Source organism: Fundulus heteroclitus, chromosome 23 (assembly GCF_011125445.2).
Source record: "Fundulus heteroclitus isolate FHET01 chromosome 23, MU-UCD_Fhet_4.1, whole genome shotgun sequence".
Lineage (NCBI taxonomy): Eukaryota > Metazoa > Chordata > Actinopteri > Cyprinodontiformes > Fundulidae > Fundulus > Fundulus heteroclitus.
The window spans coordinates 13,581,544-13,725,722 of NC_046383.1; the positions used below are offsets into that span (position 1 = coordinate 13,581,544).

General features: G+C 39.3%; 2 protein-coding genes across 3 annotated transcripts; one reads left to right on the forward strand and one right to left on the reverse strand.

The window, feature by feature from the left end:
- Positions 1-7,897: 7,897 nt before the first annotated feature.
- Positions 7,898-48,030, reverse strand: glrbb (glycine receptor, beta b). 2 transcript variants are annotated; one of them, XM_012876940.3, is made up of 10 exons: positions 47,608-48,024; positions 42,664-42,802; positions 37,701-37,807; positions 33,641-33,708; positions 28,511-28,737; positions 26,079-26,161; positions 25,687-25,827; positions 23,955-24,107; positions 12,991-13,283; positions 7,898-8,559 (listed from the first exon to the last, which is right to left on the reverse strand). In XM_012876940.3, the coding sequence occupies exons 2-10, from the start codon at positions 42,783-42,785 to the stop codon at positions 8,266-8,268; spliced, it is 1,488 nt and encodes a 495-aa protein (XP_012732394.2). In that variant the 5' UTR covers positions 42,786-42,802; positions 47,608-48,024; the 3' UTR covers positions 7,898-8,265. The 2 variants fall into 2 exon arrangements, with proteins under 2 accessions (XP_012732394.2, XP_012732395.2); XM_012876941.3 differs by lacking the exons at positions 7,898-8,559; positions 12,991-13,283 and adding an exon at positions 16,423-16,562 and having other exon boundaries at positions 47,608-48,030.
- A 14,483-nt stretch (positions 48,031-62,513) lies between these two features.
- On the forward strand, positions 62,514-116,829 carry pdgfc (platelet derived growth factor c). The gene is made up of 6 exons (XM_012876917.3): positions 62,514-63,320; positions 98,053-98,245; positions 102,075-102,255; positions 113,972-114,179; positions 114,392-114,609; positions 115,333-116,829. Exons 1-6 carry the CDS (start codon positions 63,149-63,151, stop codon positions 115,444-115,446), a joined length of 1,086 nt encoding a protein of 361 aa, XP_012732371.1. The 5' UTR covers positions 62,514-63,148; the 3' UTR covers positions 115,447-116,829.
- The last annotated feature ends 27,350 nt before the right edge of the window (positions 116,830-144,179 follow it).

Sequence of the window (144,179 nt, forward strand, 5' to 3'; positions counted from 1 at the left end):
CCGTAATTTTTGGAAGCATTAAAAAGTGGACTTTCTGGTGGGCTTTGGATCAATCTCCTGCTCCATAATTCAAGTGCACTTGAGCTTATGGTCAAAAAACAATGGCCAGTCATTCTCCTTTCAGCCCATTCATGCTGGCCTTTAGGTTCTGTTAAAGTGATCCATTAAAATTTGGCTGGTGAAACTGAACTCTCTTTTCCAAATATTGCTTTAACAATAGGAGCAATGCATCTAGTTTTAAAACATGTAACCCTCAAAGTGAACAGACAGATGCACATTAATCATTGTCTGTGACTGTGTTAGATGGCATTCTGTTGGATTTTAACAGCCTAACAACTTTTTGTGAGATTTCAGGACCTTGGACAGCACATCAAATATAAAAGTGGGACTCCTGTTGCGTAGAACCCTGAACATAAACCCCAAGGAGAGGCTGAGCTCAGTCTGAAACAAAACACAACTTCTATCCTGAGTTTTAACAGATAATCTTTCAGATCATTTCACCAAAGTACATTTTAGAATTTGTGCCTTCCATCTTCATGTAAAAGTGGGATGGTCCAGTTTGAAACCCAGAAACGATCCTGGTTGATGATTAAAAGTCTGTAAACAGATTGGTAAAACGGCCCCACAGACCTCAACAGCCCCAACATCTTCATTTGTGAATATTATGTTGCCATTTTCCATCCTAACAGTATTTCTGATGATAATTTAAAAACATTTCATTTTATTATTAATTACTCACAGTTGGGTCTCTACCAAAAACTTTTGGAACAACCTCCCTGTATATAATGCAAAGTTGTAGAGCTTTTTTTTTTCTTTCTTTATAGAGAAAGCTGCAGCTTTGCACACTGAGGGTTCTGCCATTCGTGGATTCACTCTTCTGGTGCTGCTGCTGCCAGACAGAAAGCAATTTTACTTTGATTATCTTGCAGCACATTCCTTGGTGTACTGAATATGCAGCATGTGATGTAATTTCACTGCCAAGAGTCTCGATGGCCCAAATTAATTTTTAGAGGTGAAACGGTGGCAAGTCCTAATCAAATCATAACCCCAGTTTTTGGGTCGGTTCACATGAGTAATTCACCACAATAAGATGGAAATCCAACAGACTTTGATGGGAATACAGCATCAGGATGTATTAAATACAATCTTAGCTGCTCAGGTTTCTGCTCAGGAATGCAATACTGTTCTTTAATTTCCTTTCCCAGAGTTCTTTACTTTCCTTCTCCCATATTTAGGTTTATCTATGGCTCTTTAAAAAAAACACATTCAGTGAGCAGCACTTAGCGTGTCACTAATGGCCACTTCAACAAAACACTTGACTTTTGATGGGTAAACACATGGGATGTGACAAGTTATATTTTGCCAACAGAAATGATTCACTTGGATTCCTTTCAAGCTAGTTGCTGTCCTTCACAGAAACAATACAAAGCAAGTTATCCAGTTGTTGGTCTTTATGCATCACCTAGGAGATACTTTTTTTTTTTAAACAGCACCTAAATGCTCTGAAACTCATATTTTCAGCGATTTGTCTGCAAGGGCAAGATAAACTTGATAAAATGACACAACTTTGCATGTTTAGCATTAAACATCTCTGGACGCTCTCTAAAGCTAATCATAAAACTGTATACAGACACACCTTTGACATTTTCATTTACTGATCAGAAAGCAAAACAAAATAAACAAAAAAAAAACATTCTGGCCCTAATACTACAGTGGCAAAAATGCTGGAACAAGAAGGTTATGTGAATTCGTAAAAAGGCCTTAGAAGTTTCCCAGACAAGCATAGCCTGCTATTAAAGCTGTTCTAGGGAATGTATCTGTGTGTAAAGGATGTAAAGGGAGTGCTGAACCAGGGCACTTGCACTGCACCAACTTGTGTCAGGACTGTTGCATTTATTATTCTTACTGTAGTTGTATTTTCAGCTATTTTACTTGTGACCCCAGAAATTCTGTTTCAGCTTTTGGCCACATGAACTCATTTTTTTTTTACATTTCAATTCAATGTTGCAACTCATTTAGCTTTACTTTTTCAAAAAGTCAGACACCTAGATCTAGATCAAAACCATGTCTTTATGTAATGATTGCTGCTGGAGAACCTGATATTCAGCCAGACAAATAGTATTATTTTTTTCTTTATTGTGAAGGAAGAAGTAATGCCAGGTGAGGCAGGCAAGCAAGACCAGTCTTGACCTGATGCAGTTGGAACCACACTAGAACAGAGGATGGTGCAGACAGGCAGGGATGAGCAGGGAACCAGAAGATGCAGGCAGTGACAGAACATGTGATGTGGACCGGGGAACCACCAGAACGGGCAGAGCAAGCGGCTTGAACTCACGGGGAAACAGGCAGAACTGCAGCACGCAGACACAGGCAGCTTTCTTCAGAGAAGCAAACAGAAGAGACCTGCTGACTGAGCACACAGGAACTGGTAGAGTCAAAGCACATCACACAAGACAAGATGAGATAAGAAGAGAAGAGATGTTCTGGCAGGGATGAGTTGACAGGTGCACAGGTGAGCTGAGTTGGATGATTAGTGGCAACAGGTGGAGCTGATCTAGAGCAGGTTGATGGCAGGAGGGAGACCAAGCTGATTGGAAGATGGCTTAAAGGTGAAGGCAGATTAAGAAAAGGCCAGGAAAAAGTCCAAAATAAAACAGACAAAAGCCCAAATCATGACGCTTTAAGATAAAAAAAATCACAGTGAAATTAATTTATAGATTATTTTTTTTCAATTCTTACATTTGTGCAAAACTTTACACGCTTTTGTAAGTTACGTTAGGGGAACCTACTTTATCACTTCGTGTGTGATTCCAAAAATAGTTTAAAATAATAATACAACTGGACTTTCTCTTCCCATCCAGGAAGCTTTCTCTGTTCAAAATGTCTGGAGTAGTGAGGACTTCCAGCTTTATAGACCTGCTGACGAGGCCTCATTAGAGCTTATATTCACATGCAAATTCACCTGGAACTGATCATCCCAACAATGTAGAGTCGTTAGGCTCCTCGTTAGCCTGGCTCACAGGAGGAATGCTCACACGTATGGAGGTGAGAACTGGGGGGAAACTTGGCAGGAATCAAACCTATCGCTGTGTTGTAAGTTTTGCAAAGTTGAAACCTGAGCCCTCCTCCTCTGTTTAAAGTTATTTTTTCCTCGCTTTACGTAAACGGCGTTCTTCACCCCTCTCTCAAACCATCTGTCTTCTCTGTCCAAAATGTGAACATTTTCTTCTGTGGCCTCAAACAGTGTCCTTTATCATTGAGGTTCAGGTGAACGGCTGATGCTATGGGATCTCCAGTGTCATCGATTGTGGCCAATCTTTGCATGGAAGAAATAGAAAAGAGAGCCTTGGACTCTTTAAGAGGAACACCACCAAGCCACCGCTTCAGATATGTGGACGACACGTGGGTAAAAATCCAGGCAAAAGAAGTAGAAGCTTTCACCAGACACATCAAATCAGCGGGAAAGAACATTGTGTTTACCAGAGAGGATGCCAACGACAACAAGCTACCTTTTCTGGACTGCTGAATCAGATGATTGGAATCTGAACCGAGGCATCCCTCACCCCTCAGGGTGAGGGATGCCTCCATTAAGATATATCCATTAAGATGGATATATGTTGCCCATAATGTGTTCTTGTTTGCTAAAAATCATAGCATGCTGACCAGGCAGGCACGCAGACTTGTAAAGTGTGTCATGTTTACCAATTGAGAACCAAAATGCAGACAGAATCCAGAAAACCGAAGTCTATACCTGCAACGGGTAGAACGCAGGAACAGGACTCATCAGGAAGCAACAACAATGAGCATGACAAAGGAACTAATATCTCATTGGCTGGTAGATGACATTAATAAATATATACAAGGGTGGGGGTACTGGCATGGGAAGCAGGTGAGCCTGATTGCTGAACTGTTGCAGCTGAGAGGTGAGCATGGACTTCTGGAGGATGGGTAATTGACTCACAATGAATACAACTGGAGTTAGACAAACTAAGATTGAGAAAACGCAATGAAAAGAACCAAATATCAAGAGTTACACAAAACTGGAAACCAAAGAGAGTAACAAACTCAACGTTCATGGGATAGAGATACCAAGAGTAAATACAACATGTTTTAAGTTGCATTCAATGGCAATAAGAAGTATCTGTGCTAAAAAAGTAACCTAAAAAAAAAGTGGCTAAAAAAGCAGGATTTATATCCTTGTAAAATGGGCTTAATCCAAAGGCATGCTAAACTTTTCAAATCTGTATATGTAAAAACTTTGAAAGCCTTTTTTATCAGTTTACTTTCCCTTTGCAGTTAGTTTGTGTTCAATCCCCCAGAACACATTGACGTTTGTTGTTGTAATGTCATCATGTTTTAAAGAGTCCTAACAAAATTCGAGCAAAAAGGCAAGCGCCATAATCTGCGCTAGAAAATCATACAATGTTTTGCAGTTTGTAATTAAAATCTGAATTAAAATCTGCATTTTAATTCAGAGGAACACAAACCTCACTGGGGACACGTCACTGCAGAAGAACTCATTTTCAGTTTCACAAAGCTCACAACAAATGACCGCGGTCCTCTTCTGTAAAAAGTCCAACATTGACGTGTGGAGACCTCGTCCACTATAAATGAGCCTTCAATAGGCCTGGTGGCATGTCCTCCCCCACAGCGCCTTCACTAATCATTGCCCTGACTGTCATGGTGCTTTTCTCTGTGGGTCGGGTGGAGGCCTGGTGAGAGGTCTTGTTGGATTAGAAAGCACCCTGTTTGACATAGGTTCCTGCGCTGTGGCACTAGCAGGGTGCTGCGGCGTGTGGGTGGAGTGTGCGCACACACACACACGCCGCCCCCCTCCAAACACGCACACACACAGTCATGAGTCATACCTGTCGCAGATTTTTAATTCTGATGCTATAAATCTTCTCGCTGTTTTATATTGCTGCTAATAAACAGAAACATAAAACTGCTTGGTTACCACCGAGGTTAAATAAAAGATAAAAAGTTACTAACATCGTTGCCTTGGCTTTGTGTTTTTCAAGGCTTCTGGTATTTACGTTTGTAATAAAAATGGAAAGAAAATCTGGCATTTGAATTCTTGTCTGTTTATTTTTCCTGTTCCTTCGCCTTCCAAAGAGCTTCCTTCGCAGTCGTCACATCTGCTAACCTCCCAGAACATTTCAACTCCTCATTATTGTCGCCATAGGGGGGCAGTGCAATGCAAATTCTTTCTAATGGCGTCTGAGTCAGACCTGAAATGAGTGTTTAGAAAAAGTCAAAAATAACCTCCAATAGGTTTGAATTTTGCAGATCTCTATAACACACACTTGTCCCCATGACGCATGCTTCCTCTTTCATTATTTAGGCCTTTTTTCCAAATGAGTCTAGCCTTCGTCTAACTCCTGTTTTGTGTCCCCGTGTGATTATTGGCCAGTCAGACAAAAAAATTCTCCTCGCTGTCTGTAACCATGGCAGCCGCAGAGATAGAAACAAGTCTTGTTTTCTCATTTTAAACCGATCCATAACAGAAAAACAGATCAGAGTACTGTGCATTGTGCTCTTTTTAATGACTGACCAATCTTTGGCTAAATGGCTTCAATCTTCTAACAGGGTGTTTTGACAGAAAATCAGCATCCGTCTCAGCTCATTAGGCTTGGGATGTGTCTCAGATGTGAAGCCTCACACTGATAATCAGGAATCATTTCCTAAGTGGGATCTGCATCTTAAATGATCAAATAATCAGAGGTCAAGCAGCTGCTCTGCTGTATGGAGAGATAAGTGGGGACGATAAAATAAACATGCTGGACATGCATAGGCAATCTGCCATTCAGGAGAAATAAATGTACCTGCAGTCTGACAGAAGAATGACACATTTAAGCCTCACCCACAGGGTTATTTAGAACAATTATTCCTCTTATTATGGCCCTCATCTGCAGAAGACCCTTCCTCAACCTATCGACCGGTCCTTAGAGGTTCATATTCACGTTGTTTGACATTTTAAAATTCATCTGCCAGTAACTCATTCTGGTTTCATACGTTTTTCTGAAAGATAATCATGCCCTACTGGCGTTGTATTTGTTATTTTTGTCTTTTAAGCTTTATTTTTGCTCTATTTGCGAGTAAATATAGCCTTTTCTGTGTATATTTACCATTACAACATCATGTGACCAGGGTTACGTCACTACACTCGCGTACAGTTGGTCAACAGGAGTCGGTTGGGATGGTCTTTGACGCCGAGCTGTCGGTTTTCCGCGAGGAATTACAGCACCGTCGGCTCAATCAAGACTTATTTAGTAGCTGCGTCTATGGCGGCCATCTGGCTTTCTAAAGGTGCGTTCACATTGGAATGACAAAGTCGTCCCTTTTGCTTGCTGTCGCTCCCCTGACATTATGGCAAATACAGCAGTACAATGGCGCCATCTAGTGAGACTTGTACTTCCCTGCCACTCCAGCCTCCTCACTCACTTTTCTCCAGGCTCACTGCTATCTGGACTTGTAATATTTGGCCGAGTCATTCTCAGAGGCCGACCGCAGACCGCTATTATAAGCTTTTATTCCAAGATGAATGAAAACTGCTTCATCTTCGCTGCAGTCCTTCGCACCACGTCACAGTCACATCTAGTTCATGATCGGTTGTCGCAGGGCAACAAGACACTAAATTTAGTTTTTCAACTCCAACAACTGTCGCTTCAGGTCCCTCCCAGGTGTCACGTCGCTCTGGCTTCTCTTTAATTGCAGAAATCATGAGTTTTGCGTCGCTAGAATTGCTTCTGTGGCCTCCCTTCGCGTCGCTTCGTGAAACGTTGCTCCCGTGTGGCACCTGTGCATACGGATAAGATGTAAATCTGTCGCTCGGCCTGACACATTCGCGCTCAATGTGAACGCACCTTTATAGTTCTGCGATGCTTCCGGTAGATGGCGCCACGTTTGTTTGTCAGCTCATTGCAGCCGGTGCTGAGGTTCTGTTTAGGCTCAAAAAGGATGATCAAAACACTATCTGGACGAAGACTTGGAGTATACAGCCTTATCTTATCATAATGAACTGGATTTTGGTCTTTATGGTATATGCATATAATGTGGCTATATACCTTTAGGGTTAAACTTTTAACTAACTTTCAGTAATTATGATTAATTGGATCTTACGCTCATTGTAAACATTGTTTTCTTATACTTTACTCATTTAGGCAGTTTTATGACTTCAATTAATGGTGTTTCAAACCTGTGTTTTGAATTAAATGGGAACTTCTCTTTCTACTTCCTGAAATTAACATTCTTATTATTTAGATTGATCATATTTTTATTATTTATTTTATTTTATATTGTTTTTTGCATTGTTGTTTGGTCATAATAATGTTTTTTTTCAGAAGTAAAACATATTGGGCCCCCGTTTGTCACATCAATGTAAAGTGTTCTATAAGTAAAGATTGACTGATTGAATAATCAATCAACTGATTGATTGGTTGATAATTAATGACACCCACAGCAAAGTTTCTTGTTCTTATTTTTAATAACATCAAATGGTGGAAAGTCATTTGATCATTTATTTTCTTTGCTTCAAAATTTCACAAATATATAGTCACATCTCAGCAGTGACCCATTTTCACAGGCTACAGGTAGGATGAGTCAAGTGTTGTATCAGTTGTAGGAGTGGCAGTGTCACATGACCATCTGGGCAGTAGAAGTTGAGCTTCACATTTCCACAATTCTTTTTTAAAAAGCTGATCATAGGAATATTAATGTATTCATAAAGGTTTTTTTTTATATATTTAGATTTTCTCTTTTGATACATGCAATAATTATAACATGCGAGGTAATTATAATGTAACACTTTGCAGTGAAGCCAAAAATAAAATGCTTTAACCTATTAACCTTTTGAGTTCACACAAACTGGGCAAAATGAAATAAAACAGCGTTTAAAAAAAAATCATCTTTAGTCTTTCTTTGCATCTTCTTCTCACTTCTTACTCATTCTTTGGGGATTTCTTCACTGATGCACTGTCACAACCATTTTATCTTAGCAGCCTTCTTTTAAGTACAATATTTGATCCATAAAGTATTTAATTATATGATTCTTTATCCGTAGTTTGGAAAAAAATAAAACAATAACTTTTATGATATATAGAAACTCTTATCAAGTGGGGGTTAATGTACAAATAGTACTTTTACTTTCTCCACAGCAGCTAGTTCACATTTCTCAATGCTCACTTGCAACTGTAAGTCTTTTATACAGTCCAATCAATAAAGAACTCATGAAACTATAGGATTGGGAATAATAAGACCACATAATCACAAGTATATGGACCAGTAAATCACATTAAAGAAGAGGAAGGAGAAAGGGAACAGTGCTCTCGAGTACAGGTCAATTCTTTTGGCAGCAGAGGGGATTACTGGTTTCGGAGGAGGTGGTTTCTTGTTCTTGGCCAGGGATTTACCAAGAGCAGAGCCGGTGTCGATGGGTTTCCCGTAGCAGTCAAAGTTTGACAGCTCAAAGTCCCGTGGGAGCGAGCCCACGATGCTGAAGTCGTTGGTCCTCAGGTCAGATTTGGAGGTGCACACTTTTTTGCAGCGGGTCTCCCCCACCTGAAAGTCAACAAGAGACAAGATGGGAAAAACTTATTGTGCTGCAAATGTAGACTACTTGCATTTGTTTGTTTTTTTTCCTTTTTGTCTTTAAAACACAGCGGTTTACATCAATACTGTGGTGTTTTGCCCGCAGACATCGAGGAAGAAAAGATTGAAACAAAAGTTTGCATCAACATTCGTGGTAAAACAAAGAATAATCTTTTCTCATAAAATGGTTTGGTTTAACTGTGTGTCATTGGCCTTTACCATACTTAACACTCAGGTTGATTAAATAAGTTAAATATGCAAATGTTAAGCAATAAAAGCTGGACTCTTGCGATCTCTTTAAGTTTTTGTTAAGTTGAATAACTTTGCCTGAAAGCTGACTTCTTGTAGTATTTCACAGACACACGAGAATCCATCTTGTACCGCTCTGGCTTCAACACGTTTGTGACTGAACCAAAAATGGTTCGGGCCAATCACGTTGCAGTATTGAGGTTTAAGGCGGGACATACCGGCTGTAATGAAAGCAAGAGCTGCTGAGCCCACAGAAACACGGCAGCACAGGAGGATGCACATGTAGTTGCTGCTATCACATCTGTTTTGTAAGAATCCACGATTTCAACAGCAAGAAACTCCTCGACCAGTAACTTGTTGAGGTTTCTCATGGCGCCTGCTGTTTTAATTTGATACCATGATTGGCTAAAACCAACCTTTGGTAGGCGGGCACTAGGTGTCGCTTCACCCAATCAGCTCAGAGAGTTCTACTGATTGACCCAGATTGATAATTTGCAGAACAGAGACTGCTAAAAATTATCATTCTGGCTGGCCAGGTTAGAAGTTGAGCCCAACAGAAGAAAACAACGAAAACAAATCTCCAATTACAGATTAAATCCTCCTCCTTCTTCTCTCTTCTTCAGTGTTTTAAGGTCAATCTGTCATTTCTTGCTTGTTTGTTAGCGGTCGATATGTTTCTGCCACTTATCATCACCTGAACTCCTCTCACACACCTGCAGAAAATATCCCTCTGCTTTACCTGTGCTATACAATCACAACCTACCAGGATCTGCAAATGATAATGACACTTTCACTAATTATTATAAACCTTTAAAAGCTTCTGTGTCACAGCAGGTATATCTGATCTATAAGCACAAATTAGAACATTACTGTAAAGTAGATAGACTGCAGTGACATACAACCAGAGCAGATGGCACTAACAGCCTTTGCTGATGCTGCATTTTCTACAAACACACAAAACACACAAGCTAATTATTGGCTTAACCTTCCTTAAATGCACAACAAAATGACAAATGTTTACAAAGGTACTTTACCCAATTCAACTTCCTCACATTTATCAGATCAAAACCACAAATATTAATGTATTACATATCTGTACTTAAGTATCTGTGTGATAGACCAACGCAGAGCAGCACATAACTGTGAAGTGGATTAGAAATGATGGTTTTCAAAACTCTTTGCAAACAATACAATTTTTTTTTAAATCTGCCCTCCATTCATATTCAAATGGTTATAGAACCACCTTTGATTGATATTTCAATTTATATGTGTGCTATCTTTACCAGCATCGCACATCAACAGACTGAAAATGTGTTCATACAAAATAGACCAAGCTCAGTAAGACTGGATTGCCACTGATTTTCAATTAGGACTTTGACTAGGCCATTCCAACACATGAATCTGCATTGATCTTAGCCATGCCATAGTAGCTCTGGTTGCATGTTCCGGGTGCTTGTCCTGCCTCAAGGTGAACCTCCTCCCCAGTCTCAGATCTTCTGCAGCCTCAAACAGGTTTTCTTCCATGACTTTCCTACATTCAGTGGCATCCATCTTCCCACCAACTCTGACCAATCAATGTTCCTGCTGAAGTAACCCCCCCCCCCCCACCCCACCCCCTCCAGCATGATGCTGCCACCACCATGTTTCACAGTAGGGATGATGTTTTCAGCTTTATGTGCAGTGTGAATTTTCTACATGTTGGAAAACCAAGGTGATGTGCGGTCTTATCTGAGCAGAGCACCGTCTCTCACACATTTACTGCGACCCCTTTAAGTCTTGTGACAATCTGCACACATGATTTCTTGTTGTTGCTCTTTCATTAAGGCCAGAGTGCATGACAATACATGTCAGATTGATAGGAACATAAAGACCAAGAAAAACAGAACAACAGCTCAGGTGGGAAAATCTGTTTGTTTTGTTGTGATTATTGTTTTTTTTCTTATTATTATTATTATTTAAAAAATCTTTAGAAAACAACTGCATTTATAGTGGGATTAAATTACACATAGATTCCCTCTATTTACTAATTAGTTTAGTCTGGATTTCCTCCTGCCTTTGTTATACTATATATCACTATAGTACCAAAAGATGCAGCAGAAGAGGAAAGAGGATGCAGAGGAAGAGGAAGTAGAAGGCACACAAAAATCTCTTCTTGTAATAATTATCAGACGACTCAGGAAAAAGCCCAGATCTTTTCTAGCTCATGGGAGAGCAATGGGAAAGAAAAAAAAGAAGACACTTACACAAATACCTTACACTGAGATCTGTCCAAGCGTGAAATGCAACCCGGGTAACATATGGAGGATTCTAAACTATTGTTGTGTATGTGAAAGATTTGACCAATTATAGGATAGTCTGTGTCTGGCATCAATCCCTTGTTTATCTGGCAGTTCTACAGATATATCTCCCTTAAATCATACGTTATCTCCATGGTCAAAGCGACCTGAAGGAAGTTAGAATATCCATCAAACACAGCACCAGCTTTGTGCTGTTGTAACACAACATTAATTCTTTGTAAGCTTTTACAATAGCATCACTTCTTTTCCCCCACAAGGACATCCAATAGATGGAGGCTTTTATGTTTTTGTGGCTGAAGTTTAATGGCACAAATCTGGTTAGTGGTAATGTATTAAGCTGACATGAACTGTAATTTAACAGCTAGATGTCACGAGACTTTATGCATTGACTTGATTGTCTTAAGCCCTCAGTTTATTCACATAAATAAAATGTTTATACCTAACATTTCTAACTGTTGTCAAGTTTGCAGGTGGTCACCATGTGTATCTCCTAAAAGAGAGAGACCCTCCTGCCTTTGCATTCATTCTAATAAATTATTTAGTCTTTAATTCATGTAACAGAATGGTGCGCTAACGTTTGACAACCAAACAATGGTCTGTATAGACTCCAGCTTTTATAGACAACATCCATACCGCGTTGAATAATCTGAAAGAAACACTTAAGATGGGGCTTTTGAAAAGGGTCTGCCGCGACTGCAAACCCTTTAAGAATGCAGCAAATGAGCCGTTTGATTATGAAAGTTGGACAGAACTCCCTCTGATAAATCACCTGCTGCTGTTTTAAGAGAACAATTATCTTTGGAGCCAACAAAGAGAATTTCTCTGTTCTCTATAACATTACCTAGTACATTTTTTGTGTGTGTTTTTTTTCACATCAGAGGGGTCTCTTAACCCCTGTAAAATGTTATCAGAACAACAGTTTTATTTTTTTCAACACAATCTAAAGACGGGTTTAGATGAAGGTCACCAGAAAACAAAAAAATCTTTTTAACGGCTTCGCTGATGGCCTGCAGGGTGGACAGGATATAATCAGGCTGGAGTCATTAAAATAATTAAAGCTTTGTTATTTTAATTTGGTTTTGATGAGAAAACCAATTTAAGTCTCAAAGGAGAAGAGTTGTCTTGTCAGAGACTCAGACTTCAATGTAAAATTATTTCTGTATATTAAAGAAGTGCATTTCTAAGCAAATTGATACAGATGTTCAACCAGCACCCTGACCACACACCTATCTGCATTGGGACAATAAACATAACATGCATATATTTTCCTGATTTGCATTTAGATTTGATCTTTGCAACAAAACAGCTTGAATGTGTTTCGTGTGAAGACAGGTTTTCATGACTTGACAGTATGATACTGAGTGTGGGCATTTGCATAAAATTTCACATTCAAATGGAAAGAGCTCTAATAGTGGATATTTTAGATTTGGTATGTTGCAGAATTAAATTTAAAGCTTCTGATTTCTGCAAACTTAAAGTGCAACAACATTTTCACTCAAGCTTGTCAAGATGTAATCTTTAAAAGTCACTTCCTGTCTTTAGGAAGATTGGCTGGAATTAATACAAATCATCATTATTCTAAAGCACGTCAAGAACTCCGAGCTCAAAGAAACACAGTCACAATCTTTCAAATCTAAAATCTAAATATTAAGATTAAAAAAATTATTATGTTTTAGAAGCTACATATACATTTAGCCCCTTTAAAAATGTTTGTCTGGCTGTAACCTAATGCTTTCCTAACACCCTCTCTCTCTCTCTCTCTCTCTCTCTCTCTCTCTCTCTCTCTCTCTCTCTCTCTCTCTCTCTCTCTCTCTCTCTCTCACACACACTCTTTGTATCAAAGCCAGTCACTAACGTGTAAGGTGCTGACATGCAGCGGCGTCCCTCCAGTCCCGTTGATGGTGTTGTTCTTGACGCCAGGACTCTTCCCCGCAGCCTTCTCCTTGGAAGCTATCTTGGCCTTCTCTGCCTCGATGTGCTTTGGACTGTTGAGCATCACTTGAACCACAGCGTACTCCACTAGCGAAGCGAAGCCGAACAGCAGACACGCGATGAGCCAGATGTCAATGGCCTTGACGTAGGACACTTTGGGCAGCTCTGAAGCTAAGGAGGTGCACTCAGAAGACAGAGAGAGCACTGAGAGGATACCTGCATAGAGGGAGAGCAGAAAGAGAGGGAGAGAGAAATGTGCATTAAAGTTAGCTATAGCTATATCTTTAATAGAAAAGTATTTCTTACATAATTGTGTGATGGATACAATATTAAGATATACGTTTTTTTATCCATATCAATGTGGAAAAACACTGTTTGAACACCTCAGCTTCCGTAACTCTAGAACACAGTAACACAACTGCAACGTAAAAAAGACATCAATCACAACACCTAATCTCCTAAGGTCAGTAGTTAAATCCTCCTGAAGCGCCTTGATATTGGCTCCGGCCACCAACGATTGTTTAAATAATGAACATCTGACATTACAGTGAGCATGACCAACACGGTCTTTGTGAACAGCTGTGGGGCACAAATCCTACGGCCCCAAGCTCGGATCGTCCAATCAAAATACTTGAATTGCACGCGTTACGTTTAAGTTCTGCCAAATCTAGTGTTGGTTGTCCCTGCTAGCTCATTGAATGATTGATGTGAATATTTTCTTTTCAATAAATGAACAATATGAATGAGCCTTTATTTGTAATTTTAAGTATAAAAATTAAATTACATTTATCTTATATAAAATGGATTTTCTAGTGTGTTGTTTTATGCTAATTTATCTTTTTAATTTAACATTAATCAAAGTCAGGTTGTTTGCATCACAAAAAGTAATAGTTGCTGCTAATAGGTGTTGAGTTTTTGTGCCTCCACTTAACTTATCATGCTAGAGACGCCACTGTCAAGCACATAAACTTCTCAAAACTGGAATACATCAAAAACAAAGTTCTAATGCACACCAGCAAGTCTGACTTTGAATGACTAAAGAAAGAGTAGTAACTTAGTTTCAATCCAGACTTTAGTCTAAGTAGTTGTAGCATTACGTAAAATAGGGTATTGGTGGTGAAAAACCCTCTAACATGGCTGAATTAAAACAAGATGAGTGTGATGGTATTCCTCCACAGTAATATAAAGTACAAACTCAGGTATAGCAAACACCAAAGATGGTGCAAAATGTTGGAAACCTATTTTTTAATTATCTATTTTATTTTATATAGTTATAATATCTTTTTGTGACAAAAGCAGAAGAAATTGAGAGGGGTGAGACATTTATCTCAGGTGCTTTATCAGGCATTTGCTGCACTATTTTAATTTCTTAAAGACATTATTGTCAGGTAGTTGTTCTGCAGCTGTAAATCATTCTTAGGCCTGATACTCCCCTTTCTGTCATCCACTTGTCCCTTTCATTTTTTATGCACAAGTTCCATACTGGTAATTGTACTGAATTTTATGAGGAGCATTTCTAGTCACGTTAAAGGATTTCACACTGTAGCCACATTCACACAATAGCGTCACACTCTGACATCGGCAGGCAACTCTGGGTTAAGAGCTCTCCTCAGGGGCCCAATGAAATGTGGAAGCTGGAATTAAGCCCACAACCTTCCGATTGCAAGCCGACTGAACAATTTGACATGAAATCTAAAGTAAAAATAGAATAAATGCATTGAAACTTTTTCTAGCATGTGGATAATTATTAAGACATCTTTTAAAGAGAAGTAAAAAACTTCTGGCTCTTTAAGCGTAAAATATTAATGGTGCTTAAAAGTGTTCCAGCCTTTTGCATAAATTTCTAAAATAAAACATCTGCTATTATAGAAACCCAATGTTTGTCTCCACTCAGGAAACACTTTGAGTCAGTAAGATGTAAAGGAAAATTAAAAATATCCTTCCTTTCAGCATAAAAACTGAATAAACCGCTACAAAAGGTTTCTTAAATCAGTATTCCAATCTGATTTGTTTTCCTTTTGTTAGGAGCACAGATTTGCTCTAATGAGAAAGCAATTCCAACAAGTCTTTGTGTCTCATAGCTTACATCCTTACAGGTTAGTGATTTCTCCTAAACAGCAGCAAATCTTCCAGGCCATATTGGAAACAGCAATAACGACCATCGTTGGGGGTTATTCTAACATCAATAAAGGCCTTTGCTCACTTCTTTTCCTGGCATCTTCCTTTTCGTGACTATTGTGTCTTTAAAGTGACTTCTAATGCATTCAAATGACTAATAGGTGCAGCTCTCAGACTTAATTAGGATCATTTAATCAAATGGCAGCTTGCAAAGGTTTCTCTTCTCAATAGAATACATTTGAAGACTGTTCCTTTGCCTTTAATAGCAAACAGAATACCTGCAAAAAGTGGCAAGACGACAACATAGTTTTACGTTTTAAAATTTTTACGCAATTACTTTGTTGTACAACTCAATTTTAATATTAGAGGATGTTTTTATTTTATTTAATTCATTGTGTTCAAACAAAACAACCAATCTAAACCATCTAAAGTCCTGAATGACAGGGAGTTCAATAACATTATGTTATCTGTCCCCTTTACCTATTTAACAATAAATTTAGAACTTAAATTACGAAAGCATCAGAATATAACAGAAATAAACATAATGAAAGGAAACATCTGTCCTCCAAAACTGAAAATCACATTTTACTTTTTTATTTAGTTTCTGTATACTCTCAAAACAAAACTTAAAATTTGACATGAATATTTACAGTCAGGCATAACCAACATATTCTCTCTGCATACCAGTTTTTATTGTCCTTTTAAATGCAAATATTGATTGTGTTTATTTGGTTTCTTTGTTCAGATTGTTCCATAAACTGATTTATTTCACAGAAACACAGCCTCCATCACTTTTGAACAAGTTCTCAGATCCTTTTAAATCATAATTGTGTTCTCTTTTTCTAAATCTTTACTGAATGTTTATTGGTAATGTGTTTTTATGTGCTTTAAAGATCATTTAATATTTTTATTTTATGATGAATTACCAGTTATTGTTTGTTTTTTTTGCTGGAAAACATAAATACATTTTTTAAAGTGCAGTTAAATAAACACATTAATTCATTCAAACATGAATATGGATACATTTGTTGGCACCTCTGGAAAAATGTGTAAAAAGTCAAATTAATTGTTTACCTAAAGTGTAAAGAAATCCAACCTTCAATGTGTGCGTGTTCATTAAGTAATCATCAAAAACATTATTTTAACAATATCCCTTTAAGCGTATAATTTTGCATTATATATATATAAAATGCAAACATACAGCTGGGTTCTGACTGACCTGGACTCATCCTATTCAGAGAAAAGTCAGGTTTCCAGGTGGATCTGAGGCGATGATGACATGAAAGTGAAGATAAACAGCTGGAATGAAGATGGAGCAAAATGGAGGCAGCGGATGAATGACGAGGGATAACAATGGATTATCTTATCCATGCAGTCCTGTGCACAAATACAAGGGTAATGGTTCAACAGATTATGAGGGTGGTACTGGCATTACATGAGATGTGCTGTGGAGGAGGAGTAAATACATCTGCTGTACAGCTAATATCAGATCACAGTGGATGTATTTCAAAAAGTGAGGAGAATGCATGACCAAGCCTATCTCTTATTTCTGATGAGATGTTTTCACACTTCCTGCACACCAACATGATGATACTATTCGACCAAGTTTAACTTTAATTAAAAAAGGCATTTGAAACATCTGTTTTTTTGTGACATTTTCAGCCCAAAACCAGTGAGTTAATCAATTGTATTATTAATTGAATCAATTAAATTTTATATCAAATTAAATTTTAAAAATGCTGACAATAAAATGTCATCTGTGCACATCTAATTGTATAGTGTCAATGATTGGCAGTGATTCTATTTATACTGTAAATGTTTTACTTTCTCTTTTGGTAAAAAGCCTCAGAAATTGGAAAGAGGAGGTAAAATGATGTAAACCCAAGGAAAATGTGTTCCAGTTGGAGAAATCGGGGTTCCAAAATAAAAACAAAAAACAAAAGGTTCGGATTCCAATATGGTGACGGCCAGGAAAGATATTGCTTTGTTCGTAGTACCTCTTATAAACGCCCTTTAAAGCTGTACTTTCCACATGCAAACATAATTTTTTAACAATTTTATGGTTCAGAGTTGCAGCCACTACATATAACATTGATTTTAGATGCACTTTTACAACAGTGTGTTGTAAAATAAACATATTTTATCACAGCTTACTGTAGTTGATGCAAGGAGCTGCCATATTGGTCCGACAGTCAGCCTTGAAAAATTTCTCAGACTTTCCAAAGGGAAAGTCTGGCTACATCTGAATACCTATGACAACAGCTTCTAGCTCCTATTTCTTGACCTTTCATGGGGTCAACAGTAAGAAGTCTTTTGTGGATAGGAAAAGCACATGAAATGCAACATCAGGTTCCCTCGCTGCTCCTCGTCCTCCTTAAAGCGTTGTCTTCCCTTTCTCTTCTGTATGTTGTCATGATCATGTTGTCAGGAGCACCAAAACTGATAATGCTTGTCACATACCAATTTTTGAGAAGTATATGACAATACTAGTGCCTCAGGGCTTCACTGATGCTATTTTTAATGGATAAATTGACTCCTCGAATATCCCGTTTCTAATAACCAATAACAGCAGGCCAATAGTAATTGTTTCTTATGTCATAAATTTGCTCTTTGCTAGTACACTTGAACTTCTCCACTGTGGGACAATGCAATATATTTCTATTCTATTTCATGTTTGTGCCAGCAGGGAGTGCCGTATAAACCCACCTCCACCATTTACTGTGCTTAGACATCCTCCCTGATTTAAGAAAACACATCCTGTTAGCAACCAAATTCCCTTTATTTCAGAATTAAGCTTCTTTCCTGCCATCATTGTCATCCCTTCACGTAATTTTCTGCCTGATGAGTAATGGATTAGACCCACTGTGTCGTGATGTGCTCTGTTTTGTCACTTTGGGAAAAAAAAGGCTTTGTGGATGATTGTATGAAGTGTAAATGAGACTCAGTCACAACATTTAAGATTGCACAGCAGTTTTGTCAGCAACATTTTTATTACCAAAAACAAAAGGAGGGATTTCTAAAATGGGTGATCTTGCAATTTAAAAAGGACTAGTAAAAAAAATCCACAAATGTAGTAAAATCTTAGATAGAAAATCATTACATTTGTCAGTCATATGCAATAACATTATGGAAAAGATTTGCACTTCTGTACTTCCCTGAAATTTCACAAACGTTTGTAGCAGAAGGTTCAACTAAAAATGTGCAACTGTTTGTTTTTCTTTTTTCTTCTGGGTATTTTATCATTTTCTCAGTGTAAAAGTACCAGACAGGTATGTAATTGTATTTTAGCAGGGACACAGGAATAAAAACAAGATCAGGACAACAGTGAGAGGAATCTTTTTCTGTAAATAATCACTCGGCTGAGTTTTCTTAGAAAACTTTTAACCACAAGAGGAAAAAAAAACATCTAAACTTCCTGCATCGTTTTAGAACAAGATTTGAATTGGAATCGATGCTGAATCTTTATGTATGATTGGATTGAATTTATTTACTATTTATGTCCATGAATGGGAACAATATGTCCTGTAAAACACGGCATTTGTCGCGTCTATGGCAATAAAATGAATTAAACACTGAACTGAATTTAGATTTCAGTGTTGGGCAATCATTCTGAGGTGAAAGCAGAGAAACATAAGAAAAATTGAACAGGCTTTTTTATCCGTGTATTCATCAATTTAAAATAAAAATATAAAATGACCTACAAATTATCCTACTTTTATTCCCCTTCAGGCCCTTTAATAATCCAGCTACTGCTCCTTTGGCGTAAACACATTGTGGTCACTAACGGCTTGGAAAAACACACAATCTCCAAGGTTAATAAGAATCAGTTGTGTATTCTTGTGCAGCTAAAGGTCGCTTATCTTTATTCGTTTTAGGTTAGCCGTTAACAACGAGTAACATCAACACAGCTTTAACCTGAAACAGCAGCCTCTATTATTCCCAAGAACAGGTCAGCAATAATTGCAACATATTGTGTAATTATGGTAGCGAGTATTTTCAGGCATCACATTACTGTTTAGGTTCAAAATCTCTGATCCAAATGGATCATTTACTTATTATAAATTAATCGATAAAAAAAAGAAAGAAAGATTAATTCTTGTTGAGTGTTATGTGTAATTATGTGCATCCTGAGCCGGTGTCTTCCTCATCAAAATTCTAATTACATAATGACTGCAGAGCTTCTTGATTACTCACACGTAGAAATCAAAAGTTTTCCAGCCGCCCGACAGATACTGTTATGCGTCCTGACTTGCACTATGGCAGGGGACGAGACTTTTGGCTCCAGGAGCTTTCTGGTTTCCACAAACAGTTTGAAGCATTGATCAGTCAGAGTGGCAGTAATTAGATTGAGGTATTGAACAGCCACAACTGAGCAGTTGCGGATGACATTTGCATAAACCGGTGAATGAACAAGAAATCAGAACAATTCAGTTGAAACTTCATCACCACTTCTTTTTGTAAATTTGCCATTAAAATGTGTCTCAATTAAAGTGTCCAGCAAATTATAGGAAGTGCTGGCTGGCAGTCACTATTAAGACATTCACCTTGCCGAACAACTTAATAAATACAGAAATAAAGAATGATCTATTTTTTTTATTTTGTTATATATAGTGTTTTGTTTCACACCTAACCTTAGATTGGTGCTTCCTCCATCACTGAAGTGGGTCCCAGCTGTCAATTACAGCCACATTTAGTGATTTATTACACGTCACAAACACTGGACAGGGGGCCAAGCTTCACACACAAAGTCCTTCATGGTGTCAACGTGATTGATGATGTCATGATGGGGATGATTGGAGGCTACTATACGAGTAATCCTTAAAACCTCTAAAACCTTTAGAGTTGTTTCTATTTATCATCTCTACAACTTTTGTCTCTTTTTGTGACAAATCCTTGTGAAATGGAGTTTTAACATGCAGAAAGCTGATTCAGAATATACATGCAAACCCCATAAAATAGTTAATTTATTTTAGTAATTCTGTTCAAAAAGTGAAACTCTTTTTCTATAAATATTCATTACAATTGCTGTTGCCATTAGTTTTCATGGCTACAGATTATAGCTAACAAAAGCCCCAAAAACAGTGAAAGACCCACGGCTGCGTTCCTGGCAACGCAAGGCCTCAGTTAATCGTTCCCCCAAAATGTTTGTTAAGTGTATGTGATGGACGGTTGTACTGGAACTGAATTTTCGATTGCAATGCAAATTGCAGTTGACTAATAAAATTGATTGATTGATTGATTGAAATGACGATTAAAACAAAAACTTTTATAACACAAATGTGGGATTACTGAAAAGTAGGTTCATGGACTCTAAAATATTTTCCAATATTTAGTCAGCATATTGGAGGCGATTAACCTGATAGCTGTTAAAGGTGCATTAGGTAGGTTTTGTAATGATATACTTTGTTAAAACTTTCACTATGTCCTTACAGTAAATTATGAGAGTTAATCTGTGAAAAAAAAAAATCAGGCTCCCCTGGCTCCTCCCAGGGCTCCAGCTGCCATTTGCAGAAATACACCGCTCCCGGTCAGAAACAACCAATAGGGGGTTTTCAGCTGACGTCACGCTCAGGTGACTACTCAGCGCGTCCGCCATATTGGGTGGCAGTCGTTTCGCACCGTTGACCTGCATTGTATGACGCCTTAGGCAGTATTGGAAGTGAACAATGGGGAAAACGTGTTTAATGGTTGGTTGCACGGCCCGTGGAGGTGGAGATCAACGCTTTCTATCGCCTACCAGCCGTAATAGTGAATCAGTGTAAAAAAAAAAAAAAACAGCTGTCTGAACAACGCCGTCACCTATGGCTGACACGGATATCCAGGTCCGATTTGGACGGTGTTAAGCTGGAATACGCCAGAGTCTGCGGTGCTCACTTTGTCACAGGTAATTAACTGTTAAGTATTTAAAACATATAAGAAGAATATATTAATAATAGGGCTTGGGCGTTATGACTTATTACTTTCCACGGCTGTCGTGTTGACTGCCTCCGCCGCCTCTACTGCCTATTACTACCGCATACTGTACTCCCTCTCTCAGCCGTGTTTTAATTTGATTAATTTCACCTTAACTTGATTTCAACCATGGTAAACCGTTGCTGTATTGTGGGCTGTAACAGCGCAACACATGATCGCCATGGGAAAAACATAGAAACAGATTAATTTTCCACCGCTTTCCTGCCTGGAGGCGCAACCACGGAGAACAACTGTTAGCGATAACAAAGAGATCGTCGGCTCGCTTGGATCGCGGCTGTAAGTCGACCGAACATAACTTTCCACAGTATCCCGATGTCAATGAGAGTGTGTTCTAAACGTTTGAAACACATAGCAGCTAGTTAAAAGTACATTACATGCGCGAGTGGTTGTTAGCGCTAACGGTTAGCATGTGCTAACCCGGCTGAGCACAGCTTACCTTTGAACGAGTTACAGAGATAAAGAGATCGTCGGCTCGCTTGGATCGCGGCTGTAAGACCGAACATAACTTTCCACAGTATCCCGATGTCAATGAGAGTGTGTTCTAAACCTTTGAAACACATAGCAGCAAGTTAAAAGTACATTACATGCGCAAGTGGTTGTTAGCACTGGCGGTTAGCAGCTACTAAACTAGCATGTGCCCGCCCGTCTGAGCGCAGTTTACCTTTGAACGAGTTGCTGTGTTCCCACTGTTTGCTGGCTTTATGATCTGCAGCTCCTACCGGCGCCAATACGGTAAATACAACTTAATTTTGCACTGGTCATTGTTCTGCTTAAATAATTAAAGCCGCGAGCGGCGTCGATCGGCCTTGCAGCCAAGCGCCTTCGCGCACCGCCCGCGGGCGGTGCAACACATTTGCGTCGGATTGTTTACATTTTTACCATCTTATTAAAACTCACCCGTCCACGTATGATGGCGATTTCCTTGATGTACATAACCAGATGTGAACTGGTTGTGAGCCTCTAGATCCTTGTAAGCTCTCATTTCCTCAAGAGTGTGCAGAGGGTTTTCACCGAACACCAGGTAATGCACTATGTCGCCGTGCTCTACATTTGGCCAATCATCTGGATTACGGCTAAACAAGGCACCGTGGAGGGCATACGGGTCCATATGGTCGATCACGGAACATTTCCTCAGATATACGTCCTTATCTGGTCGCTCTAGCGTGCTGGCGTACTTATCCATTCGCGATACGATAATACGTGTAAGACAACTAGAGATAAGGAAGTGTGCCACCCAATATGGCGGACCGGAAGTTGGCCAGTGACGTCAGTGAAAACACCCTATTAGAGCCAGGGAGAATGTCTTAGCAGAGTCACAGCTGCAACATGCACCACCAGAAACGAGGAAAGTTGTTTTCGTTCCCCAAGCAAAAAAAAAAAAAAAATCTTTTTGCCGCATTCTCATGACATAAAGTCTTTATTCTCACAGGGTGTCCGATTACTGTTCTGTGATTGGTTGGATTTTGGATGGGCATAGACATTTAAAGTTGAGGAGAAATATCTCACGCATTGATCGAACTAAACACTGTTGTCCTGTTCAGCTCTGGTTTAACCTGTCACTTCCACTCACTTGCGGCGTCTCCTCTATCCAAGAGCGGGACTCCCTCCCCGCTGCCAATGAGACCAGATAGTGCTAGAGGACACCTCTCTTCCTGCCATTTTAGTGCTGTCTATAAAATTTCCACATTCTTAGTGCAGGTGTGATGTGTACTGTTGAGGGTTGGACTTACTAGGAGTTTGGCAGATGAGTATTAATAGACAGCCAAAACAAACATCCTTCTTGTTCTTACTAACCTGCGAACGAGAGCTAATCTCTTGGTTCACACTGAGGATGTAGCAAATCTCATCCATGCTTGTCTATGCGCCGCTCACACCCTCCCCCTCACCACGTGTACAGTCATTCAAGCTCAAGATTGCAAAGAAAAAACATTTAACGTTGCAAGAAAAAAGCCAATTTCTTGACTAGCACCTATTTAGAAATCAAGAACCGCTAAACAGAAGAAGACTAATGACAAAAGCAAGCTAAAATGACAGAATTAGACCAAGCCCAACATAAAACGGGTAAAAAGGCTAAACATTGGAGCGCCACAGCAGGCTCCGGTGTGTGGGAGGAGCTGTGGAAGGAGGCCTGTAGCGCAGCCGAGAGCAAGGCGGGAGGGACCTGGAAGGTGTACTTGTTCAGATTTTCAGGCTAAGTCCACAGTTTCCAAAGAACTCACTACTGCAGCTTTAAGGATGCCAACAAATGCAGAGTTTCATGTGTTTTTTGTCTCATCAGCCTGATGTTAAGGAAACCAAAGCTGCTTTAACAGAGTTCCCACCTTCCTCTTGATTAAAAAAAATATTATTTTACAGTAGTATCAGGACAAACTTGAGCTTGTATAACTAATTGACTTTTTCATCTCTCCATGAGTCTTTTGACCACAACACATAATATCTTTGTTATGCTCTTGTCTTTAGTGGTTTTATGTAATATTCAAATCTTCTGAGAAGCCGCACAGTGGGTTTTGCTCAGCTGTAAACCATAATCATAAGCATTACAGCAATGAGTGCTTAGAAAAATATTAGCTTGTGTTACAGATTTACACAATATATATGTTTTTTAGATTGATTTAGAGAAACAAATAGACTTTTTAGGATTTCTGTTCCTGAGCATGGCCTGTAAATGTTCTCTCTCCCACTCACTCACTTTTTCACTGCAACAGCACTAGCTAAAAGAGCAGAATGGCTATTTACAGTGTTTATGTCCATGTAAATATCAGTGGAATATGTTGGAATCGGTGAAATGACTCTTACCCAAAGGAACCCTGGCAGCACTCGCATCAGGGTTGATCCAGAAAGACAGCCAGGAAAGGACCACTATAAGCAGCGTGGGGGCATAAACACCCATCATGTAGAAGCCAACTTGTCTCCGTAGGGTGAAGATAACCTCCACACAAGTGTAATACCCTACATGGGAAAGAAGAAATATCACAAGGACTGCATTTAAACATGAGAGACATAATGATTGTAAAAATGCCTGGCAAACAGGGAAGGGAGGCAAAGAATCTAATTCAGAGAGTCGCCCCATGAAATAAGGATGATCCTTGAGTGAAAACTGGGACAGCTTTTGTAATGAGACACAGACTAATATGGATAGTGGTTTAAAGACATGTTTTAAAATTAAATCATGATTTTGGTCCATTTTGATTTTTGTGACTGTTGTGAGTATTTGAATGCAAAAAAGACATTAATTTAATCCATTAAATGTACATTAGGTGTTAAAAAGGAGAGGTCAACTCAAATCTTCCATTTGATCAGTGTTTTTTTTTAGCACAGGAGCAATTTATAAGACTAGTTGGCTGGTTTAATGAGAACTGTTGAGCTGAAGTTATTAAAAAAAACCTCAGGGTTCTCAGTGGCGTGTTTATGTAAAGGCTGACTGTCATGAAGGCAAGCTCAAACCAGCTGAACACAGATGATCTTTATAGGTAGCCCTGGCAACTAGGTAAAAGCCTGACTCATCAAGAGCAGGGCTCCTCAGCGCGAGAGCCGTGAGATCTCACAAAGGGAGCTTGCTCATGACAAAAACATTTCCATTAAAATGAATTCAGCTTTCCATGCCAAGCGTAAGAAACTGGGAGCATCATTTTAAAGGAGAGAACGCGGATTCATTCACTGAAAGCAAACTGAGTTGCAGAAATTTGGACTTCCATGTCAGTGGTGGTGTCAATCTGGCTAATGTTTGGAGCTGTAAATACAAATAAGATTCACAGTGGAGGAAAGCATAACATGAACATGTGAAAAAGAAGATAGATTTCATTCAAAGTATAGCATTTTGCTTTTTTTTCACATTAATGTGCTTAAGATACGTTTTACATCATCCAAGCCTAAATGAGCCCCTGCGTACATCCAGTTAAAGCTATTATACCCACTATAGCACCATTTACCTGATTTAATTTTTTTTTTACTCGTACTTTTACATTTTCTTTGCATTTAACAGAGTCGATAATCAGAGGAGGAGCAGAGGATTAATACCATATAAACAAAGCTCTAACTTGCTGGTCTAGTAATGGACAAAAATGTTATCGGAGATGAGACGCATGCAGGAAGAAAGTGTTACTGTGGATAGTTTTAGATTTTTAACCCGCTACCATACTTTTTAAGCTCTGGAGGTTTATTTTAAAACAGCGGCTCCCCATTTAAAACTCAGTTCTTTTGAAAATAATTTCCATTTTCTCTCCATCATTAATGGAAATAAATATTGTGCGCAATTCAACTGAAAAACAAATCTATCTCCAGGGGGAGAGTACATATAAACAGCTGCAGTATCATGCATGCAGCCGTGTGCACACCTTTAAACAGACACTTTGTGGAAGCACCTTTTAATTCACTTTCAAGGTTAACTTTATTGAATTCAAACCTGCTGTCGACTCTAATGACTCTGACACTTGTAACTTGCAGAGGTCAAATGAGTATATTCATAGATTGCTTTCTATATTTTTTTTATATCAATAAAAACTTTTTTAATGTGAAAAATAAACATCACCTGTTCCTTCATAGAATTTGGTGCAGTTTCCATAATCAATATCTTCTTGTCTGATGTCAAACTGTGGAAGAGCAATAGCGTCCATTTGGACCGGGTCTCCTGTCTGCCACATGAACTGCAGGTCATCCGTTGTGTAGCCGACTGCAAAACCAAGGTGAGACGCAAATACACAAACACAAAAGCATACAGATCAATGTTAGAAATACTTTTTTTTAAATTAAAAAAATATCAACGCAACCACAACAAACTCGAGCAGCTTTGACACTGATTCAAGCTTTAGTTAAGGTCAAACTGGATCAGCGGTGAGCCTAAATTATATTTATCTATCAAGTCTTCTTCGAGTCAATCACAAGCTAGGGGGTAAAATAAATAAGCATTCTTGCTAAACTTACAGCTTTCAAGTTGCATTTTACACCTCTGCGTATCCATTGGAAAGAGAGTAAGATCCAACGGGCAGGAAAGGGTGACGGATAACCTGGAAGAGGATAAAAACCAGAAAGTTTTAGCCTTCTAAACTGTATCTGCCATTCTGCACATCCGCATACAAGCACATTGGTGTCTCCCCCTGCATTCTGCAGGATTTTCAAACAGCTGCTATGGTTTTTTAACCGTCTTAGTCTTAGACTTGCAGCCTCCAGGTTCTGTTTTAACAAGACAACTAAGAATTTATCTTAAAGGTGCACTGCACAAATTTCAGGATTGTTACTGACATCTGCCCCCTCTGGCGAATAGCTGAAATGACACCTGTGTCGTGCATGGGAATGGGAGAAGAGAAAAAAATACATCACAGGTCTTTTATTAGAGGCGTTATGGTTCTGAGGTAAGTATTTTGTTATATAATATTATATAGTAATAATAATTTATTTTGAATGGAAATATTTCATATTTAATCAATAGTCCATTGCTTTAGGGGAAAACAATAGCTACCCTCTTAGTTGGTGAATAACAGCACGGGTGGACTGGCCAATGGGACGGTGGCCCGGTCCGCTCGGTGATCTAAAAAGTTCGGGTCGCTCTTGATAACAGAAACAAACCATGACGCTGATGCGGCCGGCTCGGCTCGCCCGGGTATCTGCCTGACTGAAAGAGGGAGAAGAAAGCCACACCCCCTCCTGTCATTCTCTGCCACAGCAGCGCTGCTGTTGCCAGCGACCTTTCAGACCTCTGCTCCACCGAACTATTAATTTTCAAAGAAACAGCTTCTCGTCTTTTTTCTGCGTTATTGGCGACTTCACGTGAAAGCACCATTCGTCCTGCAGTTACTTGAGGGAGCTGTGATTCCCTTTCTTCTGTCATCAGTCTCACAGACAGCTGCAGAAGTCTCGTTTTGGCTGCAAACCTCGTTATGAAGCTTCATGCTCGCCTACAGTCTAATTTGATTAGATGCAAAATTATGTGGGTTTTAAATAATTTTTTTACAAGAAAGCAGCGTTAATTCAGCGATCTGCAGTAGTGCTGCAGGAGGTCCTGCTGGTATGGAGGTGGTGAAAAGCGTTGCAATAAGGAGTCAGCGCAGGGCCTAACAGAGCTCCCTCCGTTGCTTAAAAGCTGATTTTTTTTCTCTGGTCCTGTTCTGTCACCGATTAGACTCTAATTTTGCCCTTTTTGTCGCACTAGACATCTTTTATTTCTTGTGTGGAGTCTGTGATGTGGTTAGAGATGTACTTGTTGCTGGGCTTTTGTGGTCCATCTTCTAAAAAAGTTGTGTTGTTCTCTCACTAATGCCTCGATGGCTGCGGAAACTCTCAACAAAGTAACAGTTGAACCGAAGTTTAGAACAATTTGAGCAAGAACGCGCAGCGCGTCACTCCCACATGCTCCCCCAGAGGATTTGGCCCAAATTACTCTCTCATAAACTGACTAATGGGGCCTACAGAGGCAACTGCAGATAAATAGAGGGTATCCTATTTTACACGTTGGGTTACTGTAAGGACATGTATGGGAAAGAAAATAAATAATACGTAACTATAAACTTGTGCAATGCACCTTTAATGTATGCAAAGCTTCCAATGTAATAAATATTTAAATCAGATATGATCAGTGGTCACACATAATAGACCTAAATATGTCAAGGCATGTTTATATGTGAACAGTATAAAGAGAAAGCCATTATGATTTAAAAGGAGCTGAGATTTAAAAAAACAAAACAAATTTAGACCAAAATTGATGGAGCGCTGTGTTTCTGTGAAATAATCAGTTTATGGAGAAATCTGAACAAAGAAACCAAAGAATCAAAATCAGTATTTACATTTAAAAGGACAATAAAAGCTGATAAAAAATGTCAGTTATGCCTGATTGTAATGCAAAATAAATAATCATGTAACATTTTATGTTTTGTTTTAAGAGTATACAAACAGCAAACTAAAAGTAAAATCTGGAGGACAGATATTTCATTTCATTATCTTTGTGTTTCTTGTTATTTATCTTGTTTATCTTATTTATCTTTTTAGGGTATTTATCTTTTATTTTTATACTTATTGTGTTGTTGTTGATGCTTTGTAATTTAAGTACTTTGTAAATGTATAGCTTTTGGTAAAGGGGACAGAAAACTAGATTCTTCTTTCTTCTCCCCGTTTTTATGTTTAATTGGTTTGCTTGAAGACATCTATTATTATTATTATTATTATTATTATTATTATTAATATTATTATTATTATTTTATTTATTTATTTATTTTTTTCTAAAAACATTCAAAAGCCACACAAATGTTAAGAGACTCAGGAGATCTAGGTATTTTTTTTTTTTTTTTACATAGATGTATTTTTTCTTAAATGCCCTTTGAAGTCCTGGAAATAAAAGAAAATGAAGCAGTGAGTAAAAGTACCTCATGCTGATGAGGACATCTCCATTCCGGAAGATGAAGAGGAGGATGTTCTCTTGGGTGACGTCATGGAAGTTTGCGCTCTTCTCATTAGCGAAGAACAGGTCCGGCTTCCAGAGACATTTGAACATCTTGGGATCGACCGTGAGCGAGTCCGACTTGAAGTCCTGTGGTAACTTGAGCCTGGGGTCATTCCAGCGCTGCCGCAGGAAAATGTTCACCCTGTAATCCTGTCGGGTTTGACACCAGACAAGTTCAAACATGGCCGCGTTCCAAGTGAACACTTCTGGACACAAGCTGGTTAATTTCAGAGGCAAAACTGAGTGAAACCCCAAAACAGAGAGAAATGAGCGCAGAGTCACTTTTCCACATGAGAAACTCCGAGCTTTTGCTCTGCAGCTTTGAACATGAATGTGTTTAACAACCTAATGCTGGTGAGAATCAGAAGAGGTCTGTTGATCTTCTATTTTAAACAGTAATGTTGACAATTTGAAATCAGCAAAAACTGTTACTTCTTGCATTTTCTTTAACACAAAACGAACAGAAACCCAGATGCAAAGGGAGCTTTGATGGCTGAAAGTCAGACGTGATGACACGTAAATAGCTGCAGAGCTGCAGAGGTCAGATGTTATCGACAGACCAACATCACTGACACGGCGCCATTAGGGAGCTTCTTGGTGAACTCTCCACATTCTTGCTGGTCTAGTGCTAAACTGGGCTGTTCTCTTGAGCTCGTGAAAAATAGATTTTAAAAGTGCAGATGGAGGAAATGTTAAATATGTCATGAAGATTCCACCACATCAGCTTTCTGTGAGTAGAAATACTGATATATTCCTTTGATTACAAAAGAAAATCACATTATCAGCTTTATATTATTCCAGCTTTTGTTTGAATACTTCCCTGTTTCATGACTACTTGTCGATGCGGTAGATTTTTAAAGCCAGTGGATGTTATAAAATTGATCAATGATCTTCTGGAGTTTTTCACCAGATTGTTGTTATGCTGACTGTATTGATATTAGCAATATATTCTACATTTTATAGAAGTTTCAGCAAATCTCGCCGTATTTCCGTGTCTCGTGATGCTTTATAAATTCAGCCTGACGATCCGTTATTTCTCTGTTGAAAACATTTAATTTCACATCGCGATGGAGGCCTGAGGTCTTTTATATCCTACTCTAATTTTAAACTCCAGTGTCCGTCTAGTTCCACAAACAGCTTCTCTTGGCTTTTTTCCTGTCTGAGATGCGAGCCAATTCCCACACCTTGCCCTTCCTGAAACCCAGACAAGGAAATATATCTTCCTCCTGGCTCAGTATCAAGCTGCCAGTACGACATTCGATTCCAGGGAGATTTAACACAACCGTGTGTCGTAATCAGCGAGGAAAACTCAAGCTGGGAGGCAGTAAAAACATAGCTGCAATTTATTCGGTCTCAACAGCATCAACATCATTTTCTACAGCGGAGTGCACAATCTGGAAGTGAAAATTGGTGTGTTAAATACTGCAGACGTGTGCTGCGTGTACGCCTGAGTAGGATGTGAAAGATGAGGGATGGTTTTCAGAGATCAAACACCCCACAGAGTGATAAATTGAGGGGGGAGAGGTGACCAGCTGTTGTTTCTTTCTCCTCCCTGAATCGTTTCAAACCTTCTTAACTTTCAGCGTCTTTGGACAACCCAGGGGGAGAGAGAGAAGACCTTTGGGATTTCTGTCTCATTCTCCTTTGTTGCCATTTTCTTGGCTCGTGTTCCCATTTCTCACACCTGTCCTTTTCTTGGTTCGTCTTCCTCTTATCTTGCTTTGGGTAGATGCTTCCTTATGTTTCCTTGATTTAGGGGACGTTCTCCCAGCCTGTTTTTTTTCACATTTCCTCACTTGTTATTCCTCATCTGCCTCTCCTTTCTTCCTGCTGGTTGGATGTGAGATACCTACTAACGACCAAATCCTGCAAATCCACTATGAAGAGCCGTCCGCAATCCAGGAAATCAATCGATTGTTCAAATAAATAATTACAATGGTGCTTATTTAAAAAAAATAAAAATAAATTAAATATATTCAGTAAAAAATAAATATATGTCCTGTCCTGGTTGTTCTGCACCTGTCAACCATTGACCGTGGAGTTAGGCGCAATGCTCTCCCTAAAAATGTTCACTGATTATGCAGGTGTCCGAAGCAGATGGATGGAAATAATAAAATGTTCACATGGTGTATTAAATAAATATCTAATAAAAAGGGTAAAATACTTTCCAATTATCCAATTATTAATGTAACAGTTTCATAGTTACTGTTTACACTTTTACTGAGCCTCAGCAGGTGTACTGAAATAAATTAATAAACGATATAAAAATGAAATAATTACCCAAATGTTCCCATACATAATAAAAAATTAAAAGAAGTACAGTCAATAATACCTAATGTAACTACAAAGCTATTTGCAGAAAATATTCATCCACCCTTCGTCTATACCAGCTTGTCATTGCAGGGTCGCAGGGGAAGACTGGTGCCTATCTCCAGTGGGCTAGAGGCGGGGTACACCCTGGACAGGTCGGCAGTCCATCACAGGGCTACAGAAAGACACACAGGACAAACAACCATGCACACCCACACACACACAGACACACATACACATACACATACACATACACATACACATACCTAAGAGCAATTTGGAGACACCAATCCACCTAACAGTCATGTTTCTGGGTTGTGGGAGGAAACCGGAGTACAGACAGAGAGAAGCCACTTATGCACAGAGAGAACATGCAAACGGCATGCAGCAAGACCGCAGGACGGAATTCAAACCCAGGACCTTCTTGCTGCAAGACAACAGTGCTACCAACAACAAGATTTATTTTAATGAGGAAGGGCAATCGCTCTAGCTAAAGGTTGTTGGTTTAAAAATGGAGTGGTGTAGATTTGTCATTCAGATAACGGACACACATAGCTAAATAAATACTGAAAGCAATACATATGAACTGTCTTTGTATTAAATGAATCAATTAAATTCTATATCTCATATATATATATAAATATTGAATTTATTTTTCATATTTTTTATTAAATTTGCTGCTAGTTATTGGAAGATTTCTTTATTTAGTAGATTGTGGCAATTTGGCCCTGTATATCTCACGCCTTGATTTCAGTGGCATGTCCATGATAAATGTGTTATTTGATACACGACCATGTGATGAAATGCGTTTTTCATTATGCTGACACCCCCGCCCCCTCACTTTCTGACTTCACTCTTCTTTCTTTCTGTTTTACATCCTCCTTGCCAGACAGAGAACCCATAAATGACAAATCAGGGATGTTTGCATGCAGTCTTTCACCGATGTTAATATCAACACATGGAAGAATGCATGAGCTGCATATTTAATTTCATTAAAGGCTACTGCACAGGATGCACCTGCACTTTCTCTCCCTGTCGCTCCCAATGGGACTTCTTCTGATACTAAACTCCCTTAAAGCTGCAGTAAGGAGCTTGTATGCTCCTATGTTTGTTTTTGGAGCAGGAGCCACTCCAGAAATTGGCAGTTTTCCTGTAAAGCAGGTTGTTACTCCACCTTTTCTTCACACAGCTGCAGCCCACCAGCAATCTTGAGATTGAATGATGGTAGCATCGTGTGGGGGAGGGGTAAGAGTCGTGCATACACAAGAGTGATTGACACTGCTAACAACCATTCCCTCTTTCTCTGATTGGTTGTTTCTACCCGGGAGCGGTCTATTTCTGCAAATGGCAGCAGGACCACTGGGAGGAGCTTGATTATTTTTTCACAGATTATCTGTCTTATATTTTACTGTCAGCACATAGTAAAAGTTTTAACAAATATGTTATATAATATATCTTTACAAAACCTACCTAATGCAGCTTTAAATGCATGTAAGATAAAAAAAAATTAAGCAAAGTGAAGGACAAACCTATGAAATATGCTCTATATTATACTGTGAAACTAGAAAACCAAACCTGTCATTCACAACATTAGGGAAGCTGCTTAGCTTGGAATAGGCCTAGATATAAGCATTGCTTTTCTTCCAGTGGTTTACAATTATCTTGAAAACACACACGCCCTTATAGGTGGATCAGCTGGTGCCATGGTCACAATCACCAAGAGCTTTACCCACTTAACACTGTGGAGATGATGGTGGACTTCCAGAGAACACCCCCCACACTGCCTACCCTCACCATCCTCAACATCACGGTGTCTATGGTGGATTATTCCTGGTTCTCAGGAACCACCCTTTCGCTGGACCTGAGCTGGTGCTGACGTGGAAGGAGGCCTGAGACTGGACTTCCTGCGGCAACTAAAGAAGTCCGAGCTGCCACAGGAGCTGCTGGTCATCTTCTACACTGCTATCATCCAGTCAGTGAAGTGTTCGACCATCACTGTATGGTTTGGTCCAACCTGCGATGAACAATAAGGTTCGCGGAGAGAATCGTTGCGGCTGACCTCCCATCCATCCAGGACTTTTACAGGTCTAGGGTCAAGGAAGGGGCAGCTAACATCTCTGCAGACCCCACTGATCCTGGACACAACCTGTTCAGGCTTCTAGCTTCAGGTCGGCGCTACAGAGCACTGTTTGCAAAAAAAAACCCAGCCGCCACAGAGACACTTTCTTCCCCCAGGATGTCTCTGTGATGAACACTCGACAGTCAGAGTACACGGACCGATGCCATGCTTATTTGCACTGATTCGACTTTGTCTCCTTCTTTTGTAAAAACAGCACATATACATGTTTACAAAAACACGTGTTTATTTCCCTTCTTGTACATTTGCATTAAAATTTCTTCCTTTAGAACAAAGTAGAGCTGAAGTCAGATTCCTTGTTTGTGTGCACAAACTTAGTGAATAAAGGTCATTCTGATTCTGTCCTTGAGTTTAATCTGATGATTAGCATTCAAACTGTACTTCTTTATCTGCAATTAAACCATCAGATTAATGAGGCTTCAAACCTGCCCTTTCCATCCTGATTTATTTCTAATGGTTCTAAAACCCTTTAGGAATCAATTATTTCTTTATTCCTTCTAAATCATCCAAGTTACAGTAGTTCAAAGTGGGTTTTTTTTGACCAGCAGAATATTATAATTCTTATAAATACAGTCAGACTACAGTGGGAGCGGACTAATTTCTCACCATGGTTGTTTCCTGAATTGAGCCGAAGCTGTTGATGAAAATGTTCACTCTGTCCTCCACGGGGATTCCTGGGTTCAGACAGAGAAAAGAAGAGATTTTAGCATTTAGTGTCTGTTCACTAACATCTCAAAAAACTTATCCCTCCTCAGTTATCAAGAAGTTCAGTTATTTTCAGTAATTTAATCAAAACTATACACTACTGTATTATACAGATTCATCACTGAGTGATACATTTTTCTACATATATTCATTGGATAACTAGAATACTGCATAAGACCAAGGAAAAAAAAACAAAGTAATATAGAAATGTTCTTAAAACTTGGCTGCTTTAATAGCGGTCTTTGGCCTTTCAGCATTTTTGGCTCTGGTGTCTCTTAACTTCCTGTTGAAAATACTCCACCGGTGCTTAATGAGGTTTAGGTCAGGCTACTTTGCCGTCCAACCAATTGATACTAACAAGTGATACCACTGTGACTAAAGCAGGTATTGGTACCTTTGGCAGTGTGGGCAGCTACCAAGTCCTCCTGGAAAATAAAATCAGCATCTCCATGACGTTATCAGCAGACCGAAGCATCAAATGCTTTGATATCTCCTGGTTGACAGCTGAGCTAAGTTTGGATTTAACAAAACACAGCAGATGACATGGCTCTCCAAATCCTCTCTAAAAGTCTAAACGTCACATTGAATGTCACCCAGCCTCTCCTCTCTTCCTCCAGACTTTCTCTCAGCCCATCTCCTGATGTTGTCTCTGGTTCACACCTGGCACTACCATGCATCCCGAGGCATTCAATGATGCCATACACTAAATGCAGATGAGAACGCAGCCCAGACATGTTTTTCTTCAGGCCACTTTCAATGGTGACCTATGAAATGTGTTTTTGTTAAATAATCTGAACGCAGGCTTTCTTGGGACCCCTCCCCACCCACCTGTTGACCTAATGTGACTCCACTCAAGCAGCAAGGTTATTACCTGAACAGCTCTGGGTAAAAAAAAAAAAAAATCAAGATTCAAATCAGCAGTGGAAAAACAGCTTTATTATATATTGAAAGGACTTTACCTTTTTAATATTTTAAAAACTGTGGCTGTTTATTGGGAACCCTTTTCTACCTTTTTTTCTTCCACACAATTTTCAAATGATATTCTAAGTGTTCTGTAAAAAGCAACAACCTGTGGATTACCTTCAACACATAAAGTATCAATTATCTGCTCAGCAGCCTTCGCCAGTTGTTCTCTATTGGTCCCAATAAATGTAAACATTTTCTTAGAGAAAATGGTGTTGTTGTTAAATATTAAGCCTTTATCACTAAAATTAGCCAAATAAATAAAGTATATGTCACTTTTTGTGTGATTTTGAATTGAATTACTTAAAAACCTAAGTAAGCACATCAAGGATAGTCGACTTCATTGGGATGCACCTGTTCTAATGCTGTTTTGGTGCTAAGAAATACTACATATTCCTTTTTGATTTATAAACAGAAGAGTATAACTCTGGTATTTAACAATTGCTTTTCTGAATTGTTGGAAGACTAAACAGTGCAAAACTAATAAACATCAATTTGCATGAGTCGCCCGCTCATTTGTGACACTAAACAGGCAACTGTTTGGGCTGGCATCTCGGTCTACTTTCACATTTTGCATAAACTAATACAGCCCCTCATAAAAGCCGACTCCTCACCCAGCTTTGAATAAATTATGTCTTTTTGAGGTGTTCACTGGATGAGCCAAGAAATAAACCCTACCCTAAAAATGATGCACAACACGTTGAGGCTGCTCACATCTCATATCTCTCATGCTTATATTGAACAAATCGAGATAATCTCCCATAAACCGCAATTCGTGCGTCCTTCCATATTGTCCATAGGGCCTGCAAAAGCAGCTTGCCATTTCAAAGCTGCTGACAAAGCAATGTCCAGTGTACAGGTCAGATATTAATGTGGGAGATTAGTACATGGTTGTTAATGGACAGGGAGTTCTCAGCCGGCTCTGAAATCCAGAGCAGATGTCTGGCTGCTGGACTAGATCCAGGCGTTCAGAGAGGGAGTCGTCTGCTCGCTACATTTCAGAGCCTCAGATACAGCTCTGCCAAGTTCCAGAGAAAGGAAACTCTTTGCAGTCCACCTGAAGAACAACACAACTATCAGTCAGATGGACAACATGCTTAATAGTTGCTTCCCAGTTATTGTTATAGCTGTGTCCTGCAGGGTGAGGCAGAGGAATATGTCTCTGTGCAAAGCAGAATAGAAACTTTTGAGACAGCTGCTTCCTGTTCAGTAAGAGCTGAACTGGCACACATTAGGATTAAAAGGTCCATTTTAGCTCCAATTCCCACACTGAGCAATCCCTAATGGCTCTGTTTCTATTTCTAAGTAAAAACACAACCACTGTTAATAAAAAGCTTTTTGGTCCAGAAAGATCACTTTGGAGCAGCAAGATAAACTTTAAGTATTTTTTCATCAATCATTTTTGTGATCTTTGGCTTGAAATGTTTCCAAAGATGTCTGATCCTCCATCTGCTAATTAGTTTCATGTTAGATTAATTGATACAGATGAATAAAAAATAACAACTAAATGAGATTAAATAAAAAAAATATTCACATTTCAAAGGGTTTGGCATCTGAAGCGTAAAATTACATCTGTTTTGTTTTAATCCCATTTAATGCAAGCTTTAGGCAATATGTAAAATAAATTTGATGTTTTTATGTTTTTGTAAAGAAATATATTTTCTGTACATTTTAAGCATATATTGATTTGAAACATTCCCGTTTGATCAGAACCAGATAGTCCGTCTAACTGATGGTTTATCAAATAGCCTGATAGTATTTCTTCTATTTGAAACTTTGTTGTCTTGAACACTCAGTATAACGATACACCAATCAAGCATAACTTTATGACCACTGATAGGTTAGCTGAAAAAAAATTATTGTGTGCTTGGCACGTGCAGTATTAGCAGAGGGTTTTAACAACTGGTGGCATTTCCTCAAGTATATAGATTTTGGGAAGAAAAGTACTTCTTGGAGAAGTTTACCCACACTATGCTTCTAATTCTTGCTTGAGTAATACCACCTTGAAATACCACTACTCTTGTGTACAGTTTCTGATGACTGCACTCTCCTCTGCATATTTAAACCGACTATGCACCAGGCACATGTGCACGCCTGTTAGGGTTTTTTTTTTTTATCATTGGCAGGTAAATTTGTCAGAAATTTTACTCAAATAATAGAAGATTTTTAGTCAAGTAGTGGTTAAACATGGTCATTCAAAAAACAAAAAAAAAAAACATCCAGAACAAGTAAAAATATATTTAGTTAAAAAGGCAACTCAATTACTGAGTAATTGATCATAACATCAGATTTAATTTATGAAAACGAGGTAATCATAGACAAAAATATTAATTTATTCACAAATTCTGGTAACTCAAAGAATAGAACAAAGATAAACATAACTATATGACAAAATAGCCACTTGTTAGTGGTTATTGTGTTAGGAAAAGGATGAATAGGCAAGCATATGGACTTGATTGAATTTGGAAAGGCGGAAACATGATGACCAGAAGTCATGCAGGAGCGTTTCTAAAACTGCAGCTGGGATGTACCTGGGCTGTTGTGGTCAGTATCCATCAACAATTATTCAAGACAGGAAAATTGGGGAACAAACGACAGGGTCATGGCTAACCAAGGCTAACTGAGGCAGGCCAGATCCACCAGATATGCCACTTTAGATGAAATTGCTGAGATTTAAAGGTTGGTTCTGACATATAGCTCCCAGAATACCCAGTACATGTCAGGCTCTAGTGGAGTCCACGCCCAGATGGGACAAGGATGTTTTTCTCTGCAAAAAGGGCGTCAACACGCAACGATGCAGATGGTGATAATGGTATGCCTGATCAGCACACCTTAGCAGAGCAAAAACTGCACGCTGATGTCTGTTATTTTATATGTTTAAAATACTTCCCATAGAAATACAGACAGAAAGAAAACTGAAGCCGCATATTTGATATTAGCTCAGCTACATTGCAAATACAACCAAAAGCATGGCGGTTAAAGACGTGACGGGACTTGCCTTTGAAGTTGGGCCGTATTCTGGGATCGTAGCTGACCAGTAACCTGTTCAAGATGTTGCTGGTTGAGTTTGCGGGGACTCGAGCCAGATCCTCGGACGACAGCTGTCTGCAAACAAAGAAGACAGAGAGGGAACTTTAGCAGGTCGCATTCCTGGCAGATGAACACCACAAATGGACAGCGCCCACTCCGAACTGCTTTGTGTACTTTTTGATTACACTACATGCCGAGAGAGGAACCACTTTGGGACCAAATTGGCTTTTAAAATTCAGACCACCCAACAAATGTTAGAGTGAAGCAATGTTTTTCAAATGCGTTGTGCTGTTTCTCTGAGTTGTTTCCAGACCCTGCCTGCTAAAGATGACGTGTGCTTGGACTGATGGATGATCTTTTAGGGATCATCAAGCATGAAATACCTTTGCAACAATCAGGGTTTTGGCAACAAATAATACATTTATAATCGTGCCACCAAACCTGTCCCCTGAGTACGTCAATATTTTTGTAAAGACCCTAATGTCAAACTTTATTTCCAGTTTTTATCCTAAGCAACTTGAATATTTTCCTTTTAATCATCCTAAATAAGAAGAAGCAAAACAGGTGTCTCATAAATAGGAGCATTATTACAAGGTGGGGACATTTACTGACATTTTGCCAAACATCTTTTTCCTGCAGCTTAAATATTACAAAACTCTTCGATAAAGACAAAGACTGAGCCGGATCTGGCAGGGGAGACAGGAGCAAAGCTTCTTCATGGGTGGCAAAGACTTTACCCCTCTCAAAGCACTTTCCATATCAAGAAGTAAACTTTATGCTCTGAGGATGAGTCAAAGTCTTTCACAGGAATGATCTACATTGTGTATATGTTATGCAGCTTCCTTGATCAAAGTGAAACGCACGATTCCCACCCACAAACCTCCCTTTCTCCCCATTCCGCTTTAACCAGCTCTTCTGACAGCCTCAAGCACAAAGAGCTTAACAAGAACCAAGTGGTTTTCTTTATCCACAGCGGCATCCACGGCATTAAACACAAAATATGTCACGCAGCCTGCACATGCCAGTACATAAACCACATCAAGCAGTTTACTCCACATTTCAGGAAGCTTCACTGTGTCATGAATTGTTACCATTTAAGGAAACAGAAAGGGAACTTTCTCTTTGAAAAGGAGAAAGGACTCTCAAAAACACTGCTCAACCAAATTCATAGTAATTCTGTTTGGACAGCCCCAAAATAACAAAGACTAGTTTATTTTTGCTTTAGTTTCAAGATTTAAATTTTAGTCACCCCTTAAGAAAGTATATCTTAGTCATGTTGCTCTTATCCACTTTGGTGTATAATCATTATTATTCCTAGTAAACTACATGATATATTTTTTTGGGGTGGGGTATTTTATATTGACAACTTAATAACACAGACTTGTTTTTTTACAAACATAGGCTTCTTAAAGAGTAATTTATCTAGTTGTGCTTAAATAACTGGATTATAGTTTCCCTTAACTGAAATGTGCTGAATTTGAATGAGATTATGTATGTGTGCAACAGGATTTACATTTCCAGTCAGAAGTTTATAAATTCTCTCATCATCGGCATTCGTGGTCTAATAATTTGAGTCTTTCTCCAAATGAAAGAGATGAATGATTTTACACCAAACAGCTTTAATGATGTTCAAAGAAGTGAACTGGGTGCCCAAATTACAATGTATTGTTAATGAGCACATATGGTCAAAATTACATGTAAAGGTGTTAATTTATGCATACACCCCCAGTAATATTTTTAAATGCCTCGTAGTTTGAGTCCTTTTGGCTGCTTCCTTATTCAGGGGTCGCCACAGCAGGTCATTACATTTTGTACACAGACTCGCCTGAGTTTTCACACCAAACCGCCTTTCTGACAAAACCCTGATTGGAATCCAGATCCTCCCTCTATCAACTATGTGGACTTGTCCCTCTACACCACTGAGAAACTTTGTTTAAATGCCTCTTACCAAGTTGCAGATAAACCCCTTTTTTTGTCTGGCTGCATAATAACCCATTATCTCTGTCAAAAGGAAAAGTTTTATTTAGACCTTTTTTTTATGTGTACACTGAGCTTTCCTTTGATGTGTGCTTGGGATCACTGTCTTGATGAATCTTCCATGTGTCGGCGTGTCATTCATCTTTCTGTTGAGGTTGTGGTTCTGCATTATTTCATCCACCACATGCAGCGAAACAGACCCGCAGCAGGATTTACAGTGGGTACTGGGGTGTTGGGTTTCAAAGCCTGACCTTATCTTCTCCAATTCCTCCTGTAATTTGGACCAAATAGCTCAATCTTTGTCTTCTCAGACCACATCTTTGAGTGTCTGGACACTTTGAACTTGGTTGATTCCTGTATTATAAATTTATTTTCCTGACCAATTTCCTTTCATCTGAAGGTATACGGTTGAAACATTGACACAGCTGGGTCTTCAAACATGATGATTGTCTCAAATAGGCATAAAAACTAACTTGGGATGGCTAACACAGAGATTCTGGATTGGTTCTGGCTGCATCTTGGTCACACATTGGACAAGTCTTAAAGTGGAGATCAGTGGCAGAAAAGAGCTAGTTTGAATTAACTCCAATAATGCCACCAAGACGACTGTTCAAATATTATGCCTGAATCATGTCAGAAGCTTATTAAAGCCTGAAAAAAGTGTGTGATAGAGGTGCAACCTGCTAAGGGACAGTTATCCTAATACTAATGAGGTGTAAATTATATCAGAAGAGTGAGAATGCACCTTATATATATATATGAATTATTATTATTATTATTATTATTATTATTATTATTATTATTATTATTATTATTATTATTATTATTATTATTATTATTATTATTATTATTATTATCTCATGAGAACACACTGAAGATGTGACACTTTATCATCATGTAAAGTAGTCAGCATACTGCTTGTTTAACAGTGTAAATTTGCTGTTCCCTCAAAATAACTCAACACAGCCATTATTGTGCAAACCGCTGGCAACAAAAGAGAGTACACCACAAAATGAAAATTACCAATTTGTGCCAATAGTGTCAATATTTTGTGTGGCCACCATTATCTTCCTGCACTGCTTTAACTTTTCACCAGGCCTTTCGGGTGAAGTGTATTGCCCAAGGACACAACAACTGAGACGGTTGGAGCGGGGGGGATCAGACCGGCAACCAATTGAAGGACGAACTCCCTAACTACTGTGCCACTGTCACCCCCAAGTGACGTGGTAAACTTTCAGTGACAAAAATGAGGGTGTGTAAGATTAATAACTTCAAATTTACCACACCTGCTACTGTTCCTTACAGAGGCACATAGGACCGGTGAGAGAAAATAGCCAATTGGGCACAATTTGGACTTTTTCACTGAGGGTTGTACTCGCTTTTTGTTACCAGCAGATTCAGCATAAATGACTGTGTAGTGAGTTATTTGGAGAAGATAGCAAATGTACAATGTTGACAAAATGTACAGGGCCTAATTTCTTTTGTGAGAGATTGCATATACATTTCAAACTGTATGTACATTTACAACCCTTTGTGGATCAGAGTAAATCAACAATAAAAGCTTCCAGTCTAACTAAAAGGTTTGATAAGTGACTGGATAACATGAATATTAGGTTGATGATGAGTGCATGGAAACAGCTTCCCAATAATGTGAATCTACATCTGAGTTTAGTAGGGGAAAAACCATACAGGACTAAAACATTCACATTCAAGTTTTACTTTTATGCAGTGTACTGCAAGGTTCACAGTGCTGTAACTTGTTCAAAACTGGAGTTACGTTATTAAAGTGTTGTGGCACTAGTTGGCTGTATTCACAGTAATCAGATTGGTAGAGAGAGAAGTGTTGAAGTCATGCAGCAAATGTCCCGATGTCTGGATTTAGCCACATAAAGGACTGACAGCTTGTCTCTCACTGAGCTCAGGTGTTCATATCATTTTTATGGCCATAATTTAGTAAAGTTATGGTCCACTATTTGTGGTATCATGTGAAAGTTGAAGCAATCAGACATACTAGGAACTCAGTAACAGCAAATCCAGTCTCTGACAGTCTATGCCGAGACTCACCGTGTAACAAAGTCACCAATTAGCAGAATCAACAGCTACAGACCTCTGAACATCATGAAGCTGCCAGATTAACTCGAGAACAATGGTTGTACATCCAGTGCATCGCCAAGAGCAAGTTGGATGCAAGTCTTTAAAGCATGCAGCCTCTGGAAGGTAGGGCAGCGGAGATATAGTTTCCTGCTACAAATCCTGCTTCTCTGTCTGGCAATAGGACAAGCTAGATTGGGTTTGGTGGATGCTAGGAGAACCGTACTTGCCTGACTGTATTATACCGAGTGTAAAGTTTGGCAGAGGGGGTATTATGGTTTTCAGTTGTTTTGAACTGTTGGGATAAGCCACTTAGTTCCAGTGATAGAAACTCCTAAGTCTTGACTGAACCATGCCCTCAATCCGATAGAAGACATTTGGAATAAATTAAAGCAAAAACTGCAAGCCACACATCTCCATCCAACATCCATGCCTGACCTCATAAATATTCTGATTAACACACTTCCAAACCTTGTGGACAAAGGTGTCCACATACAAGCATCCTAAAACTTACAGCAATACAGTGTCCAGTAAAAACAGAATTTAACTAAAAAAGATACTTAAGATATACCTTACTGCTAAATACTAACAACAAAAATGTTCCATTGCTCTGAAACCAATGCAAACTTCAGAGAATATATCAGACGAAACATAAAAATAAGTCACAATAACGGTTGATGAAAACGTCCCTCTCAACAAAACCTAACACTCCCAGAGAAAGACCACAAAGGGCCCACAGAAGATATTTTTATTTGGGAAAGTGTAGGAAAGTGTTATCTTGTGTCAGTCCAAATTTATAATAGACGTATGTGGAGGACGTTATGCTGTAAACATGACAGGTGTGTTCTTTATTCTGTACTTACGATGGACAGTAAACCTGCTTTCCTTTCTTTTTCCCCTTCTTTGTTCCTTTTTCTTTAGTATATCCTCCCTCCAGACAAAGACAGAGGACCAGGAGGAAGATGGCAAACTTTTTCATCTCCATCCTGGTATGAGTGGAGCCTGTGGAGGATAAAGCAGTTTAATTACAGAGAGGAAGACAAATTAAAAATCATTCAGGCAGGACAAAAACATATAAAATGCTATTTTCCTTTCAGGTTCAGGGTTATGTTCACCTTATCGTGAGTGTTTGTATATTCCTTTCTTCCTTTGGCTTTTTTTTTTTCTTTAAAATGATGCTCAAAGATCTCTTTTAGATCACACAAATTCATGTCTGACCAGTTTAAGTGAGAAAAACTGCAGAGAGAAGTAATCATCTCATTAAACTTAACATCAATGCAATTTTCTTTTATTTATAATTGTAGTGAAATAAAGCTTACACACAAACACACACCGTATGATTAATTGGCAAGGTCTTATAATGGCTAAAACAAAACTACAAACTCTCTCATGCATGAACAGGGCTTTTTTTTCCCTACATAGAGGCCATTAATCAGTGAGCAACCATGGTACCTGTGTGATTCATGCCCTGTATTAGAAAGCAGGGCCCTTCTATTGCATAGCGACACTGGAGACAAACAGTAGAGCCAGCAGTCTCCCATCCAACCCCAAACACACACTCTGCCAGCAAGCCTGTATATTAACTGAGGCAGTTTAGTGTCTAGACAGAGACATACTCTTTCCCCCTCGCTGCCTTGGCTCTTTAACTCCCTGTCTGCTCCTGGACTGCACATGGATTATTAGTTTCTGCTGGAGAAAGGAATTCCTCAAATCTATTCAGTTTATTTGCTCTAAATGCAAACATTTCCTGTTGACCGTATTAGGTAAACAGCACTTTATCAGGCTGACAAACTGCAACAATGGAATATTCTGGCCAGCGAAGATCATCAGTCAAATATTAAGTGGCAGCAACTAGGAGGTTGTCGATGTTGGACTTGGCAAACCAGCGAATGTCTTATATGACCTACTTATTAGTTCTTCACCATCCCTGGGAACTCCTACTCATGGGATGTCCCTAGAAAACTCTCAAAGGTAGGTGTCCTGGGGGGTATTGTGATCCAAAGCTCAACCCGTCTCAACTGAATCCTTTCAACACAGATGAAGAGCAGCTCTACTCTAAGACCTCCCTGGATGAGGAAGCTCCTCGCCGCATCTCTGAAGCTGAGCCCTGTCAGGATCAGGATTTTGGAGTTTGGATCACGTCTTCTTTAGTTATTTATCCTTTAGTGTTTCACCTTCTGATTTAGTAAGTAATTTCTGTTTGCCCTGTCATCTTTCGTCTCATTCACCTTCATGGATTTCACCTGCCCTCCTGCCTTTCCTCTTTGCTTTCTCCTCCTTTATTTAAACCACCTGGTTCTCTCTGCTCTCAGATTCTCCGTTATCTCACCTCCTGTCTGCTCCCTGGTCTGTGCTTGAAGCCTGTCCACTTTCTATGTTTGTCTCATTCATTTATTAAAGCACAATTCATCTCATCATGAAGCTCCCAAACTCTTGTCTCCGCTTTGGTCCAACACCTGACTCAGCAAACATGACAAGCCCAGGGCCAACTACAATATGGAGGAAGCTCATTTGACCTCATTCTTTGGGTCTTGATTCATCTCTCATGATAATATCTGTGGGCTGGAAAGTGGTGGAAAGTTATTCTCTTTTAGGCCATCTGTTACTTCGCCTTGACAAGTAAGAGTGATGCCTAATTTATTGCAGACCAGGCCCAAATCTGTCTGTTCTTCTCCTGCTCCATCTTACCACCATTTATTATCAAGACACCAAGATACTTGAACTTCTTTGCTTGAGGCAGAGACTGAGTCAGAAGGAGAAATCCACCTTTTTTTCTGGTTGAGAACCATGGTGTCAGTATTACAGACACAACAGAGTGACATAATCTGCAAAAAGCAAATATGAGACCGGAAAACCAGGAACCCTCTCTCCTGCCTTATTGCAAGGTTGTGTTGGTTTCTGTGAATGCCAAAAATAATAATAATCGATGAGGAAGTCAGCTTATACAAAGTGTGCCAATAAAGCCTTCCTAAAAGACAAAACAAAATGGTTGCTGAGCACAAAAAAAAAAAACAGAAAATAGTTTAAACGAGGTTTCAAACCCACAAATCAAACCTAAACTTAACAACAAGAGGAAGGTCAGGCAAAGATTATTCTCAATTATAAAAGTTTACAAAATTTAATGAATATATAAAATGAAAAGCCTATTTTAAGATCTTAAGATAAGCACAGGTTTAAATTAGAGAAAGATTTATTCAAAAGATTATTTAAATATGATGGGAGTGGAAGGGAAAAACAACTATATTAAACAGATATTGGGTGTGTGAGCAACTATGATGATGAATCTGGGATACTGCATTAATGCTCAGGGTGTGCATATTTATGCATTTTTGTGCATTTTTTTCCTTTATCAGTTTTGGTAGCAGGATATTTTTTCATTCATTTTTGCAGGGAGAGGAGAAGCCTGTTCCAGTTGTCATTGAACAAGACGGGAGGTCCAAACTGGAAGCTTTCCAGCCACTTACAGGGCCAACTCAGAATTAGAAGCATGCAAGTCGAACAATCATTCATGCACTCCGCTAAGGGCAATTTAGAATCCATCTATCCACTGTCTCTAGCCACTTATCCATGCAAGGTCACAGAGGCTTTGTGCCATTGGGGTGACCAGCAGGGCACAACCTGGTCATCAAAGGGCAACATAAACATACACTAAAGGGCAATTGAGATTCTCCAGTTAACCTAATATGCAGGCTTTTGGATGGTCTGAGAAAGCCAGAAAACTAATGAGCAGGAGAAAAAAAAACATGATTACTCCACACACGAAAAGCCCAGACTGCAAGACCCCCAAGTAAAACATGAATTGGTTTTAAAGACAATGCTCCACCCTGCTGCAGGGTTACTTTTCTCTATGCCATTATTCCTGAATGTTGCCCCGCTCTGTTGGACTACAGACAAAGTTAAACGTGCAGACGGAGCCGGCCCTACCCAATGTGGCCCCAAGACGAGATTTAATACAGCGCCTCTCTCCGCCAATACACGTATGCTTAGAAAAGAAATGGAACAGCACTGTTGTTACCCTAGCTGTCTTTAATTTATAAGATACTGTGATCAAGTTTACATGCTGTACAACATAAATAAATAAACACAATCAGAGAAACAATATCAATACCCCATCACAAAATATAAATCCTGTAAATAAGCGAATAACCAATGATAATAGTAATAAATAAAAAAATACAGCAATCAAACAGCAGATCTAAATAACCACATGATTGTCCCACAAAAACTCGGCACATAAGCTGCGGTTATACATTTGAAAAATATCAAACCTGTGTACACAAAAGGCATTTTACAGACTTTTAGTGGAGCTTTTTAGTTATTTTATTGGATTTTATGTTTGATGGTGCCGATTATTTTTAGATGTGACGGCAGAAGTCAGCCAAACATGTCAAAGTAAAATCCAAAAAAGCCCTGGACCCTGTATACTACCATCATAGCTTATGAAATACACCTTTATGGAGGATTTTAACCTTTGTCCAACTGTTTAGTACGTTTATTTTGAGCTGATTTGTAGATTATGATTGAATGGTAATTATTAGAACTTGATTCTACAATAAACTAAAAGCAAAACACATGTATACAATTAAAGGGCTCATTGCAAAACAAATAGAAACTCCATTTTATCTCTTTACTTTGTTCATCTTCTTATTTTTGGCCACCTCGTGCTTTGCAGCCTTTCTGTGATGCTGGTTCCTGTAAACATTGCCCTTCGTATTACTGCATCCAAGAGTGATGATAAACTATGCCAGTATACCTAATCAACCTCACCTATCCTGGTACACCTGTGCTTCTTTAGATTATCTCCCAGCGAATACATCGAAGGCGTCATCATATGACCACAGCAGCAAAAACAGGCCCTGTTTACACAACGTTTTCTGGTGAAGACCAGTTTGGTGGACGATCCCAAATGTTTTCACTGACAACGGCACAATTTGAAAACGAGTTCCAGAGAGTGTAATGGTTCATAGATGACGTGTTTTCAAGTTTCTACTGTTGCCTTTTAAACAGAGAGCGTGTGAAACAGATATGTGTTGATAGAAATGGAGAAAAAAAAGTCCCGTTTTCAAGGGATCATTGTGGTGTAAACCTTAATTTGGCTTTGCTTTACATTTGACTGTGTTAGCTTTTCCATTATTAGTTAATAGTAATACCTTGCTTTAATATTATTATATTGAAGATGAATTATTTTGTAGTGTCCCCTGTAGACCATGGCAGTAGAGCATTTGCCTGTATTTGCCTAATGGGCCAGCGGGCTCTGCATGCAGAGGTTGTGTCACACTGACTCACATTGCCTGCCCATGGCTACTTGGTCATGTCTCTTGTCTTTCAATAATGTCTAACCCCTCATATTTAGATGCAGGTTCACTGTTTTAAACCAGCAATGGTGATTTCAAAACTAATAAGCAATTAATAAAAAAATAAACTTCTCTTTTCTAACACTTGACAGCTAGTATTGAACTGTTCAGCGCGCAAACGTATAGAATACCCTGATCCTAAGGCCTGCCCTCTGTTGTTCACGCCGATATGCAACAAATGCAAAAGGAGGAAGCAACCCGGAGCTCTCCCAACCTGTAGCTGCAGCTCGCTTCGGGTCTTTTACTAACAAGAGTGAAGTAAGTAAGAGGCTGACGCGCTGAGCACCAGGGGGGCGCACTGACGGCAAACAGCGGCCACCATGACGGGGGGATGCAGGGAGGAGATGCCGATGCATGTAAAGCCGAGGGTGTGATTTCACTTCATGCTATGAACACATAGAAAGAAAAAAAACTGAATGTCGTTCATCACCAAACATGCACAGCTCCGCTCACCGTTCGGGGATCTCTGCTGTCAGTTCTTCAGAAAAAAATGAATCCACAACAGCTGATTGTGCCAACAACAAAAAAAAAAAAAAGCCTATCAGAGCCTCGCAGACCAGTCGCTGTCTTTCTTTCCCATTCTGCTCTCCGCTCACCTCTCCGAAGCAAAACTGATATTTAGGAACGAAAAGTTACATCTCGGCAATTTGCCAATTTCTGCGGAGGGCTTTTCCGCGTCCGCTTGTTGTTATTTTGGAATCAGAGTGTATATGGCGGCTGCCCTTTCGCCTCGGCTCGGGATGCCCAAGATGGAGGCTTGCGTGTACCTGTCATGCAACATGCGCAGTAGCGGCAGCGTGGGGCTGTGGAGCGTCGCCGCCATCAGCACCGCGGACAGCCGCGGTGCTGATGGCGGCCGCTGCGTGACGCCAGCTGGGCCAAATGCTCTCGCATCACACGTGATGCTTCACTGTTTGTGGCAGCTTGTGTGGGAGACGCTGGGAGATCCACGGACGTGATCGGACGCACGGAGCATGTCCCGGAACGCGTGGCACAAAACATGAATGCAGCCGCAGATGAGGCGGAATGCAGCGAAAATTAAATCATTTGTCCGGAATACATGATAAAAATCAGATAATCTCTGATCAAACATCAGGTAGCATTGCAATGGTATCCATACCCTTTTAAAGTCACATTTTCACATTAGAACCAAGCATTTTATTGACTTTTATTGGGATATAGACCAACAAAAAGTAGTGCAGGATTTTAAAGCCAAAAAAAAATAAAAAATAGGACACACTAAAAAAAAAAAAAAAATGTTGCTGCCATTTTATTTCAGCTCTCCTTTGCACTGAATCCCATAAATAAAATGTATGTGATGAATGGTTATTTATGTGTATTTTATTGTTCAGGATGAATACAGCTGTTTCAAACTTAAGTTGTTAGAGACGTTTATAGAATAAATTAAACCACGATGACCACTGAACACACCAGATAGATCAGGATAAAAACGAGGAGTAATTTAAATCAAGGATCAAGTTATTAAAACAATATTGCAAATCTTGAACAGCTAACAGAGCACTGTTCAGTATGGCACGACTATAAAACTGGCCGGCCTCTGTGGGAGAATCTGTCAACAGGAAAAATATTTGTCATGCACTCCAGCTACCTGCCCTTTATGGAAGAGCGGTAAAAAGAACATACTTTCTTGCATACCAGGCATTTGGAGGAAGGTACGCTGGTCAGAGGAGGTAAACTCAGAGGTAAAATGCTGTGATCAGGGTGATGGTGTCTGGATCTTCGCAGGCGTCTGATGCTTGGCGGTATTTGTGTCAGTAAATGTGGACGTCTAAAGAGACAAGTGTTTTTGGTTCACGGTGGAAGCTGACAGGGCAGTCTCCTTTCCTCCTGTTTTGAGTCTAGACAGGGAGCTCAGCCGTTGTAACTTTTTGTTTACTAGATAGAGCTGTATTTTATTACAGAAGGGGGTGTTTTGTTTGTTGTCTTGGCCCTGGAGAGCCTGTAGCTTAAAGCTTCCCTGTGTTCACTCATTTGCCCTGTAATCGGTGGGGTTTTGCCCTAATTGTAAAACAAATACTTGTTTTCTACTAAAATTTATACACTGGTCTCAGAGTAAGTTGATGAAATCACCATTAAGAACGGATGATTTGATGATTTACGACCTTCATTTTTGGAGGTAGAGTTTTGGGCAAGAGATGAAAGGGTATGATAATCCACAATATTTGTCAAATATCATCATCCTATCAATTTTTATATTCAGTCAGTAAAAAGACACTGTGCATGAAGTTATTTCATGGATCATATACGCTAAAGGACTTTTATGCGGCAAAAGGTTAATATTCTTTTACACTGAAGGGTATTCTGTGCTGAATAGTGTTATATCTGTGGTAACATCTAAAGAAATATCTCAGCTTTATAAAATGCAGTTTTTTATGCAGCCCAACACGTTAAAAATCCCCCCACTGTCACTAGCCCATCATATGTTACAATCACTTTAATGTTATTGCCTATTTGCACACTAATATCTCAGAATATCTAAATGTACATTTAAATTAAGTCTGAAATTCATTGATTTATTGTGATTGATTGTGAATCATTGCACAAAGGCACTCTACTACCTCATTACTTGTTATCTGTGACTCATGAAAAGACAACTAGTTCATACAAACTTTTCAATTTTTATATTTTAATTTTTTTAATCTTTTGAATGCTATAATGAGAAAGAAATCAATGTAACCCAAGTTTTTTATGTGTACTCTTAGCCAGAGTGGCCAAAAATAAATTACACCTTGGTAACACCTGGAGACAATAAATAATCTTTGAATCTTTGATTAACATGATGGGACCACTGCACTTAATGGCACTACATGCTCTCAGGGTCAAATGCCTTCTTTTCTGTGCAAAAAAGACCGATGTGAAGTGATTATGAATAGTTTAATAACCAGATTCTTTGTGTGCCACATTGTATTTGGACAGGACTGAGAACTCTAGGCATGCACATCAAGACCTATGATTTTATGGGAATTGGGTTGTTCCCAACTAAATAAACCAGGTTATTATACACCCATCCATCTTCATGTGCTTGCAGAGCAAAAGTAGAACAACCACTGGGGCGGCGTGGAGACACAATATGTATTTTAATGTTGACAGATTGAAGTAGATAATGGGTAATGGAAAAGGTGATGGGACAATGCTGCATGGATTTATATGGCGACCTCACCGCAAGGATGCTTCTGGACACAAATGATCCTTAAAAGTCAAATATTTCCCATATATTACTCCCTCATTGTCCACAAACACTCATGCTAGGTTAACTGATAATATTATATTACCGTTATGATTGTGTGAGCAGGTCTGTGTCATTTATCTCTGTTTAGCTTGTCAAAGTAGTAAAAACCTGTCAACGCTCCTTATCAGGATAAATGAGGTACCAAAACTAAATGCATCACTCGGCTCATGGTCTTCAATGTTCTCCAGCTGTTTAGTGTCGGCTCAAGTGTGCTCCGCTATGCTTTAAGATCTTTTTATTCTGGCAGAGAAAAATCTGTGCACCAGAACATGTGATCTATTAATCTGAGGTTTGGTGATTGATTTTTCAAAGTGTTGCCTTTTACAATCATGCTACATCCCACTAAGAATTAATCAAAGTGACAGTTTCATCCCAGTTTTGAAGTCACCTGCGCAATGATACATTTTTCTCAAGGTTGAAATGAGGATCCAAACGTGGAGCCAGCAGGAAGTTTGAGGACAGAAGTCGGATTTCCTACAAACTCAAAGGATATTTATTACTGGAGGTGCTGCTGAACAGAATGTCCTTTAATAACAATAGATTCAGAAAAACAGTAACTAACTCATACAATATTTGGTGGAGTTCGAACAAACCACAAAGGGATAAATGACAAATATCAGATGGTAACACAATTCAAGTAGCACAACTAAACAGAAGTTGATTACTGTTTTCTAAAAGCCTCAGATTGAATCCGCCTTTATCACCTGTCTATCAGCTGGAAACATGAACAGGATTAAGCAAATTATAAAAATTGCTGGCAAAATTATAGGAGTGGGATTACCCAATTTAGAATAAACATTTTTAACAAGAGTCCTGCAAAAAGGCAGAACAAATAATTCACTCTTCACATCACCCACATTATAGTGAATTTGAGCTACTACCATTGCCGAGGAGATGCAGACATCACAAGTCAAGACCAAAGAGATGGAAAAACTTTTTTACTAACCAGGCCATCATTTACATTTTAAAGGTTATCTGTCTGTTGTTCAGCCTGTTTTAACTGATAATTGTGCACAGATGTTTACTGATTTTATTGTGTTAAATTCATTATATGGCTGTTTCTGTGTGCATGGGTTTTGTTTATGTTTTCTTGTCCCAACTTGCTGTAAAGAGAATTTCCCAAATGGGACACAGTGAAGTGATACTTGAAACTTGATACTATGCAAAGAACAAGGGATAAAAGAACAATAACAGCAACTAAGGAAAAAAGAAAACTTAGCCAACATCATATCTAAATTCTCAGATCATAAGTCCTGACATACTCTATAAGTGTGGGTAACGTGACCCTGAAACATAATGTTATTGAATACACTCAAATTACTTGCATCAAATTAAAATGTTTGCTTTTCACTCACATTCAAGTAAAAGTTCTGTATTAACACATTTTTGGCTCAAATGAAGAAATCTGAGCTGGTCTTCGTACATAAAACTTCCTTTACGATAATTTTCCAAGATCTTTTTTTCTGTTTAAAAAACAAGTCTCAGTCTGTATTTGGGAATCATTTCCATCAACATTCCTCTGATTTGTTTCAGAGTCAGAATTGTTTTTTGCAGATTATGTGTTTTATTACCTATTTTTAATCCATAAGGTGTAAAACATGACAAGAAACATACAAGAAGGACGTTTATTTCAACAGGGATACAAAACTGGGATAATTTGACCAGCATGTGTCCATCACAACTCCACACTGATTGTCATAATATATTCCCCGTTCTTTTTCATGCATTTTCTTTAAATAGCGCCAATTCACAACTCTTCATCCCAAAGCACATTACAAAGTCAGTTCTATTAAATCATTCAGACAGATTGGGTTAAAACTTTTCTTCTCTTTAAGGAAACCCAGCAGGTAGCATCCAGTCTTTGACTTGCAACTTTCACTCCTCCTGGAGGAGCATGGAGCCACAGTGGACAGTCACTGGCATTTTGCAGGAAACCCTCATGCCGACCATGCATACCAAGCATGCCTGCAGGGACAGTGGAAAGGAAAACTCCCTTTTAACAGGAATTAACCTCCAGCAGGACCAGGCTCAGTGTGAACGCCCATCAGCCACAACCAGCTGGGGGGTTTTAGAAGACAGAGCAGAGACACACAAAATCTGGCTTTATTTAAATACACGAGTTAACCAAACCCACATGTATATAGATAAACAATTTATGACCCAGGCCATGGTCCTGATGTTGCACTGATGCAATGCAATCAGCTCAGCACAAAGATTCTTTTGTGCTGGTTCCAAAAAGCATTTTTCTGGCTTTTAGACATGGGTGTGATGCACAACAGGGTGCAGATCCAGGAATGTGTCTGCCTGGATTAATGCAATCCACTTGGATCTAATAATATCTGGCATGCAAATCCCTCTTCTGCTACTACATCACTACTAGAGACACGCCTAATTTTCTCTATGAACTGCTAAGCAATGTCTCTGTTTTCATTTTAGAAGTGAGGGTGGTTCTTTAAAATTTGCAGCAGGAAAACATATTTGGTCGAGAAAGAAGCTCGTCTCTCTCTCTCTCTCTCTCTCTCTCTCTCTCTCTCTCTCTCTCTCTCTCTCTCAGAGTGACTGAGATATTGTGGGAATGCAAATAAAATAAATCATGTCAAAGAGCAGACAGACATAGATATATGTAGATACACAGAGATATATTGATTGTAAATTGATTATAGGCTACAGCCAGTCACAGAATATTTTATTTTTGTGTCCTGTCTGGCAGTGTAGCATTAAGAATTGTTGTCTCAACGCCAAAAGCGCCTAATAGATTTTACTTTCACAAGTGAAGCCTTGCTGCTTTCACCATAGTGCTCGGCTTGATTTATATATGCACAAGGTTTTATTAGAGTTTAGAGTTAAAGGCATCGCCGTATGGTAACCGCATCAGGCGGGGTCCTCGGCAGCAAGGCCTCAGTCAATCGTTCCCCCAAAATGTTTGTGATTTATGTGATGGATGGTTGTACTAGAACTGTAATTTCCCTCTGGGATTATTAAAGCATTTCTGATTCTGATTCTGGGTCTATTTCATGTTAAATCGACACAGAAACAGGAAGGTAGAAGAGATAAAAAGGAGATAAATAGATGAGAAAACGCTAAAAGGGAGAAAAGGTGAAAGAGAAAGAGGAGTGGAAAGGGAGAGAAATATAACATCCTCTGAGTCTGCTTCTACACCAGCAAAGAGAGATATAAAAAGAACAGCAGAACCAGCCGATAAAGTATTACAGATACAAACAACCAACGCCTTGATAAAATCTCTGAAGAATATACAGGATTAATTAATACGAGATGTATGAATTGACAGCTAATGATAATAACAGGTGTTTTTTCTATGGAAGTGAATCTGTAAGTACCTGGATCCAAGCACCTGTAGGTGTTTGTGAGAGTGTGCTTGTATATATAAGGTTATATAGTGGTTGTGAGGAGCCAAAGACCACCCTTCAGAGCACTGAGGCAGACGCAGGGGAAGCAAAACCCCAGATGCCTGAAGGGACCTCCCAAGAAAAGGTGTCCAAGACTGCAACACAGGGAAGGCTTTCCTCCCCCATCCCAGGGAAGAGGAGAGACAGAGCCCAGGAACCCCCTCAACAGCCACAATGGCGAAGCCCGTGGGCTCCGCCAGCAGCCAGTTACGGCTCCATGAGCCCCGGGGACCTGAAGCCCAGGGGCGCCCTGCCACTTATATTCTCAGGTTCAGGCACTGGCCTGCTAGAGGGGTTCCTACCAGCCCCAGGACCCGAGAGGTGAACCCCAACATCAAGATGGGAGGGCACCACAACCCGACTTAACCGGTCAATTCACATGCACAGAGTGTTATAAAAAGTTTTATGTAAGCGTAGGTAAGAGCTGGCTTTATTTCCTGCAGCTTCGTCAGGCAGAATGACAGTAAGTCAGAGTTTGTGGGACGGAATCCAGTCATCAGGAATCAGTGAACCAATTCAAAACACAAGGCAAGGATCGTACGTCAGGGCACAGAAACCAGGTCTTGGTTCAGATAGCATAAGCCTGCATGGAAACTTTAGACAAATACAACCTTTAACTTATATGCCTTTGAGGAGATGGGAAAATTCACTTGTTAAATATTGACCTTTGAAGAAAATTATTTGTTGTGCAATTGTTGGCGTCTCATCTCAGTATGTTGCTCAACTCCCTTTTGCCACCTGGCCACCATTAGATTTTCTTCTGCAGAGTTTACAGTGTTGACGCGTCCTGAGTGATGGATCTCGACGCTTCCTCTTGACAAGACCATGGGTTTTGGATCATTATCTGTGGAAGGAAAGCCGGCTCACAGCACTGCAGCTTCTCCACCATATTTAACAGTGGGTGTGAAGGGCTTTTCCACATATTTATTTTTTGTTTCAAACCCAGCCGGAGTGTTAATTGCCAAATATTTGTTCTTTATGCCCCGGAGAAACATAAATTCATTTGAGAGGTTCTTAGAAACTCTGATCAACTCAAAGCAATAAAGCAAAAATAAAAGAAGGCTCTCAACCATATTTGCCCCTTGTGAGATCTTTGAATCTATTCCAGCTTGCTTACCAGCTATCATTTAACTCCTGCCCCCAGCTCTATTCCACCTAGAATAGAATAGAATAGAATAGAATAGAATAGAATGGAAATAACCAGCCGCAAAGTGAAAGGCTAAAGGAGCATGCAGATTCACACGAGGGTAAAAATCTGAAAGCATAAAGTAAGAATAAGAGAATGTTCAATAAGGGCAAAGTTACAGCTTGGATAAATGTTAAATTTGTTATACGGAGAATAATAAGATTGTGCAACTGAGTAGAGTGATTTGAAAAATGTGCACAACCTGCATGTGTATTTATGCATAAAGAACCACAACAGACTAATTACAGGAGTAAAGAAATGTGCAAAAATATGGAAATGTCTTGAATTATGGTGAACATCATGTTACGGTTAACACCGTCTAGCCGGGACTTCTGAGAGACAAGCTGTCAGGAGTGGGCCGCCACCTGTCACAGTGGGTCCTGGACCTTCTTACTGAACAGCAGCACTATGGGAAACCACAGGGCTGTGAGGCTGACGCTGGATAGTTGTAAATCATGGACACACTTCACACACTCTAAAGCAAAAATATTTCAAAATATTTCAGTGATTAACCCATAAATGGTTTAAGTTTTAATTTTCTATTTGAATGTTTCCTGTCTGTCTTGTACATAACCACAAACAAACCCATATCATACGTGTTCACTTAAGCTTTAGCCAATCTTGATCTCGTTAAATAAAGAAAACAGAATAACTTTCCCCCGCTAGCAATGCATTACGTACAGGAACCCCAACTCTGAGATTCCTCTTCCCAAACTGCAGATTCTCAGGTCCTGATTTAAGGTCACTATCTAATTGCTACAGTTTAACATTACCTTTAACTTTGACTTCAGCTTTTATTGTTAATCTTTACTTTGAATCTCAGCTCCAGTCTTTTACAAATGTGTGTTTTAGATTTATCTTTCTCAGCTTTTCTAAGTCATTTCTTATCATTCTGTCCAGTCTATTGTCTGTATTGTTTGTGTGATTGTGTGATGGTTGCTGCTATTATTACTTGCTGCAAACAAATTGCCCCTTGGGGACCTAATAAAGCAAAGTCCTCATTTGCAGAGTGAAGGTTTCCAGTAAAATGATGAAATCTGGAGGTGCCCTGCATCTGACCTCTCAGTCATTAAATAAATAGATTGTTCTAATGGAAGCTGGGTCGTCCCCATCAGCTTATGTCTCATAACTACAATGCAAACCAGAATTACTTTGAAGGCACTGAGCCAGAAATCTGTTGAGTCCAGAAGCTATTTTGTGGGAACAAATTTTCTGCTCTGTGGGAAAAATGTTGGGAAGAGAAAACCAAGATGGCATAAAGGTGAAATGGAACAGGTGTAAATGGTGACTTGCTGTGAACATCAAGATTCTTCCATTAATTAATTGATGTCACTGTTTTATTTTCTTGCATCAGTTTGAATGTGATACATGATCATTTAACAATAGAGCAATAATGTAGATATCCAGGGCAACAAAAGTTTTAGGTTTACTTCATTATTGACAGTGGTAAAATGCATGAAAAACTGAAAAGAAAAAAGAAATCGATCAAATGAATAACTTAACTTTTACAGAATTAGACTTGGGTGATTCTGAAAAGTAAAAGCATCAATCGACTTTGAAATATTATCCAAACTGATTAAAGGTATAACTTAAATCAAGAGGTCTACTGCTCTCTCAGGAGTTTAACAAAAGTGTTCCATGGGCCAGAGTGTTGAGGACTAATCAATAATTTAAAATCAAAGAATTTGGGAGACGAAAAAGAACATTTGCAAAGCGCCTGTACATCCACGAACCAGAACATCAGGTAAGGAACAGCAACAGATATGGGTCAGACAAGGTTGTTTACTTTCCTGGAACTCCTGTGTGTTGTCACTGATGGACTCTGATTACGTTGGAGGTGTGGAAGGAAAACTCATCAATCAGTGCAGAAACTTCCCACAGAAATTAGATGAAAATAACAAAGTTTCTTTCAGCTTTTCCCTTTCAGAGATGGCCACAGTAAGTCATCTGTCTCTTCTGCATTTTGCTCTGTCACACAAACTACCTTCATGTCTTCTTTAACATCCATCCATAAATGTCCTCTTCGGCCTCCCGCCTGACAGCTCCAGCTTCACCTTCCACAGATATTCTCACCATCTCCTCCTCCGTACAAGTCCAAACCATCTCAGTCCGCCCTGTCTGGCTTTATAACAAAGCAAACAATGCAAACAAAAACATCTGCTAGGTTGATCAGCCTTGGTTCTGACTGGGCCAGGGAAAACATTTCTCACATGTTCTGTGGTTCTGTTTCTCTCTGTGTGTCAGAATCAGAACTCAGCTTCTCCAGGAGCCGGCAGGAGTCGAGTACAAATGTAGACAAAATCCTTCTCGCATCCAAACATGTAATCCTCCCAATCCATTAAAACTGGCTCACTTCTGAGTCTGACGCATTCATCCCACATCTCATTAAAATTAGAACTCAAGTATTATTTTAAAAAGCAAATTCAAATAGGATAAACCTTTAAATTTATTCACTGACATTAGGGCAAGACTTTTGAACATAACACTTCAGGGTCATAAAATATTCATACAGTGAAGATGCAGGACACCATAGCCTTTTAATGACTGATCTAGAATGTCAGCCGAGGTTGTTTAAAATTTCTTCTGAGAAAAGCGGTTGATGTTGATTAAAGGTCAGAATTGACATGCTCTGGTCAATACGTCGACTACAAATCAAAATAGTTCAGAAATGGTTCATTGTAGGGTTGAATCGGCTTTCATATTCCCCTGATCTCTGTTAGATGTGCTGGATCAACAAGTCAGACCCACAGAGGCCCCAGCTCACAACTTCCAGGACTAAAATGAGCTGCTGCTAACATGCTGGTGCCAGATACCACAGCACACCTGCAGGTCTAGTGGAGGCCAGGCCTCAGAGGGTCAGGGCGCTTTGATTGGTGGCCACCTAGTGAGAAGAAACTTTGATCACAATCAAGTCTTACAAGATTCAGCAAAGACAAACACTTTGATTTCGTTAAGTTTTGATCCTTTGTAGGAAACAAATATCTTCATGATTTAAAAGAAATCAGATAAAGTCACAGCTAAAGTGGAAAGATTTGTAAGAGCTCTAACTAGTGTGCCTATTTCTACATATACTGGACTAGAAACTGTTTCAGATTGATTCACAGATCTATCTGACGCTTCAGAAGAATGATACAGAACCGCTCAAGACCTTGCTGGGCTTTCTGGATGACATTAAATCCATTAAAGACTTTCAGAAAGTAATTAATGAGCGTAGAGCCACAATTGATCTAACAATTGTGGCTCTACGCTCTTTTTTAAGATTTTTTTAAGAGAGTACTTAAACAGTACTCTCCGCTCTTATGTTTTCTCAAACGAGAAGCATGGCGGCGGTACGTGTGACATGGAGTCAAACTACGGAGGAGCAACTCGTAGAACTGCCAAGGCAGCGCGTTTCATTCTAGTGAGCCTCATATTTAACAGTGAGCATCGACACTTCCACCTTTTTCTTCTTCTACTGTTGACATTTGGCTTCCGGGTAGACGAGTCCGAGTAGCGCCATCTCTGTACGGGGCTGAGTCCGACGTGGTTTTTGAACGTACAGTGAGGCAGTCAGGTCCCATCAGAGCGTCGGGCTGCACAGTGTAAGAACAGATATCGCGAGCATACTTTTAAACCCTGAGGTTACGTCGTACAGTTTGAGGTGTATTTGAGTACCAAGATTGAAAATACCGTACAGTGTATGCCTGGCTTAAGGTTAATTGGCCTCTCTAAATTGTCCTTAAGTGTGATTGTGTGCGAGAATGGTTGTTTGTCTCTGTGTTGCCCTGCGATAGACTGGCAACCTTTCCTCTCACCCATTGAAAGCTGGAAGATAGATGAATGATATCGGCCCTTTACATGTTAGAAAACCAAGGAAATTAAGTCATCAGATCCAGTTTATCTTTTCACTTATGGACTCTCACAAAGGTCCACAAGTTTTTTCTCTTGTTCCTAGACTTTTGAGGTGTCATCCAGTCTGGACTATTGTAACAGTACCAAACATACGACCATCATGCTTTAAAGCTATAGTTGGTAATCCCGTTCAGAAACACTTTTTGTTATGCGGGTTATACGGGAATACATTACGTATTCACAAAAAGAAGGTTAAAAAAACAATTCTTTGTGAGAGCTGCAGGCCTGTAAAAACTCTAACCAATCCATGCCACTTTGGTCTGAAGGGCAGGGATTGGTCAGGGTTTTGTTCCTGATGTCACCCTCCTGTGTCTCTCAAGTTCTGGGGGAATCTCCTTATCTCTTGGTTGTCCCACGTGTCATTCTGATGCGCTCACGTAACGCCAGTGTGCCTGCTCGGTCCTTCATAGTTTTCGCTTGCTGGCTGTGCATGCACACTTCTAGTGGTCTATCTGGTTAGCTTAGCAGCTAGGTTGGCGGTTAGCTTAGCGGTTTGTGGTTCATTGTAGCTCCACTGCTCTCACCGTAGACTTTGAACATGGCTGAGGGTTGCATGACGTTAATCACATTCATGTTTATGAGAAGAAGACGAAGGCCCCAGTAGAAAGTAATAAGACCACAGTGGATTTGGAAGATTCTCACGACACGAACCCCCTGAAGAGTGGAAGAACGAGATAAGCTGGTCCTGCGCATTATCTCAGGACAGAATGGACACGTGGGTAGCAGCCAGGCTGTTCCACATTCTAACAGTGACAATTATCCCAAAGAGGACATGGGAAGGATTGACCAATCCTGGAGCAGGTCTTTGCTGATCCATATAAGCTGATATAAGCAAAAGTTTTGGCACTCTCTGTTCCGGATCTTAACCGGCCTGTGTTGTTTTAGGTATTAGAGTCCAGTACTGAAGCTGTACTCTTCCTCTGGCTTGTTAAAGTATGGGTTCTCTCATTGGGAGAATCGCAACAGGGGACGGTTAATTCTTATACGCTTGTTTGTCTTCTTAAACTCCCAGTGGGCTGTGGCAGATGGCCGTTCACACTTCTGGTTCTGCAGGTTCATGTTAGACGGGAGTTTTCCTTAGCACTGTCGCCACATGCATCCTCTGTATGAGGGATTGCTGCAAAATCAACAACACAATGCCAGCGACTTTCGATTGTGGCTCTACGCTCATCCAGAAGGAGTGAATGCTGCAGGTAAATGACTGGATGCAACCTGCTGGGTTTCCCTAGAGGGAAACTTTGAACCAATCTGTCTGGCTGATGGACTTTGTAAAGTGCCTTGAGATAATGTGATTTGCCGCGACGTAAATAAACAAAATGTTTTTGCATTATTGCTTACAGAGTCTGTAAGCTATAATAGACTTAGAGAAAAGGAAATAGACTTATACAAGTCTATTAGACTTGTATAATCTGGTCGGGAACAGGGTGTTTAATGTAAAGATAAATCAAAAATAATTAAGATGAATGGTTAAACACGATAAGACGATTGGAAAGTGGATAGATTGATTATCTTAATAAAATAATTTAGATGAGTATTTAGAAACCTTTTTGACATTTTCTTTCCAGGAGTAAAATAAAATTGTCCACAACACTTTTAACTGGAAGAAGCTTGCTGAGGGCCACAGCTTGTCTGCAGGTCCAGGGGGCACCACCAGGGGGCTCTGGTTTCAAAGCCAAGTGCTGCTTGGGGCAATTGATTGCAAAGTGACAATGCTTTCTATACCCCATTCATAAGCAAGAGAACTCATCCATGTCTCTGATCTAATAAAGTTGCCACATACTGTCCAGCCAGCAACATTCAGAAGCCTGACCTCTTTAATGGTAGAAGCTTTTTAAACACACGGATGGACATACAGAATTTGTCTGAACAAAATTCACAGTTGTTGCACAAAGATTTATCTCAAAAGTCTCCAGCCTGTGATTGTAACAGTTTAGATTTGTATGAAAGACAACTGAAATTGTCATTAATACATTTGTGCATTTGACTGAAAATTATCCCAAATAAGTCAAGCAAGCCCAGTGAGTTTCATCTGAGAGCCGATAACTGATTTGGCCTGGTGGACGACGTACACCCCTCCCACCGGTTGGCATGTCTGTGTCTGTAAGCTGTGACCCGAATGGTTTACCTCGTCCCTGAGTTTCCTCCGTTTATTTTATTTCTCTGTATCAAAGCCTCTGCATTTTTCCAAGACCACCGTGGAAGTGCCGATCAAATGTGGACAGAGACAAAATACTCATTTGCAGACAAAACCCCAGGGGGTGAAAGACAGTGTGCACATATATAACGTGTGTGTGTGTGTGTGTGTGTGTGTGTGTGTGTGTGTGTGTGTGTGTGTGTGTGTGTGTGAACGAAAGGGATTCCTCAATGTGAAGTGCTGACATCTGCTGCAGGCCCTTGCAGAGCTGGAATGTGATACTCTCCTTTACACAAAGAGCCTTGGCCCTTGCAGCAAGCACATGAAGACCTCCATTTGCCCCCCTCCACAGGGGCAATACAATTATGAAATGACTGCATCAATGTGCCATGCCTTTTTTCTTCAAGCAGTTTACTTTGATTAAAAGCACAAAAAAACTCCCTTCAGACCTTGATGCTGCAGAGAAGGCAGCTTTGTGCTCTCTTTGAGGCGGTAGTTTCTGAGCTATGCAAGGCTGGGGGTAAATTGCTGCAGCATTGCATCATGCGTCTAACTCAATAGGTTCAATATGTCTCCAGAACTGCTTTGATTGTTGTGTCTGTGCCGCAGCAGATTTGACCTACAGCGTTGGGATACACTGGTGGATTTAGCCAACAATGGGGTAGGAGGAACCACATGAAACACAGTTGATGAGGTACTGCACTGTGCTGGAGAGAAAAGGAAATTGGAAACAGGAGGGAGTATTGTTCCAAGCAGCGTCCCTGCTTTGATATAACAAATTGAGAAGCACTTTAACTTTTTTTCCCTCAGAAACATGAGAGATCATGTTTCTGAATTTAGTGAATTTAGTGTCCAAGTGGACATTTCTTTCTCTTAAATTTGCTGTTCTTGTAAGTTAAAGTAGCTTGTTAGAGTGGTTATAAAATGCTCTTTTGGATATCTCTGAATGAAGAACTTGCGTCATGAACATCTTGACCTCTTATTCTATTAAAGGATTCCAGATTTGATTATTGATGATGCAACGGGTTAAAATGAAACTTGGCGTCTAAGGATGCAGACTGGGTCACACTAAGACTTTCTCGTAGTGATAAATCATTAATCATCATAGTTTATTCTTAGTTTAGAATCGTTTATTTAGAAAGACAGACATAACGCTAGATTAAAAAATGTGAGGAAACTAAGTTTTATTTATGTGTTGCTATTCAGAAACCTTTGTTCAAAATGTTATTATTTATGTATTGTACCAATGTGTATATTTATTGATTTCGACTGAAAGAATACTTTAAAATGTCATTTATTTGTAGAGGTTTCTGGACAAACTGTTGCAAGAGCTGGATCCCATCCCTTCTCTGACAGGCAAGCTGATGTGGCTTAGTCATGTTTAAACCCTGAAACCTGAAAACTGTTAAAGTAAGCCATTGGAGCGCAGGCTGGGACTGCAAAGGACCTCAGCGAATCAGTCAGCAACGTAATGGTTAACATCCAGGGGAGTTTCCTTGGCTGGAAAGTTGTGCTTTATGCGCAGCACCTGTTGTGCCGTCAGTTGCCAGTCTCCAAAAACCCAACCCTGTTCGCGCAGCGATATTTTATCTCGGTGTCCCAAGTTATGACTCTTGACTGCGCCAGACAACAGATCTCGTCTCGGTGTTGCGGATACTTTTCTCTGCTCGGACTGTATCGGGTTGCTGGACTCCCTCGCAGTCTCTGTGTGTGAGAGAGCTGCGGGTCTAATGCGTAAAGATCTGCCGGGATTCATAGCACGGAGTGTAGAACGCACCACGAGCGCGCATTTGAGCCGGAATGCATCTGTGCATTTTTGATCATCCTGTGCCATAGATGATATGCGTGCATAAAGGCGATTTTCCAACCATGTTGCCGGGATTTTAATTGCTTAAACTTCCCTCAGCTCAAATATTCGACTTTCAACAGCGCCAACAGGTGCGCACTCGAACTGAGCAGCAGAAACAAGTTTGGGAGACTTGGAGAGGATTTGTTCTCATTCATCAGTTGCTTGCGGTCCTTATTTTTCATAAGGAAGAGCTGACTGTTAAGATTATGTGGATTTTACTCATCGCTTTTACACTCCAAATGTGTCCAAAACAGCATTTTTGCCCCGTTCATGACGCATGTTTGTGGTGATCCTGACCAGATTACAGCTTTGTGATCGCGAACCACCACTTATCCAAATGATCCTTTTATTACTATTCCTTCTTGCATCGCTTCTCCAGCAACATGGCACCGACACTGAATCCAGTAATGTCAGCAAATTTCAACTTTCAAGTGTAAAGGAGCCAAACGGTAAGTTTTTTTTTAGTTCCTAAAGTGCACATTGCTTTGCAAAAGTCTCACACCTCCATGACAAAAGACTCGTTCTTGCATTGCTTAAAGCCACTTTCTTAAATATGCACATCTGAAATTGTGTGAAAGGTTGCATTTGAGTTGGTTCAAACAGCTTTACCTAGGAAGGGAAGTTGCAAATTACATTTTACCTTTAAAGTTTATCCGTGCATGTATACTTAAGAGGGGAAACCCTCCTAAAATTCCACGTCCCCAGGGAAAAGTTTTCCTTGTGAGGATAAAAAAGGCTCCATTCATGCAGCAGAAATCGCTCCAGGCCATGCATTTTACTTACCTGCTGAACTGACTGGGATCAAGTGCATTAATTTAGAAAGTACGTTTTTTGGGGTTTTTATGTTCAGCTCATGTTAAGGGGAAGTTTTTTCTCTAAACTAGATGAGTGTGCGTTTTTGTCGTCATGGGAAATTTGACAACTAAGTTCTTTGTTGCCTGATGAGTTGGGAGTGTGCAGTAGTGGCTGCAGACAGTAATGTCTTTCAGACCTTAATCAAAGGGTTTCACACAGCTTCTTTAGCTCTCATCATGCCATTATATGACCGACAGTCATGACATTTATTTAGAAAAGGCGTCCTCCTAAAACTTTCTGCGCAGTAGTGTGCATGTTGTAGAACTCGAGAAAAAAACTTAAGCAGTTATGCTATGCTGCAGGGACAAAGGAAATCAGAAGGATAATTAGAAATCATAAAATATGAGGCTTTATGCTTAATAAAGCAATCAATTAACAAGCAGTTATGTGTAAACATCTCTACAACATGGCTGAAATTAGATTTTCAGTGAGGTGCAAAGTGCTGCAATACATTATTACATTTCTTTATCCACCTAGCTCACTATTTCACCAATAAAAATAATAAGTGAGTTTTGTCAAGAGTTTGTAAATTTTCAACTATGGGAAGTTTCTGTTCTTGGAGCACCAAGTTCTGTGCTGCAAACCCTTTGAACCAAAAGCTTTCCTGTAGCTAAATACTAAAGTTTTAACTAGTAAAACTTACTCTCACTAAAAATGAAATGAGCAAAATAAACAGTCTAGTACTAGAGGTTTTCATACCATACCATGTAGGAAGAAGAAAAAAAAAAAAGGTGTCTTTATTCTAAGGTATGCCTTTATCTTGTAGATGTGTCAAACTCCATTTCCCAGCCAGGAGGTTTGAATGGCTGTGTGAGGACATGCAACACTCACTTCGCTACAGTAACAGTCAGGGCCGGGAAATCGGAGCCCCTCAATGGGAGTTCCAGGTTTAATCAGGGCAGCCGAGGAGGGAAAAAAACAACAAGGATGAGAGAGGAATGGAAGGGCGAGAACATCGGTTTCACTTTGGATGAGCAGAAGTTGGTCAGGCCGTCTGTGACCTTTAACTGGAGTGTCTGAATGTTCACTGTGCTGCCTCACTTGATTTCTGATGCTTTGAGACACAATGTGATATTGATCTGATTGTGGGGAGAGAGCCAAAGCTGTCTGGCATGTTTAGAAGTAGTTGCTATGAGAGTTACGATCCCCAGTCGTCTTAAACTTGCCAAGTGGCTGCGGATGACTCCATAAGATATCAGATGGGAACGTCTCCAACTGAGAACAAGTGCTGTGAACATACCCATCAGTCAGAGTAAATGATTTGACAAAACTCAAGAAAAAAATGGTTGTTAACTCCACGTTGTAAATTGTGCCCTTTATAGTCAAAAATAAACATTTTACTTTCACCAGAACTGGGAATTAATGCATGGCTAATACTTAAGAGATTCAATAGACTTCAAAGATTTCAATCCAATTAAAATCTGGTTAAAACTTCTGAAACCAACATTTCAAAAAAGGTTTTTGAAAAGTAAATTTTCCCAATGAGGTTAAAAAAGAATCAGACTTTAGTCAACGTCCTGAAATTACCTTCATTCTGATTTCTCCTTATAATTATGCACCTTATGACAATTCCCCCTCCTACTGGGTTACATACTGCAACATCAGTGGGTTATGCTGTTTTTTAAGTTGTTTAAGCTTAGGGTAATGAGCAAAATGTTCATACTCTGAACAATCATGTTTTTTCACTTCACAACTGTAAACTTCAATGTGTTTTACTGGGATTTTATGAGACAGACCAACACACAAGAGCACCTTATTGTGAAAAGGAAGGAAATAATGAACCATATTCAAAATTCTATAAAATCTAAAGAAATATGGGTACATGAGCCTTTGTTTCAGTGATCACTCTTAATTACATTTCTATGTAGACAGTTTACACCTCAAGTCACATAATTAATAAGAGAGTTCATATAAAGTGAAGAAGTCTCGTTAAATATTTCCCTTTTTCCCACAGGAAAAATATTTGTCTCTGCGTTTAATCCATTCCTTAGCGAGCATGTTTTGCCAACACTGAGTAGCTTGTGTTCTTATAAAGCGCTTTACACTACAATCAGTCACTCACACATTTACACCCTGACGGTGGTGAGATATATTGGTAGCCACAGCTGCCCTGGGGCAGACTGACAGAAGCAAGGCTGCAATACAACGGTGCCACCGGGTGCTCTGACCACCGCAAGCAGGCAATGTGGGTGAAATGTTTTGTCCAAGGACACAACGCCTGAGACGGTCAGAGCGGGGGATTGAATCGGCAACCTGCTAGTTATGGGACAAACTCCCTAACTCCCGGGCAGACTGTGGGCGGAGTCCCTGCAGAGTCCGCCTTGGGTATGCGCAGACTCTTCGCAAACGTCCTCTAACTCATGTCTGATCAAGTATGTGGGAGCCTTGAGATTCAAGTCTTAGTAGCAGATTTTTATCTCATGAAGAGTGAAATGAAGCTGGTTTGTGAGCTGCAGACTGCAGCTGCTGTGCATGTTTTACTGTGAAAGGATGAGCTTGATTACTTTGGGATGTCATTGGCTCATAAAAATCTTTTCATTTTAGCTGTTGCTTCATAATATCTACATGAATGTCTGTCCAACTGAAAGATGTATTAAATGACTTTGGATCATTTAGGAAACAGAATAATCATAACTTGAGATATTTTGTTAAGCTAGCTGCATCTATTTTGTTAGGCCCTTTCCATCTAAGAATATCGAAACAGCATTCACTCATACTTTGATTTGTATGTGTCTTTTCACTTTATGTTGCTGATACACTACTGTCACTTTCACCAGAGAGCAACTTTTAAGCATCAGGCAGTCCACTCTGGGCAGTTTTACTCTGGTTTTCATTGATCCAGAATGTTTTTCTGAGTTCCTAATTGCAGCTGGTGCTCCTAATGGACAAGCTGCTCCTTATTGCAAGAAAAACTGCTGCCTTTTTTTTTTACTAAAACCTGGCTCAGAGAACACCCTAGAACTCAGATGCCAGGTATCCAGGTGTTTCCAGTGAGCCACAGTGAATAGGTCTGAGGGAAAAAGTGGAGCTTGAATCTGCTTTTACATAAACAAAGGTTGGTGATATGATGTAACAGTGATAACTTTTCTATAAACTGCCAAACCATTTGTTCACCCAGAAAGTTGTCTTCAGATATTCTGGCTGGTGTTTACATCCTGCCACAAAACTGTACTTCAGATGCTGAAAAATAACTGCCAGACCTGAAGACACCCAGACTCTCTCATCATTGTCCTTGGCGATATTTTACAGCACAAACTTCTCCAATGAACTTCCAAAATACACACTGCATGTAAAATATTCCACCAGGTATAATAACACACTGGATCACTGTTACACAGCTTTAAAAGATGCATACCAAGCTGTTCCATGCGCAGCTAGGACCTTCTTTTCACTGCGGGCTTCACCCTTTCCCAACTTACATTTAAAAACTGAAAACCCCTATACCTGTGGTTAAAACTTTTAGGAAGTGGGTTGATAAGTCAAAGCAGATGTTGTAGGCATGCTTTGACTGCACAGTTTGGAGTGGGTTTGAAGATTCATCCACTGACCTAAATACATTTACTGACACTGTTGACATCATACATCAGTTTTTGTGAGGACGTATGGGTGCAGACCAAGACCTTTTGCATAAAAAAGAATTGTAAACCCTAGTCTTCTGCGCATCTGAGGAAGCTAAGGCATACTGAAGAACAGGCTTACAGCAGTGGGGACCGTGCCCTGTAAAAGCAGGTCAGGAACAATCACAACAAGCAGATCAGAAGAGAAGATACAGTGAGAAGTTAAAATGCAACTTCCTGTCTTGTAAACGCTAAAATCTGCTGGACCCCTGTAGTTTGCATACTGGGCAAAAAGGTCAGCAGATAACCCAGTCAGTGACAAGTCTGGATACAGACAGGAGCTAGATTGGCTGATCCACTGGTGCAGTCAGAACCACCTGGAGCTTAGTTCTTTCAAGACTGTGGAGATCATACTGGACCAAGTCCTCTGTTCGACCATTACTGTGTAGTTCGGCTCATCCACAGAACAGAACAGGTCCAGATGGCAAGGAATAATTAGCCTGCAGAAAGGTTTTGGGGTTGATCTTTACTCCATCTAAGACTTGTTTAGGTCTAAGGTCAGGAAAAAGGCTGCAACTATATCTGCAGACCCCACACATCCTGCATACAAACTGTTTAGACTTTTACTTTCAGGTTGGCGCTACTGAGCTCTACTTGCAAAACCAGCTGCCACAGAGCCAGTTTCTTCCTCCAGGCTTTTTCTCTGATAACCACAATGGATACCTCACAAACTACATCACACTAGCTACACTACCATCAAACAAAATAAGTATAATACACCTTCACAACTCACCATCTCTCCTTTTTCTTTTGTCTACATAAAACATACAGTTTTTATACTGTATACCAAACGTCTGTACATTGTGAGTGCTATAAGTCAAGTTCCTAATAGTAGCTATTACAACTTTGGCGTAATAGCTACTACCTTGGAGTATAATAAGTGTAACAGCATAAACATATCCTCCATGTATTAGCCAACGCTAATAGCTAATAGCTACAGTCATCCTGTGAAATAATTTTTGGCACTGTTTTCAAGTTCGCTTGTTTTCTAAAGTTTCTTGAGTCACGTTTTTATGGGCTCCTTTCTGAACGTGCAGCCGTTTATTAGGGGTCTAAAATAAGCGGCTATAAACACCAGTAAAGAGAGCCGGCCGATATCCATCTGCGTACAGTAGCCTACTTACGTACTCTTCGTCTCTCCCTGAGAAGAAGAGAGAGGCATCAGGGAGAGAGGTCAACAAAACGACCCGTTTCTGCGGGGAGGACAGAACAGTTCCTGCCTGGACCACACTGCCCTGTTTCTAACGTGACGCCAAAAATAAACTTCACTGTTGTATTAAATTACATAACAGAAAGCTTGCAACCTCCACATCAGTTGTGAGTCTGCTCTCCCTCAGAATTATCTCCACTCAATTCAATTCAATTTTATTTATATAGCGCCAATTCATGAAACATGTCATCTCAAGGCACTTTACAAAGTCAAATTCAATCAGAAATGCACATTCACTCCACCTGGTAATAATAGCTACGCCAATTTGGCTACTTTTTCTTTTCTTGGTTAACTTCTCTTTCCTGTCGCTGGGGAAAAAGTGTGGATAGTCCTCCGTTTTAACAGAAAATAGAATGATCTACGGCCATCTTTGCTTATTTTCTACTGTCATATTGGAGACAGATAGGGAAAATGCTAAAGGCTGACAGTTTGTCCCCTTTTGGCTACTGAAATAGCAATGCATAGCCTGAGGTGTTTTGCACAAATCCTTGTCTCTAGTTCATTTGTACTGACACAATGCACCCATAATTCGAATCTAGATATAGATAGAGATATATATAATAGTATATATTAGAGAGAGAGAGAATATATATATAATAGATATAACGGAGAAGAGAGAGGATATAGATATATATATATCTATAGATATATTATATAGATATAATATATATATATATATATATATATATATATATATTAAGCTATATATATAGATATATATATATATATATCTATTATATATTTTTTTTTTTTTTTTTTTTGAATTATTATTATTCTAAAACATTTCAGGCCATGTATTTATTTGCATTTTATTGGGCCTATGTGTTTGGCATGTTTAAAACAACACTCAGTGGTTTATATGTCCGGGTTTGTGTGGATGGAATTTTTCTAAAAAACGATTATGTATGTATATATTTTTAAAAGCGAAGTAGAAGAGATATTTGTTTTTATGAAGTCTCTGTTAGAGCTCTGATATATGATGGAGCTTGATTATTAAGGGCTTTATACGTTAGATGGAGAATTTTTAATTCTATTCTTGATTTAACAGGAAGCCAATGAAGGGAAGCTAAAGTAGGAGAAATATGATCCCTCTTGTTGATTTTCATCAGAACTTTTGCTGCAGCATTTTGGATGGGCTGAAGGCTTCAAACTGCATTTTGTGGACTTCCTGATAGTAAAGAATTACAATAGTCCAGCCTTAAAGCAAGAAATGCATGGGCAACTTTTTCAGCATCTCTCCAGGATAGAATATTTAAAATATTTGCAATATTCTGGAGATGAAAGAAGGAAATACTAGAAACCTGGATATTGGATTTATTGGATTTTCAAAAAAGTAACACCAAGGTTACTTTAATTTTAAAGACAACATGTTTTGCCCATGCCTAGTATTACACAAAAAGTCATATTGTATTAATTATGTCTGCTCACCTTTCAGTTTTTTTTCCTTCATATACATAAGTGTAATGTTTATGCAACCCATCGGTTTTTAGAAACTCACTGTTTGTTTTGTTTTTTTAATCAAAGCAAATATACTTAATTTTATCACCAAAGAGAAGTTGCCTCTGGAGCAAATAGTAACATGTTGTGTTATGACTTTAATTTTCAATGCTAATTACTTAGGGATTTTATTAAGAATTGGCAGGAATAGCTCTATCCACCCAAAAGATATGTGGATATATTTCTCCACCTAGTGCACAATATACAGTTTTGGTCCTTTTTTAAATCCTGAAACCTTAGGAGAGACATTACTTATATTCTACGGCCAGTTAAAGGAAATCTTCTTTAAGTGTGCCTATAAAATATATTTTATATTAGACATGGCGCATGATTAGCTTTTATATTTTAATAATTTATTCTGAGTTAAATCAATGCTTCCCATCCTTGCAAATAGAGTCTTTTTTTAACAAAGCTACACTTCACCCTGACTTCAAGTTTATTACTTCTTGGCTCGTATAAGCTTCTGCTATTAAGCTATGATGGCTTTTCTTAATGCTATAGAGTTCCCTGTGCCCTCTAACATTACTGTAGGCTATGATTTGTTGGTGGAGACGCCAGTTGTCAAGTCTGCACATCCAGGAGAGAATGCATCTGAGCTTCCCAATCAGACAGGTCATCTCAGAGGGCGCCTCTTCATATCACCTCTCCGAGTTAAGTGGTTTCTCTTGTGTTTACCATGGAAGGTAGTGTTTCTAGCCTCGCCTTACCCAGCAATCAGTGTAGACCCATATCTCATCAGAAAAATTTAGCAGGAGATATTTGTAGAAGCTAAGGATTACCTGTGATACTCCAACATATTACACCGTGAACCACTAGAGGAATGTGTGCACCCTGCTGGGCTTTCCAGTGATCACAGGGACTGCTTTTTCCTCTAAAGATTATGAGATTAAGGGGGAGGACAAGGGTTATGGGGGTCACAGGCCTTTGGGGAACATGTGCACTAGGTGCGTTGTTGTGGATTCGTAACAGTTGAGATGTAAAGTATAGAACAGACACAGTTGTTGGTGAAATCAATTCACATACAAAAAAACAAACTAAAAAGAGTAATTTTGGTCACCGGTGAAGTTCTCTTTATATGTACAAGAATTAGACAACGCTATGACTACCAACAGCGATATAGTACAGGTCCTCCCTTTTGCTTTCACAACAGCCCTGTTAGGTAGTTTTACAGCAGCAAGAAAGCTTAGCTGAACTAAAGCCATCCAAGAACGTGGATGGTTACAACGTTTAATGCATTCAGCAGCTACCCAAAAAGATTACCCAAAGAGAGGTCCAACACCAAGTCTTATTTTCCTAGACAAAGTAATATTATGAAGAGGTTTTTTTTTGTTGTTTTTTTTTTTTTACATTTAATCCAATGGAGATCCAAACATTTTCCTAGGAAATCACATAAATGCCAATCTAAAAATGACTTATTTTTTTAGCAAATCTTCATACCACTATCAGCAGTGCCAGGGACCACTAAATACAGCTACATGCATCTCTGTCTGTGCATTTTCTGATAAAGCTTCACTCTAAGATTCTGTATAAATATGGAATTGAACTTGTAATGCTGTATTTGGCAAGCAAAGCATGCCACAGCGTGCCTGCTGTTTGTCATTTAAGGCGGCCCACACTTCAGCTGTCCAAAAATCAGGAGGTTTCAAAAGATCGGGTCAAATGTTTAGCTTGTACTGCCAGAAAATAGTCTCGACTGATTTTGTCTGTGCCATAGTAAATTAATATTTGTCAGGTTCTGTGTGTGTAGGCAAGCTCTAGCCAGTACAGATGAAATGGAAATACTCTGCTCTCCAATAAGCAAACAATTTAAGGTTTTTAATTTACATGTGCTGCTAAACTTGGCTAAACAAACATGCAAACATCTCAACCCTGTTATGAGTTGTGGTTGGCCAACCCATGCACAGAGCCAGTCCCAAGGCAAGCGGGAAGATGGACTGGCTGGTGAAAACAAAGCTCTTTAATTTTATTTACAGAACATGAAATTTGATTTGTTTACGCTCTCTTCCATGCGAAAATTACATAGACCTATGGTCTTCAACAAACTCACACTTGCTTCAACTGTTTTCACGCAGTGCCTTTGCTAAAATGCTAGGCTAATAATAGCATATGCCTTCTCCATTCAAATTTGACTTGTATTATATTTCAGTGTGGTTCTAGTTGACTGTGTGTACACAAAACGTTCAGAAAAAGCTTTTCTTCCCGTAGCACAACTTGGATATCTTAGTTCAACGAGTGGAGCAGTTCACATCTCACTGTGAACATCACTGTAAAAGATAGACAAGACCAGTCCTAATCAGAAAACCCAAATTTGATCAGAAAATTAGTGATACAAATAAAATTATATACAGTTTTGAAGCCTGACCCCAAGCTCCAAGGCTCAAACCCCTTGCAACTCTCACAGACCCCAGCCTAGAACCTACAGTGTCCAAATGGCCGCCACAAGACAGCGGGGATGGGAAACCCTCCTTGCACCTCAGTGAAACTCCCACTCCCCAAGGTCCTACCTCTGTGGCAGCGTGATGGAGCAGGCAAAACGAGGCAGCCAGCTCCCCCCATCTACTCCAATAGGCGCCCCGTTCTCTAAAACCCACCAGGAGAGGAAGGCACCACCAGCAGCACCATCAAAACTTTCCATGTTGGAATTCTGCCTTCAGGTGGTGGTTTAGTTGTTTTTCCAACTGGAGACCGGGAAAGTCCGACTTTGAAGAGCAGAATGTGGCACGATCCTCATAAATTGTGTTATTTGGAAAATAAATCGGCCTCGGGGTTGCAATGAACTGTGAATCTCTATTTATTGAGATCTTGAGCTAGTTGTAATTTCCCCAGTCATGACAGGACAAGTTCAGACAGAACGGGAAAATGTGCCTCCAAAGACTTCTGTATCATCTGTAGATATATAAACAAAAAAAATGATAAAATCAGATGTCTGAGCTCAGAGTTAAGGTAGGGATGTTCTGACAATCTTTAATTGTTGACAAAGATAATTATCTCTCTTGCTGCAACAGATTTAGCTTACTGTAAAACAGGAGCTGTTCAACAGTTCAACCATCTTAGGTCTTGTCCTGATGCACCTCAATAACCTAGTAGGAAAAAAAATGAGTACGTCACCTGAATGGTTCATCTTTGATGACACCTGGGTTAAAATAAATCTCAGGAAGTCCAAGATTCCACTTATTACATCAACTCTGGATATATATACAGAGATCACACGAGAGGATTTAAAAAAATGGCGGCATGTACTATAAACCCACCCATACAGACCAGTACCTGCGGTTTGACTCCCATCACCCACTGGAGCAAAAGTTAGGATTCTGTATCAGAGAGCAGACAACGTCCCCACAAACGCAGGAGCCAGGAAGAGGAAGAAATCACATGCAAGACAGGCCCTAGAGCAATGTGGATACTCCAACTGGGCTTTTCTCAAAGCAAACCAGAAACCCAAACAGGACTCCAGCCAGTCATGGGGTGAAGAGAAGGACTTCAACCCCAGACACAGAGCAGCAGTCATCCCGTACGTAGCCGGAGTTTAAGAAAAACGGGGAAGTTTATTTTCTAAACATGACGTCCCAGTGGCTTTCAAACCCCGGAACACATTACAGCAAAGACTGGTAGACCCCAAAGATCCGGTCCCCCCGGCACAAACAGAGCAGTGTTGCGTGTTCAGTTAAGTACCAGGAGGAATGAGACCGGTTAGACATCGGGGAAACAAAGCAGCCACTGGCCAAAAGGATGGCCCAGCAGAGAAGAGCAACATCATCAGGCCAAAATTCTGTGGTTCTCACTCTGCAGGCCAGCGGTCACTCTTCCAGGGACGAAGATGTTCGCTTCCTGGATAGGAAGGAACGTCGGTTTGAGAGAGGAGTAAAGGAAGTTATTACGATGCGTCATTGTGAGGTTCACTCAGAACTCTGGGAACAATAAGCGGCCGTCAGCGCCTAATGATCGGTTGGTAGCCTAATGAGCCTCTCACATGTGAACAACCAGTTTTAATTGTCACATTAAACTTGACAATTAAGGAATACTACTTACTTGTACTCCTCAGACTGAAGTCTCTTGGAGAAGAGACAACATTTTTTCAACAAAGAATCCATCCAGACGACCTACTCAACTTTTGTTTTGATCATCTTGAACTTTGAGAGACTTAAACTCATCCAGTATGACTCTATATTTATACATGGCTTAGTCGTCCAGTTAGCAATACAGTTTACTCATGGTTATCAGAATTTGAGATACAGTCGACTAAAAGTGTTAGCAGTGAATTCAGTTATTCAAATTGTTATTGGACTTGGAGATGCCATTAATTTTATAGGCTCTCTGCTTTGATTCATTGGGCTTCATTGGCATGACTTTGTGTTGCCGTGAAATGGAGCTGAAGCAAAAAAAAAAAAAAACAAAGTTCTAAAAAAGGCTCTTATGATGAAGTTGGCCTTCACATGAAAATAACATTTATTCAGAGATAGATGAGGAATAAAGTTAAAAACAGGCTGTGATTTATGAACAACTTGTACCTTCCCTTGAATTAGCGGCACACTCTGTGTTAATTTGTCACAGACTGCTTGCTACAAGTTGTTGATGAAGCTGTGCTTTATGCCGCGCATTCTTCACATTCTTTCCTGCTGAAATATACCAAATTATCTAGTAATCCGATTGTGCACAAAAATGTAATTATTTTTTCTGTGAACAAAACGATCAAAAGCAAATATCTGACACATCAGCAAACCTCGAAGAGGACTGAGAGTTCTTCTTGTTTATAAAGTTGGCATGTCGGAGCAAAAAAATAGTTTAATACGTGCCGCACTGACCGTAGTCTGCTGCTGGAACGTTCATTATGTTTACCAGTTGCAAAAAGGATCCACATTTTATTTGGTTGTTTAGGATTTAGACTTAGAATTCATTATTTAAAATAATAATAATGCATTTCGAAACCCTGAAATTTATTAGGGCTTATTAATTCTCTGTCACATATATTCCCTAATGAATTTGTTTTAGATTTTATAAATCCTGAATCCACCATGCTTGATGAGCAGCTTCTCCTTCAGGGACAATCTGAAGGATCCATCATGTGTAAAACCAAACTACCGAGTTCATCTGATGCGGCGGTGGCATTTCATGGTTATCAAGCTCCGTCATTAGGCGGTCTAATTTTAGAAAGCATCAGTAAACATTGAGGACGTGTGAACAGCCTCATGCTGCTTACATACACACAGAGAGCAGATCAGACTAGGTCTCAGGAGTAAATAGGAGACGGAACATGACCTGTGTGTCAGTAATTGGCCCAATATTAGGTACTGAATGCTCCTCTGAATGGGTTTTAATAGATGATACACGTTTTTAAATCATTTTTTTTTTATTTTATTCAGTAGCCATAAACCGCACGTCCGCACTCCTAATCTGACTACTTGCAATATAGTTACAACATAATATTGGGGGTTTTTGTCGGGTCAAATACAGAAATATTTTTCCCGGCCAGTTTGTACTTGTGCAAAGATATTTCTGCTTGACTGATTAGATTTTTTTTTTTTTATTAGTTGACAGGTTGCAGGGGAGTCAAATGCTTTAATGGGAATATTAGTGGCATGAAAGCTCATCAGTATTCGACATGCTGCTTCCCATTTGATTAGCTGTCACTTAAAGTGCTTTGTGTTTATGTTATCCTTTAACTGGCTGTGAACAAGTCATGAACCACTGAGTGTTTCTGCAGTCTGCTGCCTTTTGTAAAATGCATACAGTAAAACTTTAACAGCAACTTTAAACCTTTGACTTTGCTTGTTGTTCATTTCGTACACTTTTCCATTGAAATGACTCTTATACGTTATAAGACGGTAACTCTTTTGCTCTTGAAAGACATTTTCTTTTATTATTCATCAACAATGTTGTTGGATTAATGTCATCATATAAGTAAGATGAATGCTTGGATAGAAGATGGATGTGCAATCTAACGCTGGCTTACTCACTTGACTTATGAAAAAGCTCTTTGACTTGCTGAGGCTAATTTATGCAAAGCTGAAATTATGCGCCCATGTTTACAGGGCTGATCAGAAGTTTGCGTTTACATTTATCATCAGTGGGACTGATGATAAATGGGGGGGGGGGGGGTTGCACTGGAGGATACATTTCTACGATCCTTTATCTACTCTTTTTCCTCCAGAAAAATCCTTGTGAACGTATTTTGTGAACACATGACTGAATGTTCGTTTGCTCTGCTGATGTTTTTGTATCTTGTGCGCATGATGTGTGAGGGACATTCGCACCTGAACGTCTAAGCTGCCAGGGGTGTGAGTCTGATTGACAGGTATAATTAATTAGTCTGATTGGATGAAGAATGATGCAAAAAGCACTGATTTGCCACGGGCGCAGAGAGCTGCGTACTGAAGAGAAGTTTTTAATTAACTAGTTAGAGACCAGCATGAAGTCACGTGGAAGTCAGAAAGTATTAGATTATTACATTTTATGAGAGAATAATTAGCTTTTATTTTGTAATTAATGTTAATTGAGCTTACACTTTTTCCAACAAGTCTGCTGTACCCAAACACCTCCTGCTGACAAGCTGCCACTGCTTATCATGTCATTGAAATTTGTATTTTTTCCATGAGGATTGGTAACCAACATCAATGATTTACAAAAAGGACTTTGGTGCACAACTTTAAGTTTATTGTGAATCTTCTCTGCCACAGTCTTTGTGACTCCTGGATAGGTGTCGAAACGTTTTCAGAAAGAATTGAGCGAAAGTCCGGTTGACTCCAATCTAAGCCTGTTTGCTGTTGCGATGACCCGGAGAACTTAGACTTTGAACAGGCATTTTTCAACTTGTTCTTGGGTTATAGTCGAACATTTCAAACTCAACCAGGTCCTTTTCATTTGAGGGGGAGATGGTTGAAACTTGGACACAACTGAGCGCTCTAATAGGGCAGTGATCCCAGAAACACATCACCCCTGGTATTGGAATGGATAAAGGTGGTTAATGTTAACCTTTAGGAAAAGTCCCGTCCTCAGTCCTTTTAAAAGTGTACAGATCAGGCTAAAAAAGCAGGTTCTGTGTCAGGAACCCAAGCACTGGAAACCAGCAGGGCACAATATAATAGAATCACCCAGACTTTATTGAAAATGAACATTCAAAGAGATGAGACCTCGCAAGAAGTGATTTGCGGCAGCAGGAATTACACCACCCTTAGAGCCAATGGTTGTAGAGAAACTATTAATGTAAAGGTGAAATATACCAGCCGTGATGCATTTAAGGGGAAGGATAAAAAATACACACCTGTCACAGTAATCGCCGGCAGTTTGCCTTCTCCTGATGGTTGGATTATGTCACCTAGCACATGGTGAGAGGTGAAATACGACACTATGACAGTGGCACACATAGCCTGTAACCCAATGACGCACACTATTTTGAGAATGTATGGCTTTTCCCAAAGCACAAATAGGTTTTCAGTGCTTGCTGGATATGCTCTGCCACAGTATGCTTACCCTTAGATCCCCCTGGGGAGGGGGGATCCATTTCTACAGCCCAGCTGGAAAGAACATGCACATTAGCTATTAGGCCTTATGACAGACTGCAGCTACTTTGCCCCGATGTGAGTGGACCCAGAGTTTGTGTGTACCTGTCTGAACATATGAGACTGAAAAATAATCTCTACTTAATGAAGCAATGATGACTCCACAACTGTCTTAGGGGGTGGGGCGTTGTTTTATCTTTAAGCAACATCACTTCTGATGTCCTGCAGCCGGTTATCCTCACTTTTTGCCATTCAAAAGAAAAAATAAATAAAACATTTGACATTATGGAGACAATTTCATAGAGTTGTTTTACTTCCAAAGCATGATAAACATTTAGTTACATTTTACTGGAGTTCTTAATGTGCAGCGTATCTGCTCCATTCACAGTTGCAGACTGAACAAGCTTGGGAAGAATATAAAACACCTGCTTTGCTACAGCATGAGAGCTGCTGTCCTTCTACAATGTAGAATATTACTTGGCAGGAGTCCTTTACTTACTGGAAGAATGCTTTTTACTCATTCATCCCTTCTCGCTTCCAGTAAGTCGGTTACTCCTCCCTCCATGGTTCTGTTACTTGGAATCCAGTTTGTTGTTGAAGTTGTGATAATTTCCACTTGTTGCTTTGTCACAGTATGCACAAAGAATTTCTCTGTGCTTGTGATGCTTTGAAACTGCAACTCATTGCAGTTTCAAAGAAAACAGAAAAGAGAGTCCTGCTTAAAACATAAAGCATAATGCAAATTCAATCTTTTAGTAGCAGCGCTGATGGACATGCCAAAAGCAAATAGATAGTCTATATTAGACATTAGGAAATAAAAGTAAGCAGTGATTTAAGGGATTTATTTCCCCAGAATTACCACAGTAAGCTTTAGGTGGTTACGGTGACTATATTGTGTTCATCAGCAATGTATCCTTGTTGTAAAATGATGTTCAGAAATCAAACTGTTGATGGGTCTGAAAAGTATACTTTTTTGGTTTATTAAAGCAACAAAAATACAGAGACTTAAATAATAACCATAGTTGTACATAATTTACATTTTATTCTTACCTGGCTAATATGACATTTAGGAAAATAGACAAATTTAGAGACATTTTTAACTACTGCTTGGGATAAATTTCATGTTTTGAGTATTCTGTGTAGGTATTTATATATTTAGAAATATGAAAGTTGTTAATATTCTTAATTATGGAGCTTCCCTTAAAGTTATTGATCAGCTACTAATCGTTTAAAGTGGAACAGTTTTTTGTTCTGAAAATGTGTCTTTCTACAGACATTTTATTTTAATTTTGTAACATTTATACATTTGTACATAAATCACAAATAGTAGGCAGCTCTTCCACTTAAGACTTTTCAATTTAAAGCAAAATAGTGAAATACCAGCTTGGATTAAACCACCGTATGTAATTCTTTGACATGGGAGTTTCTTGGAAAGGCGGAGAACCCTCTCTTTCCTCACTCCTCCTTCTCCGCAGCGTTTCTGGACTTCACATCTCTTCAGCTTCCTCTAATTAAGAGTTTCCCAGACAACAGATGAAAATGGCCCCTGCAGTTAACGAGACACTACTGACAGGGCAGACCTTTCATGCCCAGCTCCATTTGTCAAACCATACCTTTCATTTTCCGCCCTGACAAGCAAAGGTTGCTGAACACGTTGTCTGGCTGCACACCTGTCGACAGGCTTTAGCTGCGGTTTGAGGCAGGCCTCTGCTCCGGCTTGCTCTTGTAGCTCCTGATGCAGAAGCCCGGTAGGGATATCCAGGCATGTCACACATGTTTACAAACTCTACGTGTATAAATACTGCTAAGAGAGACGCTCTGGTGTAACTTGTTCACGAGTGACAAGCATTCATGCCCCTCAAACTTGTTCTCATTTTGTCAAATTGCAAACACAAACCCATCCCTCGCGAACTGATTTCGTGTGACAAACACAAAGTTGCACAAAATTGTGACTTTGACGGCAAATTACATGTTTTTTTATATTCTTTTCAAACGTGAACAGCATGCCATGCATAGCAGACGTTCGGATAACCACCGTTGCTTCGGTTAGGCCTGTGTATTTTTGGGCTGGAGCTGCCCTTTTGTGTTTACAAAAAAGCTCAAACTCAGTCAGATTGTGTGGACAGCATCATTAAAGAGCAATTCTTGTTAAAGATGCTATGCTGGATTTGTAACATATGAATATGCTTTGAACTTGACCATTCAGCCCTGGCTCTATATTTAATGTGACTGACCTGTTGGAAGGTGAAAGTCTGCCTGAGTCTCAAGTGTTTTGCAGCCGTCTTACAGATTTTCTTCAGGGTTAGGTTTTAACAAATCCATATATGCAGCAAACTCTGACCAGCGTCTCTGTCTCCGCTGAAGGTAAGCATCGCTGCAGCCTGATGATGCCACCACCATGGTTTTTTTTAAATGGTATTTTCATAGCAATAGGCTGTATTAGACCAAAATGTTTTGGTCTTCCTAAAGCATCTCAATAACCCAGGTAGTTGAGTAGGTTCTCTGTTCTCTGAGACGCTTCTTCAGTCCTCGGAGCGTCAGATAAACTTATAAGCAGTGCTTTTGCATAGTGGATCAACAAGTTTAACGGTGACAATCAAAACAGGTTGCTCACATGGAAGAGAGGACCATCAGCCTAACAACCTGATGTCACTTATTGCTCAGTCAGAGGGGGAAATTGGACCCAGAGGGTACCACCCCTGTTTAACGATGGGTGGTTTCTCTCCAACAAAGATGGCTGCTTTGACTCCTCGCTCAAACCAACATTCCTCTCTATCCAGGATGAGAACATTTTCATCCCTGACAGAGTGATGCTGGGCTGCAGATGAGTATAAACCACCAAATCTCCTGATGATGTTGCTCTTCTGTGCTGGGCCATCGTTGTGGCCTTCCTGATGAGCTTATCCAACTGCTTCCTCTCAGCTACAAACAAGCTGCTGTTCCAACATACTTAATGCTTAGAAGATGGTTGATGCCATTACAGAGCCAACAAGGTCTTCACCCCCTGAACTCCAATGGACTTGGGACTCCAGACCATTTTACAGTTCAGGTGAACACCCAGATACCTCTAAAACAGTATCCCAAATGTCGAGCATGTCAAAGAACATCGTTCAATCCGTCGTCTGGAGAGGAAGCGAATTAAAGAAGTTGCAGAGATCCAGGATGGAAATCAGATCAATATGTGGTACAGAATCAGCAGCCAGACCTGGAAATCCATGTTCACAGATGCTGTCTGCCAAATCTGATGGTGTTTGAGCTGTTTTGTGAAGAAGAATATGAAAATGTAAGATTTTTCCTTAATAATGAACTTAATTTTGCACAACTTTGTGTTGGTTTATCTCTTAAAGTCCCATTAGTCTGGGATTTTATTACAATTAAAGTTGTAAGTTGTCAGCAATTACAAGCCATATCTTGTAAAAGGAGAGCCAGTAAATCCATCCCTAATATATTTCTATGTAAAGAAAACATGAACTTTTTAATTTTAAAGAATAGGTCCATTGTATGCATCAAACTGTAATGACTGTAACTCATATGATGCAATATTTATCCATCCATCCATCTAATTTCTGTACATGCTTTTCCACGCAGGGTTGCAGTATTTATAAAACTTCATAGTGTTCAGACTTGCTAAAACTGCTAAGAGTGCCAAGAATATAGCAGCTTTGGGAGCAAGCCTGTTATGAAGAACTTTCATTTCTTTGAGTATATTTTATTAGTGATTTCAGTCACAAATACTTTACGCCTGAATCAATGGATCTTTAGTCTTTGATCCTGTGAGAGCTGTGGGAATTAACCTGTCAGCTTTAAGACACTGCGTAGCCGGCAGACATCACCCCTTCCCCCAGAAATGTCAATTTTCCCATTTCCTAATCCTCAAATTGGCACTCATGTGAACCTCCCGGCCTATACTTGCTTGGTTTAGCGCAGCCTGCCCCTTGGCGAGTTTCTGTGCTGAGAGTGTTTGGACAAACACTTTTCTTTTGAATTTGTAGAAGTTTGGTTTAGTTATTGTCTTTTTTAAAGCTAAAAAAAACCCGTTTGTTGCCAACAGAAGAGGAAAAAACATCCTTGTTAATGTGGACAGGGGCTCAAAGTCAAGTGCTTAAACTTCATCTCTCTTCTACAACTGGAGCTGTGTTGTCTCCACACCTGAGCACAGTGGGCACAGACAGGAAGCTGCTGCTGCCGCTCTCACTGACTGTCCTGGTGAAACGGGTGGAAGGCTCAGATTTAACCCACAAAGTCATGTGCACAAGCTGTAATCCAGGTTTATTAGCTGTGCACATGGATATCAGCCAAGATTGGTCCGAATTAACGGTGCAAAACACAACCACCCTTCTCACTGGGGACTCGCAGCGCAGCGGTTGGCATCTGGAGTCGAGTCTCCTCTGTCCCAGGCATAAAAATGCCACAATCAGATCATTCTTTGCTTAAACTGTCAGAAAACCTTTGTTCTGCTCAGGTGGTGCAACTCTATTCAAGAATCTAATGAAGTCATCATTTTAAAGCAAATTCAGCGGGGGAATAGTGAGGACAGAAATTCAGACTGACGTTAGTAATTGTACAAATTGCAGTCTAAGCTCCACTGACGTTCCACAGCGGACACATGGGATCTGTGGTCAATTTGGAGATAATTCCTGGCAAACATTGACAAACTCCTCTGAGCCATTTCTGGCAAGTTTGACTGATTCTGTCTTGGAGTGGTTCAGCTGCTGCTTCTTGATCAGCTACCAAGCCTTTAAATTGTGTTCATTGCAAAAACGGCATGTTTGATCAGTCCCTAATTGCAGTGTTTGAACGTGGTGCGGCAAAGCTGTTCTCCAGTCTGGGTTGCCACAGATCAAACCGTAGTTTTCTCCAAATATCCAGCTGTCCAGCATACAGATGTGACTACAAAGCAGCCCGGAGCTGCCGTCCACAGCTGTGAGGAGGAGTTTGAAAAAGACGTGGTTCATCTGTCAACACACGCTCTCCAGCCAGAAGGGGAGGGCGGGACCTTACTTCTCTTCCTCCTCTATAAGCTGCCGGTCTGTGCAAATATTTTTCAGTTTGACTTATGATCTGTAACGAAGTCTCGCCTGGGTGTGATTTCAGTGAAACAAGATGAGATAAAATAGTTTCTATATTTGTATTTTCGGTTGTTCCTGCAGCAGAAATCCTTCATCGGTATGAGAGCGACAAACCAAATCTAGCCAACTTTGTCCTCCTTGCTGTACAAATGAGATAAACTGACTTTTATAAACTGATAATGTCTCTTGACGCTGGGTCAAAGGCCCAGACGGAGAATTTCAGCGGGTCAACACAAATAGATGGCTGCAGTTAAGACTGACACTTAATCTTACATTTCCTGGATGCCAAACACAACTGTGGGCACTAATTAGAGACTAGGAAGAATCACTGAGGGGTGGGGAGGCATGGTAACATGAGGAGAGGTCCTGTGTGTGTTCCAGTCTCTGTGCAGGATGGACGCAAAGCCTGGGCTGTTCAAAATATGCCTGGTGTGTGTGTTTTTCACACATCACATGTGCTCACACACTGCTGTGCATTTCCTATTATTAACAGCCTGCAGCTGTGGCTTTGGAAAACCTTATCACAATGTGTAATCGCCTCTCAGATAACACTTTGTACATTACATTTAGGACGTGTTCCACAGTCGTTACCGGAGTTATAAGCATCATGGCTTGAGGGCTTCTTGTTCTTTCCGCCTAATGTAAACATGGCATATTTTCTTAGTTTACTGGAATTTGCTAATTTGATATCTAGCTACTTTGATCTTTGACAAGTGATCTTGTGCAGTTTCTACCCAGATTTATGAAGCTAATGTGCTTCCTGATACAGTAATGTGCTGAATCTAGGGTTTACTCAGTTTAGGAGTGTACTATGCACACAAACCTGCTTTATAGTTTGTTCTATAATGCAATAATCAGACTATCTGTACAATCTGACCCAATCTGTGTAATATGATTGAATTTGACTTTGTAAAGTGCCTTGAGATGACATGTATCATGAATTGGCGCTATATAAATAAAATTGAATTGAATTGAATTATATGCAGTTCTGTTTTACATGCTACCATAATAAGTTGCATTTTAAGTATGTTTAAGTTAATTTAAACATTTTATGAGTCAACATCGACTTAAATTCATTTACCAAAGGGCTGCACAGCAAGAAAAAATAGTTAATTGATAGAAGTAGCTGGAAAGAAAAAGACACAAAACACTTAAAATAAAGTTTAAAAATAAACTATTTAAAGCACTTATAGATGATAATTTGCCATAGGAAAAATATGGGATGTAAAACAACAAACCATCAGGTTTGTCCACACAGACAAACACAGTTACGAACACCGGCTACATCAGGTTGGGCCATCTGATATCATGGACAGATGTTTGATTTCTCTACTGCAGCAGGTGTTGACAGATGTTTCTCCTCGTCTGCTGGTTAAAGTTGACCCTTGGGTTGGAGCACCAGTTCTCACTCAGATTACCTTTCTATGCAGCAGTCTCTGGTGCAATTCATCCGCTCTACAAAACTCTTTCAGACCCTCCCCCAGCAGCTTAGGGTTTAGGGTTTCTACCACGGCCGTCCTGAAAGCGGTGCATCATGAAAATGCAGGATTAATACTTTGCAGGTCTGAAGTGGCCTCAGGTATTGGATTGGCTTTTAGTCTTGGATGTACCTGGGTTGCCTTGTGATGGACTGGATGCCTGTCCAAGATAAGCCCCACCTCTCACCAACAGGCTGCATATTGGTACCAGACCCTTCACCCCTCTGGATAGATCTTAGAAGGATGGCTTAACAAAATATTTCAGTTATGGTAAAGAACCAAAAAGACAATTTACCCACTAGAGCTGAGTTGTGTTTTATTCTTTGTTCTTTCAACCTTTGACCCCTCGCATTTAACATACTTTCAGAGGTCATAGTTCCTCATCTACGGATGATCAGGGCCTGAAGATTAGAAGCCTTGGAAAGTGAGCGGAGATTTGAGCTTTAAAGTGTTCATGGAAATCTGTACCTGGATTATTAAAGAAACTTCAGGTTTCCGCCCTCTGTATGTCAAACAGCGCTCACCTTCATTTACACATTTTGTTTTTCAGGACAATATTTGTGAACAAGAAAAAAAAAATCCTTAAAAGAACTGAATAATTAGGCAGCTGATTTTCCATGTATTCAGCAGACCACAGAATTATTAATGTTATTACTTTTTTTTTTATTCATAACTGCTAAAATTCTGCAGAATATTTTTTGTGAAGGTCTCTATGATTTTAACAGTTGTGCCACTAGGTGCAAAACAACATCTTTTTAATAGACCCTAAAGCAGCTGATACTAATAAGAAAATAATTCCGTTATTGTCCCGCAATGGATAAATTTGGGTGTGACACACAGACAGTTACACACAATTATTAGCAAAGAAAAGAAGAAGGAAAGAGGACAAACCAGTCTAATCTAAAATTAGCTCCAAAGAAACGCCAAGAGTAGTAAGTAAATATATTATATTATCTATATAAATAGATAAAAGTAAATATATTGTTTCCATTTATGTTTTTATGCACATTTTCAATTGCATTAGAAAAGATTGATGGAAATGGCGAAATTTAAAATAAATTCCTTGAGTTCGCGATAAAAAAATTTTGCTCGCTTCAGATGGTTTTTGGCTTTTCTGAATAAAAAAGTCGCTGTTGCTGTTTAAAACTGGAGATGGAAGCACATTTGCCAAATAGGTTCTGACATTTAGCTCACGACTGATCAGCGATTTTTCCGCTGTCGCTGTCTTCCCGGATATTCCCGTTATGCACATAGAACTGCATTTCTTTCTTTACGTCTCCAGGCAGTATGTAAGCTCACCAATACTGGTGGACCTGACAGAACAACTACAACATGTGTGGTTCATGCTAGTCTGCAGTTTGTTGCTTCCTGTTTATCGCAGCCATGCTTAACGTCAACTTCTGACAAAATCATGCTTTGCCTTCCCTGGTTAATTTATTCCAAGCCATTTTTTGCAACATTTAAAAATTTTGCTCAAAGGTCTCATGACAATTGGCTGGAAACATAGCTATTGATCTGCACATAGCGGCGCATAGTCTCGCTAAAAACTGACATATTGTAGATGGCTTCTTGGCTTTCTGTGTTATTTTACTCATACTTTTCTTATTTTTTGAATACTCATCCTCTGTTCTATTCCTTTTTTATCTATTAGGCAATTTTTTTTACTAATTTTATTTTTACATTTGTGTATGTGTAGGTTACTTTTGGTTGATATGGACATTTGGTGTGAATTTTATGTAAATGGCCCCATCAGAAGTATTGAAACAAAAAAATTATTGTTTTACCTGCTTTGCATACACACTAATAACCTGAGGCTACGTCTACAATGTGAGGATAAATGGTTGATTGGGAATGTCTTAGGTCAATAAAACTAACCATGACATTAGATATTTTTGAAAAAGTCAGTGAAATTGTTTGTTAGGAGGTTTTAGTGTGTGTTTAAGAAATGAATCTGAAAAGTTTAATTAGCTCTAACCTTAGCACGTCTGTCTGAAAGTCCATCACTGTGATGGACCAGGAGGAACACGGGCAGGGTCACACTCGCTGAGGAACATCTGGATCGTTAATTCATTAGACAGTTAATGAATTTTAAGGGATGTATTGATTTCAGAGCAAAATCTGTGCAGTGCATTAGACTGCTGTTCAATGCAGAGATCAATGTTATCAGTTGTAATCTGATATCTATTGTCTGGCCGGACAGAGCATCTGGGGAATATGCTGCTTTACTCCCTCTTCTTCAAGCAAACCGCTTCATTACCCGCTTTTGTTTTTAGTTTTCATTAATGGCGTCATCCCTCAGCATTTTGATTGCCAGACACTCCTCTTTGGGTCAAATCCACAGCACCATGTGTTCAGCAGATCAAAGAGCCACACAAAGGCTCCCATGCAGCCAAATTATTTTTTAATGGCGTAGAATTCATCTGGCGTGCTTCAGCTCCCTTTCTTTCCTGACCTACTGTAAACCTAAAAGCAATAAATATCCCAAGCATGGTTGGGAATTTACTGCACCTGCATTATCCACTGCATGGCCCTTAATAAGCTGCAGATGCCTGGCCACTTGAACGAAGGCCCAAATACACACTCCTAGTAGAAGGAAATAATTTGGACGGCACAGTTTCATCACCTGAGCAAAGCCCTTTCGGCCATAAACCGCTCAGACTCTCCCATTCATTTTGATCTGGGAGTAAGAGGCTAAAATTAAAAGCAATTTGGATTTGGTGTCACACTGACCCGGTTGTCAATTACAGAACAGGAAATAGCTGTCAGGAGTACTTATGCCTGATCCATGTAGCTGGTGGGAAAACCTCAGTGCTGAGGTGGGCAAATGTTTAGCCTTCGGTAGAAATATGAATTGATTTGGAAGTTTAATGTGTCCTCATACTTCAGGCATTCATAAGTAGATTATATATATGTTTTTTCAGAGATAGCAGAGCTAAAGTGCTTCAGTGTGCACCAGAATCACCAGCATGAACCTGTGGATCAATGTAATGAACCATGATGCCGGCATGAAATACAGAAATATGAATTTCCTGAGCCTAATGAGTGCCATGTTGAAAGGTTATCATTCCTCCCGTGAGTCGTTTAGGAGCCGTCCGGACGAAGAGGTCAGCATCAGTTAATCTTTGCTTTAAGCTATTTGTACATTTATTAAAGTTCAGGTATGCAGGAAAGCGAATCACTGTTTGGGTGCACACTGGTGTGTCTGCATGAGCGCGTGTGATTACTGGACAGGAAAACGTGTTCCCTAGCATGCAAAGATGCACCAGCCTGCAGCTCTGCATGCACATCTCAGTTTAGTTTTGGCAGGGGAAAGGTTAATGTTTAACAGCATGGTTGCTTCAGCCACTAACGTGTGAACAAAGCACAATGGCTGCACTGTATTGGCTCGTATTTATTCAGAGTCACTTCCTCCCTTAATAGTCGGCTCTACTTTCCTGACAGAGGAAGAAAGTGGGTCAAGGGAAAGTCATGTTTGAGGTAATTCACTCGAGGGGACTGCTTCTGTGATCATTAGATGACACTGGTTAACCCTCAGAGTGAGGTCATGTGCAAGGCAACGTTACACCCAGAATCCTCCCTGACTCGCAGCATGTCTGACACACTTAGCAGAGTCCAAACTGAGTCAAATGGGGGCGATCAGCTAAAAGAAAGGCTTGAAAAAAAAGAGACGTGACTGACGCCTACGTAAAATCAGAAGTTTGTTTCAACCTTGTGCGTTCTGCTTTAATCAGTTTTCTGCAGCTCTGCTCTGCTGAAGGTAACTTTTCAGAACTTTCTGCTTTGATGCAGGTGAACAAAAGATCCCCCATAAAAAATATATACTGGAGGGTAAACGTGGGATTTGTGCACAATGACCTGAACCAAAGATGAATGAAAACATTTGCCTCCTTCAGCCACTGCAGCCATTTGCGTTGAGCTTGTGAGGATTATGCTGCATATCAAGAGCCCTTTTGGATCAGCCATTGTTTTATCCATAAAGGTGCCTTTTCGTTATGACATAAGGCCTTATTTGTATTCTTTGGCTCAGTTTTTCACTCCCCCTCCCCTCTTTAGAGCCTTATCAAACAGACTTCCTGGTCAGCATTTTTCATTTTGCCAATTAAGAAATAATGTTTTTCCTGCATGTTTTCAGAATGATACAAGTAACTCCCAACTCCTTTCACTCATACCATCTGTCTCTTGAGTCACACATTAAAGAATCATTTACTGTTCATATTTTTCATGGGAAGATTGCTTGCTAGTGCCAACAGTAATAGAGACATAATTAAAACATGTCACTGTGATGAAGAGCCAAGCTTTAATCACATGAAAGCTATCGGCTTGTTTGCTTCTTCGCCATCAAAGGATTTAAAAACTGTCACTCAAACCTATTAACTTCTTGCATCACAGTCAAAAAAGTATCTATAGAATATATTTAAAATCATTATATTGATAAACTGGTTAAATATTTAATAGCGTAAAAAAATGCAAAACATCTTACAGACAAAGTAGCATCAACAAAATAAAGTTTCTGTGTATCTATTTTGTAGCTTTGAGGAAAGCTTGTTCTTTTGCACCAAGATGGTAGCGTGTATTTGGTGTGTTTGGTGTTTTTTGTATGTTTTGAGCTATGGGCCAAACTCTCACAGTTCTGAAAGAGCTTGTTCATTGAGAAGTCACGCCCGGGCTTTGTTTTTCTTTGCATCTGGCACTTTTGGCCTGTTCTCTCCTGGCTCATCACCAAACCTCAATGAAAACATGAAAAGTGAAGCCGTCAATAAGAGCAGTTGGTTCTTTTTCCCCCCCAGAAATCGTTCTCTTCATGCCTCAGATACCATACTTTATTTTCTTTTTTCAGAAAACGTCAGGAGAAATTCCAAGTCTGGATCAAAACGGATTTTAATTTAATCAAAACAAGAATTAAAGTTGTTGTAGAACGTTGTGTTACCAAAATAGTTGTACTCTGAAAGAGAGAGCTTTAAACAATATAAAATTCATCTCATCTCTTCAAGTACCCATAAGGACTCTAATCCCCTCCCAGAAAGTTGAATTCTGCTTTAGCAGCTGAAACAAGTCACAGCAGGCATTTAGGGATTTCTTCACATCTTGAAATATTGTGTGTAGAACACTGTAAAGCAAATTTTCAGAGGTCTGAGTGTTGCTGACTCATCAAAAAATATATATTTTAAATGTTGAACGAATAGAGCTTTTGAATAGTTATCATTTCAAAACCACCAAAACATTTCCTGTCATACATTTCCTAAAGTTAAAAGTCCTTCGAATGATTTGTGAGAAAAAGAGTGTTTCACCAGGTATTTGAAGTACCTAATAAATAAAGCTGTGCCCCACCCCCATCTGTTTCTGCATGCTGCTCCACTTTGGCCCAAAGAGAGTTATAAAAATGTTTGCCCGAATTAGAATAAAGACAAATTTAGCCATTTGGAAATATTTCCAGTCGTGGAAACTCACCAGACAAAACACACTTTTCATTCATCCAGTGTCCAAAAGGTTCTCTTTTGCTGATTATACATTTTTACTTCCATCGAGTATGGATGAGGACATTGGCCACCAAAACCTAATGTTTTGTATTTAAAATAATTGAATTGTGTTTTAGCTTATGTTAATAGGACATTTCAACCCACACTTCATTATTTTATAGGAATTTTCAGTAGAAATAGTGGGCTGCTTCTCTCTGGCTGCAGTCCGACGGACCAGAACGGAGCAGAAAATAGACTCGTTCTGTATTTTGACGGTGAACGACGGAGAAGTCATGGAGAACGTGGAACGGTTCTTATTATTAAAATAACAACGTAGTTGCTCCGTCAGACGAATGAGCACGGAACGAGGCGATCACTGGAGGATGTACAATTTACTTTTGATGTGGATCAAAATATTAAATAACAAATGTTACAGATAACATTTTTCTGACTTTCATATTTAATATGTTCTAGTGTTTTATCAGTCATTGCAATAACTTCTATTCTATTATATGTTATATTTTATTCTAACGATATTTTAAGATATTAATCAATGATTATGAGTTGGCAATATTCAGTGCTTTGCTCTAGCTTTTACTCTGACGCAAATTGTAGTTTAGTTGGCTCCCGTGCAAACTAAATTTTTAAGTGTTTGGTTTTTTTAAGTCTTTGATTTTTCTTTAGGAAGTGAAGTTATTAATGCTGCTAACGATGTGGTTTAATGTAACGCTTTTAGGTCACAGTGAACCGGCCTAGTGTTAAAAAAATATATATTCCCTTTCTTGATTTTGTGCTAATGGACGAGTTTTTAGTGTTTAGATCAAGATCAGATTGGCCTAATAGAGCGGAGTCTATCTGCAACCTGACATTGTCCTCATGCAGCCACTTAATCCAATCCAATCCAATTTTATTCATAAAGCACTTTAAATTACCAAAGGGACCAAAGTGCTGTACAGAATAACATAAAATGTTTAAAACATTAAAATGCAATGGCAAGACAAACAAACAGAAACGGGATGTAATTAAAATGCATTAGTGGCCATACAATAAAAGACTGATAAAACAAGCAGAAGTCAACTTCTCACATGGTGTCAAAGGCCAAAGCAAAGAAATTAGTTTTAAGAAGATATTTTAAATCAGACAGAGATGTAGCCTGTCTGATGTTCAGTGGTAGCTCATTCCACATTTTAGGACCTGCCACACCAAAGGCACAGTCCCCCCTAAGCATCCGTTTTGCTTTAGGCACCCTAAGGAGCAGCGGATCAGCTGACCTAAGGTGTACAATGATGCAGCAGCTTGGACAGGTAGCAAGGCTTTGAAGAGCTTTAAAAACAAATAAAAGCACTTTAAAACAAATCCTAAAACGCACGAGAAGCCAATGAAATGAAGCTAAAACGGGGGAGATATGCTCCTATTTGTGTGTACCAGATAAAAGACGTGTGCTCTCCGTATCTGGGTAAAATAGGAGCTGCTTACCCCCAAATTAAGGGTGTTAGAGTAATCCAGCCAAGACAAAGGCATGGATTACTGTTGTCCTTCCTGGAGAAAATTGGTGTTATTTTAGCCAACTGCCTTAACTGATAGACACTGGATGTCAAAACTGCCCTTATCTGACCCTCACATTTAAGGTCAGCACCCACTTTAACCCTAAGGTGAGTAATAAAATAGTTTCTCTATTGGGACAGATAACCTATCTCAATAAGATGAGTCTTAGCTGTGCCATTAAAAACCATCACTTCTGTCTTACTCTCATCAAACTTTAAAAAGTTAAGAGCCATCCAGTGAACTGGCAGAAATTTAAGTAGGATATAAACCTGACTATGATCAGCATACCAGTGGAAAAGCAGAGCATGCTTCCTTAATATGGAGCCACCTGGAAGTAAATACAACACAAATAGAAGACTGAGCCCTGAGGTACCCCACATGATAGAGGGTCAGAGGATGACATATGGCCTCTTATTCGTGACACGGAAGGTTTGATCTTCTGATCTTCCAGACAGGATTTAAACCATTGCTACTCCCCTGATACCCATCCACTGTGCCAAATGAGAGAGAGTAAGAGTTTGTGATCCACTGTATTGGATGCAGCAGATAAATCATGCAGCCACTTATTTAACAATCTGGGGTGACTGTGGCTCAGTGGGTAACGTAGTCATCTTATAATCAGAAGGTTGTGGTTTCGATTTTAGCTTCTCCCTGTCACATGTTGAGGTGCCCCTTGGCAAGGCACCTAACCCCAAGTTGCCTACTGTCTATATCGGCGTATGAATGTGTGCCGGATAATGAGTACAACTGTACAAATGCAACCATATTGTAAAGCTCTTTGCTTTGTCAGTATGACTAGAACAGCACTATTTAAATCAATCTATTTACCATTTAATAAAAGCTAAATAGGACATAGATGCATACCTCTATAACGCTATTGCATATCTGCTGCATATGTGCACCAAATTTCACCAGAATGACTAAATAATAACATTGCTTTACCTCAAGGACGTTTCTAGGGTTTTGAAGCATTAGGGGCTTTAGCCCAAGCCCAAAATAGTATAATTTTCATGAGACCGCAGCCTTGTTTATAAGTAATTCAAAATGAAAATAATATAGAACATGTTGCATCAGCTCTCTGCCTTGGTTTTGATTGATTGACAAATACTGTGACTCAAACAAAAATGTTTACATATTTTCCTTGGGTCTAATTTTTGGCAAGTAAAAATTTAAGCAACAGACTTTACGATTGATGGAAAAAAAATTTTTGTTGTTGAAGGAAATAATGAGCTTTTGGAATATTTAAAAAAAGTTGCTTAAATCTTAGTGAAATTCTAAGATCCTAAAACCACATTTATTTGTTTGAATGATAATAAAAGCTATCTGAATATTTGAATAAAATGTATTCTGTAAAAATTTTTCTTTTTTCATGAACTTGTTCTCTTTTACTGCCATCTTTTCAGCCCTTCGTTCCACTTTTTCATTTGGCCGGTCAAAAATAATGAAACATTTTACAGCAGGCTATTATTCTGAGACATTAGTGCAGTCTTTACTGTTAATCACTTTCTGTAGAGAAAAGCGTTTTCACCTGTGGATATTAAATTAGAAGATAGCCTCATCCTGGACCTTTCCTGGATCCTAATCGTTTGCCCTGGCATCAGTATTAATATTTCAGTTAATAAAAACTATGTAGATAACATGGTAAAGGTACTTTAACTTATAATAAAGCTATTTAATTACTTTCTAATGATATAAATACTGCAAGACTGTAAATATTTTTTAATAAAAAATGTGAAGTGATTTTGAGTATTAATTGTTTTTGCCTTTTTAGGTTTCGCAAGAATGCAATATGTTTTCAAAAGAGTTGAATAGGAAATATGAGCAATAAACTTCTAAGAACTTAAGGAAAAGAAGAGGAGGAAAACTGCTTTCTTTAGCCCTCACTACTTTGTCTTACTGGCACCAAAATATGTGTTTTATTCTCTGAGCAAATCCACCTATAATCTCCCAGAGAGGGTTCCCTACTGTTTTCAGTAGCTTTTAAGTCTAACTGCAGCTGAGATTAAAGTCCCTCTTCTCTCTGGTCTGCATGATGACCCTGATGATGCTTGTTAGAGTAAACCTCCACCACCTCTTGTCTTGCTGGGTGAATACATGATTAGCTGTAACTCACTATTAGTCCACTTTAACTTCTTTATTCTAATGTATTATGTCGCTTCCATGAACAACAACAACAACAAAAAGGAAACAAAACGGTATTGAACAAAATTGTTTGTCTGCCGAGCGCCCAGGGTGGATTTTTATGAGGTTCTAAGAACGGTTGAGTTGTTAATGAATAAATTATAATTTTAAACTCTTTATGTTACCAGCAGAAAGGTTGTTGAAAGGTTTTGCAATAGTTTTGCTTTCCGGCTCTCAACAATGCTGAAATACGTCACGTTTACGTCGGACGCACATGCACACTTTGATGGATCGTGGACTCTTACGAGTACCTGGGTGTTACACTTAACAATAAACCTGGCTAGAGTCACAGCACTGATGCTCCTTACAGAAAAGGGCAATTGAATTTAATTTTATTTATATAGCGCCAATTCATGATACATGTTATTTCAAGGCTCTTTCCAAAGTCAGACTCCATCAGATCCTCCAGGTTGGTGAGAAAGTTTCCTCTCTAAGGAAACCCAGCAGGTTGCATCAAGTCTCTCCAAGCAGCATTCACTCCTCCTGAAAGAGCGTAGAGCCACAGTGGACAGTCGTCTGCATTGTTGATGGCTTTGCAGCAATCCCTCATACTGAGCAAGCATCAGAACCAACTCTACCTGCTGAGGAGACTGAGGTTTTTTGGAGAGCAGTAGACGCTCCTGAAGACCTTCTTTGACTCTTTGGTGGCATCAGTCATATTCTATGGTAAGGTCTTTTGGAGCAGCAGCTGATCTGCAGCTGGGAGGAAATGGTTGGATAAACTCATTAGGAGGGCCAGATCTGTCCTGGGATGCCCCCCCCCCCCCCCTTGGATAGTGCAGGAGGTGGGAGACAGAGGTACTATAAGAAAAATAACATCAATAATGGACAATGTGTCTTATCTTATCATATCAAGAGAACATCCAGGTCTAACAACACGCCTGCTTTACCTTATGCTATACTATCCAGATTCTCTGTCTGCAGTAATGAAGATTTACTCATCTCGGCATGCCAAATGCTTGGAGCAGCTCCAGTTGACCCACTTTGACATGTTTTGTTGTCATTTCAGCTAATAACTGTTGAAACATTTGTTAGATTTCATACACTATACATAGAGCTTTGGACTTTCAGCCTCAGATGATCAGGAAATCAAGAAGGAACAAAAAACCCTCATCAAGTTACAACACTGTCTTGCCATGTCTACGACACATATGCACCATTTCTGACAAATTAAAGCAAATGCAGCTCAAATGGACCCAAGATGGTACCTAAGCCTATGAGGACCAAAGAATGTCTCCACTGAGCAGCAGATGCTCACCTTGGTACGCTGAATGCTTAGAGCAGCTCTAAATTACCTCCTTTCTGATTTATTCATTCTACTAATATAGTTTTCATCATTTGCGGAGATGCTTAGGTTGTGTAAAAGACAACATTCACCTTCAGATCGATTTGTTTAAAAAAAATTAATAAGCCTACTTTATGCCATACATTCTTCATCCATCCCACAACACATAGATGGGGGCTTGATGCTCCACAAGATTTACTTCATTTTGTGGCATTAAAACATATGTGTATGTTATTTACCAACATAAAGAGCAAGAAACAATGGTGACAGCAGATCTGTTTCTGCACAATCCTCTTTTTCTTTGCATGACTGAAAGAAGGGCGCATGGAAAAGTAAAGAGAGAACACAAAAATAACCTATGTAGCATAAATGCCCATTTAGATCGATGGAATTACATTGAACATACCTCATTTGGCAGTTTCTGCTCCTTTATCATGTCGTCTCTCAGTCAAATGGGCCCATTGGGAGAAGATGTGATGTAAAGGAGAGAGGCCATTGGACAGAGAAAGGAGACCTGTTATTGAATATCTCTCAGGGAGCAAGAATTAGAGTCTTTCTGGGAGGGTTGCTTAGTCACTGAATGACTAATTTTGGCTGAAAGCAAGAAAAAAAATCAAATTAGGTGTAAAAAAACACAGACCAGGGCTCAAAGGTTAGAAGAAGGTGTAACTTGTAATGGAAACTGAAAAAAATATCATTACAATCATATTTCCATGATAAACCTGCAAATTATAATAGCAGTCTCACATGAACTGTTTACCTGATAAAGCTTAAGAATAAAACCAGAACAATATTTCAATATATCATCACTCCTACAGCTGTTGCAAGTTATTCAAAGTAAAAGTTTAAATTGTTGGCAGACTTAAATTGGTTTTCTTAAACTTCTGTTACTTTTCAGTTCATCCTATAAAATGGTGCTGGATGTAAATTCTGGTCTTTGCAATAAAAAGATGAAAACACAAGACGCAAACCTAAATTTCCAGTGATTTTTATTTATTCTTTCACAAGCAACAACATCAAATTTATTTCAAATTACGGACAGACTTGTGTTAATATGCATCTCGGGCAAAGACGTGTCTTAATTGCACAGAGGGAAATGTTTACCCACCCATTTAATATGCTGTCAAATGTCCAGGAGCACACTCCCTCGTTTGCGCCCATTAAACGCCTCCTGGTTCTTCTGATCATCATATAAACTAGACCGCTAAAAGATTACACAACGCTCGTTACAGATATAAAATAAATAAATTTTAAATAAACAAAACAAATAAACAGCTTACTACTTATCTATTGAAAGCAGCAGTTGGTGAGAAAAATATGCTTTGGAAAAGCTAATTTGGCGATAGTTTTAGGGATGTAAAAGAAACCCTTTACTATAAAAATTGGGGCCGGGAGAAAATCTAAAATATAATATTCAAATGGAAATCTGTCATTGCTTTACTGACCAGATTCCTCTTGTTAGATAAAAACTTTGGGTTATTGTATGACATTCCTAACAATTATTATTATAGATATTAACTTCATCAGGGTTTTTGAACGAAGTTGCTAAAATTTGAAAGAAAAAGATTCCCTATCTAGAATCACCAAAACAAAATCTCACTAAATCACTGTCAGCTTTAAAATGGATTCTGCAGACTTTATATGTACACATAAGCTTTAAATCGGCACAGTGTAAGTGTTGACCCAAGTACTGTCTTAATTTGAGATTAAATAATTTTTCAGGTCAATATACAGCATTTGGCATGCATTGATCCATGTGGGCTCCCCTTCTCAATATTTCATTTCACAAATAATTTGAAAAGTGTGGCTTACACACTTTTTTAAGGCTCCCTGTCTCTGTAGAGCGACCCTTTTCTTCAAGTAAACCTTCAGCTGGCAGCGTGTGTTAAAAGTGATGTGCAGTGTTTGTGTCACTTGTGGCAATGTTCAGATTTCTTATGGCTTACTTTGTCCTGATCCACAGCTGTTTGGGTTTTCTTCTCACTTTTGTTTGCATTTGCAGCCTCTGTCTTTCCCTTTTGTGTCTATCAGCTCTCTTCCTGGTTTCATTTCCCCGTTTCCTGTTAGTGTTCAGTATTCATCATTAAAACATTTCCACATATCATGTACGCCTCAATCCGGTTGCAGTTTCACGACATTCTTTTAACTATGGCTTTGTTTTGGCCCCTCCTTTGTTGGGGTCAAATTTGCGGAGCGCACGACTGATTCAATTCAGTTTATTTATTTACAGGCCTGCTTAATAAATTAGAAGGTTCTTAAAATGTTGAGTAACTACATCACAGAGTGAAATACCACAGAATAATCACACAGGTTGATTTTTTCAGCCTTTCATTTCTGCTTATTATGATTTTTCTGCTTACAGTAAATGAAAACACAACATTTAGCATCACAGTATCACACCAGAACAATTTAAAAAGACACATTTTAATACAGAAATGTGGGGTCATTGAAAAGTGCATTTAAGACTTTCTTAAAGGTTATTTTCAAACTTCTAATCTGACAAAAAGCCTCATTGAAACCGATTTTCTAATTCATTGAACATGAGCAGCGGTTCACAATGTTTATCATCTCAGGGCACCTTTAGATTTCTCTGACTAAGAGAGTTCGTCTTGTCAACAGATTTCTTACATGAGCTGCAGATCTCTGCAGCTCCTCCAGCGTCAACATGGGCTTCATTGCTACTTCTCGGATTAAAACTCTCCTTTCAATTCAATTAATTTAAATTTTATTTATATAGCATTAATTCATGAAACATGTCATCTCAAGGCTCTTTACAAAGTCAAATTCAATCATATTATACAGATTGGGTCAGATTATGCAGATTAGTCAAAAATGTCCTATATAAGGGAACCAGTTGACCCAGTTGATCCTTGCCTGGCCTTTCGGTTTGGGCGGACAGCCTCGGCACGTTTGCCCTTGTGCCTTTCCTTTTAGATGATGCATTGAACAGATGTTTAAAGCGGATATTGTTGTAGAACCTAAACCTGCTTTAAACTTTGTTCCTACTTTGTCTCCTGGGCTCCTTGGTCATCATGATGCTGTTTATTATGTAATGTTCTCTAGCAAAGTCTAAAACCTTCACAAAACATTAATTTATAGTGAGATTAAATTACACGCAGCATGATTTTGTTTAATAGTAAATGGACTTATGAAGGCGGTCGGTTGCACCTGATTTTATTTAAGGTTATCAGAGTAAAGAGGGCTGAATGGATGTAACTCTCTTGATTGTTTTTTACTTATTATGAAAACTTTGCATCCTTTTCATCCACTTCACAGATCTGCACTACTTTGTGTTGCTTAGTCACTTACAATCCCCCCAAAAATACATTGAAGTTTGTGTTTAAAACATTATTTAGAAAAGGTGAAGGGGTGTGAATACTTTTGCAAGGCTCTGTGCATGATGGGGGCGGAGACTCTCTGTTGTCTGATCTGTCAGTCAAACCAGGATTTGTAAAAAACCCGGATAAATAGAATATCTGTTTTCCATTTTAGGAGTGCAGGAGTCAGTTCAGGAAAAGGTTTTAACTGTTTCTGGAGAGGGAATGATCCACAGCCCAGACTTCCCACACACCTATCCCAGAAGCACCATGTTGGTCTGGAGACTGGTGGCAGCCAACAGCATGAGGATCCAGCTCACATTTGATGAGAGATTTGGTCTGGAGGATCCTGAAGATGGAATATGCAAGTAAGACAACGTATAGAAAATAAGCCTGTGTTATTATTTGCATGCAGAAAGAGGCAATATGTGATTTTATTTTTGTTTTCAACAAACAATGAAGCTGATTATGTTGCATTTTTTCAGTTTTTACTACCACCTTTTAAGAAAAAACATTAAAAAATTATTTGTGACCACCTTGCACATTTGTTCAAAGTTTACACATTCTTCTTCTGCCAGCTTGGCCACATCGGGACTTTTCCCAAAGGCATGTCAGATACATGTTGGTCGGTGGAAAGAGAAATAAAAAAAACTGTGTCCCATCTGAATTGCTGTCCATCTTTGAAGATTTAAAGTCAGAGTGTGGCCATTTGGGAAATTGCCTTTGGCCTGCCACGCCTGCTCCTGAATATTGGAACCCCCCCACACGGTGGAGTGATTTGTTTTGCCGGAGACACCACCATGTCGCGTTCCAGACCATCATATTTTACATGATGAGGTCAACAGTTTTAGCTGCTCACTGATTCATTCGAACGACACACCGCGCCCTCTGAGTGGAAACGTATAAACACCAGTACACAGCTACATATGCAGTATATCATCCGCTTCCCTGTGGAGTCCACTTTCAATTACTGGTGGGCTTTGTCTCTGTTGTCATTCAATTTAAATGGACTTCCCAATTTGCAGTGATCGATTTATCCAGGGTGCATAATGCTCAGTGTGCTGCTGTCGATAAATCAGGACCTACAGGTTGGCGTAGTGGAGGCCGGGGAAAGGTGGAGCAGACAGGTCAGTGGAGACCTCACTGGAAATACCAGGAGAGCCCTCTAATGGAAGACAAAAGGAACTGCGGTTTCCCTCTGAGTTGTTAGGTCCTGTCATAAAATAATTCAGCAATAACGACGCTTTGAAGAAGCATGTTTTCAAAAATATAGCTGGTAAGAGGAAATATAAATTCACTGAGGGGCTTTTTTATTTTATAGATTCTTGCTCTGGTTTTGACCCAGAATCTATTTAAAAAAGTTACCTGAAGTGATGGAATATGGCGTTCACCCTGGACCCAGGCCTCAGCTCAACATTAAGCTTTGCATTCTTCAGTGTTTATTTGCTGCTGACTGAAAGACAAAGCCAAAGAGAAAAAAAAAAAACACGTAACTCTCCCCCAGCACACCTGTGCGCTGCTCGTCGCCTGTTGACACAAGACGTCAGCGTCGGCGTCCAAACTCTGAGAGCGAAAGTTGCTCCGTGGATCAGGTTGCAGACTAACAGCTTTTGTGCTGTGGCAGCTTTACCAGCCCTCACATGTCAGAGACCTTAAAGACTGCAGTAAGAGACAATAACAACATCCTCTTTTCAGGGCCAGAGAAGTCAGCACCTCGCCATCAGCTAGAGCATTTTCCTCCTCCTTCCTCCCCCCTCCTCAACCCAACAGGTTTTGGTCAGATCCCAAGATACACACTCCTGGCAGGCCTGGCAGACAAAATGAGAGCAGGATGCTTTCAGAAGCATGGCTGTGCATTTAAAAGCACGTTATCGCTGTGTCTTTTCTCACATTCTCTCCTTTTCTCACCTTAAACGCTCTTCGATTCTGCTCCACAGACGCACACTAACAAACATTTGCTCCTGGCCGTTCTTCCTTCGTTCTCTCATATCTGTGTTTAAAAATTCATACACAATATTTCCCCTCAGACGTTCCCTTCGCTGCTGTCAGTGCAGAAAATATATATTTAAAAAAAAAGAAACCCAGAAGAGACCTTAAAAGAAGAACGAACTGTTGATGCCAGGCGTTTACCTCGGTGTCACTGCTCCATGTGATTCAGACAAACAAGCGTGCCGTGTCCTATGCAGTGATCCGCAGCAGTGACAGGGGCTAAAGCAAACAGGCGGTGGGAGACGTGTTCGGCTCCGGTTGCAAGCCTGGAGCAAGATCTCTCTGCTAAGATGTGAGAGAGGGGCTGCGAAGTTGAGATGTTCATCTGCTATTCTGTTTGTCTGTGGCAAGATGAAAAGCATTCTTACCAAATCCACTGGAGGAGAGGCATATTGAAGAGGGATTGCTCTCGCTGCTGGTTGGCATGGCAGCAGAGTCGTGCTTGGCAGCTCCCAGACACGACTGCTTTCACAAATGCATTTGTGCCCTCTGTCTTCAGTCTGAACAGGGCGGACTAAAAAAATAAATAAATGTGTTTGTTCTGCTAATCTGGTTCATCTCTGTGGCAGATATTTTTTCTATTAATAATTGACAAGGTGAAAACAGCGTGGGAGAAAGCTTTTGGAATATTAAGCACTGTTTCCTGTGCATTGCTGTGTGCGCAAAGCAGCGTTTTCTGGTAAATATTTCATGTTAAAAATGTCCCTGTTCCCAGCAGTTCATAAAGTTTGCTGTGCAGTATACACGCTGTCAGTGCAGTGGTTAATTTGAGCAATCGCTGTTTAACATGGTGAGTCTGAACAAATGGCGATGTGTAATGATCAGGCAATTCTGCATAATTGATTAGCCATCTGTCAGGACTGTGGAGCTGTCAGAGTGGAAAGTTTTAGGAGGAAGCTTTACTTCACGGCCAACTCAGAATTGAGAAAACTAAGAAATGTCGAAATTTTAATAGCTGGATGTTAGATGTCCTGAAAATGTTTGCATTTTTCCAAAAGACAATTCTGCAACGTTACTTCTCCGAGTTGTTTTGTGTGTGCAGACAACAGCTACCCAGCTAAAAAAGGGGGAAATTAAGCACAACTCCTGCACCATCAGCTTATTTACCTTCTGAGAGAAAACATTTTTCCCATTGCTCAATGTCAGCGCACGCCGCTTTGGGGAAACCATTTTGAACCGAACCGTCAGGCTGGTGGAAAATGTAAACTAAGATGCAGAAATCCAAACATCCGAACTGGCAGCGGTAAAAGAGAGGTCATGGCGTCTGTTGAGGCAAACGGCAAAGTGATTAATCCCAGACTGTTAGGAGGCGGCCGAGGAGGCTGTAGTGAAGGCGGTGCCACCTTCACATGTATAAATAATAAAATGCTGAACTACTGAACTGCATTTTTGAAGTGCCAAAGTCACTCAGAGATAGAACTGACACAACAAAGGAAACTGGACCGTGGCTAAGAGCTGCTGCATTTTATGTTTAATGCATTTATAGGTCTGACAGTTTGGCCTGTGGTGAGAAACTTCTGCAGAACTACAGAAGTTGGTTCTGTTGCTTGGTTGGTTGCGCTGGGACCAAGGATATAATGCACACTGAGCTGAAATCACGACTTCTGCTGAGTTATTCACTATGCATTCTAAAAGTGCAAGAAGTGCTTTGCTGTCATAATTATTGCCAAAAAGCACAATAACTTAAAATTTAAACAACTTAAAAACAAACAAGCCAAGAGAAATTATTGAAATATCTTCAAAAACATGTTTTTTATTAGTTTTCTCTTTATATGAGTTTTCCATCGCACATTTGCTTCAAATTTAATACACAGAAATTACTATATAATAGTCTCAATACTTAATTAGAGTTATATTTTACTGTAAATAACAAGTTAGAAAAGTAGCACCACTGTGTCCAGTTAAACCCCCAACCTGTGGTTCTAAATTGATTACGACTGCAGCTCTTTATGCTCCACTGTCTACTTAAAGGGGACCTATTATCCTTTCAGTTTGTGTCCACGATGTGTGGGGTCTGCAGATATGTTAGCTGGCCTCTCTCTGACCCAGAGTTGCCCCTGATGGGCCAGGATGACTGACTTTCAGTACTTACCATACGTACATTCATGGAACTTATTTGCTGTTTTTTCCAGAACTCACTGGATGTTCTCAAGAACAGGATTGCATCATGAATTAACTTTCTTCTTTTGTTCCGTCTCACCCTCCTAGGTATGACTTTGTGGAGATAGAGGATCCCGCCGAGAAGACGATCCTGGGTCGCTGGTGTGGCTCACAGTCTGTTCCAATAGGTCAAAAATCCAAAGGCAGCCAAATCATTGTTCGCTTCATCTCAGATGAATACTTCCCCTCAGAGCCAGGATTCTGCCTCCACTACTCTCTGCTTCCTGTGGTAGGTGCAGTATTGATAAGGAGTTGAAGAATGAGCCCTGTGTACCTATACCCGTTCTAAACTTTAGACCTAACAAAGGGATTTATGCGGCAGTGAGCAGTGCTACTCTGTGTGAGGGCAATTAAAAATCCTCTGCTTGGTGCACCCCACATGGTGTCTTGACTTGCAATAATCTATTTCTGCTTCTCTGTTCCAAAGGCTTTTTTGTAGCATTGGGGAGAAATTATGCTTAATTTATGTTAAAGCGCAGGAACAGCTGGTATATGTGCTGTGATTTATTACAGCTATAAAGATGATCACATTCTACAGCATTGAACACACATTTGCAAAGGCAAAACAATGAAATGCATAAAACAATGTCAACATGTGCTGCAAGGCAATTAGTGAGAACAAGTCAGTCGAACATTGGTTTACTGAAGCTCAGTAAACCAATGTTACCTGTTGTAACTAATACACTTTGGTATGATGCAAGCATCTTGCTGGCTTTGGTGGCAGACGTTTGAGTCGTGCTTTAGAACTACTTTATTCAGTGTTTCTTCAGTTTTTGATTCTGAGATACGTTACAAACATATCACCCAACAAAACAAAATTGGTCAATTTCAAACAGCTGTGAAAACTTTAAATGATCCTATTGCGGATGGTATTTTAGACCTCTACTGTCTTCATAATAGATCAAATGACCTTTGAGAACCCTTGGTTAGAACTATACATCCTGTCAGATTACGCTGAGAACTTGCAAAGTCCCAATGGAGTTGCATTTGACTGAAATGGAAACAATAAGTGGCTTCTCAGGCCAAAGTCCTGTTTTGACTTGGAGGATTTCAATCAACCACCAGAAAATAAAATAACTATTGAGTGTGCTCTGTTTTATCGATGTTATTTTACTTTACTGACGTTTTTAGAATTGCGAATGGGCAGTCATTTCAACAAACAAAAGTGCAAAATGTTTAAATGAAAGGGGAAAAAAGAAGAAAACAATATTCAAGCACAATGTTGGAACTGAAAATGTAACTACTAATCAGTGGGGATTTTTGTTGTAACACATAAGTAGATTAAAAAGCATAATACAAATACAATTTCATTAGGCAAAATAGGGAAATGGTTTCTTACAGAGTAACGTGACAATTGTGTGCTCTGTTGTAATAAATAAATAAATAAGAAAGCTTTGTTGTAATGAAACCAGAAACCATTTTAACGTTTTGCTTCTTGACCAAGACATGTAGAGTCATTGATTTTTGCCTTCATGTGTCTTCTAGGCATTCATTTCTACCCAACATTTTGTCTCCTCTGTACTGCAGACCACACACACCGACGCACGCAGCAGATCCTTTTGTCCCAGCTTTTTAGCCAACATAAGCCAAGAGATAAAGCTAAGATACAACAGCCAGGTTTTGACCCGCCCTTTTGCTCTTTACCTGCTTTAAGTAAAGATCTCTCGGCATTACTCCATGTGGGATTGATGCCAAGAGATGTAATCCAAAGCTTCTGTAACTTTTATTCTGCTTTGAAATATTTATTTTGTGCTTTTTAGAAGTGTCGCCTCAGCAATCTTTCTATATTAAACCCCACATCAGGATTAATGACAGGAACATGAACTAACAAGGAATTTGTGGATATTATGAAAAAGCACAAAGGTGACTGTGTGCTTCCCACAGATAAAGGTGCAGGGCAGGGAAACTTTCAGCAGAAACAGAAGCCTGCTCTCTTACTTCCTACTACAGCGGAAATCTAATAACAATCTTTCGATTAAACTTTTGTTAGGTCAAAAAGTTTGAACACAAGAGAATTAATCCAGAAATGTACTTCTCACTGCTGCAAAGCTTTATAGAAAGACAACGTATTGATGACAAAAAGGGGTTTTTGGTTGGGTGTGTTTGTGGCAGAAATAGGATCTAAAAAGATCTCTCTGCAACACAACCTCCAACTCTAATGTCACAGTAAGGATAACACATGGTATTAGTTAAGGTTATGCAGAGCCATGCTAAGCACTCTGTCTGCTCAGAGGCAGAGTCACTTCACATTTGGACTGTTCCAACAGGAAAATGATCCCAAACATGCTTCAAAACTGAATTTGGAATAGATAAAACAATATTAAGCTTCTCTATTCACTCCAAATCAACCCTAGAGAAGATCTGTTAAAGTGCGGTTAAAAGTTAAGTCTATAATGCCAGCAACTTGCTGGGGTTGGGTTTATGTTTGTATTTGTGAGCCTGTGTAGCTCAGAACCTGTGTGCATTAAAGAAAATCCAACATATGCTTTTAAAATCCACCAAAGTCAACTGTTTTATAATCCTTCCTGCCAGAAAAAGGCCAAAATTAAAGAGACACCGATGCCCATGATGAATGTTTGTAAACCTCCGACATTGTGCATGATGAGACCTGTTGTTTAACAAAATCTGATTCATCCAAATATGCTGCAAGACAAATAAAGCTGTTGTATCTCCATTACTAAAATGGCATTAAAACAGTGAACAGATATGATATTGGAGACAAGGTTTTTCTTTCATGGTCAAACTCCAGAAGTCACGGGAAAGCATCTGGGAGGAAAGGAAAGCTTTGGGCTTCAGTTTGCCTTCCCTTTGAACCTGCGTCCGCTGAACAGCAGCGCTCTGTGTTTCCTCTGTGGTCAACCAGCAGCTACTGGAACCCCATGCCATGCAGAGGCCAGCACTTTAGTTTATATTTAAACAAGCAATGATTCCTCCCTACCACTTCCATGGAGGGGAACGAGAGGGGGGGAAGGGAGATAAAACTAAGTCTGTAATCCACAGGAAGGAATTTTAGGAAGAAAAAGAAACAGTGGAGGCAAAAAGGTTGTTAAAACACAGAGGAGAAGGGGCCTGTTGAATAGAGCGTGGCGAGCGATGAGTGGTGGGCGTTGTGGGTTGAAGGAGCAAACAAAACATACATCATTGTCTCGGGGTGCTGAGGTCTCAATCCAGAACTGAACGGCGCTGATCCGTTTGCCTGAAAGATCGCTCCGCTAGCTTGTTTTTTATTGGATACGTTTTACTCAGTGAAGACCTAAAGCACTCATGTTTGTTTAAAAACTGGCACACACTGTGCACAGCACATAAAATCTGCTATGCTTGGGTGGAAAGGAGAGACTTACACAGCAGTTGTTGAAAAAGCTAAAGCAAATCTTAGTTAAAAGTCAATGCAGGAGGCTCCACTGCCATGATTAAACTAGGGACTGTTTTTACACTGACCTCAATTACAGTTAATTATGTGCAGTGAGTGAAAAAAAAATAACTTTTTTCGCGCACACCAAACCTTGTTGCATGCTAAAAGATTTCTTGTGCAAGGAAGCGGTTTGGAGCTGCATGTGAAAGAAGAATATATTGTTTTCAAGAGCTCTCCCAGGCTGCTATTTCAGAATCGTCATCTCAACATGGCTAGTTGAACCTGTCATTTTAGCTACCAGGAATAAGATGGTGTGGTTGTGCGTGAGAAGAACACAGAAAGTGGACGCCGCTTGAAAACAAGCCTTTTCGTGGGGGGCAGGGGGCAAAGATCACCTTACAAACTGATGCACTTTTATTCTGGCCCAATAAAAGAAAACATTCAATGTTTTACAAAGCAACACCTCCTCTCAGAACACACACTTATTTAACAACAAGAATATCCTCGCTGCACCATCACTCATTGATGTCTTTTAAGATTTATCATTCACACTAGCAGCTTATACTTGTATATGTTTATTGCATGGATTTCCAGACTTGATGAGTTGTTGTTGTTCCAACTCTACAACTTATGAAGTTTTTATGATAATAAAAGTTTCAATCCATATTGGTCTAAATGTGAGAGTGATCTCTCTTATCTGATTCATTAATCAATAATTGTTAAATGTTGTCAAATTTTAGGTCCAGAAAACCAAACAAAATCTTGAAAATGCAGTGTTTGATTGAAATCACAATTGGTCTTTCCCTTTTTGTTTAAGCAAATTATTTATTTTTAAACTTGTCTTTAATGTTTGAGCTTTTTGAGTTTTGTCTCTGAAACGGGGATATGTTACTTTATCGATGATGATTTGCTACCTGGATCTGCAAAATTCTTCTGTCCATTGCTTGTCCAGACAATTAAAAAACTCGAATGAATATATGTTGAATGTACGCCCACTACAGAACAATATAAGGAGAGCACACTTACTTTCCCCAAAAATCTTTTTTTTTTTCTGTCTTCAGTGCCTGAGCCGGATGAAGGAGAAATTGTTTGACTGCAGCTGTCAACTGTATTTTATTTGCCCATAAATCCAACACAGATGTGGCGTTAGCTTGAAGTGATATTTTTAGGGTCAAACAAACTGTTGACAGAGTTGTACAGTTTTAGTGGAGTTACAGATGGTGTGATATATGGTCTCTTCAGAATAACATTTTGACAGCTAAACTGCTGTTGCTGTATTGCAGTTAAACTCTGACGTGCTAAACGTTGACTGATTATGTGGAGAACAATGAGACTTACACAACCATTGTATGTCTTGCTAATATAAAGAAGGGTAATAGTCAGGAAAAGACTGGTATTGCAGGCCTATGTACCTTAGCATAAAAAGCTAACGAGGCTTGCAAAAACTGCAGCAGATATTCTAGTATTTGTATGAATGGACCTGCAACGACTTTTGTTTATTGAATTGCGCTTTTTTAAGAAAAGCATACAAATTCCTGGCCCATAGGCAGATATCACGAAAGTATCGGGTGATCAGGACCCCCAATGTGGGAAAAACATAGATTTGCCCCACCAATAAATTATTAGAGGAATGTCCATTCATCCATCCATCCATCCATCCATCCATCCATCCATCCATCCATCCATCCATCCATCCATACATCCATTCATCCATCCATCCATACATACATACATCCATTCATCCATCCATCCATTTTCTAACACGTCTATCCCTTGTGGGGTAATGAGGGGTGCTGGTGCCTATCTCCAGCTATAGGAATGCCCATATATAATTAATATAAAAATAAAACCACAAATCAGGAAATCTGCCATTCATCTAGGGAATAACAAGGTTTTATTCATATAGCCTATCCTAATTCTGCTTAAAATGCTAAATATTACCCCTGTGGTGGTGTACAAATTGTAATAATTATTACTAAGAATCTGACACATTTGGACATGCTTTTCAAACATGTTGATTCCTAAATATTCAGTATACTGCATACTGCGACGATAAGGTTCCATCTGTACATTTTACAACAGTACATTTTACTGTACCTTTGCCAACCCCCCCCCCCCCCCCCCCCTTCCCCCCAAACATTGGTCTTGATAAATCTCTGGAAAATGAAAGGGAATTCCTGTCCTTGTCCAGGCCTAATCATCATAGATAAATTTTAAATTCCTGGGTAGGGTGTCAGTTTGTTACATTTCCTAGCTACTGCACTCAGAATTTCCTAACTTTTAACAGGAAGAATCCTGACTTTATGAACTCAAAATTGAGCTAGAAATGTTACTGCAACAGCTTTGTTTTTACAGGCCACTGCAATGCAATAATGGCCAAATCTCGATTCCTTCATCACAACATTCTCAGCTGCCTTGGGCACATTCTTCATATTTATATATATAAATATATAAATATATATATATATATATATATATATATATATCCATCCATTTTCCAAACCGCTTAATCCCTCATGGGGTCATGGGGGGTGCTGGTGCCTATCTCCAGGGTTCACTGGGCGAGAGGTGGGGTTCACCTGGACAGGTTGCCAGTCTGTCGCAGGGCAACACAGAGAGACAAACAGGACAAACAACCATTCATGCACACACTCACACCTAAGGACAATTTGGAGAAGCCAATTAACCTAACAGTCATGTTTTTGGACTGTGGGAGGAAGCCGGAGTACCCGGAGAGAACCCACGCATGCACAGGGAGAACATGCAAACTCCATGCAGAAAGACCCAGGGGTGTACTTGAACCCAGGACCTTCTTGCTGCAAGGCAACATCGCTACCCACTGCGCCACTGTGCAGCCCCCACTGTGCCGCTGTGCAGCCCATATATATATATATATATATATATATATATATATATATATATATATATATATATATATATATAGATATATATATATATATATAGATATATATATATATATATAGATAGATAGATAGATAGATAGATAGATAGATAGATAGATAGATAGATAGATAGATAGATAGATAGATAGATATAATTTCGGTTTGATTGCTACACGATGTATTTTATTAGGTGTTGTTAGTGTCATCTTTTGCCAAAATTATGCAAGCCTGTTTATTCACTGATTTTATGCTTTCATCTGAGCTTTAAAAAATACATATTTCACAACCTAAAATTGACTGCTGGCCCCGTGGGTGCATGTGCATCTGTTATTTCTGCTTTTAAAGTCAAATCAGCGTTGTGTTTTTCAATCTCGGTTATTCCACTCACCTTATACCAGTCTGTTCTCTTTATTCAGAGGTTTTTTCCCCCACACTTTTCTTTATTTTCATTTCTCATTGTTCACATAGTACAAACATCGACTACTTTGATGCTATTACTTAAAATGTTCATTTGGTTTTCACATTTATCAGATTTGTCTTCTCATTCGCTAACGAGATCAACATGTTCTATAAAGGACCGCTTGGTTTCTCTGAATGAAGCTAAGCTTAAAGCATCCTGGTAATTGGGGCATTGACATTCACAAGCTGTTAATGGCCTTAACCTTTTTTTACCTGTTACTACTTGTAGTGTCGGTCCTTATCCATAAATCCTGACAAATCCAATCAATTACTTTGACTACAGGCATGTCTTGCATGTCAAAACCTGGATGATTTTAAATTGTCTGCTTTTAAATTCTGGCAAGACAGACGTTGTAATCTTTGGACCAGAGTCCTCAAAAAATAATCTTCTTAATCAATCACTTAATCTGGATAACATTAACTTGGCCTCTGGTAATAAAGTAAAAGATCTTGGTGTAATTTTTTACCAAGACATGTCATTTAAATCCCATATAAAACTGTTTTCCAGAGTTTCTTTTTTTTACCTCAGGAATATCGCCAAAATTAGAAACATCCTGTCCAGGGGTGATGCTGTAAAACTAGTCCATGCATTTGTTACTTCAAGGCTGGACTATTGTAATTATTTACTATCAGGAAGTCCACAAAATGCAGTTCAAAGCCTTTAGCTGATCCAAAATGCTGCAGCAAGAGTTCTGATGAAAATCAACAAGAGGGATCATATTTCTCCAATTTTAGCTTCCCTTCATTGGCTTCCTGTTTAATCAAGAATAGAATTTAAAATTCTCCTTCTAACGTATAAAGCACTTAATAATAATAAGAGCTCTGATTACCCCGTATGTTCCTAACAGAGCACTTCGCTCTCAGACTGCAGGTCTGCTGGTGGTTCCTAGAGTCTCTAAAAGTAGAATGGGAGGCAGATCCTTTAGCTATCAGGCTCCTCTCCTGTGGAACCAACTCCCAGTTTTGGTCCGTGAGGCAGACACCCTGTCTACTTTTAAGACTAATCTTAAAACTTTCCTTTTTGACAAAGCTTCTAGTCAGAGTGGCTTATGTTACCCTGAGCTACCTCTATAGTTATGCTGCTATAGGCTTAGGCTGCTGGAGGACATCAGGGTCTATTTCTCTCACTCTGCTGAGTTCTCCTACTGTTCTCCAATCTGCATTGTTTGTTGTTACTTCAGCTTTTAACTTTTTGTTCTCTGTCATTTTTTCTCTTCATAGAAGGCATTCTGTTAGCTGTGACATCATCCAGGGGAGGCTATTACCATCTAACATAGAAAGTACTCCTGGGTCAATGTGAGCTTCTGTGCTTTCTGTGTCTCTGCTCTGTCTTCTCTAAGCCCCAGTGGGTCGAGGCAGATGAGCGTTCACACTGAGCCTGGTTCTGCTGGAGGTTATCCTCCCTGTTAAAGGGGAGTTTTCCTCTCCACTGTCGCTTCATGCATGCTCAGTATGAGGGATTGCTGCAAAGCCATCAACAATGCAGACGGCTGTCCACTGTGGCTCTACGCTCTTTCTGGAGGAGTGAATCTATCTGTATGATTTGATTGAGTTTGACTTTGTAAAGTTCCTTCAGAATACCTGTGTTGTGAATTGGCACTATATAAATAAACTTGATTTCAACTGAAATTTCCCAGAAATTCTTCTTTGCACAGGTCAGTATTTTGGTAGAAATACAGTATATGGTGCACATTTCTGATGCAGGGGTTATTTCTTAATAAATAGTTCTGGTCTTATGTATTTTCTACGATGCATTACCTTTTTGTTAAGACTTGATTGACATGTGTATCATTTATACTGTTATTATATCTTTCATATTTAATAGAAATAAATCCACAAATATCCCTTTTGGATCATTTTAAACAGACATCTACAACCACCATTTCTCACCTAATTATTTACTTATTGATTTATATGAATTATTTAGGGAACATTGTTGGAACTGGAAATGTCATTTAAACCTCTATAAAAGTTTTCCCTTCTCTTCACAAAAGCTTTTAGACACTTTTGCAAGCAAATTTTTAAATGCTTGTCATGCTCGTTTTTTTTTTTTTTTCTGTCACAATGATGCCTTCCACATGTCAGTCAAATAAGATACAAGAGGCCAGCGATTTGACATTTTGCACAAACGTGACGCTACAAGACTGAAAGGTTTAACAGATTAGCCTCTGCTGTTGTGGGAGGACAGAATGCCATGTTATCAATCTTCTGTGTGAGAGCACGTTGCAGCCAGGAGAACCAAGAGCCTGAAAGGAATAATGCAGAGTCAGAGGCACAAGTATGCAAAGTGGGCATAGGAGGTGAAAAGAGATGTAATCACATCTGACAGATTAATAAAATTCTGTCTGTATTTCATATTGTTGTCTTCAAACAACAGTATTTTGAATATTTTCACTACCATGTGTACTAAGATTATAGGGAAAGTCTTTTTCGCTTGAAAGGATGTGAACTGGAAAATTAATATTTAATTCTATTAGAATGACCAAATATAAAAATCAATATTAAATAAGTGGCTAAACTGATAATAACAGACCGTCTGTATAATGACAGTAAAGTACATTTTTGCTAAAAGTGGTTTGAGACCGTTCCTGTATGTTTTGCAAACATACAATGAGATCCTTAGATACAGCACCACCAGGCTAAAAATTCACCAATAATATGAGGGAGATAATGTCAATGATTGCCTTCGTTTATGTTTCAGAGGCTGTAAAATAAACCTGCCAGAGAAATCTTCCAGTCAGAATAATCACTTTCATTACAGCCAGGTGGAAACCCTGCTGCTTGAATATTATTCTTGAATAATCAGGACCAATTTTGACTGGTCACCAAATGTAGTCAAGAGCAGCTGTAAGATTTTAACAAAGAACGGCAGCAAGTATACCTCTGCAGCTCAGGTAAAATACACCTGTGCTCTTATGATAAAAAGGGGTAACTAAAGAACAACACTTAGACACATTGTGTTTTTTTGCACCATTAGGTGATTTAATTAACAAAAATTTAAGTAAATCACCTGCTCTCTGAAGGATTAAGTTTCCTTTACAAAACATATTTTTTAAGTAAAACTTTTCCAGTGACTTTGCCTCTGGGGCAAAGCAGACATCAACAGTGATGCCATTCAAGCTTGATCAGCCATAGAAAGGTTGAGGCTGGTGGAGCGTCTTCGTTGTAAGACCTGAAAACACCCAACGGCTCCAGCTAACAACCATGGCGATGTGTTTAAGTTTAAATCCTAACTAATAAAAATGGTACATTTTCAAATCGATGTAGTTCTCAGGGCATCTTGTCAACAGGGGGCACCAGGGTGCCGCACCTATCAAAATTGCAGGAACAAATTGTAGACAGTGTGAATATAAATTAGGAAGTAAAAAGTAACTTTCACATCTGTTTCTGACGGCTGATTTTTCCGCACCCCTATTTTGGGTTTATTTTTTTGCTTAGGCCTCCTGATTTAAACGTCTCCATGCCCTGGGGCCCGGCCAAATGAGTGTGTGTTTGTATGTTCTTAAAACCACTCTTCCATGTGACTTCATGCTGGTCTCTGATTGGACACTTAAATATTATTGTGACCAATCAATACTTTTTCCGAACTTCTTCATCCAAGCAGATTAATTCATCATGCCTGATCATACCTGCTGATTAATTCATCAAAGAAATTTGCACCCTTAGCTGCTTAGATTAAATACGAAGACGAGTGAGATGACAACAACAAGAAGACAGGAGAGACGGACACAGTGAAAGAAAATTCTGTCATTTATTAACAAAATAATAATTTCACTGAGGAAAAAATGTGGATAAAGGAACTTGGACCAGACTGACAGACTGAGAAGGCAAACTACCAGTATGACTTTATATTCAAATAAAGTTTATTGTTGTGCTGTGATCCCCGTTCTCTCTCTCTCTACCCACACACCACAACAAAATAAATAGTTTATCACTAGCCTCCACTGGTCGTAAAGCCTAATTAACAGCAAAAGGTTCTTTATTCATTTCTGAGAATTAGAAGTTCAAAGTCTTATTGACTGTTATTGCAGCTCTTGAAGTTTGATCTTTCAACATTCTGCAGGTTTATCTGTCGGCGCTCCTGACAAATTGACTCTCATTTTAAATCTGCACCTTGCAGAGAATATTTCACAGCAAACACATTTGAAGCCCGTTTCAAAACTCCCATATTTTCATAGACATCCAAAAGATTGAGTTTCTACATGTCAGAGAAAGCTCTTCAGATCTTTGCTTCATGTAGAATTCAAAGGTAACACAGATCATAGATTACATTTAAAGTCCGTCTGCTTTTCACTTCAGCTTGGGATCACTTACGTTAATGTAAACCGGTAAATTTAGGATCTGAAGACAAATTGTACATTCCTCTGTCTCTCTTTGTTAGAATCTGAAAAAAGCTTCATAGCATCTTTTATTTTGTATTCTCACTTGTCCACTAATAACTTCACTGGGTGCAATGAGCGGACTGTTTATTACAGGGATACTTTAACGAGCTGCAAGGCAAAAGATCGAAGATCATACCAATAATGCAAAAGGTTAAAGCCATGTCCATAAATCATATAAAACATCTTCACTTTTTTTTATTTTAACAAGATGGATTTTTTTTTTTAATAAATTGAGTAAATTGTTATATGAGTTAATTTGGTAAATTGATTAGTCTTTGTAAAATTTGAGCTGATTTGAGCCAAACCTTGATATTTAAATTTCATCAATATTATTTTTTTTGACTGAGTCTGGCTTCATAAACATAAAATGTAATTTTAATCTTAAAATATTTTCAGATTGAGAAAATATTGACTTGTTGACTTGTCTCATATATTAGATTTATTACCCTATATGTTTTTTTTTACTCCAGGGCTGCGTGGAAAACATGATTCCTGAAGGTGATGGTTTCTAGCGAGTTAGTTTAGGGCAGATGTTTTATGAGGACTGGAAACAAATAAAGAAATCCACCTGCTTTTGACATTTATTCATTTTTACATTAAGGAATGACTTCACAGCTGACTAATTATCTGTTTTTCAGTAGTTTTAATAGTAGTAGAGTAAATTGTTCCTCAGGCGCCGAAAGAAAAAACAGTCAATGTTGATGTTAAATCAACACTTTTATCTTTATATCTTATATTGACTTCAGATTGTGGTAAATCTTAAAGGTTTTAGGTAAATCGTCATGGATTCACTGCAGATTTGGATTGGTTTAGTTTCAATATGACATTGTGCCATTACCTTGTCTGCAGAGCGTAGCAGAGCCAGAAGTCCCCGCAGTTCTGCCTCCGTCCCTGCAGGGCGTGGAGGAGCTGTCAGAGGCGGTGGCCGTGCTGAGCACAGTGGAGGATGTCATGAAGTATCTGGAACCAGAGCGATGGCAGCTGGATATGGAGGAGTTATACAAACCCACGTGGCACGTTTTGGGCAAATCTTTCATCCTGAACAAGAAGACCCGAGGTGTGCCAATTTCTACGGTGGATCCACAAGTTTGAAAAATGAAGTTGGCAATTATAGTTTAACATGTTTGAATCCTGGATTGCCAAAAATGAAGAAACATATATGGGTTTTTTTCCAGCCTCGTCGTTTTTTATCTCTCCTGTGAAACTCTGATAAATGTAAATGTTTCTGCACTGAAGGGATTCTAAACCTTCTTCTGTGTCTTTGAGAAGGAGCCGATCTCAATCTGCTGAGGGAGGAAGTCCGGCTGTACAGCTGCACGCCGCGCAACTACTCGGTGTCTCTGCGAGAGGAGCTGAAAAGGACAGATGTCATTTTCTGGCCCAGCTGCCTCCTTGTCAAACGCTGCGGTGGAAACTGTGCCTGCTGCTCTCATCACTGCTCCGACTGCCAGTGCACGCCTGCCAGGGTCACAAAGAAATACCACGAGGTAGTCATCACTCTCCAGATAAAACTTTGAATTCTAGGTATATCCTCCCTTTATGTATCTTGTGAGCAGAAAAGGCACGATTTAGGAATGCAAGGGATGATTCACACTGTACCAGATTAACAGCATTAAAGGAAATTGTTAAAGGAAACATTTATGCACATTTATCCTAATAGGATGGATCTTAGAGTCAGAAAGTGTCAAAGAAATTTTACCTCAACCTTTTCTCTATAAAAATTCAAATCCTCCTCCTGCTTAAAAGATACAAAAATAAAAGCAGCCTTGTTCATGAAAGAGCGACCAGATTGTCTGATAAACATCCAGACTTTTTTCTGCTGTTCCATTTTTAGATAACGCTGCTAGCCAAACATGGCATTTCAAAAGTGAAAACAAAGTAAATTTTCTTTAAAAAAAAAAAAAAATCTAATTTATGGTGTTTACTCTTTCATTCTTTGCCCAGCTCTTCTTTTTTCCACATAATTGTTTTTGGAGTTCCACTCAGACCAAACATAAAATCAACATGTTTGGAAGCTGTTTTGTTTTGCTGAGTTAAACAACTAAAAAAAAACTTTTTACAATTGTCCAGGACGAGACAGGAGAAAATCTGTACTTTATTTATTTCAAATCATTAGAAAATTAAATATATGATAAGTATTTTAACAGAAAAAAGTGGTTTAATGAAGGTTTCAACATGTAGCAGTCAGCTCATGTGTCTTTTCTCAACAGGTCCTTCTGTTGAAGCATCGAAGCGGCGCCAGAGGCCTGCAGAAGTCCATGGCGGATGTGGCTCTGGATCACCATGAAGACTGCTCCTGTGTCTGTAAAGATGACTTGGACTGACGTCGGATGTGCCTAAAAGCTGCCGACGGAAGCCCCCAGAACATCAGAAATGAGCTCCGGCTGCCGTTCTCCATCTCGTCTGCCTCCGTGGCGGCGCTAACAAGATTCTTCTTTCACACTCATGTCCTGTCACTAATTGGATGAAGCCGAACAGACTGGAGTATAATAACTCTTCTGAATGGATGTGACCATTGGGGACTAGAGGAACAGAGACACTGGAGCAGACGGGGACTATTACCAAACAGCTCCAGAGATATATTTAAAAAAAGAAAAATGTTTAGTGTGGATGGTTACAACCAAGGGAGAATCTTCTTTAAGTACTTTTTACTGTGTGTAAGTGAGCTGGCTCAAGCCGTTTATTTTAGCTCCTCCAGCTTCGCTTGTTTTCACCATCAAGGCAACAGGAAGTGGTTCTGACCGTCGTTTTCGTTCGCCACCTCTGGGCTTTGCTGCAGATTTAACCAATTGCAAAATACAATGGCGACCGCATTATGTGTAAATATTTTATATATATATTTTGAAACCAAAGATTCTCAAGGAGAAAATGTTGCGCATTATAAATCAGTTGAACGATGTAAAGAAAACATCTCTGTGATCCATTTCAGCGAAACCAAATCTGCTTGAGAGAGGAATTTGTTGCATTAAGTTTTTTTTTTCTTAATAAGTGTTCATAGTAAATATTTATTTCTTGAATGAAAATGCAATTTAGGTCCAATGTCTGCTGCATTTTTGCTGTACAGTAGCTTTAGTTTCTGTTTTCTATTCTTTGTCGTTTTTACTTTGCAATTTCACTGTGGGTGTTTTAAATTTTTTCCTCTTTTTTTATTTGAACACCAAAGTTATTTAACTTTACTGTTGGAATAAATGTTTGTGCATTTTCTAGTACTGAGGTTGAAAAATCTATTTTTTCAAAATTTCTTCTTGGATAAGAACTTCTTGTCAAAATGAAGCAGGAACGAATGGAAAACTCATCTAAAAGGCTAACAAGCAGAGAAAGCGGGTTTATCTACAGCCTGTCGCACCAAATAAATATTTTATAACTAAAAAAACCCAAAAAAACAGCAATAAATTGTAATATTTTTGTAGCTTAATGTTTAAAACCTTTAAGGAAGTATAAATGGCATCAATATTTGACTCCAAACACATCAGATTTTTTAGGGCCGGATGGATAAAAGGGTTGAATCAGTCAACTGTGAGTTCAGTAAGCAGTGTCATGAAATTATTAATATAAAGCTTTCACAGGAACTCAGGGGACAAAGGGATTAGTAATTTATTTTTTAATCAATTGAAATTGCATCCCAGGTTAATATGAGTCTCTTTCCTTATTCTGGTATACAGTACATTGGATTGTGTGAATGACGATTAAAGAAGTTTTAAACTGTATGATTTGATTTTGTCCAAGTGAAAAGTCGGCGCCTCCAGTAAAAAATACACATTTTTCCCCGTTCTTGTAAAAACCAACAGCTTCATGTTGATTCTGTGTTCCTGCAGAGCTCTGGCCTTATTACTTTCTCGGTAAAATGTGTAACTCGGCTTCCAGAACTGTCTGATGGCTTTGTGCAGACGATTCAGCGTGCAAATTAAAAGGAGTGAGTGATAGAAATATCTAAAGAAGATCCGAAGAGACGTTCTCGATGTGTCGTTTGACTGCTTGCCGTTCTTTGTTCCACAAGTGCCTCATTACAAGCAGAGGAGTGTTGCTCCTTTTTTCTTTCTCGCCATCAGGTCACCCAGGAGGAGGCACTCATTTGTCCATCTCACACTGCTGCCCTGGCCAATTATTCTGATCAAATGTCCACCCTGGCAGGCATGTGAGGTGACGCCAGATGCTCCTGCATACGCCCGCCGGCTCCCGCTGTGGCTTTTCGGACATTAAACAGGCGGCCTTTCCTTGGCTGTAGCGCCGTTGCTCTGCGAAGGAAACCTCCCTGCGCTGGCACAGGATGCGACACATCGTGGTCGGTTGCTTTGGCTCGGAACCGTGTTTGTGGATTTGTGAGTATGTGTGAGGAAGTTTGTAACTACAATCCAACAGTTGACACTTCCAGCCTTCCTGCGCGCGGCCCTCCCGCCTCTGTCCGCTTCTCTGCCGAGGCCCAGTCCGCCTCAGGCTAGGATGAACAACAAGGCTGCATATTCTTGGTGTAGCTCTCAGTTCAGGCACGCCGGAAGAATAAAAGTGCTTTGTCCTGGAGCGCACAGACTTTACAGCGTGCACGCTGGATCGAGCGTTGATGGCATTATAAATCCCACACAACGAGACGTTTCACAAAAGCCCTTGGACTCGCTGCGTCCGACGGCTCAGACACATTCTTTCACCCTCCTCCTCATATGAGTCATTTTTTTTTCAACTTCTCCACTGATACTCAGAAATACTTCTGAAATGAAACAATTAACCTCTGCAAAGGTCTGAGGCTGCAGCGCCTCCATGTGAACACAGAAGTTATGTTTTATAAACACATGCTTAATTTTATATGTATTTTTAATAGAAAGGATGACGGGAACGTTATCTTGCTCCCTCTTCAGTTCTCGCTCTCTGTGTGAACAGTTTTGGTTTAGATACAGACAGAAAAGAGAAGCAACTCACCTCCCAGTCTCTCTGTGCTGTATAGCCCACAGGAATCGATTTATCATGTCCTTTATGGACCGTTGTTTTTACCCTAAATATGAGTCATTGGGGCCTGTTTAAAACTGCGCTGCTGCCTCAGGCTGCGCAAACTAAGCTGCCGTGTAGGATTATTGCTTCCTCCTTATACAACTCCTGAGTATTCCAATAAGTCTGTTCAGATGTTTTCTTTAATGCACTGCAAAGTTCCTTTAAAAATGAAAAAACTAACCTGAAGGGTTTCTTTTACACTGAAGAAAGGTCTCACTCCAAAATGTGACTAGTTTTTGTATTTCATGGTCGCTGTTGGAACAGAGCCTGGAGAAAGTACCACTATGTCTGAATACCAACAATGCCATCAATTCATTTCAGAAACTATAAAATTGGGTTCCTTTCCTGAATTGCTACCATGCTATAAGACTCCATCTCCATCTTTGTCTTTTCTGCCATATAATTTTGGTCACAACACATTTTACCACGGCCTGTGCGTGGTTCCTTGTGTTTTTTCAGCAATCCCTCCCCTGAGCCTGGCAGCTCTGTGCATTTCAAAATCAATCTTCTCCTCAGATCATTTAGCATTGCTGGATCTTTGAAGAGCAGCTGAAGGGGAAAACTATGGCAGTCACAGTGACGTGACGCCTCCAGCACCTCTCTGGCATCGCTGGGAGATGCCTGTCACAATTAGAGGCCTCAGCAGTGGTGGTTAGTGCAAATGTAAGGTCTCAACACGAAGGGGATTTTCATTACAGGTCAGCAAATCATTCACAACAAAGAAGACATATGTGTACAATATACTATAGTTTGTCTCATTTTACAAATATCTTCTGTTCCTATTACATCTAAACTTCAGTGTTCCACCCTATCACACATTTATCCATTTAGTCAGAACTACATAATATCCCATCTTTTCCTAGATGGCTTACGTTACATATCTGTGCATCAAACATATCTGCTGAATATAGAAATCTTAAAGAATATGTATAAATGATCAAAAAACAAGAACTTTTAATTTGTAAATGCTCCACTATAATCTGCAAATGTGTTTATTCCTATAGCCATAGAGTAAATACTTTGCTGTACCTCTGAGGTAATATAATTATAGTACATTTCACCACTTATTACCTGTAATAAACATACGTGTGTTGTAAATACACTTGGATGGTTCTCTTCCTGCTGTAAGTCAAAATTTGATGAATCCTGTTGTAATCCTAGTTTGCTTTACTAACCCAAAATGTAAACATTGACTCTCTTTTTTTCTATGAATGTTATTCGACATGCTAGTTTTAACTATTTGGCTTTATAAATATTGAGCAAGCAAACAAACAGCCCATGCAGAAAACCAATATGGCAACTTATACTTTCTTTTTTTTTTTTTTTTCTTCCTCTGGAAATTGTTTTCTTCTCTGCACATCTGCGTCCTCCAAGAACAACATGCATATTACAGAGCATGGCAAGTGAGTAATGCGCTCTGAGCTCATGGGTGTTCACGCATGTGTGTCCTTCATTTTTCCTGGAAGATCAGAGGAGGCAAAAGGTCACGATAAACTTCAACACATCTGCAGATAATCATTTACCTTTGAGCGCCCTTTGGCCTCCTACCAGATTTGGATCATCTTCCCACAGCCTTTGTGACACTGGTAATGTTTCAGGAAAGTTTCCTTCTTTATTTTCTACATCTTCATTTGTTTGTCATTCATTTGCAAACCAAGCTGAGAGGCCATATAATGTGACCAACCATCTGAACTCATGTTCATTTATTTATTTTAAATCGCAGGGAGATGATTGAACGATAGCAGATTGTTACCTTTGTTGAAATTTCACATTGATTCTCTACTCTCCTGAGAAAAAAAAAAAAAACACGTCTTTTCTTTCTTGCAGGATGTTGCAAATTGGTAAAAATGTTAGAGTTTATTAGAGAGGTTTGATGCAGATGTTCTTTAGAGAAAACAGCTGGGTCCAACAGCTAATTGGTTGGATCTGTAAAGGTTTGTCCTGAAAGTCTTCTTTGAACTGGAGTTTCAGCAACCAAACGTTTGCACTCCTTTTACCGATACTGTAACACAAATCTTCAGCACCAGTTGTTTGTTGTAGGATATCATATCACCTGCATTCACTTCTGTAAAGAAGGAGAGAATGTGGTTTTAAATCTGCAGAGGCATTGAAACTTGCAACCTTGCAGTGTTTTCTTATACAACATGCATGAGGTGAAAAAGTATTAAAAATGAATAAGGTTTAATTTCTTTTAATTTCTGAGGTCTGAGGCAGAACCAGGCCTTTATGTAAAACACATCTAAGAAAATAAAAAGAAGTTATAAAAATCCGCCGAATGACAGTCGAGTGAATAAATCTCACCGTCTCCAAGATTAATGTCCGCCGATTCATTTTGCTCCCAGCGCTTCAGTCTCCAAATGAAAAATTTTAAATGAGCATCAAATGTTGCTGCACCTGATGCGTCAAGTCTTTCGGAGCCAAAGGACACATGGCGCGGTCTCAGGGTTACTCGCTTTGGAAAATAAGAAATGTGCGATGCCTTGGGGATGAAAATAGGTTGGAGTGAAGCTCTTTAAACAGAACACCGAGGCCAGTTTCTCAAATATCACACAGAGAGGTTTATGTTTCAAATGAGGAGTTTTAGCATTTGATCAGTTTGTTTAAAACATCAAGGAAACATGATGAATGAATGGACATGTCTGTACCTCCTGTGCTGCGTCTGAGCCCAAAAACTTACCCATCTGTGCTTCTGAACGTAGATAAATCCTGACAAACATGAATGGACAAAGAGAACAGGGAATATTTTGGAATGTTATGTTTTAAATACTCAAGCTTTATTCAATAAAAATAATGTGACTGAATAAATAACCAATTGTGATTGTTTTCCTCCCTTTTAAAGTTCTCAGTAAATACTTTCAGAACTCCAACATCAGAACCAGAATCAGCTTATGTGAAAAAGGTTGTGCGCATTAACAAGGAATTTGACTTTGGCTTCAACACTCACAGCACACAGACATAAGGAATAAACATATAAACTTTAGAGGAAATTATATTAGTGATAACAGGATTGGTATATGCACTATCTACACATTGTATATACAGCCATTGTTTTTAATATGTAAGGATAAAGGACAAAAGGCAGCTTGGCGAGGTGTCCTTTATGCAGGTAACTTCAGGCCGGCGCTATGGAGCGCTGTTTACTAGCTTATAAAACCTTAAAAAGAGCTGATTTTGCTCTTTTTAAAGCTGTGAAAAGCTTTAAACTCACTCTGGAAAACCTCCAAAATATTATTTTCCCTTAGAAAGATCATTAACTGAAAAGAAAGAAATGTAAATGAAAGGCAGTTTAGAGATTAGCTGATAATTTCTAAAAACCACAGAATATTAAGGGACTTTTTTTAGAGGTTGGAGAGGCAGATAACATTTTAGAGAAAAAACTTCGGACAGACTCCTGTTAACAATATTTACAACACGAGATCTTATAGGTATATAGCCACATTATAAGCTTAAAAAAAGACCAAAAACTGTTTGATCATGATAAAATAAGGTTATATGCACCAAGTTTCCATCCTGATAGTGTTTTATGGTCTTTTTTGTGGATGGAAATAGTCCCAGCACCCAGCAGATATAAACAGATGTGGCGCCATCTAGCGACAGTATCACAGAACTATCATAATGCCAGTTTGCTTGATTAAGAAATCAAAATAAAAGCCTGAGCCTCTGCAACGCCTCGCAGTAAAGCTGCAGCTCGGCGTGATTTAATACCAACCGTTATTAATTAAATAAAACGATCTACAGCAACTTTAAGAGCCTCATATCAGAACATTTACTCACATCAGTCAACTCTGCGTCACATCTGCGCCTCGGCAGGTTTAGCGTCCGCTTCAGTGAACGGCTTTTCCATCTTAGAATCATATTTTTCTTTACATTTTTTTCACTGGATCTTATACCATTTTTCATTATTTCACCTGGACATGCTAATAGTCGTTAGCCACTTCCTTGTTTTATCCCCTGCTGCATGCAGAGTACATGCTTCCATTAAAATAAATAAGTAGGAAAGCTTTATTTACTAACAAATTGAACAGAAACATAGCACAAAACACCAAAATAACAACTAAAACACCGGAAGGACGAGATAATCTTTCATAAAAAACGTTTTATGCAACCAGAGTGAGCTACTGACGTATAAATTAAAAAAAGTCAAATAACGTGGCTATGTATCTTTAAGTAACTTAAAGTTCTCAAAGCCCTTCTACCTTTGTTAACTTTGAAAAACATTTATAAACTGGTTTATTTAACAGTAAAGCTCATGCTTTCTCTGCCGTGTTTGTTTTGAAAGTTCAGCTCAGATGAAACGTAAACCCATCCAGACACATGCAGGTATCAGAGCTGACTGCAGCCGAGGAGCGATCCTCCACGAAAGCAGTTTGTAGGAAACTGTTTTAACTTTCAATGAAAAGCTTAAGAAAATAAAAAAAGATAAATTCATCAAACATTTCTGTGTATATGAATTATCAGCTAGTTACAATCTATCTTTCTCCTTATAATGAATATATAATAAATAGATATGAAGTGAAGAAATATGAAGTATAAGACAAAGTTCTCTATACAAGTAAAAAAAAGTTAGGGAGGCTTAACTTCAATTTAACTGGAACTTTATGTGAAATAAAATAAATCTTCACCCTTGAAAACAGTATTTCATAACAATTTAGGGGACAAAGAAGCTGTTTCTGATAATGCATAGATGTCAGAAACAACAAACACCAAAACTATAATCCGATTTTAACAGAAATAACAGTCCTGTAAGAATCGTACTTTCACAGGAGAGGTGCTAAAGAAAGAAAATGGTGCATGAAAGCCTGCTCCATGTTTGCCCTGCAACTTTAGGTGCTGATGAATTATTTTCCTTTTGAAAAGCCTGGAGCTGCTCCATCGCTTCACTTTGAGTCACACGGACAAATGCGCCGAGTGGAATGGTTCATGCATCCTGTTTTCTTTTTTTTTTCCTGCGCCGTCTGAAATGAGGGTCACAGACCACAAGTGAGGCCCAACACAGGTCCCAGTCAGGAGTTCACTAAATGTCTCATTCATGTTGAGGCACTGCCAGGGAAGTTCTTAAAAGATCGGCTTCACTGATGTGGTCATGGGGGAAAAAACAAAAAGCGGGGTCAGTTTACTCACTGGTAACGGAGGTCTGCAAACTTAGAAAACCAGCCGCAGAGGATGACATGAGGCGAGTTCAGTGCTGCAGCCCTTCCAGTCATTCAGCTTCTGGAAAACCTCAAAGAAACATCACTCATAATTATGCAAGGTACATTACAGAGGAACACCCAACATCAGAACTTCAGGCACAGCTTTGAGAGAAATCAGTGGAGCGAATAACACAAACTATTAGAGACAGCCGTTACAGACAGTGTTTCATTTAATAAGGCAAGGACTGCAAACGTCTGTGGAAGTTCCCTTTTCTCCCACTGCCTCTCAAAGATCTGGACACATGTTTCAAATAAATCCTGAGTGATGGTTAAATAAACTTTCACATCATATAATCTTGTAAACATGGAGCAAACAGTCTCCTTTTAACGAAGGAAGGTTTGAACGTATAAAATCAAACGGTTGGCATCATGAAGGCGGGGATTTCCTTACATGCCATGTCTGCCAACTCTTAATCTTAAATTTATTTTTTTTCCAGATTTCTAACTTCCTCTGCATCATTGTTCTCATTTTGCACATTTCCTCCATTGTCATCCATGCTGTGTGGAGGTACTCTGAATCGTTGTTATAAATATAAATGTGAAAGGTGTGGAGTACAGGTGTGGAGCCTCAGAAGGTTTTGTATTATGCCCCCGTAGCAGATGCTTTGTACAACCTAACCCTGCAGGTAATAGGGGAATGAATACAAATACCTGAGTTTTCTGAAAAAAAAAAATGTTTTTGTAGAACTTCACTGTATTTTAAGTGGCTAGGCTGAAAAAAAATCAAAATGCTGTTTATGTAACAATGTTTGTAACAGATAACAGTCCCTACATATGAAATGATATGATATTCACCAGCATCTCTGCATAGGTTTAACACATGACAACCAAAATCAGAGACCTGTGCCCGTATTCTGAAAGATCCCCAGAGTCCTCTTAGAGAGCTCCTGTCTTAGCCTAAAAAAATCCTGACAAGGAGTTTTAGCTTCAGAAAGATTTATCTTAGTGAGGAGGTGTGGTTGATCAAGTTCCTCGGTGTGATGCTGTCTTCTAAGAGCTGTGATTGGTTGACACAATAAACAAACACAGAACACAAAAATCTGCTCCTAGTTATGAATCACAAGATGTTAATCAAATAGAAACACAGCTTGAACTAAGTGTAAAGTGATCCAGAATCCAAACTGACTCTCGATCACTTTGTGTTTTTGTTGGTTTTAGTTGGTGATGTTTAGTCAGCCAATGGGACGTACATGTGATGAATGGTGTGGAGTAGAACCCGGAATTCAGCCAAAACAATGTTTTCCTTTTGCTGGATTTTATTGAAGGGCAAATGAACAAAAGCCAGATCCAAAAGGGGGTAAGGCAGACATCCAAAACGCATGGGCATGAAGTGTGATGAACCGACAGGGAGCAGAGAACCCAGGCAGGTTTAAATAGACAGGAGAACACAGGTGAGCAGAGGTAGCTAATTAGACAGAACAGGTGGAGATCATCAGGGGAAGGTAAGTGGCTGAAGGAGGAAAACAAGCTGGCACAAAATAAGCGGAAGGAGACAGAAACTAAACCAATCAGAACATAAATAACCACAAAGACCAAACCTAAGATAGAAACCCAAACTAAAACTAGACAAATACTAAAACCATTAACTCACATCATGACAGTACATCAGAATACAACTACTTTTTTGTCCTTGATTCATTTAAAATGATGTAACTCCCATTTGAGATTTCCAATTTTCTGAGTTAGACTTGGCTTTGAAATTTAAAGACAAACTGATGAAACTGTCTGGACATCTTTACCGACTACTGAGCTGAACAGGGATTTAACAACATACGGTTTAATTTGAGGAGTAAAATGGTTTATGAAGTGTTTTTTTACCCGGGCAGATCTGGTCCCTGTGATAGGATATAACTATTATTGAAGAAAACACTGTTCCACTATTTAAGTTATTCATTTGGTTCTGTGTCCGTAAATACTCCCTGATGCTGCGTGACTGTTGACAGCTTGTTGTCATCTGAAGCAAACTTAATTCTTGGACATTTGACTGTAGAATCTCCGATTTCAAATTCATAAATGCAGGTAAATAATTGGATATATTTATTGCTTTACTGTATTAAGAAGGTGGATTGTTTAAGCAGTAAATCTGTTGTTTTAAGTACAAATTGTCTCCCGAGTCCATTACAAAGCAAAGGCATCGACTACAAATGAAACAGCAAACAGTGTCACTGCAATTCATGCAGGGTTTTTTGCAATGATTGCATCATTTTAGTCTGTAACACTGTGCAGCTGAGGTGAAAAAAATAAAGCTATCTTTCAACCCAGACCAGACTTTCCATGCTCCTTGTACACATTTGTCGAAACACATTGTGTTCTGGTTTGCATTCAGGACGTTTTGCAGTACAATTACTTTTTGATCTTTGAATGATAAAAGGAAAGCTGAAACCTGAATCTAAAGGTTTGTCTTGGTTACTAGCTCATTTTATTTATGAGATGATGGTTATTTAGTGGTCCGCATAATTTACTGCCACTACTACTTGAGTTTTCTGATAAAAAAAAATGCTTTTGGAGTTTCTCTTGGATGAGATCAAACACTATGAAACCATGAAATATTTAAATAGGGAATGCACAAAAAAAAGAAAGAACATGCACTTCTCCCCTTTTGTCTGAGAAATCGACATCAAAGCCTGACTTTTCAGGTGTTGGCTCAAAAAGGTTTAAGCTGTACAACATGACCGCTGTATCTGTGATGTACTTCCACTGCCAGACAAAAAGTTGTGCACATAAAATAAGTGAACACAAGACTTTTGAGTTAATCATTAATGCAATCAAACCAGTTTCGACCACTTTTAAACAGATGATGTTAATAAAAGGCCCTTAAACTGACATCAGCTAAGAAGCTGTGCCTAATAACAATGTAAGAAAGGCCAGCAGCGGATGACCTCAGCCTAGGAAAAAAAAAACAACCACAAACAGAAAACAGGACCTTAAAGCTCTAAAAAGCATAAAAAATATTGTAGAGAAAAGTTTATATGAAAAGTCAACAGTCTTGACCTTTCTTTTGCAAGACTTCTGCAATACGCCCTGGTATACTGGTGAAGATTCTCAGTCATCCAGGTCATTCCAAAAAAGTTAAAAAACAAAACAACTTGACTTTTTCCCGAAGTTTGAAGACGTTTCGCTTCCCATCCAGAACGCTTTCTCAATTCAAAATGTCTGGAGTAGTGTGGAGCTCCAAGCTTTATAGAACTGCCCAACAAAGGCCTTGCAATGGCTTAGATAACATTTTAACATTTGATACAGTTGATCACAATATTATCTCAGTAAGGCTTGAATGTGCTGTATGGGTCAAAGGATGCCCAACACTTAGACTTAGAAAAGTTATGTGTTGGACCATATGGATAGTGCAAGTATTGGTAGCAGCAGAATGTATTGCAGCAATGAACAGATCATACGATGGTGAGATAGTACACTTACTGAGTTCACATTATCCATGTAAAGTGACTAGTTTTGTATGTATGGGAGGGGTATTATTGCGAGTTAAGCAGTCTTGTGGTGTGTGCGATGAAGCTAAATCTGGATCTTCTGCATTTGAAGCTGCTTGACATCTTGCCAGATGGCAGCAAGGTAATAAGTCCATGATGGGACTGGGAGGGGTCTTTATGGTTGTCTGAACCCTGGTCATGCAGTGTCTGCAAGCAGTTTCATGTTCCGATGATTCTCTCTACTGTCCTCACCACTCTCTCTACACACTGAGGCTTTGCAGGCCCCAAACCAGACAGCGATGTAGCTTGGCAGTATGCTCTCTATTGTCTCTCTGTAGAAAGTACTGAGAATGGGTGGGGAAGGGCGATTGGCATGTAACCAGAGAAGGGAACCAAGGGTATAAATACTTGTAATTTCGTTTGTTCTGCTTCTTTTTGCTCATGGATCTCATGTGGTCAGCAGCAGAGGGGCCCAGCGCAGGAACTTTGTAATCATTTCTCTGTGCTATTTAGATTGAAGTGTTAAAGTCTATGTGAGTTTGAGTCATCCTTAGAGAGTGTTTAGTTTAGGATGTGGGCACTTAAAGGAAGTAAAAGAACTGGAGGGGATGTTAATGCGTCTGAGTACGGTCTGGGTGTGCTCGTGAACACTTAGCATTTCCTGTTTCCAGTTAACACGATGTTTATGAAACTTGTAATGATGGTTAAAAATGGTACATCTAGAGCTGGTAGGCTGCATTTTTTTGCTGTCAAGACTTAGATTTAAATTGTTCAAAGCACACTGGTTTTCTCAAATTTTTAGGTTCAACTGACAGGTCGTGCATCACATAGAACCACATAACATTAACAGAGAGACTTATTTTCATCTGCAAGTGCTCTGTGCCAAGGAACAGCAGCCTAAATGCGGTTGCTTTTATTGGCCCCTTAGTGTTAAGCTCATGTTGAGTTCAGCTCAAGCAGCCTTAGCCTGTAGAGTTAAAGAGCTTGTGAGGTCTGGACTTACAGCCTCTGTGGTGAATGAGTCACTTTGTAATTATTTTACCCACAAAACAATCATTTATTCTCTGTTGCTGATAAAACCTTTGCCACCAGATGTGTTTGGTGTCTTTACAACGTCAAATGATTCCTGAGGTTTCAGTAGCTCACACATAGACCCTAGTGATAGACATCGTTAGCATAACTGTGGTACAGTTAATTTTAGTCTTCATTTAAAAACATTCCAGCTTGGCAGGCTAATTCACAAGGGTCTTTATTTATTAAATGAATGTCTTCTGGATGAGGTAAGTTCTATTTTGTTTTTCAAAGATACGAAACTCAGTCAGTGAGCTGCAGTGTGCTTGTAGAATATCATTGTGACAATTACGAATTCAAAACAAAAAGTGCCATTCAGCAATAAATACAGGGATTCATAGGAGAATGGTTAAACAAATCTATAAGAAAACTAAAGTTCAAAAAGCATGAGATGTAAAATAACGAAAAATTACTGGAGATAAAAGGCAGTATGCAGCATGCATGTGAATGTTCCACTGCACACACTTTCAAACACAAGACTTCTTCAAACCTTAAAGGCAGTCCAGTTGTGCCCTGTGGCATCTCTTTTTCAATCACAGAGTTTGCCTTGGGAATATCTCCTACGACTGTCACTCCTAACAAACAAGGAAATGTCAGGCTGCTCTATTTATGTAGAGACTGAAATAATTGAGCTTTAAATAGGTAAAAGAGCAGGAACTTTTCCTACCTTCAAGAACGGTTGATATAGATCCCTTCCCATCAGGTTAGTGCATTATTGCAATAGTTAAGAATTCCAAAAACATGTTAGGATCAATAAAAATGAGGAAACCTCAGTCTAATGTGAATACAATCATGCTTCTGTGTTTATAGGTTTTTCTCTGCTGCCTCATCCATTCTTAGTACTACAATCTTTCAGAGAAAATTATGCAACGCGTAGGTCTCTGCACCTCCACCATCCATATCGACCTTACTGTGGAGGAAGAAACTACATCAGTGTGTTCATTGAATTGTAATGTATGCAATTGACTTTGAAATGTCTGTATGCTGAATAGACTATTATAGTGCTAAATAACCTTGAGACGATATTTGTTGTGAACTGGTGCTTTGTAAATGAACTGAATTAGCGGCATGCAGAATGCAGCCAAATAGCCTTTCTGTACATTATTCTGCAGAAAGTTGCATCCTGCACTATAGTATAAAATCCGTCACAGCGCTTTGGCCTCCTAGCTCTGAAGGTGCAACCCAGAGAAGTCATGCAGCAAAAAGAAATTCTAAATCTACATTTTTCTTTGAGCACTATGAACCAGTTAAACAAGATTATCTCTAGTGTAAGCTTGTTTCTTTTTGAGTCCTGCCTGCAGCTATTGTAAATTCATGTTATAAATTTGATTGACCTCTGCTTGCAATAAAGAAGAAAAACAGTGAGATCTGTCCATTTCTTCACAACCAGAAATGGACAGATCTATGTGCTCCGTCAAATCTGGACCAAGCCTGATAAACTTGCCAGATTATAATTTGTCTATTTCATCTAATTTTTGCGTAAAGTTCCTGCAATCTTTGGTTCTGTTTTCCCTTCGTGACTTTCTTCAAGTGTGTCGACCAGTTCTGGACTCAAAGTTCGGGACGGCCATACACCCAAAAATCCAGAACCACAGAACAGAAACATTAGTGGATCATAGAAGATCAATATAATGAGTTTACTTCTTCATTATGTGTTATTCATTTTTATGACAAATAAATCCTAATTTTGATGAATATCCACAATTAATGAATGAATGAATCCTGAATGAATGAATGAATGATGATTCTTTTACATATATTTGTCAGAATATAACACTGAGACTGATTCCACTTGGCTACATCAAATAGTTCAACATAGGAAATAAAATCTGCTACAGTGAAATCCTTTTAGTTGGACCCAAAGCAGTATTAGGAGGAGATCGGGATGACAGCTGCAGTACCAACAGCCTGACAACGGCCTTATTTGAAGAGCTGCCAGTCTGGTGTGAGTGTTGTTAGGTTGTAGCCTTGGTTTAAAACCACCATTACTAATCATGCTTCAGATGTTTTATGAACAATCAATCCAGTGGATCCATGCAGGTTGGATCCACTGCTAGGTTGTGATGGTTTACTGTCATTGTTGCAGAATATTGGGGGATACAGAGCTCAAAGGAAGAAACCAAAAAAATAAATAAAAAGAAGTTAACATGAATCATTGCAGCTGAACCTGCATGTGATTTAATAACACCACAAAGGCAATCCATATTCTGCTGTTCTGAGTTTAAGTGTTGCTGTGTTATCTTTTATCCAGTGTAAGAGGGTATTAAAGAAAATCCTTCTCACTCAACATCTTTAACTAACCAGCTCAGTTTGTTCTACTCTGCCCCTTTCTTCTTATACGGATATTAAATTCAGCACTTGACATGTTCTCAAGGATCTGTTATTGTAAAAGATGTGTGGTGAAACCGCGCAAGCATAACAAGCTGATAATAGAGCAGCGACAAAATAAAAATGAACTCTGTGGGAAGAAGGATGCAGGTTGGTGGTCTGTCGGTGTTGGCACAGGCTTAATGTTTCCACTGGAGATGCCAAATGGTCACAGGTTGTGCCAAGACAGAGATGGATCAAGGCGACGGGCTGCGGTATTCCCACATCTCTGATCACAGAAGGTCCGCTCTGCGGGGGAAACTAGGAAAATCCGGAGGTGGGAAGGGTCTCTGATTGGCTCTGAACAGAACTTTGACTCATCGGTGCAGTAAACCTCTACGGTACGTTTTCTCTCTCAGATCAAAGGGCCAAACCCAAATTCCAAGCACACAAACAGAGTGAAACATCTGCAGGATTTTCCAAACGGACATATTAAAACAAGCTCTTTCCTGTTGTTGGTCAGACCTTCGACCGCTGGAGCTCTGACCCCTTCACGGCCACATCTGTGTAACTTTGAAGGGAAAATAAGCAAAAAAAAGGCCCGTCTGCTTTGCTTTATTCTTGGCAATATTTGTTTTTGACTTTGCTAACAACAGAGAACTTTCTTCAATGAGATTTAGCATTAAACCACTTAAAGACCTTCTGTTTTAAACCATATATTAATAAAAACATAAAATTGTATCCCTCTGGTACAATCTATATCACATATGGTTCCATGCTTGGTACATTCAGCTAATTTGTCCTCAGCAAACCATACACCCTAAATTTAGTATTGTGAGACACTATGCACATGATCATGTGCCTTGTCTAAACGCATCACTATTATTTATAAGATGGACTGTTCTGCCATTGATCCGGCATTTCTGCAAATGACTGGAGGGATTGCTGCAACAGCCTTCTCGTTTGCTCAAAGCTCTCCTCTAGCTCTGTGAGAGATTGTGTTGCTATGGTAATAAGCATCCTGGCAAGCACACAAGGGAGAAAGGCTCTAAAAGCAGAGACACTGAATCTGAAGATCACCCACAGCTGGAGCATAAATGACAGAAAAGCTGCCTGAAGGTGCCGCGGTTAGGAGGGGGATCATACTGCCATCATACATTGAGGGATTTACTGTACACTTAATAGTATGGTGTCACACAAGACACAATCTCTTGTGAAGGCTACAAGGAGTCAGACATGATTTGAAACCATATTTTACTTTTTATCCACAGTAAACCTGCCAGGTGAAATGCTGTGGCCTACGTATGCTCGGCTTGAATGTCGACTGTCATTTTCGCATCATCTCTCCTTTACAGGGGCATGGATCAGTACACAGACATAGTCCTGAATAAGGATTAAATACTTCAGAAAAGATAAAAGAACATTTCAGTGTCTGCTATAACCTGATGCTGTTTTTATATTCTGTCACATTGTTTGTCAACCTGCCAGAGCCTCAGACTTTATCTGTTCAGTTGTGTTTTCTTAGATGAAGCCACCAAAGCAGCAACTTCTGCTATTACCTTTTGGATTTTCTCTCACAGAAAGTACTTCTGGATCAGTGCTCTTGTGTTCTTTTTGTGTCTCTCTCTGCTCTGTCTTCTCAAACCCCCAGTCAGTCATAACAGATGGCCGTTCACACTGAGCCTGGTTCTGGTTCTGCTGGAGGTTTCTTCCTGTTAAAGGGGAGTTTTCCTCTCCACTGTCGCTACATGCATGCTCTGTATGAGGGATTGCTGCAAAGTCAATAATACAATGTGGGCGACTGTTCACTGAATCCAAGCACCTGTTGGTGTTTGTGAGAGTACACTTGTGTTTTTCCATAAGAAAAATGCTCAAAAGTGGTTTTATGGGGCCAAAGACCCGCTTCCCAAGCACGCCGAGGCAGACTCCAGGGAAACCAGACCCCCCAGACGCCTGAAAGAGCCCCCAGAGTAAAGGGGTCCATGAGGGTCCAACATATGTATGGTTGCCTCCCCCATCCCAGAAAAGAGCAGAGAGGAGTTCTTGAATGCATTTGAAAATGGGAGGGCCAAAAAGAGAACTGACTTTGTAAAGTGCCTTGAGATGACATGTGTTTGTGATGTAAAAATAAACTGAATTGAACTGAAATTAAATTCAATATTACAGAGCTACAGGGACATTTGAGCACAGGTTTAGTAGAGATAAACTCCAAGGTTTAAAACTCCAAAGGAAAGATTTATAATTTTTTTTTACCTTCCAGCTTCTCATCAAAGACTACATAAACGGTTACCAGGCAACTGAGGGCTGCTGGCACTGATGTCTTTCCCACAAAAACATCCTGCGCCGACTTCCAACAGGAAGCCATCCAAACAAAAATAAGAAATTCACTTAAAGAATCAACAACATGGTGTCAGTTTTGATTTTTAAGCACAATAAAGAAAATATACAAACATCCCATTTTGCCGAATTTTATCATAATCTTCTTGGTTGAAAAGTAATTGCTTTATATTTTGTCAACTATTTACATCACAGTATGTAATGAAATCAGTTTGTCTTTTAATATAATTATTATGATATTTTCTCTAAAATTATATGTTTAATGTGTGCTTAATTTTACAACCTCCTGTTACATCAATTAGATACATTTCACTATGTAGAAATTTGTTTCTTTTTTAATATACTGCATTAATTATATATTTGTATATGTTTGTTTTTTTAACTAATTGTACAGTTGTACAACAATCTTACCATTTATTGAATGGGTGTTTTTTTTCCAAGAGCACCAAATTGAATTGTAATAAAATACCTCGGTCATTTGACACTGTTTGCACAGTCCTGCAGCATGCATGGACTAAAATGTTATGTGTTCATTTTTTAAACCTCAGTTCAAGTTTACAGTAAAATAAACAAAACAATATAACAACCATATCCATTCCCAGAGGAAGATCCCAGAACCTAAGCAACTAGAGGGTAGACGGTAAAACAATTACAAAATATGCAAATATGAATAGCTAGATGATCAAAATGATCTTGAAGTAAAAATAAAAAGCTGCCTAAAAAGCTTGTAACACAGGAAAGTAATGTTTGAAATATATGCTGACTGTGTACTACTACAGAGATGTATGTTTACTGTAAATTTGATCAGAGGTCAGCCAGGTCCATAATGTTTTATGTGCCATATCTTGTATGAATGGCAACACATTGGATCCAGATAACAGTAGTTTTCATCACAAATTAAAGTTTGTTCATCCACATGCTGGGACTTGCTGAAAGAAATTTCAATCATAGACTTTAAAATTAGGGTATAAATACGGTTTCCTTATATTTACATGGATCTCGTTTTCATGCAAGCTCACACGATAAAGCCTGTGGGCATTTAAAAGCCTATGTTGTGTGATAGATTGAAATGTGTTCATTATAAGTCAGAGGGATAGTTCATCTGTCTGGTCACATATACATATTGTATGCATTACATACTTGAATAATCCCGTTTAGAGTTACAATGAATCTGTCAATAGTTGGTGTTTGATATACTTCATGTTAATGTATAATTTCTTTAGATGTAGTACTCAATAGTAACCAGTAGGTTTGCATAGTTTGATAGTAAAGTACCTGCTTTGCTGCCTCTGCCTGCTGCTCATCTGCTCTGAGATTCTCCCTCTTGTCTGCTCCTCTCCAGGAGCTACCCGCCTCAGGTTCTGACTGGGCCGCTCCCTCAGGCATGTCAGTTCACAAGCTTTGACATGTGGTGGGCCCAAAATTTGTATCAGCCAATCTGAAGAAGTCTAAACAAGAATAAATTATGAATGCATTCCCCTACAAAAGGCACTGCCTGGACTTCCTGCATCCATCCATCATCTATATCCGCCGGTTCTTGCAGGGTTCCAGTTTCTCCGGTGTTCATTGGACGAGAGACAGGGTACTCCCTGGAAAGGTTGCCAGTCCATCACGGCCCACAAAGATGCCCACAGGACAAACAACCATGCACACAAACACACACTCACACACACACAATCATAACAAAGGGCAATTAATTTTTTGGACTGTGGGAGGGAGCCGGAGTACCCGGGGAGAACCCTTGCATGCACAAGGAGAACATGAAGACCTAGGATTCAAACCTAGGACCTTCTTCTTGTAAGGCAAAAGATCTAAGCAGTTAGTGGTCCTTTAACAAGGACGCAGTACTAGAGATAATCATGAGTAGTTGGTGTTCTATAAGAGATAATTGATATTTACCAAGCCGACAATAAAAGCCTAAAGACTCAGGAATGATATGGTTTCTATCGAGATGTAATTTGAACTAATAAAAAAGATTCTTCAGGTTAAACATAAAAACAAATTCAACATGAGCAACAGTATCAGGAGGTTCTGATCCATCCGAATGATATTGGAACAAACGTACTTCAGCTTTTCCGCTATATTAAGCATTTGAAATTATAGACTGCTCTGCCTGTGGGTGATTCTGCCCATTAAAATGTCTGGATGTGTTTGAGACGCTGTTATAAACCTGCCGTCTGGTCTGGAGATAAATTCCACCCACACCAACTTTCTGTCCGTGTTTTCCTCTTTGGATTTTTTTATGGCTACGCTTACCAAGAGGTTTCAGTATGAAAGCGGTCGGATAATTTAAAGGAGCTCAGAAGGCTGCACGGTTTTAATAGGGCTCTTCTGGACTCTTGTTTGAGTTATATTCAGAGTGTTCTCTGTCTCCATTTCTACATTGTACCTCTGTTACGCTTTCCTTTTTCTATCAATCCTTTATATTCCCAACTCAGAGACCATAAATCCATTTAAAATTGAATCTAATTATAAGAACTTGTTTCCTGTTCCTTTCTCATTGATGTTTTATCTATGATACGTTTTTACCTTCAGCAGCATAGAAATGACTTGCACTACCCACGCACCTTTTTACATGCCTCTGCATGTCTCTTTTTTTCTTAGTACCGTATGGTTGAAAATGATTGCAGCTGCATTTCTAAACTTCTGAATTTCCTAATGCATCTTGTTGATTCACTATGCAAAGGCACTGCTTATAAGGCTGGGTCTACCTACAACTCTATAGACTGAAGAAGTCTCTCTTGGAAGAGACAAAACATTTTAATGAAAAAGAACATGTCCATTAGACCTATCTGATTTAGTTTTTTGTCAACTTCTAAATGTTCAATAAAGCGCTATTGGAGCCATAGTCCTGAATGGAAGAGAACATAATTTTACTATATATCTACCATGGCCAGAAGACAAAAGAATAACCAAAAGAGTTGTCCAAGAGCCTAGGAGCACTCTCAGGAAATTTCTGAAATACCTGACAATCTGTGGTAGACACAGCTAACCAAAAAGTTAGCTTTACAAACTCATTTTCCGCAAATGAAAATATTAGCTTCACTACCATTAAACCGATGATAAATAAGGAAATTTTAGAAAGCTAACGTTAGCCGCTAACAGATGACCAATTGATATTTGTGTCACACGTCTTCAAACAGAAGACGTTGTATGCACACCCATGGCTATTCTATCCCTCTGAGCTCAGACAGCTGCGTTTTAGAAACACAAAAAAATGGTGAGAGGGAATTACCTCTACATTATAAGTAGTATAAATGGACATGCTTTAAGTCGCTGAAAATAAGCGGACATGGCAATACTGCTGGAAGCCTGGAACACAGCTGAGCGTTTCCCGGAGGTCCCTTTTGTCTTGTTTTTTTGTGGAGTCGTGACAGCAACTGTTGTGGAAGAAGTCTGTGTGGATCTGCATAGTGTAGTGTGAGCTAGGACAGTGATGTAAACAGTGGATGAATATCGTGAAGGATATTGTACTTACAGGTATTGAAACCCAATAAAGAGGAAGCTAACCAGTCCGCAAACAATTTCTAAACATAGTTTGAACAATAATGTGATTAATGAAAAGGTAAAACTGCAATTATCTGCTTTTTGATTAGTGCGAATGCCCACCACTGTTGAGAATACCAAATGTATTTTTCCCATGAGAAAAAAAGTAATGTATTGAATTGCAAATGGCTTGTTATGGACACTTACTGAACAAGACTCTTCTGCTGAAGAAGAAGCATGTTAAAGCTTGTTTTAGGTTTCCTGCAGACAAACAGTGAAATGCCGGGAGTATATTGTCTGGTCAGATGAAGCCATGGTTGAACCCTTTGGATGTCTTTACACACGCTGTGTTTGGAAGAAAATGGTAAAATGATAAATGGCCTCAACATGTATAAGACTTTATCGAGTCTGACGACCCCAAAGTGTTTTACACACCATTCAGTCATTTACCCATTTATTCACACCTCCCAGTGGTAAGCTACATTGTTGCTACAGCTGCCTTGGGGCAGAACTGACAGAAGCAAGGCTGCCGTACATCAAGAGGTCTTCTGAAGTAGGGAAGTTATAAATATTGAAGTTAGCCTATGTTCTCTTGCTAATGCATCGATTATGGTGGAGACTCAACAAAGTAGCAGGTGAACGAGAGCGAGCAGTGCGTCACACCCTCAGTCACACCCAGAGGATTTGGCCCAAATCACTCTTTCATAAACTGACTAATGGGGCCTATAGAGGCCAACTGAGGTAGATGGAGGATAACTAAATGTACTTGTTGCACAACTGTAGGGGCGTGTATGGGAAAGAAAAGAAATAATATTTAACTTTATAATGCTGTTAGCAAACCTTTAGCACAACAGAAGAAATCTGCAGTGAACAATAGAAATCAAGGAGCATAAATACTGAGAAATAAAGAGTGACACTGAAATCAGGTGAGTATTATTAGAGGAATGCAAAGCAGCTGAGGGAGTATACAGAGCAGGGAAACTGAGGGAAGGAGAGTAATTAACACAGAGAGCTGCCAAGCATCTACCAACCTAAAGGAAAAAGGCATAATAATCATAGTGATAAACTCAACAAAAAATAAGGAAGTTGTATGGCAAGACCTTAACAATAATAACCCAGAGTATTTCAAAATACCAGTGAGGTGCAGTGAGGGGAGGCACCCGTCATCACAACAAGTAAAATACTGCATATGCTGATTTTACACATTCTAATATAGTTATTGAATATAGGACATATTTGGTCATTCTTATTGGCCATAAATGCAATCTCCAGACTAAAGGATTTTTCGAAATTGGACTTTTAGTGGAAACATAAAGGTATTAGAAGGAGAACGGCCCACTCTGGAGTTGAAAGATCTGCTTCAAACAAATGTGAACAAAATCTGCTCTTTTCAACAGGTGTGGTACGCCCACAAATATTTCCAGGCCTTTTATTTTTTCCATTTATTTCCATTTATGTACTCTGCATTTACAACACAGAAAACATCCAGCCGGACCAGGACCAGTCAGGATGACTCTCCTCCATAGTGACCATCTCACTGAAGCAGCCAGACTTTTATAAATTAAGGAAAACAACAATGATTTTTATAACCGAGCAAGAGAGATGTTCATTAATAGGTGCAGAAACTTTCTTAACAAAACACCCATTAATCATAAGAATATGGACTAAATCTCGATAAGCATCAGACTGGAAAATATCTCTATTTGCAGATATTTAAATTTGGATTTTGAAATCAGAGCAGAACCCAAAATCCCTGGATCAGAGCATCTCTACAGTTTACTATTTTAGTCTGAAGTGAGTAAAGCAAGTGTGCAATGAAGGGAAAGAAGCTCCCCTGCAAGTGTTTAATTCCCATTCTGCAGCAGTAAGTCAATTTTGTAGCAGAATATTTTAAGAATATTGCCCCCTGTGGGGTCGTTTACTGTGCAGTCCAAACTCTGTTGTCAGACAATGAGCCCAGAGGACTTGTTTACACTGTTTATAGCTGAACACTCTTCTATATCTATTAGTATTACTAAAACAAATGTTACTGACCACATTCCCAGTCTTTGACTTATAAATATGTGTCAGTTTGTACACTCTTCCATACTACTCTGTGATGTAGAGACTAACTGTGGCATCTCACATCTGTGGGTGCAGATATCTTGTTTGACTTCCATTGATATTCATCTGGAGTATAATTCTGTCTGTCTCAGAGCCGCAGCTTCTGAGAGATGTCTGAGCAGAGGATTTTAGCTTGTCATTCGATAATGTCTTCTTTTCTTTTATTTTGCTGACAGACTCACTAGACAGATGTCTCAAACCAAAGTGAAACGAACATGCATGTAGAGTACATGCATGATCTTGACTACTATTCTATTAACTTGGAAAAATGTCCGAAATCACATTTTGCCTACTTGTAAATAACCTGTAGGAAATATCTCAATGATGTTTCTTTCCTGCTAACACAATGGAAAAACAAATGTTTTTCTGGAGTCTATGGGGTTGTTTAAAGACGACATTTTGATCCCATAAAAAGGAAACAACCAGTTTTCAGTTTGACACTTTAAAGGGAAGCAACAGCAAAAAACAGTTGGCAGAAAAAAGGCTGCTAAATTTAATCTATCGTAAAAAGAAAACACAGCTGATCACTGAAGGAAGACTAAGATGAAGTTCCTTCAGTTACGCTGGGAGAGCACCTGTGTGAGAGAGAGGCCATTACTAAGATCTTACAAGGATATTTCCACACACAGGAGACCACAAGTGGCCAATTAGACAATTAGAGCAGGATTTTTCCCCCTCGGTATACTCCCTTTGCCGCTCCTCTATAACAGGCTCAGGATAGGAATCTTGGACTTGAGCTTGGAAAAAAAAATAATGTAGTGGTTCAGCTGTAGGCCCAGCGGAGAACAGAGGCACAAAACATAAGGGCTAAGGGTGGAATGAAGACTGTGTCATTTGTCTTTGTCAGTGTACCGTGGGACTTATTTACACTCTAAACCCGAGTCATTACTGCCGACTCTGGAGAATAATTATACCTGGATGCAACTGGATTACAGAATGCATTTACAACTGGTGATTTTTCACTTACTTTGAAGTCCTAAACTTATTTTGCAATTTGCCTATACAATTTTGGGCAACAAGTGAGGAAATAGCGCGACCAATATGGGGGTTAGAGTCAAGGATAGATTTGGTTTAACTTTAGCTCAGAGACAAGAGGCCCTTGTCTCTGTGTGGGAGGAGGCTTGCATGAAGAGATGCAGCCAGCTTTGTTAAAGTAGCCTTTGCGTTCATTCTTCAAGCAAGCATTGGGTTAATATTCTTTTTTTTTTCTGGTAGGAAGCAATACATGTTTTGTCAGGTTGTAAAATCAATATTTGCCATTTAAAGTGTATTTGAGCACAGAACCGTTGCAGTTTGGGTAACAGACTCTTCTGCCACATATTATGCTAAAATTTAGGGGATAATTTGTTAATTAGTTATATTTTGGGAGACAGATGTTGCTACTAATGGACAGGGTCAGCTGTTTTCTCGATAACCAAATACAGTTTAGGAACAACATGGTGATAGCATTTGAATTTAATTTCCATATCTTGAATACTGAACTTGTCACAGAGAAACAGCAAAATTAAAAATAAAACTAAACAAACAAACAATTTACTATATTAATATTGCTTTTTTAATTACTTAATGCACTACTCCTAGTATTCTTCTTCTTACATTATTATATTTATCCAGAAGCTCAACAGACTCAAAAACTGAAAATTATTTGGATTAACATATTCATTTAAATGAACAGAGCATTTTGAACGACTTTTGTAATCTTTCTGGGTACTTGCGATGATATTTTTATTATTTTGCATTATTTATGCATGTGATTCAGATTGATGAATGTGAAGTATATATATATATATATATATATATATATATATATATATATATATATATATATATATATATATATAATCGCTATTCCATCATGTTTTAATTTTGTTCTAACTGTAGGTTTAGTTTACTTCAATCTCTCTGTCCTTTACCGCCACAACACACTTTTTTAGGTTGTTTTAAATACGTTTTATCACATAAACTGGCTGTTTTAATTGATTTGCTGTGAACTCAGTCTAACTGAACACATTTTCACAGAACCGGATTGTAATGTATTTAAACTGAATATTAATTGGACTTGGCGTGGAGCCATGTGATGGCATTTGTTGTTGGCAACAAGTGCAGAAATTAACAAATTAAAAATTAATTTAGTATTAAATTTTGTGTTTTCTTGCGATGGAAAACACACAGAAGATCACACAGGTCCACTCATGTAATAAGTTACTGGCTGGTCACGTTCTAGAAAGGTTTGATGGCATTTAGGTTGTAAAGTGCACCTTTTTGTTCAGTTCACAGGATGGATGGATGGATGGATGGATGGATGGATGGATGGATGGATGGATGGATGGATGGATGGATGGATGGATGGATGGATGGATGGATGGATGGATGGATGGATGGATGGATGGATGGATGGATGCATGCACACATTCACAACACTTTATTAAATTAAGCAAACTGATAAAAATTGCCTTCCAAAATAAACTTCTAAAATGCATTTAGTAGAAAAACACAGAGTCTGTGTCATGATGCTAGCAGGAGGCATTGGATCTTTGGGCCAGTTCAGTCAGACACCGTGACTCTGCAACACTTACATGTGATGGTAAGTTCACAATGAACACAATTAAAGCCAATTTTCATGCTAATTATCTGCTGTTGGTCGCTTGACATTTCGCCTCTCACTTGCAAACAATTCTCGCTGCCAAAGCAGCCATTTTCGCCCAGATCACGTCTCCACCTCGCTAAATACGAGGAGTTTCTATCCTCTTGCCGGTTCCTCCTGTCTGTTCAACTCATGGATGGATTTTACTGAGCTAATCGTTTATTTATTTATTTATTTGACAGGGACAGTACAATTAAACATTGCAACCAAACAGGTGGCCGATGTCCAAGTACATAAGGCTTGTAGCCATGGGCTAATTTGCAGCCTTCGTCCCTGGTTAGGCTTTTAAAAGGTGTAAGCATTAAGGGGGAGGGAGGTTAGTAACGACACACAAATGCATAAAAAACAAGAGAAGTTAAAACAAACAATACAGCACAAGCCAGTTTAGTGCTCACACTTTTGATTGTCTTTGAGCCATTTTTTCAATCTTGTGGAGAAAAGTCGAACATCAGTCTGTGACTTAAGCTCCAGAGGCAAAGAGTTCCAGAGATGTGATGCTTTCACTGAGAAGGCGGACTGACCCATAGATGTCCGACATCTTTTAATCCTGCAGTTCCCACTAGCTCCAGCTCTTGTCCTGAGTCCTTAATTTGCATACTTTAGGACAAATTTACAGATTACTTCAGGGGCAAGACCATTAAGGCATTTAAAAATAGCTTTTAAAAATGAGAAATTTATAAAATTTTCAAATGTCATCATGTTGTATTTTTTAATAATACAACATTATGACATTCATGTGGTGCTGTATGTAATGTGGAAAGCCCAACAACTGTGTCGGTGTGCCTGGGTCCACCAGATCATCCAGAGACGTACCCGGTTCTGCAAGTACCACCACTTCTAGCTGCGTCTGGATGACGCTCGCTTCTAGTCGTACTTCCATCTTTCCAGGACCCAGTAAGGAGCTGCTGGCCCGTGTCGGGGGACAGATTATCCTGGGACACAAATCTACAGGCGTCTTCAGTCCTGATTGCACCTTTATATAGGGATAACGTGTAAATCACTCGCTCCATTCGCCTAGTTCACTTTCGGTGTGAACGTACCTTTAAACTTAAGGGACACTTGCATTTTTAGGAAAACAATGTGTTACCTGCCTTCAAAAAGAGAACAACTGCTAAGTCTGGTATTATTAAGAAGTTGATAAACTGAGTGAAAACTTGTTATAGTCAGGATATCTAGTCTACCACAGCTAGATAAAGCAGGCATTCATGGCTAACACCCCCTGAAACTGAATTTCTACTAGTTATACACCAGCTAAAATCTCTTTGAAGAATCTGACTGTCTGAGATATAAAACCGCCAAAGGAATGACATTTTTGAGATTAATTAAAAGCCAATCTGGCACTTGGATTCTCTGCCTTCTTTGTGAGCACGAACATTGTTTTCCCCTCCATCTTCCCTTCAGCACCCCGCCACGCTCAGTGATAAATAATAGAACTCAAACGCAGCCTGAGGCAGAGAAGCTGCTGAGAACACAGCCGCTTCCCAAAAATCCAGGTTTCACATCAAAGGATTAGTCGTGCTCCTCTGTGCAACAGGCAAAAATAAGGACCATGCAGCAGAAAGGTGTGCACACGTGGGTGAATGATTACCTAAGAGATGTATACAGGAGAAACAGAGAGACCATATAGCAATGACAAACTGTGGGAGTTCCTGTGGCACCTTTGCAGTCATGACTGATTACTTTGTGCTGCTGAAGTCAGCGGGTAATCATACTTTACTTACGTAAGAAACAGTGGGATAATCCTTTCACATGACGATAATTTACATGCTCAGAGAAGGAGTTTATGCTGGTGCGTGCATGCGTGCGTGCCTATGTTTATACAGTTTATTAAGATATAATAACTCTTCATTTATCAGGTAAATGAGTCCTAGAACTAATATTTATAGTAAAATTTGATTAAACACGTTTACCTTAAAGCCCTAGTGTGTACGATCTACGCCCATCTAGCTAAATGAAACTCATAATAAGTACCACAGATGCTGCGGAGTGTCATAAATGTGACAATGTTAACATGTCCTCCATGTATTTGGTACCACTGTTAGCTAATAGCTAATAGCTAATAGCTAATAGCTACGGTCATCGTGAGAAATGGTGTTTGGTGACCTGCTGATTCAGAGATCATCTGATGAAGTGAGACGAAGACGAAGACGAACAAACTAGCCGTCTCTGCCGGTGGGACAGAATAGTTGCTGGACTTCACTGGCCTGTTTTCCAACATAACGGAAAAATAGACTTCATTGTTATATTGAATTAACTTACCTGTCCTGCAGAAATCTGCAACCTCCACATCCATTTTGAAGCACCACTCCCTCCATTCCACCCGGTAAAAGCCACGCCGATATAGACTCTCGTTTTCTCCCGGTTATCACTTCTTTTTCTTTTCATGGTTACTTTCTTTTGCATCTCGCTGAGCAAAGAGTATGGCTGGTCCTCCATTTACACAGAAAATGGTGAATAGAATGACCTACAGTTGTTTATACCCCTCCTCCACCGACATGATGTCTTCATATAGGAGACAGATAGAGAATACAAGTTTGTCCCCTTTTGGCTACTGTAATCTACTATCGCGATGCGATATGGCGTCTTTCAGCAGGTGCACCGCCGGCGATGTATTTAGAAACTACTCATTCTAAGCTATGAGAACGCTTTCAGTTTTTATGTGATTGTTAGACTTTGGCAGATTATGTATATATGAAAGCAATTCTTGATTTTTTGCCAATAAAAAGTCAAATAAGTTACATACTGACCATTTAAAGGAACAATGAGTAATAAGGACATCTGGTGATTAAAATCGGAACAACACACACACTATGACCAGCCATTTACTCAACGGTCCGTTGTTGTGAAACACGACTGAATTTTTACTTCCACAGGACAGATATATGATGTATTCTCTTCTATTTCTGGTCCACTTCTCTTGCTGGCTTCCATGTTTGCAGGCTGCTGCTCTTTTGCCAACATAAAATACCAAATGCTGCGCTCTGTTTTGGGAACTCTCATATGATTGGCTCAGGAACCAGGAAGTAAACACGGGCCACATGCTGCACTGAACTTGTTCTGAGGCATACTTCTAGGTTCGAAAAGGAGAAAAATGTGACTAAGACATTGTTGATGGAGAGGACCAATTGTTTATAGGGAATGTTACTAACATCCTGGGTGACAAATGAGAAAGATTTAGGTTGATTTTATAGAAAATATCTTACTAATTGCTCCTTTAACACCATGTTTTGTGATTCTACAGAACTGATGAAAACAATAAGTTACAATAATTCCAACCTTCCTGTGTTTTGTGCCATTTTATAGCAGCTGAGAAATATATCTGATAAATCATGTTTTTCTCCATAATATTCTAATCCGACACCCCTCCTCTTTGAATGAAGAAGAATTACTATTATTTTTTTGTTTGAGTCCATTTTTTATTTTTCCAATGTGACATTTTGAGCTCTGCACCTTATTTACTGACTGTAATTATTACCTGCCACCATCCCAGTGTTGTGGTGCTGTGTTTCCTTCTC

Bases quoted from the DNA above. Each gene is read 5' to 3' on its own strand.
- glrbb (XM_012876940.3), bottom strand. From the start codon at position 42,785: ATGGAGATGAAAAAGTTTGCCATCTTCCTCCTGGTCCTCTGTCTTTGT. The intron at 37,808-42,663 runs GTAAGTACAGAA...CTTTGTTTGCAG, and splicing joins AAGCAGGTTTACTGTCCATC to ACAGCTGTCGTCCGAGGATC. The intron at 25,828-26,078 runs GTAAGTTTAGCA...TTGGTTTTGCAG, and splicing joins TAAAATGCAACTTGAAAGCT to TCGGCTACACAACGGATGAC.
- pdgfc (XM_012876917.3), top strand. From the start codon at position 63,149: ATGTTTGTGGTGATCCTGACCAGATTACAGCTTTGTGATCGCGAACCA. The intron at 63,321-98,052 runs GTAAGTTTTTTT...TTTCCATTTTAG, and splicing joins AAGTGTAAAGGAGCCAAACG to GAGTGCAGGAGTCAGTTCAG. The intron at 114,180-114,391 runs GTGTGCCAATTT...GTCTTTGAGAAG, and splicing joins CCTGAACAAGAAGACCCGAG to GAGCCGATCTCAATCTGCTG.